The sequence below is a fragment of the Equus przewalskii genome, chromosome 13 (assembly GCF_037783145.1).
Source record: "Equus przewalskii isolate Varuska chromosome 13, EquPr2, whole genome shotgun sequence".
In the NCBI taxonomy this organism is placed as follows: Eukaryota; Metazoa; Chordata; class Mammalia; order Perissodactyla; family Equidae; genus Equus; species Equus przewalskii.
Window position 1 is genome coordinate 42,403,357 of NC_091843.1, and position 144,179 is coordinate 42,547,535.

At 42.0% G+C, this 144,179-nt stretch overlaps 1 protein-coding gene and 2 pseudogenes across 50 annotated transcripts; 1 reads left to right on the forward strand and 2 right to left on the reverse strand.

Annotated features, from left to right (window-relative positions):
- Window positions 1–759: 759 nt before the first annotated feature.
- P4HA2 (prolyl 4-hydroxylase subunit alpha 2) lies at window positions 760–62,981 on the forward strand. 50 transcript variants are annotated; one of them, XR_011525617.1, is made up of 18 exons: window positions 760–891; window positions 1,394–1,532; window positions 7,151–7,297; window positions 10,099–10,222; window positions 10,899–10,995; window positions 11,666–11,817; window positions 14,433–14,570; window positions 18,093–18,332; window positions 19,584–19,777; window positions 20,537–20,713; window positions 24,218–24,288; window positions 24,528–24,627; window positions 28,631–28,684; window positions 29,254–29,319; window positions 31,296–31,364; window positions 31,764–31,860; window positions 62,085–62,233; window positions 62,930–62,981. XR_011525617.1 is itself a non-coding variant. In XM_070571172.1 (18 exons), exons 3-18 carry the CDS (start codon window positions 7,175–7,177, stop codon window positions 33,714–33,716), a joined length of 1,809 nt encoding a protein of 602 aa, XP_070427273.1. In that variant the 5' UTR covers window positions 760–891; window positions 1,394–1,532; window positions 7,151–7,174; the 3' UTR covers window positions 33,717–34,117. The 50 variants fall into 50 exon arrangements, 47 of the variants coding, with proteins under 47 accessions (XP_070427273.1, XP_070427227.1, XP_070427228.1 ...); XM_070571172.1 differs by lacking the exons at window positions 62,085–62,233; window positions 62,930–62,981 and adding exons at window positions 29,145–29,204; window positions 33,646–34,117 and having other exon boundaries at window positions 10,123–10,222; XR_011525618.1 differs by lacking the exons at window positions 7,151–7,297; window positions 29,254–29,319 and adding an exon at window positions 29,145–29,204.
- On the reverse strand, window positions 24,984–25,670 carry LOC139075416 (CLIP-associating protein 2-like; annotated as a pseudogene).
- Window positions 26,250–28,062, reverse strand: LOC139075417 (CLIP-associating protein 2-like; annotated as a pseudogene).
- Window positions 62,982–144,179: the final 81,198 nt, after the last annotated feature.

The window sequence follows — 144,179 nt, forward strand, 5'->3', positions numbered from 1 at the left end:
ACATCCTCCCAGAATGGACTGGCTGAATGAGTTCTCTACTGTCTTCGGCCAGTGTTGTATGGAAGAGTTTGGGCAAACCAGGGCTTGGCCCCCATGTGCACTCCTCCACCCCCCAACTCTTTGATGGGCTCCCTTCTCATCAACCCATCACCCACACATACATCACCAGAATGAGCTCCTGACTGAGGAGCTGGGGGCAGTCTGAATCCCTTTGGGAGCTTGGCCCTGGGGGGCGGGGGACCCCAGGTCCCTAGTCTTCTTCAGGGCCTTCTCCAAGGTCTGTCCCCTCCCGTGACACCTCGGCTCCTGGCCAGGGTAATCGCACCCCTCTGTAACCTGAGGGTAGTGAGGGTGGGGAGGGGGCAGTAGGAGCCCGTATACACGGCAGAACCACCGAGGAAATGGGCATGAAGGGAGGCCGGAGGAGTCCGTCAGCATTTGGGGACTCTCCCTCCCACAGCACTGGCGCCAGGAGCGCGTCGTGGGCCCTTCTCCCGCCGCCCAGGGACTGGGAGCAGGGCGGGGCGAGTCCCCCAGGTGGGAGCCGGGCGAGGGGAGGCGCGCGGCGTACGTGCGGGGAGCGGCGGGCGGCATGAAGGGCGCGGGCAGCCGGCTTCCCCCCGGCCTGAGGCGGCCTCCCGGCTCCCCCGCGGTCGGGCGGCCTGAACCTTCCCAGGGTCGCTGGCGGTGGCGACCCCGGGCGGAGACTCTCCGGGCGCTGAGCCAGGGCCGGGCCGAGGCGGCCGGGGCGCGGGAGGTGGGGACGTGGCGGCGGCTCAAGCAGGCGGAGCCGGGCGGCGGAGGGAGGCGGAGCCGCCGAAGGAGGAGGCGCCAGCGGGCCGGGCACCGCCGCGGGAGGTTCTGGAAACGCCGGGAGCGGCGCGTGTCCAGGTGAGCGCCCCGCCTGCTCCGCCGCCGCTCCGCCGCGGGGCTCGGGTGCGGGCTGGGGTCGCGGGGTCGGGGGTCGCGCCGCCCGCAGCCCCGCGCTCTCCGCCCCGTGTCTACACCCATCTGGGTTCCTGTCCTGTCGCCTGCGTCCCCTCCCCGAGCTCAGGGTGGTGAGGTCAGCGGCGCCCTTCCTGCCGGTCCCCTCGGCGGCCGCGCCGGCCCGGGAACTTGGCCGCCCTGCCATGTCAGGCTCCCGGGAAGGACGGCCTGGCCTCGGGGGCTGCCGGAGCGTGGCGGCCGGGTCGGGGGTTGGGGGGGGCGGGTGGGGCAGGCCCTGAGGGGCCGCTTAATGTTAGTGAGGTCCACTTTCCTCTCTCCAAAGGACTGCGAGTCTGTGGCCTTGTCCGGGCAGGGTCCAGCTTGGTGCCCATAAAGACGGGCTGTTGGGTGAGAAAGTTTTTTTCCCTCCAGACATCCCTTTCGAACCAGGGTGGTTTTTCCTCAGCAGCTGCAGAGACCTGTGGTAACTAGTTAACTAATCCAACAAACGGACCCTTCTGTGTGTCAGAAACTGCAAAGAATTGCTAGCCCAAGTGGGGCAGACGGACTGGAAGACCGGGAAAGTCCAGGCCCCAGGCAGTGTGGTGAGTGATGTGTTGGGAGGGAGCCCCGGGCTGTGGATACTTAGTAGAGGACAGGATGCTTCAGGCCAGAGGGTTTCCGGGAGGAGGTAACCCATGAGCTGGAGTGGTCAGATGAAGGCTGAATAAAGGATAACCTAGAGAGAGGCACAGCCTGTGTGAATGGCAGCAGACCTGGGCACTCTAGTGGAAGCAAGGTAGTGGGAGAAGGGACACCTCAGAGGATAGCTGCCCATGGACCTGTGCACAGGAGCTTCAAGTGAGAGGACAGTACCTGGTACTGTGCCCTGCGTGTGGAGGGTGCTCAGTGAACCCTTGCAGCATGAGTGTGGATCAGGGCACTTCCTACTTCGGCACAGCATAGGTGGGCCCCTGGCCTCCGTATTCTAATCTGATACCTTTAAGATGGTGTAGAAGAACATTAGAGTCCGTCCCAAGACTGAGACTAGTCTTAAGTGTCTTCCACTGTAGAGTGACACCTAAGGCTTGTGCTTCTTGATGTAAACCATCTGAGGCCTGACAGCCTCAGCTCTCTTGCAGGAGATCCTGGCCCTGAGAGCAAGGGTTGGGGGACATCACTTTGTAGTGAGGGCATTGTCAAATGTCCCAGATTTTGCAGAGATCCACTCTCCACCTGATAATTTATAGAATGTTCTCGCAGGCTGCTGCCTTTTAGCCTGTATCACATCTGGGGCAACAGGTTCCGTGATTTAGTTCTCTGTTAAACGTCCTTTGTCTTGTGCTTAAACTGCTCCTGAAGTGTCCAGGGTGCAGTCTTTCACTGTAGTTCTGGGCTTCAGGGCCCAGCCTCTCTGTTTACTTCTCCTCATGTGTTTGGGCTTTGAATCCTTTTCTTCTGGGGCCTTCTTTTTCTCTGACAGCCAAGGAAGCCACGTAGCAAGGATGGAGTGAGTTGGCTGGGGGCCTTATCCCAGAGATGCTGTCATACTGGGCCACTCTAGTTCTCTTGAGAGCTCAGCAGGCAGACATGCTTGATGACTAGGCATTGTCTGTGGCCTGTGATAGGCCCTTTTACCCTGTCACAGGCTCTGAAATGGGGTGCCTGGGAGAGTGCTTACTTTGCCACTGGTTTAGCTTGGCCAGAGCTGATCTCTGTTCATTCCTTGAGTACCTCCTGTGTGCCTGGCTTCTGCTTAGAGTGTGCCTGGGGCTGGAATGAGGAAGGAGGGAGAGGAGGAGGTGCTGTCCTTGCCCTTGGCTAGCTCATAATCTCTCTGAGATTGCTGCTTCACATTGGCAGCTTGCCATGAGCTAGGGGAGGAGCTCAGAGTGTGAGTGCTTATCAGAAGGAGAGACTGCGTGGGTGCAGCCCTGAGGGATGATTTGGGTGAAGGAATCTGGGATCTATTCATTTCCTGATAGAACCTCCCTTTTTGACTCTGCCCTCCCACATCCTTGGGAGGGTCTGAGGCTGGCTGCGAGACTTTGGCCGATTTATGGCCCTGCTGGCTGATAGTGTGCATTGGGCTGGTGGGTGTGTCCTTGGCTCCTGGGATCTGTCAAGAGTTTAATTTTATGCAGATGGAGTTTGGCAGGAAATGCAGTGATGCAGACACGTGCAAGCCCAGACGGAATGCTGGAGCAAGAGTTAAATTTTGAAAAAGTTGCTCGAATCTAGCAATTTGGGCTTTTGAAGTGCCCCAGGGTGGAACATCAGCCTGTCCTAGAGCAGAGAGGGCCGGTGGCTCCTGTGGTCTCGGGTTTGTGCTGGGGATATGGAATGAGGGATATAGTTTTTATTCTCACGAGGAACAGAGGGGAATGAAAAGTCGGCTAGACTTCTTGGAGTCCTAGGAGACAGTTTTTATTCAAATGGTATCATTGTATGGCAGAGAATTAAATGTTTGGGTAGTGCGTTCTCCAGCTCAGAAAGGATCTGTCTGAGCCTTGGTCACAGACCAGCATCTGCTCTATACCTTTCAGGAAGTGCTTGCTAGAATGTAGCCTGCTCTGTACCTGGCACTCCTGAGCGCCAGGGTGCGGCCAAGATCCTGAGGGTGGTACTTGTAGGAACTTAGAGAGAGCAGATTACAGGCATAGAAATCCTACAGTATTGGTCCAGTGCCCAGCCTTTTGCAAGAGAACTTTTCTTCATTGGTGAACTTCAGAGCCAGTGATGCCCAGTTCCAGGGTTATTTCCCGATGGTCAGTGTGCTGCATTATGCCTGACCGTACTGTCTTCTAAGTTTATGTTTCATCTTTTTGGGCACTCCTGGAATGTGGAGCTTGCCCAATTTATGCCTTGCTTTCCTTTTCACTGTCCCCTAGACTGGACCTTCTTCCTCTCCAGGGATTAGCTGGGCAGCTGGCCGCTTTAGATCTACTGATGTTCCTCCAGTACTCTTGGTGCTAGTGACTGGTATAAGTTGTGCCTGGCACTGGGCTGCCCACTGACATCTGTCATCTCATTCAATCCTTACAAGAGCCCTATAAGATGTAGGTCCTAATATTATCACCATTATATAGATGGGAAAACTGAGGCTCAGAGAGACTTGTAATTTGTGTAAGGTCACAAAAGCCAGGAAGTGATGGTGGAGCTGAGATTTAACTCTGGGACTGTCTGACCCCAGGGTGGATGTGCTTGCCTACTGGACTGTGTTGCCTTGCCCTGAGCTAGTCTGGTTGGTCATTGGTGAGTACTGTGATGTCTGGTGCAGGAGTGACTGCTCACCTGAACTCGAGGCACCATCTTTCCTGTCTTCTGGGTCCATGTTGCTGTCTGCCTTCTGGTGCCCTCTAGCCATGGATGTCGTGAAGCGGCTTTGTGAACCACCATAAAGTCTTTGACCTAGACAGGCAAAATGAGACTCCTCCTTTTGGGAGGCCCTTGTGCTGTAAGACAGCAGATGTGACTGAGTAGGACTGAATGGCAGCAATTCTAGTGGCAAGTATGTTTTGGATTTGAGTCTTGGTTCTGCCATTGATTTGTTGTAGCATGTCAAGTGTGCAGGAAACCCTCTCTCAGCCTCAGTTACCTATCTTATATATTTATATCTGAAATGGAGATAATTATCTAGTTTACAAGGTTTTGATGAGGATTAGATGGTAGAAATGAAAGATTTTTGGAAACATAAATAGTGGTTATCTTAGCCTAGTTCCCAGAAAACAGAGCCCAAGGCAGAGCTTAAGTGCTTAATGCTTTATTGAAGGTGCAATTGCAGGGCAGCAAGGGAAAGGCAAACGAAAAATGAGGTAGAGAAGGATAGGAAGCAAATAAAAGGTGGTGCTTTAGCAAGCTGGCCAGTCTGCATAGTGATACACTGGTTGTTCAGCTGTACAGGACATCTCTGGGCAAGCTCTACAGAAACTCCATGCCACAGAGCAGTTTCTTAGTGGAGGCCTGAGGAGGGAATTTATCTGCTGACGTCCTCTTGTCTTCTGTTCTTCATTGGTCAGAGTTGCCTCGTGAGACGTTAACTCCCCCTTACTCCTCTGTTGTACTACCAGGGCCCTCCAGAAGTCACTGGGGAGGCCTGTGTGGCACCTCGCTGGAGTATGGAAGTAGTGGGAGGAGCCACAGATTTGGGGTCTGCACAGCCTCCTCTCCTGGGTCTGAGCCAGAGGAAGTGGCCCAGGGCCCAGGAGACAGGTGAGGCCAAGAGAGTATGAGGTGGTGTACATCAGATGCATCTAATATGGTGGTGTGTGGATTTCGTCCTCGTGTGTACTTCCTTCTTGTGAATTAGTCTCACCTAGACTGCCAAGTCTCTGCCAAGACTGTGACTGAAAACCCAATGTGGCTTTTGCATGTCATTGTTTACAGCCTTCTCTGCTACTTCATTGCCTAGTTACTGAAGCAGGAGACTTTGTGGTTTTGATGGTACCCATGTGGGAAGTACAAATCAACATTTTCATGTACCAGCTAGGGAAAGTATAAGGATAGATACAGATGAACATCTAGGCTTCATTAGGTTCTCAGTGAAGGAGAATATTTTTCATGTGAGGTAGTCGTTGAAGATATGAAACCTGGAGTCATGAGAGAGTGCTGGAGAGGGTGGTAGGGCCAGGTCATGCAGAGTCAAAAAGGCCCTTAGGACTAAGGAGTTTGGACTTTATCCTGAGGGCAGTGGAGAGCCTTTCGAGGGTTCTTAGGGAGAAAGAGACCAAACGAGGGTCTGTAGTGAGCCATGCTGGCCACTTTGTAGAGCAGAGCTGGGAGGGAGGTGAGATGAGAGACCAGTGCACACAGGAGCCAGGATGGCTGCAGGAGGGAATTAGGTGTGATGACTCCGACCAGGATGATGACTGAGGCATGATATCAGGTAAGGAGAGTTGGGTGCCTCCCATCTTTTCCTGGGGTGCCAGTGACAGCTGCTTGTGGACCTGAATGAACATCCATGTGCTTAGGTGGCAAGGTCTCCTGGATCCTCTGCACAATTCCTCCTGGGTTGAGCACACAGATCCTCTTGGCTCTGCCATACCAGATTTGGCCACACCACTGAGAAGCAGGGCCGCTGGGGGGAGCCCTGTGCAGGCAGGTTTTGCCCCTTCACAGAAGGCAGGCCACCTCTTGTAACTGCCAAGCAAGACTTGTTTGTTCTCAGCAAACCCATGTTCTGTCTCTAGGCTGTTAAATGCATTGTTAAAACTCAAGCTGTTGCATTTGGGTTGCAGCTGGGAGCTTGGCAGAAGTTCCTGCCTGATGAGGTAGGGGAGAAGCTAAGGACACTGCTGGTTTGCAGCTGGAAACATCTTTTCATGGCCATTTGGCCAGGTTGTAAATGTCCTTTCCAAAGAGCAGGCTTGTTGGGGCCTCTGATTGTGTGTCTTGGAATTGCCCTATGCTTAGAAACAGTGCCGGTCACCTGGTGGGTGAATCACTGTTGCTGGCTTGTTGGCAGGCTTCGGAGGACCTCCCTGTGGTGATCCAAACTCTGGCTGCTGGGGCTGCTTTGGAGTCCATTTGAGAGGGCCTTCTTTGTTTTCTTTTCATTTTAAGCATATTATAAAATATATTTTATTTAATTAATTTATTTTTTGAGGAAGATTAGCCCTGAGCTAACTGCTGCCAATCCTCCTCTTTTTGCTGAGGAAGGCTGGCCTTGAGCTAACATCTGTGCCCATCTTCCTCTATTTTATATGTGGGATGCCTACCACAGCATGGTAAGTGCCAAGTGGTGCCATGTCCGCACCTGGGATCCGAACCGGGGAACCCTGGGCTGCTGAAGTTGATCGTGCGAACTTAACCGCTGCGTCACCGGGCTAGCCCCAATATAAAATATATTTTAAATTTCACATAGAACTCTTTGTAGAAATGTCAGGAAATACAAATAAGTATAAAGAGAAAAAATTATTCTGCCAAGATATAACCAGATGCATGACTCTCTTCTTGTGTATATACATGTGTATATATATGCATATACATATAAGTTTTTCCTTGTAAAAATGAAATCATGGAGTACATTTGGGAGCCTGCTCTTCTCATTTAACAGTATGCTTTCATCTTTTCTCCATGTTCGTATGCATACAGTATCCATTCTTTTTCTTTTCAAAAGATTGGCACTTGAGTTAAAATCTGTTGCCAATCTTCTCTCTCTCTCTTGTTTTTTCCTCCTTCTCCCCAAAGCCTCCCTTTACATAGTTGTATATTCTAATTGTAGGTCCTTCTGGCTCTGCTATGTGCGATGCCGGCTCCGCACGGCTTGGTGAGAGGTGCTAGGTCCTTGCCCAGGATCTGGACCCGTGAAACCCTGGGCTGCCGAAGCAGAGCGTGTGAACTTAACCACTTAGCCATGGAGCTGGCCCCGGTATCCATTCTTGCATGATCCATAACAATCCGTTGTATGGAAGAAATGTAAAATTTTCAGTTGTTGTAGTTTCCTAACTTGAATAAGTCTGTGTTGAAGTATTATTTGTTGGGTGCCTGATATGGGCCAGACATTGTTCTAAACTCAGGATGTTGCTCAGATAAAACTTAATATTGGTTTTCTGCTCAGGCTTGGTGTCACTTTGTTTTTCATAAAAGGAGGTTCAACATTGCCCGTTTCCAGGCCTATTCAGCGTGGATTTCTGAGGTTTCCTGGCAGGACTTTCAGCAGCAATGAATACTTTGTGAGGGCAGGCTCACATACTCCCACCTACTCTGTCCTAAGCAAGCTCTGGGTATAGGTATGAGATGGGATGGGGGGGCATGTAGGTGGTTGGCCTTTCCTGCACTGTATGACACAGTCACCTCTTGAACACTGCGTTCTTGCAGTCTGGCCCTGATTAGGTGATCTTTTGTATAAGTGTTCAGGGGCCCAGAATCAGGAGAAATAGGGTGAGGCTCTAAGGCACCCCTGCCTGGGGTGGCAGTGTTGAATGTGGCAGTCTGGGGCTGCTCAGGGTACCTACCTCTCTGGGCCAGCAGAGTCATCCTCCCCTTCCTCCATCAGAGCAGGATTTTGCAGGCTCTTGGTAAGCCATTTCCCAGAACCTCTTCTGTGATTCTTTGGGGCTCTGCCTCCAGGCTGGGATTCGTGGATGGGCTCTGTCTAAGCCAGATAGCACATTCCAGAGAAATGACAGCTGGTGTTCATGTAATGAAGGAACCTGGCAGCTTTTTTCTGAGTGCTGTAAGGCATGAACTGTGGACAGTATCACCAGGGTGACTTAAAAGGAACAGAGAGGCTTCTCCCTCGCTTGAATTTGTTACCTGATCTGTGAAGAGATATGCCATTTCAATTGATGACACAACAGGGGAAAAGTGCTAGGGCCACTACTTCCATCCATGTCTGGTCTGGTCTCCTGCCTGGGCCCTGCTCTCCCACTACCCCAGTCTGACAGGCAGTTGGCTGGTGCTTCACTGTCCACAGATATCGCTTCCTAGCCCTGGGTTTTTACTGCCCCTCCCTACACACGTACAGAAGGTGCTCTCTCAGCTAGTCAAGCCTCTTGAGATAGAAGGAACAGACACCATCCCCTGTGAAAGAGGCTGTGTAAGCAAGCAGAGAGGCCTTCTGGAATCTTGGGGTGGAGATGCAGTAGGGTGAGGCCTTGGAATGACGTGGGGCTGGAACAAGGAGGACTAGGGCTCCACCTCAGGGCTAGCCTGGGCCTGCTCACCTTCTTTGAGACTTGCTTTCCTTTGCTTCCCTAACTCCATAATGGATCCCTTAACCCAGTGCTCCTGACCCTGCAGCAGGTTCTGGGCTGAAAGATCTTGTCTTCTGTATCTCTGGGCCCCTAACCCCTAGGGCACTGAGGGGCATGCTGCTGGCTCTGTCCACGCTTGTCAGGGACTTGAACAAATGGGGTCATTCACTTATTCTCTCCTCTTCCTGATATGAAACTGGTTTGGGGGTGGGAGTTGTGGTTGGACTTCTCTGAGCCTCTCCTGCGACTACAGTAGATTGGAATTTCTCCTGAAAGGACGAGGTGAGGAATGGGGGCTGTGACTGTGTCTAATCGACCTTAATAGGCAAAAAAATGGATGAATTGGCATTAGTCAGCTCAGACTTAGAATTGTCAGATGAGACATACATTTTGGGGGGGAAACGTTTGTATTTCCTTTATTTTCCTTGTTTTCTCCTAGTAAATTTCCACTGGGCCTGTCTGACCTAGAGCAGGAGGAGGAAGGACTGGCAGAGCTTGGGCTTAGGTAGCTGCTGGTCCTCCAGCATGCTCTGGGCTGCGTGGCTGTGCTGGGAGACGATGTCTCAAGCTTCTGTTGTATGCTTAGGTCCACTGCCAGCAGGGCTTGCCCCAGGTTGTGCCTGCTGCCTTCAGAGCTGGGTCTGACTATTTCTAGGCTGATGAGAAGACAGCCACTGGCCTCTTACCCATGTCAGCAACCCAGCTCAGCCCGAGGTTTTGGCCCTGAGAAGCTGATTCATTTTTGTATCCTGAGTGCCTAGCTCAGTGCATGGTGTATGTAGGTCTTTGGTAAATATTTGTGAATGGTGACTCGCCAGTGAGGAGAGTGTCTGCCAAGGAGCCTCACAACAGGAAGAGCAGTGTCTGCTCAGAGTGTCCACTCCTCAGACTGCTCTCGCTGTGGCTAGGTACAGACTGGCAGGGGGCAGTTTTATTCCTCTTCTGGCTGACCATTTGCTGCCCACCTCTTTTTGGGTGTGGGTCCTCTGGAGCATATTATCCCAACTTTTTCTGTCATTGTTTCTCCTGTACTGTCAACCTTCTTGTGGGCAGGGGATCCGTGTTACATCTGGGTCCCCAGTGGCTGGCACTGTCCTGGCACATGTGTTGGAAGGAAAGATAGGAACAGACAAGCAGTCTGTGAAATGAGGAGTGGGCTAGAATCTTGGACTGACAGACTATTAGAACCAGGGGTGATTGTCCCCCACGCAATTCAGCCTTCCCATGTTTGCCAGTGGTTACCAGGAGTTGAGAGGGCAGACTCTTTCCCAAAGGCATGTGGCCCCCTAGAGCAGGGGCCAGAATTGAGCACAGATCACTGGTTCCACTCCCTGTGCTTGCCACTGTTGATCCTGAATGTCTTTCTTAGCTTCTGTGTGCTAGGTCAGGATTTTGGCATGTTTGAATCTGTGTTTGCGTGTGCACATGTTACGTTTTTCCTCACCTAAGTTGCATTTTTTCACTGTTGATCCAGTGACAGTCACTGAATACCTTGCAGACACTGCCCTCTGTGACCATGAAATTCCGGGTGTCCGTGTTGCTGGTGGCCTGGTTTGGTGTCCTGGGCTGCGTGCAGGCCGAATTCTTCACTTCTATTGGTATGTGGTGACAGGATTGTTATCTACCTGAGCAATCTTGGGCTTAAGTGCCAGGGGATGTCACTGCCCAAGGCCTGTTCTCATTTAGGATGGACTGACCTCACCCACGACTTTTGACCAGTTCTGGGGAGAGTGGGAGTTGCAGAGTTGCTTTCTCCCCTTCTGAGGCCCTGATGACCTGGATCTCCTAGGAGCCAGTTGTCTCAATTGGGACCACCCCCTGGGGAGTTCAGGTTGTTCTTTTCTGACTATCTTTCTCCTGGATCAGAGTGGTTCTGAGCAGAGAACACTCTGTGGCCAGTGGATCCAACTGCTCTTCTTCTGACAAAGTCTCAGAGCTTGTTTCCATGTCATGATGCCTCCAGGATGTCCATGCCCCAGTGGCATGACCCAGCTGGGTGACAGTGGGAGAATGAGATTTGGGGCTTCCTCCTTAAGGTGTCTCCAGTGCACTTATCTCCACCTCCCCTTGGAGCCTCTACCTCTCTCTTCCTGAAGCTGGAGGCCAGAACCATGTGAGTGTCTAGGCTCTCTTTAACTCCAAGTCCCCACCATCCCAAGAGAACTGGTATGCCCTTGGCCCAGGGGACTTGCCTCTATCCTGGTGTTCTGTGCCCCGAGGAAGGGGACTGGACATCCCTCACTCATTTCTCTCTGGCCCTTCTCTCCCTTGCAGGGCACATGACAGACCTGATTTATGCAGAGAAGGACCTGGTGCAGTCTCTGAAGGAGTACATCCTTGTGGAGGAAGCCAAGCTCTCCAAGATTAAGAGGTGTCTGTCATCCTATGTCCCCACACCCACCCTGAGTCAGTCCTCCTGCCTGCACTGGAACCCATCCAGGGTACCTATAAAAGGAAGCCTTTAAAAAGGCATTATGGGGCTGGCCTCCAGGTTACTTGATGCCAGTCCTCCAGAGTGACTAAATACATGGGCTAAGCACTCACTGCTTTTTCCTTTCTATTTAAGAGACTTTTTGCATACATTAGGGTTCCTAGCTCTTATCTAAATCAAGGGTCTGGAAGTAACTGTGGGGAATTACTGTATTCTTTTTTTTGCTGTGGGGGGAGTGGAGATTAGCCCTAAGCTAACATCTGCTGCCAGTCCTCTTCTTTTTGCTGGGGAAGGCTGGCCCTGAGCTAACATCTGTGTCCATCTTCCTCTAATTTATATGTGGGACACATATAAATTACCACATGCTACCACAGCATGGCTTGCCAGGCGGTGCCATGTCCGCACCCGGGATCTGAACCCGTGAGCCCCGGGCCGCCGAAGCAGAACGTCTGCAGTTAACTGCTGCACCACTGGGCCGGCCCCTGTATTCATTTTTTGTTTCTTTATTGCCTCTTGTTGAAAAGAGTCCTGAATCTTAACAGGGAAATTAACACAAGTCAAGACTCTTGTGGGTGAGTGTATTAGTCTTCCTTTTCCTCTGGTTCCACAGCTGGGCTGACAAAATGGAAGCCCTGACCAGCAAGTCAGCTGCTGACCCAGAGGGCTACCTGGCCCACCCTGTGAATGCCTACAAACTGGTGAAGCGCCTGAATACAGACTGGCCTGCACTGGAGGACCTTGTCCTGCAGGACTCAGCTGCAGGTGAGGGCTGGTGAATAGGTGCTTGGATAAGCCTGTATGTTTGTGTGCTCACACCTGGGAAGTGTGTGTCTGAGCCTGTCCTGGGTCTGGGTGTTGGTGGGCATGTGCAGTATGTGAACATGGACCCTGCTGTCTCATGGCTCTTTCCTTTCTCTGGGGACCTGGCAATTGGCTGTCCTTGTTTTTTAATATGTAATAATAGTCAGTTCTTAGCTTTTCTAGTGTGTTTCCCTTTCTTTGGCAGTGATTTTTTTCTAATTACACTTTTGTAATATGTTTTATAGAAAAATAGGAAAACAAAAATAATGATGTAAGAAAATTGCAATTCTTAATCCAGGTTGTGATAAGCACTATTAAGATTCAGTCTTTCTACACATGCATATACATTAAAAAAAAAGAAAAAAGGAACCATACAAATATACCAGGGCATGCAAACCCACTTGCTTTGAGCGACCAAATGAATTAACAAAAATGAGTTAAGTGGGCTGGGTAATGGGGTCAGTACAAGCTGGGGAGCATCGACTTTATCTAAATTCATTCCCATTTGTATATTTTAGAAAAAAAAAATCTGTCAGCAGATTTGTGACATAGCATGTACTCTTTTCCTGAATTTTCCAGCTTCTCCATATGTCCATTAAATGTTCTTCTGCAACATGATTTTAATGGCTGGACAGTAATATGTTATACTGATATAGCATAAAAGTGGTCAAGTCAGTAGACATGAATTTCCAAATTTTCAGCAGTTTTGCACATACATCTTGGTGCCCACCTCTGATTACCACTTCTAGGAATTTTTCCTAAGAAAATGTTGGCAGGTCAGCGTATGAACTTTTTTAAAGCTTTAACTGTGCTTGGTGCTTTTACTGTGGTAGTACTTTCTATGCTCTAACATTTTCCTCTCAACAGGAGATGGTGGAACAGGCATGGAGGTGGGTCCTCCTGACTTCCAGCCCTGGGCTCAGCCCCCTGGACTCACTGCCTCTTCTTCCTAGGTTGAGAGTGCTGATTAACTTCAGACTAGTTGTCTCTCTGGCTGAGGCATTTCAGCTCATGTGGCCAGACTGGGCTGGGCTTGGCTGGGGGCAGGGTGGCCTCTGGGGAGGGATTGGTGAGCTCAGCTGAGCTGGACATATGCCTGGTGAGCTCACTGCCTCCAGAAGCTATGGCCTGCCTTTCCCAGACCACTGTCTCCCAGCCTGGGCCTGGAGTTCAGAACTGGCTATTTTGCCTGCCCTATTGGAGAATAAGCCTGCCCAGATGACTTCCCACTCTCCAGTCTTGTTCTCCACACCCCACCCCCCTGTCAACATCTGGTTCCTTTGGAAAACCTTATAATTATCTGGAGGGAGACAGGATGGGTCCAGAGAGCAATAGGTTGTTTTTGCCTCTGACTTTGAGAGTTCTTGCCCCTGAAATGAGAGGGACACGCTGACAGTGTGGCTTTTTCTAAGGGCATGTTTTCTTTTTCCTAGATTCTAAATTGGTAGAGTCCCTGACCATGCAGCCATAAAGAAGACAGGGTTGCAGCTTCTTGGTCCCTGGGTCCCCAGGCATAGTTAGAAGTGGGTGTTTGAGCCTGAGGTCATGAGAGTAGGTGGCCATGCGTACTGTTCCTCTGGGGAAGAGACAAGAGAAGAAATAGCCTTGGGATTCCCCTCCCATTTCTCAGCTCACAGGCAGAATTGAAGCCTGTGAATCAGCATGGGAGGGCCTGGTCCCCACTTGGAGTCCTGAGATTGTGGGAGGTGCTTATCTTGCTTCACAGCTAGGGCTTGGAGTCCCAGAACAGCCTCCTTGGGTGCTTCTGTGATGAGGGACTCTCTAGGCTCCAGGCTGTGGTCTTGAGCACCACAATCGGGGAGCTCATGCCCAGAACTTGTAGCAGGTCTAAAGGGTGGGAGTACCTTAGAAAGCAGAGCAAGGCCCAGTGTGATCTCTCAGGGAGCCATGCTGGGCTTGTGCAGTCCCACCTCAATGCTTGGCCTGGCTACGTGGTCCCCCAGTCCCTAATCCGGAGGTGGGGACAGCACCAAATGCTTCCAGTACTGTTGTCATCACCTTTCTTTATAATAATGGCCAGTGATCAGTAATGAGTGGCCAGCTGGGCTCCCTGAGTTGACCACCTCTGTCCCTTGGGCTCCTTAACCTGAGATGTGGGCTGGAAGTCAGTGTTTACCTGGCCAGCCCAATAATCCTGGATCAAGGTTTTCTAGATGATTAATTTTCCACTGAGTGATCAGTACATCCTTCTTCAGTCCTCTCCTGTCTCCTTCCCAATAACCCTCTTTGTCCCTTCTGTCTCTACGAGGTCTGACAGAGTGCTTTGGAGCCAAAACTCCCAGACTCCCACATGTTAACCAGTGTGTAGAGCTCTTTCTGTTCAGTTCTAAATGAGCAACACAGGCAGTCAATACAGTGAGGTGTAAGAAAGGAGAGGTCTCCATGGACTGGAGCCATCAGGGAGGTTTCCTGGAGGAAGGGGAAACAGCCTTTGAGGGAAGGGGCAGGGAGGTTTCACTAGCCAGAGACCCTCCAGCTGGTGCCTCTCTCTGGTCTCAGGTGGAATTCTGCCCTTGGATCAAGGGTAACCTCTTGTTCTCACTCTCATTTGGAAGGTTTTATTGCCAACTTCTCAGTGCAGCGCCAGTTCTTTCCCACTGATGAGGATGAAATGGGAGCTGCTAAGGCCCTGATGAGGCTTCAGGACACATACAAGCTGGACCCAGATACAATTTCCAAAGGGGAACTTCCAGGTAACTCCCCACCCCAGGTTTTGCCTGTCCAGTGTGTGTGTCTGGTACAGTGTCTGGATAGGGTTGGAGCCCCAGCCGACTTGTGGTCTGCACCCTCGGGTGCACCATTACCTCTGGTGGTGATCTCTCGGTTTTCCAGTTGGTGTCAGTCCCCCATTCCCATGACACCTGCCTTCCCTCAGCCTCTGCCCCTCAGCCTTCCTCCATGCCATCTCCTCTCACATCTCAGTGAAAGCCAAGGCTGCTGTTCAGCACCCCTCAGCCTCTGCCCCCAGAAGCACCACTCAGATCTGTGTCCAGACCCACTTCCATCCCCCACCCTCTGATTTCTTCTTGCCCAAGGCTGATCTCTGGACTCAATGCCCCATGTCCTGTGTGCCCTCAGTTACAGGCTCTGCCCCTGTCCATTCTGTGTCCACCTCTCTGGGCTATTCCTCCTGAGCTCACACATATGCTCTGTTCTCACTCATCTTGCAAACCCCTCCCTCAGGATCCGAGGCCCTTTTGATCTCTTCTCCCTCCTCATTTGGCTGCTGGATAGAGTCATCTACACTGTTTCTCCACTTTCTTGGTTCCCATGTCCTCCTAAACACACAAAGACTGCTTCTTTCCCTATCATCCACCAGTCCTGCCCCTGCAAGGTCACCAGTGGCCACTTGGCTGGTAAAGCTAGTGGACAGGTTTCAGGCATAATGTTCTTTAACTTTTTAACAGCATTTGGCACATTGGTTGCCTCATTCTTCCTGATATTCTCCCCACCTTTTAATTCTAGGACACTGATCTCAGCTGATTCTCTTCAATACCCCTCTCTCTCATTGTTTTACACACGCCTTTCTAGTGACTACCACAGTATGTTTATAAGAAGATACCTTAGGTTTGGGGGCTATTAGAAGCCAAGAAACCCAGGGATTCAGTTAGACTCCATTAGACCTTGAATACCACCTCACCCATGGGGACCCTGGAGGAGGCACAAGCAGAGGGAATCATGGTATGTAGGAGAAAGAGACACTCTGTTGTTGGCTGGTCAGGGCCTGGAGCTCTGGTACTGAGGAGTCTGGTGAGTCAGAAGGAAGACTTCTCCTTATTCTGCCTCAGTCAGGTCTTGGACCAAGCCAGACCATGAGTCCAGAGAGAGAAGGTACCTGCCAGATCTGTTCACCCTGTAGCTGTGAGAATGGTTAGTGGGAAGAGGGGGCCACACCCAGGCATTGACCTCTTACCTTCAGTTAACAGACTCATGCATGTTCTGGAGGGGCCATGAAGGGTGGAAGGGAGTTATTCCCCAGGATTCCAACCCCACCTCATGTTCTCTCTTAGCGCTTTCTCCAGGTGAGCTCAGCGATTTCCAGTACTTGAAGTATAGCCTGTACGTGGATGACATCCAGATTTGTGTTTCCTGTCAAGGCTTGTCTCCTAAGCTTCCAAATAGTGTAGGTAAATGCCTGTGGGACATCTCTACTTGGATGTTCCATGGGCTCCTCAAAATTCACGTGTCCCAAACTGAAATCCTCATCCCCTTTTGAACTGTCTACCTTCCTCTCTCACCTCTTGTCTCAGCAAAAAGCACCTCCATCTACTGGCTCCCCAAGCCAGAGTCCTAAGGCTGTGGATTCTACCTCCCTAATGTCTTCCATACTTGGAGGCCCTGATGCTAGCCTCATGGTCACTTCTTTCTCAACTGGATTATTGAAATATCATTCTGACTTATAGTCTACCTTCAGTTCACTTCTTAAAATCTTCCTCCATCTGGTCTTAAGCACATATCTGTTTACATGAGTTCCTGATCATAACGCTTAACTTTTAGGGCTAAACCCAAATTCCTCCTGGATGTGATCTTTGAGGTCCTGTGTGGCTCCATCTCCCTGGCCTCCTCGCCTATTGTACTAAGCTTCCCCACCGCTTAGCTATTTTGTTCAACTGACGCCCTCTACAAGAACACCTTTACCCACATCAGTTGGGTTTCCTGTGTGATTGCCCTTCATCATTCAGCTCAGCTGGTGCTCTCCAGGGGGTAAACTTTTGAGTTGGCTTCTGGGGAGGATACTGGGTGTCTGGGAGCCATTCTTGACATCATTGGCATCTTTGAGACGTATTGATAATAGCTACTGATTATTAGCATCCTGAGGATCATAGATAACATTTTCCTACCTCATCTCATTGAATTCTTGGCGCAATTGATGGTATTATCTCTATTTAGGGGTGAGGTGACTAAGGCTCAGCGAGGCTAAGTAATTTGTCCATAGTGAGGCCTGCACAGACCCAGCTTTATCCAGCTCACTCAGCTGTGTTATACTGCCTCCATTAGTGCAAGTTCCTGGGCCTAAGGAGCCAGCGGAGATCTGGGGACGCCTCTGGAGAGAGGACAGGGGCTCAGGGAACTCCCTAATCTCTGGCCTGCCTACTGACTCCATCTGGTGTTTACTCTCCCCAACTTCCTATCCCACATTGTCTGTTCCTGAGCTATCAGGGCACAGCAGACCCTGGTCTCTGAGGCAGCCAACCCATTACAGCAGGGGTTTTGTTCTGGACAGAGCCCCATCCTGGACATCAGGCAGACCACTCTGAGGCAGCTCTTCTATGTCAGCAATGCCTAGGTTGCTATTATTGGGGTTGTAGGGAGACTCCCTTGCTTTCTAGGGAGGGTCACAGCCTTTCCTGGCTCTCCGTGGGACCTGCTTTCTCATTGTTCTCTGAGAAACATACTTATGGTGACTCCTACCTTGCCACCACCCTAAGTCCTGCATCTCCCCATCATCTTACACCACATCTCCTTCTTCTTTTTGACCTGAAACTATCTTCATGGTTACTTTGCAGCACTGAGCCCACTGCTGATGACTTATGGTCACAGGACCTGCTGAACTGATGCTCACCAAGGTCCCCGCCACCTAACGGCCAAAGTTGGCACTGCTCTCTTGGCTCTTGGTCTCCCTTGGCATCTGTCACACCAGTTCTGCTCCCTCTGTTTCTTCTACCTGTTAGGTCCTTCTCACTGTTATTCACTCACTGTCTTTTCTCTGTAGGTGGTCTCTGGGGCTCTGGCCTCAGCCACCTTCTTTAGTCTTTCCTTGTAGTCTTCCTGCAAGAGATTATCCTCATCCATGCCTTTAGCTGCCACCTAAGTTCTGATTTTTTATATTTAGCTAATTTTTCTACCCTCCAGACTCTCATGGCCCCCTGCCCAGCAGACATCTCCTGTGTGGCTCACAGAACCTTCATACTCTCCTGAGTACTACTTCTTGGTGGGCTTCCTGGGCTCCTCTGTAAAAAATGCCCCTTCCCACTTGGGAAAAGGGAAGTCTGAGGCTAGGAGATTGGCTGTGAACCCCAGCCCAAGGCAGGGCCAGCCTGGCTGTGCTCACTCTACCAATGGCCCTTTGAGGTGTGTGGTCTGAAGTGCTGGTGGAGCTTTTCTGGAATGATGACCTCCTTCTAGTGGCCTAGGCTTCCTTGATGTGGGCATCTCTCTCCCTAACTCTCCCTAGAGGCTCTTTGGAGCCTGACTGTTTGCCTCTTCTGCTGCAGGAACCAAGTACCAGGCAGTGCTGAGTGTGGATGACTGCTTTGGGATGGGCCGCTCGGCCTACAATGATGGGGACTATTACCACACAGTGCTATGGATGGAGCAGGTGCTAAAGCAGCTTGATGCTGGGGAGGAGGCCACCACAGCCAAGACCCAGGTGCTGGACTACCTGAGCTACGCCGTCTTCCAGTTGGGCGACCTGCACCGCGCCCTGGAGCTTACCCGCCGCCTACTCTCCCTTGGTGAGGAGGTTCTCGGGGAAGGTCAGATGTGGATGGCGAACTAGCAGGAGAACTGGTCGCTCTGATGGCCACTCTCTTGGGACTGAGCCAGTCTTATCTGTCACCTGGCCTTACTGCTTTCAGGCCCAATCCAGCTGCCAACTAGCTCCTTACCGACCTCATTTCTGGCCTTCGCCCTTGCCCAGTCACTGGTAGATACACTCAGGCCTGTGGCAGCTGTGGCCCTACACACTTCCTTTTTTAATAGGAATCCAGTGCTGCAGTGTATCTGCTACTGTGCACAGTGAGCTTTCACTGTGTCAGGAGCAGCTTGAGAGGCAAGCTGTACTTCGAGTTTGCTGCAGTGACAGTGACCTGACCCATTAGTTAGAGGCCCGAGGTCTAACTGGTAGGACTTACCATGGCATTGGTGTTTTAAGTGTCTTGTGTTGGACTGAAGGAGATCAAAAGCACTGTGTCTTTAAAACCCATCTGTTCCACCTCTTACTGATATATGGGAATATCATGGTCTGTAATTTCACAGACCAGCAAAGACTGTCTTATGCTGCTGCTTTTTATGGGGCTTGAGTCTGATGCCAGCTGATCTATGAGTGTCCTGCAAGACTGACGTGGCAAGAGAGCTTTGTAGATTCTGTCGTGTTAGTAAGAGCCTTGGACAGGGAGTCGGGACACCTGGATTCCTATTCTGTATAACCTTAACCTAAATCTCTTAACATCCTTGGGCCTTGGTTTCCTTATCTGAGGAGTGGCACAGTAATCCTGCCAAACTTGTTCCTGCATGTTGTGAGGCCGACAAGATGAGGCTGTGGCAGTGTCACATGGCTGCTCTTTTTGCCAGTTTTTAGCCTGCCTTCTAGCTGTGGCTGGCATGTAATCTGGTCACCAATAGTGGATGTAGTCTGGAGGATAGATGTAACTGGCACACAGCCAAGTTGGGAGGAGAAGGCAGGGCTCTCGGCTGCTTCTCTGGACCTGCGTCCTTGAGACCTCCAGGGAGGACTGAAAGGAGAGCCACCTCAGTGGCTGGCTAAGCATCCCCTTCTTGCTCCTCTCTCATCTCTGACCAGAGTAGGGAGAACCTCTGTTGACTTTTCTCCTTTGACCAGCGAACCCTGGTTAGGTGCTGTGAAAGGCAGAATGATGCGTGCAAGTGAACTGCTACAAGAGAAAACCACTTACAGAATAATTTCTCTAAATGATCTAACAGATGTTTGTGGTTTCCTTTTCCTTCTTGTTCTTTGCTTTTTCTAGACCCGAGCCATGAACGAGCTGGAGGGAATCTGCGGTACTTTGAACGATTGTTGGAGGAAGAAAGAGAAAAACCATCATCAAATCAGACAGAAGCTGAGCTAGCAACCCAGGAAGGCATCTATGAGAGGCCTGTGGACTACCTGCCCGAAAGGGATGTCTACGAGAGCCTCTGTCGTGGGGAGGGTGTCAAACTGGTGAGCCATGTGGGTGGGTCAGGGGCCCAGGCTGTGGACCTAGACTTTGGCTCTGGACAACAGATTTGGGTAGGATGTTCCTCTGTCTGCAGGTCATTTTTTCAGCATCTTCCCCAGTTCTTTGTAGCATCTGCTGAGGCTGACATGTGGGTGTTTTCTGAGGTGAAGCAGGAGATTGTCTCTCCTGATGCCCCGGATAGAGTTTCGTCCTCTAAGTTATTACTGAGCTCCCCACCTGACCCCAATGTGCCCAGCCTCTGCTTGACTCACTGTTGTGAAGAAAACCTGGGTTGGATGTGCCTCAGGCCCCAAGGGAAGTCTCGTCTCTGTAGCAAAGACATGGTAGTTGCTAGAGCCTGGGATCCCAGTGCTTCCTCAAGGAGGCTGAGGTGTGGGGCAGTCTCTCGGCCTTTTCCATGCCTATGTCTGCTTGGCTCCCATTGGCTCCTCCACCTGGAAAGGCTTTTCCCTTGCCCTAGTGCTTCTGACCTTTTCACATTTCTGTGGAAGGGGTCAGGGATTACTCTCTGCCACAGGACTTGTGGACATGAGGTATTCTTGGGAGAGAAGAAATATTTTGTGATTTGTGGGGTATCATTTCATGCCAGTCAAGCTGAGGGGCTTTTATTTTCTTCTGTGGTGGGGCAGGAGGGAGCAGCTGCTGGACATAGGGTGTGAGACCAGTGTCTGCTGCCAGCCAGCCTAGAACTGAGAGTTAGGACTCTCTCAGCTCAGGGCCTGTTCTTCTGTGCTTCTCAGACACCCCGGAGGCAGAAGAGGCTTTTCTGTAGGTATCATCATGGCAACAGAACACCACAGCTGCTCATTGCCCCCTTCAAAGAGGAGGACGAGTGGGACAGCCCGCACATCGTCAGGTACTACGATGTCATGTCTGATGAGGAAATTGAAAGGATCAAGGAGATCGCGAAACCCAAAGTAGGTGTTTGCAGTTTCTTCTCGGGTCACTCATCCCTGGTACCATGGGGCAGTTTTTGCTTATCCAGCTGACCTTTGCTGATGTCTAGCATGTGTCTACCTTCAGGGTACGGAGGTACTACAGACTCAGTTTGATCTTGGGGGTTGTGGTCCGGTGGGGAAGAAAATTGAGGGAACTAATGTGGACTGCCAAGTTCTGTTATAAGGGCATGCCAGGAGCAGGACAGGTCCACAGTGAGAAGTGTCAGCTCACCTGGTTGGCAAGCTGGTATGTGGATGATTTTTTAGGAAGTATGCCACAGAGTGCTGACAAGCTGGATCCTGTGGAACTCCTGATTAGGATTGCAAAGAAAGTGACTTGGGGGAGAACAAACATCCTTACAACATTGAGTCTTCTCGTTCACGAGCACTCCAGATCTCTCCATTTATTCATACCTTTTAAAATTTTCTTCATATAAGCCCTGCGCATTTCTTGTTTATTCCTAGGTGGTTTTTTTGTTATTGTAACTTCACTTTGTTTTTCATTATATTTTTGCTGGTTACATTATATTAGTTTACTATTACATACTAAACTGTTGATTGTGAAAATATATTTCACAGTAATAGCTAATGTTTACTGAGTTCTTAAGTGTGACAGGCCCTCTTCTAAGTGACTGACATATATTAACTATTATGTCTATTAAGCAGGCTCTGTCATTACCTTCATTTTAGCCATGAGGAAACTGAAACTTGTGCAGATCACAGCTAGTTGTTGAACGCACTTATTCCTCTTTTGGTTTTTAGCTGATTCTCTTGGGTTGTCCAGATAGTATCATCACCTGCAGATAAGGAAAATTTTGTTTTCTCCTTCCTAATAGTTATAGTTCATTTGTTTTTACTGCCTTGTTGAACTGCCCAGAACTTCTAGAACATTGTTACAGTAGGCATCTTTGTCTTGTTCCTGCATTTCCTAGAAATTCCTCTGGTATTTCACTGCTAAGTATGCAGTTGGTTGCTGGTTTTGTATATATAGCATCATGTTATAAAATTATTCTTCTATTTCTAGTTCATAAAAGAGTTGCTCCCATTTGACATCTTTCAAAGAGAACTACTTGCTGTCATGTCCCCATCCTCCTCCTATCACTGGTGATTAGGAGGGAGGATTTAGCTGGATCCTCTATTGCTAGGCTTCTAATAGCTTTGTAGTGACCAGGAGGCCCAGTGCTTGTGGAGAGACCTGAAATAGTTTTCTATCCTAGCCCCTGGGCCTCATCTTGGAACGACCTTGGCTTGAGGTACTAGAACATCTAGGGCTCACAGTCAGTTGATATCATTGATGTGGCTAAGGGAGGGTCTGGCTAGTGTGTGTGGAGAATGGGGTCCAGGAGCTCCCCTTTCAACTCCCTGGATCATCTCCAAAGTCCTCCAGGGAAGAAAACTGCTTTCCTGATGGCCACGCGAGAGAGGCACTGTTGTGCCAGAACCTCCTGAGAGATTACTCACTTGTCCCTCAGACCAAGGCACTGAAACATTTCTCTGCATGTATGTGTGTTCGTGTTGTGTGTGTGTGGATGCACATGTGCATGGCAGGGGCAGTGGGTGAGGGGAGTGTTGGGAAAACTTGTCTTTGAACAGAAGCCATGTGAAGAGCCAAACATATTGGCTATTAGAAGCTGACCTCTCCTTTCCAGAGCTTGTGAGGGACAGATGCTATTCTGTCTTTGAAGTGGGGCCCATGAGCTTAACTTGGCCTGTGGGGAATGCCTGGCATCTGCCTCTGGGTTCTTGGCCTGCTTTCAAAATAGCCCTGTCTGTCCCCTGGAGCAGAGCACAGCTGCCCAGAACCTCCTTGGCGTCAGGCCATCACTGAGGCTCAGATGTTCGGATGGGGTCTAGCTGTGGCTGAAAGTGTCATCAGGGAGGAACTGTAGGTAGAGCTCAGGGAAGCCCTCTGTCCTGGGTGCACTGCCATCTTACCAGAACATGCTGCAGCAGCACAGTGTCCAGGTTGGTCAGTCTCCCCTTCTGACCAGCCTTCTAGTCCATCCCCTCCTCTCCATCCCTTCTGCTACCCCCTGCCCAGGCCACCATCACCTCTTGCCCTAACCTCTGCCTTGACCTCCCCACTGGCCGCCTTGTTTTCACTCTTGCCCCTCCTTAGTTAACTTTTCATGAAGTGTCCACAGCAATCCTTCTTACATTCAGATTGTGAATGTCCCTTCCCTGCGTAGAGTCTTCCCTGTTTCTCGTTGGCCACAAGGTTGCATCCAGGCCCAGCCCCCACTTGCCTTGTCAGCCTATTCTCATCTCTTATCTCTAAATTCTAATCCACAGTCATAGTGCCATACCCATTTTCATCCCTGGGCCTCTTATATTGCCATCTCTTCCCTGTTCCTGTAATATACCCCCACTTGGCTAACGCCTACTTACCCTTCAAGTCTCAGTTGGTGGTTCCCTCCTGAGGAAACCATTCTTGACCCTATAGACAGAGCTCCCACAGACATTAAGCTTACCCAACTCCCAGCTTGTACTGTGCTGTGCTGCAATTACCCAGCTAATTTTCTGTGTTCCCCACTTGACTAAGTTGTGTGAAGGCAGGGGCCATATCTCAGTCACCTAGCATAGTGCCAGGCACTTAGTAGGCACTCATTAGGTATTTATTGAAATTACGGGCAGGTACTTAACTGGAGTGGGGGTATCTGGGTCTATGATCCCACCAATGTGAGGTCATTAGGGCAGTCCACAGCTGAAGTATTGGGGGCTGGCTATGGGCAGCAGGTCCTGCCTGGAAGTATCACTACACCTTTCTGTGGAGACTGTGGGGAGATGAGGTAGGTGAGGAGTATGTGTGTATGTATGAATGTGTATGTGGAGGTGGGTCACTTCCAGGTGACAGTTCACTTATTTCAACTTGTCAAGTCCTTTCCTCATTCTATTATCTGCTCTTGCGAGGCACCTAAGGGAATTAAAACTCTGCCTCCTGTGTTTGCTCCTTGCAGCAGTGGGAGCCCCGTGTGAGCTGGTGCAGCAGGAGAGTGTTTGGCTAGGTTTCTTGGCAGAGGAGGATGCTGAGGTTCAGAAGGATGGTGAACTTGACCAAGTTGAGAGGAGTATGCGAGGCTGAGGCTCAGAGATGGTGGCACAGTCTGAATGTTTTGGGAGCAGCCAAGCACAGATTCTGCTCAGGCAGGGGTGGTACATAGGCCTGGTGAGAAAGGGGGCTATTCAGGCAGATGGCTGGATGGACAAAGCAGACTTCATAGGTATTCTGTAGACAGCACAGATCTGGGTGGGAGCAGGGATGGGCAGTGACCGAACAGGGCAGTGGCCATAATCTGACAGTGAGCAGGAATGTGGAGGCCTCAGACTATTGCCCTTGCTTGCAGGATCATGGGGCCTTGGCTAGGGCTACTTTCTGCAAAGCTTCTTTCCCCACTGGCCTGGCTTGCAGATCTGGTCCCAGTCTCTCCAGGAAAACACTCAAGGCAAAGAAGGATAAGTTTTCCCTCTCTTATTGCATTCCAGCTTGCACGAGCCACTGTTCGTGATCCCAAGACAGGTGTCCTCACTGTTGCCAGCTACAGGGTTTCCAAAAGGTTAGCAAAAATGGTGGTGGTAGTGGTGGGATGGCTGCTCAAGCCCCAACTCTAGGGCCTCCCAGTCCCTACCCAAGGGAGGATGGCTTGGTTAATCCTGCCTGCTGGCACCTCACCCACCTGGAGAACTCTCCCTGTGCTGCCTATTAGTGCTGGCCCTGACTCTGGGGAGAGAGTGCAGGACCTCATCTAAGCCTGCTGTCCCCACCTTCCTTTCTTTCCCTCTTCTTTTGGCCCAGCTCCTGGCTGGAGGAGGATGATGACCCTGTTGTGGCTCGAGTTAATCTTCGGATGCAGCACATCACAGGTCTAACAGTAAAGACTGCAGAATTGTTGCAGGTATGGCTGGTCAGCCCTGGGAGCCTGGGGTTGGGAGTGAGTGTTTCTGGCTAGATGGTTTCCCAAGCTGTCCAGGGCCAGGCCTCGGGAGGCTTGCCCAATAAACTGTATGACTGCACAATACTATGAATATGGAGTGACCTCACATTGGGAAACCAGAATTAAGCATGCCTGCCGGCATTTAACAGTTAGCATTCAACAAATATCGATTGAATATCTTCTCTGTGCCCAAGTATTATGCTAGCAGCGCTAGGGATCAGTGGTGGCATGGCAGGCCCATTCATGTCTTCTTGATTTTACAGAACCTGAAATCCTGAGTTGTTCTAGGGATACCTCCAAGAGACCTGTAAATATCTTCAGTGGTCATGGGTCTGAGACGTAGTCAAATGCACTTGGAGATAAAGTGTTCTGTGATACATTGGTAGAAGTGAGAGGCTGCGACCTCTGGTCTGGGAGACAGAAGCCTGGGTTTCAGCTGGTGAAGGTGGAGTGTTCTTTTTGAATTACTTCCTGTGGAACCCTGGCTTCCTGGTTTTCTTTGAAAGGTGATTGTGAAGACACATGGCGGCACCATGCTGGAAAGTTTTGGGTAAAGCTCCTAATAATGTGTCATCTGGTTTTTTGAGTTCAAATCAACACTGGCTGTGCTCTTTTCTGAACATTAGAACTTCTGGATTCTCTTGTAAAGTGAAGACCTGAGACACTGCCAAAGAAGTTTCACTGGCATTTTTCTAGAGTCCCTTGGATCTGTCTGGCCGTAGTTTCTATGTATTTAAGGATTGCACCCTTCACCATTAAGCTTGGCATTTGCGTCTGATCAACCATAGATCTCATGAGAACAGTGAACTGAAGATCATTTGGAAAAGAGTCTCTGAACTTTTGCCTGGACATACCCAAGCAAATCACTATTTTTTGTTTTCCCCATAACTGTGTCAGTAATCAGAAAATCAATTTTGAAGGTCATCTTTATGGATTTGTGTGAAATCTCCCAGAGTTTTTAAAAATATGCTGATTACCTTACAAATAGTCTTACGAAATTTCATATAATCTTTTCAGTTCAGCTCAACTTAGTGTTGTCTAATTTTTAAGCAAGTTCTGCAAACAAGCACATTGAGAGAAGACTTCTGCCATATTTCTCACTTCCTTCTTATTGTGAGAACACCACCATTTCAAGAGCAGTAGAGGCTCTCCATGCACTAGGTGCATCCCTGTTGGCATTGTTGTGATTCATATCTTCCTGGAGCAGGTTTTTTGTTGTTATTAAGATATCTGCCACAGCTTCCTGTGCATCAGAACCAGTGTTAGGACTCTCATGGCCCTGATTAAGGATGACAATCTGCTTGATTGGCTCATACAGTCTGTTTGATTGGCTGATTCCATACCCTGGACCAAGGGGCTGAGAAGAGTGGACAGGACCTATGCCCCTGTTGCTCTCCCAGCTGGCTTCCTGGCTTCACCCTCTGTACCCTATCTCACATGCAACCCCAGGAGACAGCAGCTTCCTGTTTAGACTGGCTTCTCTGCCACAACCCTTGTCTGGCTTCATCTTGTCTGGCCTCTCATCATATTGTTGCTCATTGATGGCAGGGATCTGAATGCCAGAACTCTCAGTGGAGGGGCTCTTATAGTAAGGGCTCTTCTGGAACACCCAGACCACAGCTGCCAGGGGGCTGAGACACCATTTTTGTTCGCTTTCTTCCTCTAGGAACTGTCTTGGCATTTCCTTTGCCAACCAGCAGTGTTGAAAGCTTTGATCCTACATGGTCTGGGAGACAGAAGCCTGGGTTTCGGCACCTGTCTCTAAGTGTTCATTCCACATGGACTGCTTACAGTCTGATAAATGCCCAGGCACCAGCAATAGCCTTCACCCCAGGGTCCTTATGGGAATGTTACAGGCTTCTGGAAAAGAACTGCTTTTTCGCTACCTGTTGACACTCTTTTGGCTGTAGTTTATATGTTTGCTATAGATCATTTGGAAGAAAAAGGGCAGTTGAGTCTTTCTTGTGAATTGGATGAGGGCTTGTCTTTTAGAGGAAGAGATGCTACACTGCCAGAATTTTCTAAGATTGAAGACACTGCTGACTTGATGTCTCAGCCTCACCAGAAAAGTAATTTTAACGGGTTTTTTTTTTGCCTTCACTATGACCTCAAGCATCATAAATACCCATGTCTTTCAAATGACTGACCCTTCTACTTTTGTAACAACAAATCTGACGATTCAAATGAATACCTCCTCACAGGAATCAGTTTTGATGTACAGTTGCTTGTTATTAAAGGTACAAATCTGGGGCCTGGAGTTTGTCCAGATGGTGAATCTGATTGCTGCACATCCAGAAGTTCCCATGACACTTGCACTATTTTGGGACAGTATTAAATAGTGTAGGTACAGTAGGATCAGTACCATGATCAAATGTGATTCCCAAAACTGTTGAAAGATGAGCCAGCTATAGCAATGCGGCATCTTTCACTACCTGAGATCTGAAAGTTTAAGCACTCCATCTAGCAATGGGAGTGTTGGAAAATGCAGTCATACTGTGCAGCTCCAGCAACAAGCAGTGATTGAATTTTCCTGAGTGCATTGGCTCTAATCACAGTCACGTTTAAAATTTTCTTCAAGTTCTTGACTAGAGTGGATCCAAAGAAAAAGTATTTTGTAATATCACTTCTTCAAGTGCTCTAGCACTTCCTTCCTTAGATGGACCTCCAGCCTTAGGGCCACCTGCTAGACCAGGCCTCCTTGCACTGTTGACAGGATTTCCAGGTGTTTTTGATGTGGGAATCTTGAAGGCTGAAGCAGTGAATTACAGCATATTTTCATCCACTGATTCTTCATATCAAAATTTTTATTTTTGTGGACACTGAAAATCATGCTGCCCAAATTCTGCACTTCATCACATTTGATAAATATTGTGTTTTTCTTCAACAGAAGGATCTCCTCTCTTGGCAAGTGGAGAAAATCCACTTTCTCTCCCTCATGTCTATAGGTCTTCATTACTACCAATTTTGCAGCCCCTTTCAGCTGACTGTTGGAATCACCAAAAACGATGTACAAAAAACACCAACTTTCTGAGCACCAATAGCTGAACCTCAAAGGTTTTTAGGTTTTCAGTAAGACACAGTAGCCAAGTGTTTCCAGATGGACATTGGTGGTACCACTTGATCCATCAGCTTCCATATCAGATTTTGCACTTCATCTTGAACCTTGTCTCTCATTCTATCTACTGAAGCTAAAATAGTCATTGTGTTTTAGGACTTACATTGTGCTGATAAACTGTTCACAAAGGCATTTACAGTTTCTAGTCCAATTAATGATGCCTGGTAGTTGCTGAAGCTGAGGCTCCTGCTGGGGGTGCTGAGGGAGAACAGCGGTTCTTGGCTTCCCTGCAGCCAGCCACTTGTGTCCTTCTGCTTCCCTTGGATGCAGAAGTACTCCATTCAGCTGACCACTGAGAGATGGGGTGGGATATGTTTGCCCCACTCAGCCTGACCAGGGACAGCTCCTGGGGCAGGGTGGCGAAGGTGACAGGAGCTGTGCCAGGCACTGAGTAACTCCCAGACTAGCATTAAAAAACAAAACAAAACAAAAAAACCCCAATCTTGAGTTTGTTGTTGGCTTTCCTCTGGACTGCCATTTCATTATCTCCCAAACAAACAGGGCCCAGGCCAGGGCCTGCCTCAAGAAGGGCTCCCTCTGCTGCCTTCTGTGTGTCTCTGAAGGACTCGAGCTTCTTCACAGTGGCGATCATCTGCACGTTGCCCATCTTGTTCTGTTTGGGAAACCATGTTTGTGCTACAACCTTACCCTTGGACACAGCTGTCGACATGCTTGCAGCATGTGCTCTGCCTGTGGTGGCAGGGCATTGTTACCCTCCACCTTGGAGAAGCTGTTCTTGGGTGTTCAGGTTGTTCTGGTTGTCCTGGGGAGATGGTATCTCTGAGAAGATGGGCTGCTTCAAGACTGTTCATGCTGCTGACAAGGTCCAACATTGTTATTTCCCACCAGGTTGCTAATTATGGAATGGGAGGACAATATGAGCCACACTTTGACTTCTCTAGGGTAAGGCCTGAATCATGGATGTTTTCAAAGGGCCCTCCTCCAGGTGGTTTGAGAAGGCTAGAGCTTGTAGAAGCACTTCAGCCTGCACATCAGGCCCCCTGCCTCATCAGGGCCAACTCTTTGTTACTGGAGAAGCCCAAATTTGGAACCATGGGGCCTGTGGAGCCCAGTGCAACCTGGCTGTTTCCCCTTTGATGTGGGGAGTGTTCCTCCTGCCCCAACCCTGTTATTCTTTGCCCCAACTCTAAAGCAAAGGACCTCACTAGGTCTTTGTGAAAGCTGTTCCTGCCTTCCTTCCCTTGTGCCCCAGCCAGGGTTTCCTTTGCAGTCTTTGCCCCATGGTCCAGGCTGACGTGTGGAACATGCACTTATTACCTTCTTCTAAACCTTTTGGTCCCAGTCCTGTGGGTGGTGGGTAAAGGCAGTTGCAAACTTGGGTGAAAGTTGTTGTTTGTTGCAGCGACCTTTTGACAGCGGCCTCAAAACGGAGGGGAATAGGGTAGCAACGTTTCTTAACTATGTAAGTATCGGGTCCAGGCCCACCTGTTCACTCTCACTTAATTTTATAGAAACATGAGCAAGATGCTTTCAAGCGTTTAGGGACGGGGAATCGTGTGGCCACATTCTTAAACTACGTGAGTATGATTTGTGCATCATATGGGCCTTAAGGGGAGCCTGGGTCCAGAGTGCTGTTTTATATGCACTCCTGTCAGGGTGATAGTACCACCTGTTTCTCAGTGGCTGGGCCCTTCTGGCCCTCTGCACCCTTCTTGGCTGAAGTAGAGAGTTGGCTTTTGCTTACGTTTGTGTGCTCCTTACCACTCCCATGACTTTCACATCCCTGGCTCCTTTTTGATGGGCCCACTGTTACTGTGGACTTTTGGGATGATTCCCTGGAGGGTTCCCTCCTTGGCAGCAGAGTGAGGAGGTAGCCTTGAGGTGCTCTTAGATGAAAGCTGCCTTTGTTTCCCCAGAGCTCGGTGGCCTGCCCCTCACTTGCTGCCTGTGTTCCAGCCACAGGCTGTTGAGTTTACCGCTCACACAAGGAATAGTTTCCTGTCCCCTCTGCTGAGAGAGCCAGCTCTAAAGAGGCATAGAAGCTGTCAAATAACAGAGATAGAAGCCGTTGTTTGTTTTTCCCTTTGGTGTCTCATTTACTTATTTTTTGGTGAGGAACATTAGCCCTGAGCTAACATCTGTGCCAGTCTTCCTCTATTTTATATGTGGGTCACCACCACAGCATGGCTGATGAGTGGTGTAGGTCTGCACCTGGGATCTGAACCCACGAACCCAGGCCACCAGAGTGGAGCATGCCAAACTTAACCACTTGGCCGCGGGGCCGGCCCCTCATTTAAGTTTTTATTGTGTGGTCATTATGTGTTAGGGACTGCCATGAACATGCTGGTGAGCAGGACATGTGTGATCTCTCTTGTGGGGCTTATGATCTAATATGAGAGACTTTAAACACAGGAGAAGTAATTATTTAGTTACCATGGTGGCAAGTGCTTTGAAGCTCAGGGTTGGGGTTCAGAAAAGGCCTCCCTTGGGAAGTAGCTTGTTAGTTGAGACTTGAAGGTTGAGTGGAAATTATTGGTGGAACATGGTTTCTGGCAAAGGAGAGAATGTGCAGAGACCTGGAACAGGGAAGGAGTTTGGGATATTGGAAAAATAGAAAAAGGCTAGTGTGGCTCAGAGTCAGTGCATGAGTCGAGAGTGGCTAGAGGTGAGACTGACAGGGCCATTGGGTTCTAGAAAAGAGCCTGAATTTGATCCCCAGGGCTGTGGGAAGCCATTAGGGCTTTTTATCTTATTCATTTATCCTATGTCTGTTGAGTGCCTTCAGTCTGTCTGGTATGTGTCCTGTGGAAATATTTTTTAGCTCCAATTTTATTACATTATAGGCAAAAAACTTGAAGTAAAAGAGCCAGATGAGAGGGGAAGTGGTGCTTTGGGCATGGATTGAGGCATGCCCACTCTGTGGGCATGAGTGCAGCCTCACTACCATGGAACTTATGTTCCATTTAGTTTGAGGTCTCACTGTGGGAGAAAGCAGGGTTTCTGGAGAGACACTACCCTACCTGCCCACCCAACTAGCCCTAGGGAAGGTGGCTGTTCTGGAAAAGTGAGCGTCTGACTAGAACAAAAAGTGACTAGAATCAGAGAAACAGAGCCCACAGTGGGGGCCACAGATGCTATTGGAAGCAGCAGGGAGCTCCCAGTCAGGGCAGCTCACGGTGCACAGTGGCTTAGGCAGGGCCCAGGCTGAATGGGAATACACGGGTAGGGGTTGATCAGGCATTTACTGACTACAGACTCAAGATTGTTCCTATGTGAGGGCAGCCAGGATGTGGGTCTTCTGCAGGCCTACAGCTCTTGAGCACCCGTTATGGAGACTGTCCTGATGAGCCACACAAATTAAGCAGAGTTTAGGGAGGGGCAGGGCCTGAGAAGAGCCTTTCTTAGCTCAAGGGCTGGCCGTACAGCAGAGCCTCCAAGCAGTGCTGTTCATGCTCAGAGGAGAGTGGTCTGCATATCTTGTCATGTCCTTTTTGGCTCAGTTGCTCTGAGGGCCTTGAGTAAAAGGGCCAAACTCTATGCCTTGTATTCCCAGATGAGTGATGTAGAAGCTGGTGGTGCCACTGTCTTTCCTGATCTGGGGGCTGCAATTTGGCCAAAGAAGGTAAGTTCTCGTTCTTGTGGGTCAGAGGTTGAAGCAAGGCTCAGACCTTGTCCATGTTCCCCAGTCCCATTCCCTGACCTGCTTGACTGTCACTGTGAGGGGCCTTAGTCCCTTCCTACCTGAACTGACTTTGTGGCCTCAGCTTCCATATGGGGAGATGGGATGGGGAGGGAAGTCCCTTCAGAGGCAGGTGAGTTTCCAAATATCTGCCCCACCATGAAGGGTAGGTGCTTTCTGGGGAACTTCTCTATCACTAGAGTCCCAGAGCCCTGTCCATAGAAAAGTCCTGTACATGGAAAGTGAGGGTATCTCTGCTCAGGGAGGGCTCTGTGGTGCTTAGGGTCAGATTCTCAAGCCCAGTCTAAGGATGTCGTCTTATAGGTCATCTCTTTTTCCCAGGGCACAGCTGTATTCTGGTACAATCTACTGCGGAGTGGGGAAGGTGACTACCGAACGAGACATGCTGCCTGCCCCGTGCTTGTGGGCTGCAAGTGGGGTGAGTGGCTTAAGGTGTGGCTTAATGTGTTGGCTTTCGTGGCCAGCCTTAGACGCTGAGCTGGGAGACAACTGCTGCCAAATTTTCACAAAGCTAAGGCTGTCTTCTTTTTTGAGGTATTTTTGTTTTTTCTTTTTTTCCTTTTAACTAGTAGTCCCATCCAGCCATGTAGCTGTCCACTCAGCTGGTATGTGCCAAGACAGCTGGTTGGCAACACTCTCAGAGATGCCCAGAGAGAGACAGCCCCAAGGAAGAATAGCTGCACAAGCATTGTAGGTCCAGGATGGCTCCCCAGAGGACGGGACTCTGGCAAGGGTTCTGAGGGAGCAGTGGGGGAACTGGAATCAGAGAGGGGAAAGAGTGTCCCAGGCAAGCAAGGCCCATATGAAACAAGGCACAGGCTAAAACCAGCATCACAGTGTGAGGACTGGCTGCCTTTGTCACTTGGATGAGGGAAGGCCTGTGGCACAGGGGCCAAGAGATGAGGCTTGAGGTTAGGACCAAACCACGGAGGCTGAAGCTTGAGCTTTGTTCTGGAAGCAGCTGTGGCAAGCCACGGAGAGGCTTGAATCAGAATGTGACTGGAAGTGATTGCAAAAAGATGAGTTTATAGCCTCCCTGGAGAGTTTTGGGGATAGGTTTCTGATAGGTTCACAGAATGTTAAGCAAATGAAAAAGAAAGTGAGACAATTGCTGACCTAGGGGAAAAGAAAAAGTTGTACAAGAAATGTCAGTATACTCTACTAGGTGGCTTAGGTGTGAGCAACATGTATGTGACATAATACTGTAAGCACTGAATATTAATTTAACTAAAACTTGTGATTTAACTCTATTGGAAAGATAGGGAAAAATATGTTTTAGAAGTAGTATAAAAGAATTCCAAAATCAAAAGTCAAGAAATAGCACTATAAGCATGTTATTTAGAAATAGGTCGTTGAATATCAGAAGAAAAACTAAAGGAGTTGAAGGTCCTCTGGAAGTGGGGATTTGCAGTGGGAAGGGGTAGGTAGGAGATTGCTGTTTATCGTTATAAGCTTTGTAGACAATTTGACTTTTTCAATTAAGTACATGTATTACTTTAAGTTAGATTATATTTTAAAAGCTCTACTACAGTAGTTCATTAGAATAAATTTGTTTTATCATTATGAGTCTATTTTTAAGCAAGAAAATCATGGTTCATGTGCATTTGAGACACAGCTTTAGGTGAGAGACAGTGCTAGCATCAGCTCTGCCACTCTGCTACCCACAGCACACAAATTGGATCTGCAGGCCATAGCTCCTGAGGTTAACGTCCAGGCTCTCCGCAGTTTGACAGGCTTCCTCATCCCCTCCCTCTCAGTTCCTACCCATCACATCAAGCTGCTTGGTGTACTTGACACACTCCAGGGTGGTTCATGCCTTGATGTCTTTTTCAACCTGTTCCTACTTCCTGGACTCCCTCGGTATAAGAACCATCATGGTCTGTCCATCTTCCTCTCTGGATAACTGCTATTCAGCTTCATGTCCCAGCCCTAGGGTCTCCTATTCCCCCATGTGGTTAGATGCCCTTTAGCTCTGTTTCCATGGCACCCTATACACATGTATCTTGTGTCACTGGCATATTTTTGTACAATTATCTGTTTATATGTATGTCTTCCGCACCAGCTCATGAGCAACTTGAGGCCTGCAACTGTCTTATCTGTGTCTGATTCCCAGGGCCCAGTGCAACTTCATCATAAAGAAGTCATTAATTTTGGCTGCTGAATTAACGAACAGGATTGTAACATACTTTCTGTCTGTTTGCAGTCTCCAATAAGTGGTTCCATGAACGAGGACAGGAGTTCTTGAGGCCATGTGGATCAACAGAAGTTGACTGACATCCTTTTCTGCCCTTCCTCTTCCTGGCCCCACATCCCTTGTTGTCTTCAAGTTCAACGTGACAGACACCTTTGTATCTTCCAGCCCCTCAGGCGGGTCTTTGGAAGAGTGAATGTTTGTCAGGCAGAGAGAGCAGACTTGGGAGGGTCCTGGGTGACCTGGGTCCCAGCCTCTCTGGTCAGCCTGAGCCATCTCTGGCCGCAAGGGTAGGGTCCGAGCGGCTGCAGCAGTGTCAGGCTGTCTAGCACCTAGCCAGGTGCCTTTGTACCTCAGATGCTTTAGATGTGAGATATTTCAATGAACCAAAGTTCTGATACCTTGTTTACATGTTTGTTTTTATGGCATTTTTATTAATGTGGCTTTAACCAAAAAATAAAATGTCCCTGCCAGAAGCCTTAAAGAGCCTTATTTGGAGTATTTTTTAAGATGGGGGAGCTTTTTACCAAGTTCACCGTTTCCTCTGCATCTCCTCTGTGCAGGCAAAATATGGGTAATGAATATCTTAGTGGCAAAACCCTGACCTTGGGTTCTAGATCTGGTTTCAACACTTAATGTCTCTCCAAGCTTCAGTGTCCTTTTTGGCAAGTGAGGGAAATAGTCTTTCCTTGCCTCCCAGAGAGCATAGAAATCATCTATTTTCATGATTGTAATGCTGTTATAATTTGAAATTTCTTATTTTGGAATTTGAGATATATACAGAGAATTGTTCGTGATACATAGATGTATAATTTAAAGAATATGAAGGTGAGCATGAGCACCCATGTCACCACTGTCCAGGTTAGAGAAGAGGTCATTTTCAAATCCACAGCTCAGGAGTCCCTTGTGAGCCCCTCCTGGGTCATATCTCCTGCCCTGCCCCCAGGACCTTGGTGGTAACCGTTGTCTAGTGATTTGAAGTAGTCATTCCTTTGCTTTTCTTTATAGTTTTACTGTCTGTGTCAACATCCCTAAGTAAGTAGTTACTTTGTTTTCCCTGATTTTGAACTTTTGTAAATGGAATCAAAGTATATTCTTGGGCGTGTTTAGCTTCTTTCATTCAACAGTTGTTTTTAAGATTCATCCATCTTGTTGTGTAGCTGTAATTTGTTTTAATTTGTATAGTTCATTCAGTTTTGTTACTGTATATTGTAGGACAATACCATAATATAGCCAATATTACTGTTGATAGACATTTGAGTTGGTTTCAGTCTTTGTGTATTATGAATAATGCTGCCATTTTCATTTTTATATATGATTTGTGGTACACATAAACACACATTTCTGTAGAATATATATCTAGAAGTGAAAATGCTGAGTCTTAGAAGGTGAGTCTTCAACATTACCATGTACATAATTTACTCCAGAGTGCTTATGCACCCTCCCACCAGGATTAAATGAGAGTTCTTGTCATCCCAACCTTCTCCAGTATCTGGTACTGTCATACTTTCGCATTTTAGCTAGCTCGTTACATGTACAGTATTATCTATTTTAACATGATTATTAATGATATTGAACACCTTTTTGTATGGTTATTAGTCTTTAGGTTTCTTCTTTAAGTGTCTATTCAAGTCTTTTTCTTACTGATTCATATGAATTTTTAATATGTTATGGACACAAGGTTTTTGTTGGTTATGTTTTACCATATCTTTTTTCTAGTTTTTCACTTAGTTCTGTCTTTTGATGAACAGTTCTTAATTTTTATCTCAAATTTATCAAGCTTTTTCCTTTTTGATCTATGCTTTTTATGTCTTAAGAAATTCTTCTATACTCCAAGATCATGAAAGTGTTTCCTATATTCTTCTCTAAAAGCATCCTAGTCTTGTCTTTTACATTTATGTCTTTAATACACTCGGGTTTTATTTTTGTATATGGTATGAGGTGCAAAGGTCTACTTAAAAAAATAGTTTCTGCATATTTTATTAGGATAGGATAGGCTTATGCTAACGTAATAAAATAATCCCTAAATCTCCGTGGCTTACTATATAAAACTGTCTCTTATGAAAAAAGTCACCAGGTCTAGGGCAACTGCTGCCTATCTCCTGCCATCTATCGCCCTCTAGTGCCTTCCATTGGCAGAACCTAACAGGAAACCAGCTGGTAAGGGAATCTCGAAAATATAGCAGTTTACAGAGTTACAACTCCAGTATAATAGCAGAGTATAGAAGGATGAGCTTAGAGCTGAGAAATAACAGAAAAATTACTGGCATGCTAAATGTTTTTTCCCTTCCTATTCGACATTCTTTTGGGCTTCTTGAATCTGTACAGTATCTTTAATCAGTTTTGGAAAGTTATTAAATCACTTTCAGTATTTTCTATGTACCTTCTGGAACTCTGATTAAATGTAAGTGAAAAGATATCATACTATTCTCATCTCTAAACCTGTTTTTCATATTTTTTATATACTATATTTTTGGGTAATTTTTCCATCCGTCTTCTAGTTTACTAATTCTCTTTTCTATTAAATGCATCTAGGAGTTTTTAAACATTTTAAGATGTAATTCCATTATTTTCTGGCTTATACCATTTCTGTTGAAAATTCAGCTATCTTGTCTTTTTGTTGCTCCTTTAAAAGTATTCCCCCCCACCCCCTCCCTGCTGTCTGCTTTTTAGGATTTTTCTTTGTTTTGGTTTTCTCTAGTTTCACTATGATGTACCTAGTATGGGTTTATTTTCCAGCTTGGAGTTTACAGAGCTTCTTGAATTTATGGGTTGATGTCTCTGATCAGTTTTGGAAATTTCTCAGATGAATTATTCAAGTATTGTTTCTGTCCTATTTTCTGTCTCTCCTCTCTTTCTGGGACTCCAATAATCTGGATGTTAGAACTTTTCACTGTGTTTCATGTCTCCTACTCTCTTTTCTGTGTCTCTCATCCTTTTTTCCCCCTTGTGCTTCAGACTAGGTATTTCCTATTGATCTGTCTTCCAATTCACTTATCTCTACTGCTGCTAAACCCATCTATTGAGTTCTTAATTTCACTTCTTGTATTTTTCAGTCCTAGAATATCCATTCAGTTATTTTTAATAGATTCTAATTCCATGGAGAACTTCTTTTGTTTTCTCCATGTTTTTCTTGAACTAATCAATCAGTTATTTATTTATTTTGGAGGAAGATTAGCCCTGAGCTAACATCTGCCTCCAATCCCCCTCTTTTTGCTGTGGAAGACTGGCCCTGAGCTAACATCCATGCCCATCTTCCTCTACTTTATATGTGGGACGCCTACCACAGCATGGCTTGCCAAGTGGTGCCATGTCCGCACCTGGGATCCAAACCAGCAAACCCCAGGCCACCAAAGTGAAACGTGCGAACTTAACCACTGCGCCGGCCCCTCAATCAGTTATTTAAAAGTTCTTGTCTGATTAACTCCATGATTTAGATTTTTTGTGGATCTCTTTGGTTTCTGATCATTTGGTCCACTCTGTTGGTATGCCTGATAGGTTTTGATTGAATACTGGACATTTGTAGTAGAGGCTCTGGATAGTGAGAACCTCTTACACAAAGAGTCCATCCTTTCCTCTACTAGGCAGAATGGGGATTGATCACCATAATCCACTCAGGGCCTGAGCTGACTTAATTAAGGCTAGATTACAGTTTTCTTAAGATCTTACCTCTTACCCTCACTTTCTCCCCTACATAGTCATCCAGGGGTTTTCCAGTTGACAGCTTAGAGTGTTCACTGGATCTGTGCCTGCTGCAGTTCCACAGCTCTAATCCTTGTATCCTCAGTATCTAGACAGGGCCCCCAAAATTCATTTTTCTCTCCAGAGGTTTTCTGCTTAGCTTCTTAACTTTCCCTTCTATACAGCTTCAGAATTCAGAAAGTGTCTTAATGGGTAAATGGGCTGAGTGGTTGACTAAGCTCTCCACCTCTCCCTCCTATTCAATATTCTAACAAACTACAGTCTAATTTTTGTCTTTCATTGCCCCTTGAGACTGCCAAGAGCTCTGCTGGTTTCTCTGCCTCTTAGTAGTTGTCCATTGCTTGAGTCCTTTATCTGGGTCCTGTCTCTTACCCCATGCCTAGAATCAATAAATGATCTAAGGATAAAAGAGGCTATACAGTTTGGCTCGTCAAACTGGGATTCATCTTTCCCCAGGATCTTGATGGCCCAAGCTCTTTCTGCTTCAGCAGTCCTTTGATGCCTTCAAACAGATTTTTGAGAGATTTTATCCAGCTTTAATGGTTATTTTTGACATGAAAGTTGTTCTACCATAAGCAACCCCATCTTAGCTGGGACTGGAAGTCTCTTGCTCATTTGAGTTTTTAAAATTCATTTTCATGTGAAATAAAATACAGATAAGAAAACCTTGTCTTTGCTATCCTCCTTTGTTATCTAGCATAACAAGATGTTCCACAGTCATCTTGAACATTTCCTGCGTGAAGCATGGTATTAACATTAAGGAATCTGTTAGGTGCCAGTGGCTGCCTGTCAATCCCAGTGTGGTCCTGGAAACAAACAGGATAACCTCAGAGAGAGGACACTGCTTTCAGTAATCTTTATTAACCTACTTAGCCCAGCACTAACATGTTCACTATGTCATTGAAGAGTTGAGCATTTCAGTATGCCTTTGGTAGAGTGCTAGGGATGTTATAGACTGTACAACAACTCTTTAAGTAATAAAGAAGCTGAAAGTCAAAAAGGTTAGGCAATGTACCTGAGGTCACATGAGGTCTTATTACTGGTTAGTGAAAGGCCTAGGAATCAAACCCTGATTTGGCAGCTTCCCAAAGCCTTTACTCTACAAAATTTACCTTTTCATCCATTTAACAGTTATTAAAGATCTGATGCGGAAGCAAAGATAAAAATACTGCCTTTACCTTTAAATAATTCAGAGTAATAGAAGAGACTCATAAGTAGATGTATGAAATATGAGAGGTCTCAGAACCTAGTGCTCAAAAAGCACAAGAGAGTGAGAGTCTAATTTAACCAGGGAAGTTGGTATTATAGTAGGCAACATTAGATCTGTGTCTTGAAAGACAAGTAGAAACTTGCTTTCTCCGCTATCCCAGTGTAAAATACATGCACATGGCTTAAAAAAATAAGAAACAGAATTGCTTACCATGAGTAATTCTTCCCCACCCTACTGTTCTCCCCTAGCCCACCTTCCTAGAGGAACCTTTCAATTATCTGTTTTTTAATTTTTCTGATATAAATCATATACTTAGCAATTGCGATTTCTTGATTTTTCCACTTTAGAAATGTGAGAGTTGATCATCTACCTATAGTCACTATCCTCCACTACACTGCCCCCTCCCTTTGACATTTTTAAAAAATTTTAATGATTGGCACCTGAGCTAACATCTGTTACCAATCTTTTTTTTTCCTCCTTCTTCCCCCCAAAGCCCCCCAGTACATAGTTGTATATTCTAGTTGTAGGTCCTTCTAGTTGTGGCATGTGGGACGCTGCCTCAGCATGGCCTGATGTGCCATGTCCATGCCCAGGATCCGAACCGGCAAAACCACGGGCCGCTGAAGTGGAGCATGCAAACTTAAGCACTTGGCCACGGGGCTGGCCCCTGCATTTGCCATTTTTTGATAGTTATTTTAGAGTCCTATCTTGGTCACCTGGTAACATAAATCTTTTTGTTCTGTAAGCCAAGGCAGCATCTCTGACATTCTAGTATGTGAGATGAAGATCTAGTGTTTGACCAAACAGCTGGTCACCATAGTCTGACCAAGTTAACATATAAAATTATCATGTGCCCTTTTACCTTCTAACTTCTGTCAGTTATACTGTGGACACTGTTTTAGTATCCAGGATAAGTTGATTCTAAAAGTTGAAAAACCAAATACTATCATAAAAAGGAATCGGTGCCTTATTTGACTAATAAAATTCAGAACAAATTTACAATGTGTGTTAGTTTGCTAAGGCTGTCATAACAAAATATTGAGAGACTTGGTGGCTTAAACAACAAGTTTATTTTCTCTCAGTTCTGAAGGCTAAAAGTCCAAGATCAAGGTGTTGAGAAGACTGGTTTCTTCTGCCTTTCTCCTTGGCTTGCAGATGGCAGCTTTCTTGCTATGTCCTCACACGGTCACCCCATGGTCTCTGTGTTGTATGTGTCTTAATCTCCTTTTATAAGGAGACCAGTCATATTGAGTCAGGGCCCACCCATATGACCTCACTTTACCTTAATTACCTCTTTAACGCCCTATCTCCAAATACAGTCGAATTCCAAGATACTGAGGGGGCTAGGACTTCAACAAAGGAATTTTGGGGGAACATGTAATGCTACTAGGAAATTGTGTTAGGTCTGAAACACTGCTGGGAATAAAAGAAGCAAAATATTTTTCCTTACTCTTTGTACACCAGATATAGACCATCATCGTAAACAAGTGTGTCAGATTATTAAGTATATTTACATTAAGAATATGGTAACAATAAAAGAAAGTTTCATTGATTTTATTCAAGAGATAAAGGGATATGGGCTATCTTATGAAATTCTTTATAAACTGGAAAAAGATGATATTGATGTAAAAAAAATCTTTGAGGCCAGGGTTATGAGAATGGAACAAACTGTATACAAGGGTGTACAAGCCATTATTTCCCCCCAAAATGATTATGCCAAGTTTGTACCTTGCTCAGCTCATAATCTTAATGAGCAAAAATGCTGCTTTCAATGAACTGAAATATAACCTTCTTAGTATTGTACAAAGGATATATACATATTTTTTTAATTCAATGAACAGATAGAATATTATGCCTGTCCTAAAAACTACATTAAAACACACATACGAATCTTGAGAGGCATCAAGAGCAAATGCAATCAAGGCACTCCACACCTATTAAAGATTTGTCAAATATTAAAAGATATAACATCAAATGACAAAGTACAGTTTGCTGAAATATAAAGCATGTTAGTGCAAACAGATTACAAATTTTTATGCAATGTAACCATATGGGACGATATTTTGAACTAAGTAGAAAAAGTTAAAGGTTTACAATAAAAAAAAAAGGGACTATATACAAAGCTGCATGCTTAAAAGAAGACCTCTCCCTTTGCTTATAACACACGAGAGCCAGTAACTCTGGAAGTATGTTTGATTAATGTAAAACTTTAGCAAGAGATATGAATATAATTCCTGAGTTTGAAAATGAAAAGAAATTGGAAATGTACAAATCATTGGATGAGTGTATAAATTATTACAGGAAAAATGTTTATCAAATAGAAATGAAGGAGACTATAGATATCCTAGAAATGGAGACAGGAAAAATTAAATGAAGTGTCTTCAGATATTTAGAATTTTTACATGGAGAAAAGTTAATTTTCTATGAACACATCTGATTTACAAAAAGCAGCTTCTTAAATAGTCTGATGATTTAAATCCTGTAGAAATTCCATCTGAAGTAGTTTTAAGCAGCATACAATACCAATAGTTTATAATATAAAAGCATTGTATTTGGATCCTTTAAAGCTGACTCACAAATTCTTTTTACTGCAATCTTACCCAAATTTGAAAGTGGTCTAGGGAATTTTTTTTAAACAATATCAGTTACAGTGGCACCATACAAAAGAAATTTCAGTAAACTGAAGTTAATTAAAACTTATTTAAGATTGCACTTGGTCAAGAGAAATAGATTTTGAAAATTTTATTGATGAGTTTTCTTCCATTAAAGTCAGGAAAATAAAATTTATAGTAATTTTTACTTTTGGTATAAATAAAATAAACTTAGAAATAAAGTGAATTCTAGTATTCCACCTTTTAAATTTTTCAATATTTTCACCTAATTTACTTTTTGGGGAACATTAACCATTAAAAAATACACAAAAACATGTGTACGAGGGGCACACGTTTCCTTTTGCCTCAGGCTCTGACATGGCTCAGCACAGCACTGTTGTCAAGTTTCCAAATTTGGTATCTGAACTCTAACATTAGGGTTGCCAGATTTAACAAATAAAAATACAAGACACCCAGTTAAACTTTAATTTCAGGTAAACAACGAATAATTTTGCATAAGATATACTAACAAATTATTCGTTGCTTATCGGAACTTCAAATTTAACTGGGCATCCTGCATATCAACCCTAAACATAATTATCTCACATGGTTGAGAAAGCTGCCCGCTTCCTGGTCCAATTTTACTGGTCCACCCAACACCGTGATCACTCCTGCCGCCGGCACATAGCAGCGACTGGGCTCACAGGCGGGCAGTCACGTGGCTTCCGCCTCCCGCGGAGCGGGCTGTGGACACGCCCACTCCCTACCAGTCTGGGAGACCCCACTGGGGGCGGCTGGCTGGGGAAGGCGGAGGGGAGGGCCTTCCCGCTCCCACCACCCTCCTGGCTGCCTCCGCTCCAGCCACACTTGTCCTCTCTGGACCTCTGTGCTTGTCCCTCGGCCTGGACGGTTCTTCCCCCAGGTAGTCACATTTTCTGCCCTCATTCCCCTCAGACTGATCAAATACCACCTTCTCAGACCCCTCACGACTACCATCAACGACCTGCGTCCTCATTCCCCTCCGCCGGTCCTGCTCTGTTTTTCTTTACAGCACTTACCCGTTCAGTGATATACTTGTGTCTTAGCTTACGGTCTGTGGCCCCCAACTGGAATAGCAGCTCCTTGAGGGAAGGAGTTTTGTTCTTCCCCTTCTCCATCCCCGGCGCCCGAAATAGCACTGGCCTCGCTACGCCCAACTTCTCGTTCTAGAGTCACTGAAGCATGCCATGCCGAAGGAAGCTCAGTACCCAGAAGGGGGACGGGCGGGCGGCCATAGGAAGGGGCGGGGCCTGCGGGCGGCCTTCCGGAGGGGCGGGGCGTGTTGTGGGCGCTTCCGTGAGGGGCGGGGCCAGAGGTTTCTGGAAAGGCTATGGGCATGTGGCACGTGTTACTAGAGGTGACGCTGTGAGAGTGGCCATGGCTGCGGGCCCCCGGGGTGTAGGTGTCTGAGGCTGTCGCTGTAGCCGTGCTGGGTTAGGGCGTCTGGCCGCCGGAGCAGCCCTCAGGACCGGCTTGGCAAGGCGATGTGAGGCGTGGGAGGGGGAGCTCACAGGCCGTGGGAGGAGAGGATCTGTTCTGAGGGACGGGCGCGGGAGCGCCCGTGATGTCCTGGACATCATTTCCAAGGCCGAGGCTACTAGGAAGAGGTTTATTTAACTTTTGTGAAGATCCTTTATTTTTCTAAACTTGGAGAAAATTTTTTTGTAAAGCTTTTGCGGCGGGGGGGGGGGGGGGCGGGGGCGGGGGAAGGGGCGTTAAGAGAAGTAAGTGGTAGAAAAAGGCCACGGGTATTTGGCAAGCCTGAAGTTTTGTATTTTAAAGAAACTTTTCAGTGTCTTTCTGAAAGTGCTTTTATAATGTGGAGGATCAGCAAGCCCCCAAGAGGTCTTCCCCCACCCCCCCACCCCCCTTCTTACTCTGCTCTGAAAAGTCAGTCTCCTTCTCTTACTTCACGAGTTTGCAGCCAACAAAACCTCACTAAAGTTATAACTAAAACCCCTCTTGGTCATGATGGGCTCACAGCTGTCATCTTGTCCTCTTGATCTCATCCGCAAGCTGCTTAAAACTAGATGCTATATCTACTGTTCTCTCGGCTCCCAGCCTTCATTTTTTGACACAGTAAGTCTACCCCAACTAAGTCCCTGAAGTTGTCTGGTAAAGTGTTCAGGGTCCTCCTAGTGGCCAAAGTCAGTAGACACTTCTGGCTTTTTTTTCCTCTTTGGTGAAGCACTTCCTGATTCTTGGTTTTCCTTTCTCTCCCAGCCTGTCTGTATGGCTCCTCTTCATGGGCTCATCTTTCTCATGTGTATGTTCCCTAGTCTAGTTCCTGTTTCCTTATCACAATACTATACTGTAGGAGGAAGGATCTCATCCACTCCCACTGCTTTAACAACCATTTATATGCTTGTGATTTATTAGACTGTCTTTTTGCACTCAAGTCTTTCTCTTTAGTTCTATTCTAGACTCTTGTATACAACTTCGTAGTGGACATACTTACCTGGACTTCGCACATAATCTGTAAATCAGAATCTGTAAATCAGTTTGGGGAGCATTGCCAATTAATATTAAGTCTTCCAGTCCACAAACATGGAATGTTTTTCCATTTATTTAGAGCTTTTAAAATTTCCCTCAGCAGTGTTTAATAGTTTTCAAGGTACAAGTCTTATACTTTTGTTAAATTTGTTTCTTTGTATTCTTTATGATGCTATTGTTAATGGAATTGTTTTCTTGGTTTCGTTTTGTAATGTTCATTGTTAGTATATATAAATACAGTTAATTTTTGTGTATTGATCACATTTCCTGTGACCTGGCTAAACTCTTTGATTAGTTCTAGTGGTTTTCTTTTGAATTCCTTGGATTTTCTACCTGTAGTCTGCATATAAGTTTTGTGACTTCCTTTCTAATTTTTAAAAAATATCTTAATGCTCTGGCTAGAACTTCCAGTACAGTGTTGAACAGAAGTGGCAGGAGTAGGCATCCTTACCTTGTTCTTGATCTTAGCAGGAAAGCATTCTGTCTTTCACCATTAAATATGATGTTAGCTGTGAGATTGTCATACATGTTCTTTATCAGGTTGAAGAAATTCTCTTCTATTTCTCGTTTGTTGAGTTGCTTTTTTTTGTTTGGTTATGCATGAGTATTGAATTTTGTCAGATGCTTTTTCTTCATCTATTGAGGTCATGTTTTTTGTCCTTTATTCTAGATAGTGACTTACATTAATTGAATATTAAACCAACCTTATATTCTGAGGATAAATCTTACTTAGTCTTGGTGTATAAATACTTTTTACATATTGCTGGATTTGGTTTGCTAATAGTTAAGGAATTTCATGAGGCTTCTGTAGTTTTCTTTTCATATGCTGTCTGTCTGGCTTTGATATCAGGGTAGCACTCGCCTTACAGATTTAGCTGGGACGTGTTCTCACCTCTGTTTTCTGAAAGGGTTTGTGAAAGATTCATACTGTTTGTTTGTTTCTTAAAGATTGGCACCTGAACTAACACCTGTTGCCAATATTCTTTTTTTTCTTCTTCTTCTTCTCCCCAAAACCTCCCAGTATATAGTCATATATTCTATTTGTAGGTCCTTATGCTTGTGCTATGTGGGATGCCACCTCAGCATGGCTTGATGAGCGGTGCCATGTCTGCGCCCAGGTTCCAAATCCTGGAAAACCTGGGCTGCCGAATGGGGAAACCCTGGGCTGCCGAAGTGGAGTGCACGAACTTAACCACTTGGCCATGGGCCTGGCCCCTGTACTGTTTTTTAGTTATATATTTGATAGAATTCACCATCTGGGCCTGAAATTTTCTTTGTGGGAATATTTTAAATTGCTAATTCAATTTCTTTAATTGTTATAGATCTGTTTAGGTTTTCTATACCTTCTTGAGTTCGTTTTGGTAATTGCACCTTTTTAGGAATTTTTCCATTTCATCTAAGTTGTCTGCGTTGTTGGCATAAAGATGTTTATGATATTCCCTTATAATGCCCTAAGTTTCTGTAGTGTTAATAATGCTGTTCTCTCTTTCATTCCTTTATTTGTTTTGGGAGTTTTTTAATCTTCTCTCTTTTTTTTCTTGGTCAGTCTGACTAAATGTTTGCCTTTGGCTTCCTTTATTTTCTCTCTTGTTTTTCTGTTTTCTGTTTTATTTCTGCTCTTATCCTTATTATTTCATTCCTTCTGCTTACTTTGATTAGTTTAGTTTGCCCTTTTTTTTTTTATTTTCTTAAGGTGGAAGCCTAGATTATTGATTTGAGACCTTTCTTTTCTGATATAGGCATTTAAAGCTTGACATTTCCTTCGAAGTATTGCATTAAGCTACATCTCATAAATTTTGATATATAGTAGTTTTGTTTTTATTAAATTTAAAATATTTTCTAATTTCCCTTCAAATTTTTATTTGACCTGTGGGTTATTTAGAAGTCTGTTGTTCAATTTCCAAATATTTGAAGATGTTCAGGATTTCTTGCTATAGTAGTCCTCCTTATCCTCAGGAGATACATTCTAAGCCCTCCAGTGGGTGCCTGAAACTGGATAGTACCAAACCCTATATATACAATGTTTTTTTTCTGTACATGTATACCTAGATAAAGTTTAATTTATAAACTAGGCAGAGGAAGAGATTAACAACTAGTAATAAAATAGAACAATTGTAACAATGTACTGTAACAAGAGTTACCATAGGCTTAGCAACATCAGCATATAATTTTTTTTCTTTCCTTATTGTGAGAACTTTCACCTTTTCACTTAAAGGAAGCACTTCTCTTTGGCATATCCGAATTGCCAGCCTCACTACTCTTGTGCTTTGGGGCCATTATTAAGTAAAATAAGGGTTACTTGAATATAATCACTGCAATACCCTAACAGTTGATCTGATAACTGAGGCGCTACTAAGTGACTAACGGGTAGGCAGTGTATACAGCATGGATATGCTGGACAAAGGGATGATTCATGTCCAGGTTGGGATGGTGGCAAGATTTCATCATGCTACTCAGAACGGTGTGCAATTTAAAACTTACAAATTATTTATTTCTGGAATCTTTCGTTTACTATTTTCAGACCACTATTGACCAAAGGAAACTAAAACTGCAGAAAACAAAACTGAGAATGAGATGGGACTACCGTATTTTTTAATTTATTTCCCCCTCCTTTTCTTTTTATTTTTCTTTTTGAGGAAGATCAGCCCTGGGCTAACATCTGCCGCCAATCCTCCTCTTTTTCCTGAGGAAGACTGGCCCTGAGCTAACATCCATGCCCATCTTCCTCTACTTTATATGTGGGACGCCTGCCACAACATGGCTTGACAAGCGGTGCATAGGTCTGCACCTGGAATCAGAACCAGTGAACCCTGGCCACTGAAGTGGAACGTGTGAACTTAACCTCTGTGCTACTAGGCCAGCCCTATATATTTTTTTATTTTTAATTTAATACCATGTGATTGGAGAGCATACTTTGTATGATTTAAATCTTTTTAAGTTTATTGAGACTTATTTTATGACCTAGCATATGGTCTGTGCCAGAGAATGCCTTGTATGAACTTGGAAGGAATATGTATTTTGCTGTTGTTTGGTGGATTATTCTATAGATGACAGGTCAATCTGGTTGATAGTGTAGAGAAGCAAAACTTTACCTCTCCCCTTTTAGGGTCTCTGGTTGGGCCTGAGAATTAAATTAATACAAAACAGATTAACAAGAGAAAAGCATACAGAGTGTAACATGTACATGGGAGTCCCCATAAGGAAATGAAGACCCAAAGAGTAGATAGGCCCAAGTGCTTGTATGCTAGGTTGAACAGAGCAGCAATTATGGAAAAGTAACTAAAACATGTGGGGAGACTAAAGGAAGATAAGAGTTACTTTAACAAGGTCTGTTTGTACATATTTCTCTCCTCTACTCCCAATCTCTGGTGATGAGAATGTTTCTTTCCTCCTGGTACAGGGAGGGCATCTTTCACATAGGAGTTTTATATCCTGCTTTCAGGAAGAGAAGAGGAGGTAACAGTGCTCTTTGTGCACCTGCTGTTTTTCAAGTGTCTTTAGCTTAAAATAATCCTTAGGCCAAAGTGGCATATTTTGGAGAGCTATATTCTGCCACTCTTCAGTAATATTGTTCAGATCTCTATTCTTACTGATTTTCTGTATAGTTTTTCTATGAATTATTAAGAATGGTTATTCAGATATCCAGCTATTATTGTTGAATTAGTGATTTCTTCTTTCACTTCTGTCAGTTGTTGCTTCATGTATTTTGAGGCTGTCATTAAGTGTGTATACATTTATAACTTACATCTTGCTGATATATTGATCCTTTTTACATTATAAAATGTTCCTTTTGTCTCTAGTACTGTTTATTGTTTTAAAAGCTATTTTGTCAGTTATTAATATAGCTACTCCAGCTCTCTTATGGTTTGCTGTTTGTATGATATATATATTTTACCTTCAAAATTTTCTTAGATTATTTGAATCTAAAGTGTGTTTTTGTATGTAGTATGTATTTGGATCTTGTTTTGTTTATTCAAACTGGAAAACTCTGCCTTTTGCTGAGAGAAATCAAGGAGGTACAGTGATAGAGAATCTTGGGGCAGGGGGGTTTCAGATAGGATGTCCAGGGAAGGCCTTTTTGTGAAGGTGACATATAGACTGAGACCTGAAAATGAGACAGAATCAGAGTGTAGAGAGGAGGGGAAATAGAATTAATTGTAGGCAAGGGGAACAGACTCTGAGTTCTAAGAAAGCTTGATATTTTTGAAGAACTGAATAATAAGGCTGGTTCTTAGAGAGCAAGGGGAATGTCGGGGCAGACGAGATAGAGTGCTAAAAAAGGGCAAGATCATGCAGTCCTGAAGACTATGGTCATGAGTTTGTATTTTATTCAAAATATGGTGTGAAATCATTGAAATATTTGAAAAAGAGAAGAAACTTGGTTCAATTTATGTGTATTAAGTCTGAATCTAAAGCCTAGTAGGCAAGAACTAGCATATTTTTAAATTTTATTAATTCAAGTTAAATGTGACTTAGAGCCCATTTCCTGCTGGGTGCAAAATTTACTGTCGGTCATTATGGGAGCTCTGTCCTCTGCAGAGTCCCCACCAAAGTATGGGAGGTTAACAAGGTCCACAGAAAATAGAAGGAAGGTTTCTAACTTTGACTTTGTCATGGTTATTTCTGATAGTGTGTGGATGTTTGTCCATATCCACAGTGTTTCCTTAAAAGATGACAGTTTTCTGCTTCTGTGCCACATTGGGGTTCAGAAATCTGTGGAGGCTGGAATCCTGGTGCTCTTTTTGGTGTACCATAGAACCAGCAATTCTGAGATCTAATTCTTTCTTAAGGATGCTGCCTGTGAATGTAGCACTCAGTTCTCTTAACTAGACTTTTGTCTTTTTCCTTCCTCTACTGACCTTTTTGTCTGTTTTCAGAAGTTATTCTTCTCTTGTTCTTGTTAAAAGCTCTAAGCTTAGTCTCACCTAGATTTTTAAAAAATACAGGAAGAGCAGTTATTTCTGATTAGCTTTTTCTGAAGAAAAATAAAGTAGCCTAAGGAGATAGAGAGTGATGGAGTCTGCTATTTTATAGAAAGAGATCAGGGAAGTCTCCTCTTAGTAGGTAACTTTTGAGTAGAGTCCTGAACGCAATAAAGAAGAGCATTTCAAGCAGAGGGAATAATAAATATAAATTACCTGGGGATGAAGAATAGTTGGTGTTTTTGAGGAATGGTATATGTCAGGTGTAGGGGAGGAGGACATTTCCTCTCCCCAAATGTGGGTTTGTCTGGCCGGAGAACGAATTAAATTCACATGAGACAGAATAGCAAGAGAAAATTAAACAAAGCTTATGAGGAACCATGGCCTGGGGCCTTTCTTCCCGAAGGAAGAAGGGGCACCGAAGAAATGGGGTACACATAGTGGTTATATACCCCCAAACAGGGTGTTTCACATGTGATTGAAATGTCCCTTTTACAATAGTCACGAGGTTGCTCTGTCAGCACAGCTCTTGATGGAAATGGCAGATAGGTCTGCTGTCTCAGTGAGCGCCTCAGGGTGGCAGGTGTGTTACCTCGGGCTGGGGGGGGGGTGGGGGCGGGCATCACAGATGAGCGCTGCAGTCGGTTCCCAGCCTAAAGAAAGATGCTTAATCTTTCAGGAGATGCCAATGTTGGGAGGGGGAGGGAAGTCAGTTACAGGAGGTTACCAGAGAAGCACAATAAAATGCTGATTTTAAGTCCTTGCCTTTGGTATTGATTAAGAGTTTTTAGAGAGAAGGTCATCTCCTTCTTCCTGGTACAGAGAGGGAGGCACCTTTTACAGATAGAGATTTACCTTACAAATGTAAATGTGTCCTAACAAAGGGCAAGTTCCATTCCTCAGAGCCTCCTTGCCTGTCCTAGTTTATCAAAAGCAATCAGCCTCAAATAATCGTGATACCAAAGAGACATATCTTGGGGTGGCCAATTCCAGGTCCCCACACAGGCAAGTGTGGCTGGAGTGGACCAGCAAGGCTGGGGAGGTTTAGTAGATGACGTAGCCAGATACCAGAGCATGGAGGACCTTGCAGGCTGGGGCAGGGACTTCAGGATGAAAACGGTTGTGGTGAAAGTAATGACAAATGATTGCATTTGGTACAGATTTTGAAGGTAGAGATGTCAGGATATGGTAATAGATTCCATGTGTGTTATGAAAGGGAAAGAGAAGTCAAAGATGACTTCATAGCTTTTTGGTTGAACAGGTTGAATGGTGTGTTGATTACTGAGATGGGAATTAAATAAAATAATATTTATAAAGCATGTATTCTGATACCAGGTACAAAGTGCTCAGTAAATAGTAGACTTTAAAAACACTTGACCTTTTCCCTATATTCTCAACTCTATGTTACCTTGGTGAGGTAATTATCTTTTCCTAGACTCAATTTCAAACATTAGTAATCACTCAATAATGTTAGCTACTCTCCAGAGGATGGGGACAAGACTAAGCAGATATAGGAAAATCTTCTACCAGGGGCCGGCCCAGTGGCGCAGTGGTTAAGTTTGCACATTCTGCTTCAGTGGCCCGGAGTTCACTGGTTCGGATCCCAGGTGTGGACCTACACACCACTTGTCAAGCCATGCTGTGGCAGGCATCCCACATATAAAGTAGAGGAAGATGGGCACAGATGTTAGCTCAGGGCTAATCTTCCTCACACACAAAAAATCTACCACAGGTAGGATGTGTATCGTTGATGTTTGAGCCTATGCCATGAATATGTTGTAGGATTCTCCTTCAAGTTCTCCTTAGCAGGAGCCTTGCTGTATCACTGTCAACTGGTTTTATACATATAGCACACTCTTTAAATTGTCATTGCAACTTTGACCATTGGGACCCAACCCATATGGACTGAAATTCCATTGACTGGTTCTAACACCCTCCTGGCTTCAGCCTTGTTTTAAAATGTTGATGCAGGGCTGGCCCTGTGGCTGAGAGGTTAAATTCGCGCGCTCTGCTGCAGGCGGCCCAGTGTTTCGTCGGTTCGAATCGTGGGCGTGGACATGGCACTGCTCATCAAACCACGCTGAGGCGGTGTCCCACATGCCACAACTAGAAGGCCCCACAACGAAGAATATACAACTATGTCTCGGGGGGCTTTGGGGAGAAAAAGGAAAAAAAGAAAATCTTTAAAATAAATAAATAAATAAATAAAAATAAAATGTTGATGCAAAGCACTAGAATATTAGATTTGGGAATTATCTGCTTTGTTACTTAGTGCTAGTAGCCACTCAATAAATGTTAGGTACTATTATTATTAAAGTATAGAGAGGGAGAAATAGACCAAGGACAGAATTTGGGCAAATATAACAGCATAAAAACAGTAGACACTTTTTATTTTTTACGTTTAAGAAACAATAGTGGCTGTAGTTATCTTTAATGGAATGATGGCTATGTGCCAGTCGAATTGTATCTATTATTATTCTATTCTGTTCTATTATTACCTATTGTAATTAGTCATTATTATCTATTACTTAATCATTATACTAACCACATTACAGAGTAACAAATAGAGCTTAGAAAGCTAAATTAATTTTCCCAAGGCATCACAGCTAGTAAACTCTTACTTCAGAGTTACCACAATATATACCTATATTATATTTCTTCTTTGAGGTGGGATTTGATAAATATCATAGACCCTGTTTGGAACTAAACATGGCCTCAAACATCATGATATCCAAATATATTATTTTACTGATGAAGAAATTTGTCCTTTGAAAAGTAAATGATTGTTCTGTGTTTCCTGAATCTAAATGTACAGCTTTTTTGTTATGTGCTGACTTATGTTCTTGCTTATTCTCCCACTGGGATCTGAAACATTGCAGGACATGCTCCTTGCCCTTTGACTGTGGGGACTAAATTTAATAGAGACAGCTGAGTAATCTGTGCAATCTAGAATTATGCCTTGTCGGTTCTAGCTTATTTTTCTGGTTGAGCTCTGCCATTTTTGATGCCCATAGACTTTTGACCAGTTAACTGTTTGGACTTGAGTTTGTATGAATTGTATGCTCAACTTTGAGCATATCATTTCTAGACTGAACTGTTTAGTTCTGAGATTCGTAGCATGCTTAACTTATGATTCTCAGCAGCCAGCTCGTGATAATCATTTGGCATTAAAATACTCCTTGAACTACATCTAGTTACTTCCCAAATGGTTGCTCCCCTCTACTACTTGGTTTCCTGAAGAGCATATAATCAAATAGGTTCCTTTAAGCTTTTACACTGTAAGTCAATTACTTTGGTTTGTGTTGTGTGTGTTTGCACATGTGCATGCATTTGTATTAGCCTCCTCATCGTAGTCATTCTTTTTTCTAACTAAATTGGTCCAATGAATGTTACTCAATGCCTTGTAGAGGCTGACATCTAGAATCATGAAACTCCAAATGTCCATACTGGCCTGGATCAGTTTCCTGGGCTGCACATGGGCTGAAATCTTCACATCTGCTGGTATGAGCCAGGGAAGCACAAATGATTCTTAGTTCCCAATGTCACATATATAGCCTACTTGTTCTCTATCAGGATGGAGAAGTCTCACCCACATGTTTTCACCTATAACTAGGGGACAGTGAGAAAGGAGTTTCCAGACATTAATATGTTTCCTTTTGGAGGCCCTTAAGGAACTGGACCTTGACAGCCCAAATGTTTTTTTCTGGGAAACGGGGGTTTGTGGTATGCATCCTTTTTGTGAGGTGTAGATATTCTCAGGGTCTTTAGGAATGTTCAAACACTTTTTCTGGAATGTCAGTGATTGTGGGTGGAGAACATTCTATGGCCTAAAAGTCTTATCTACTCTTTTCTTCCTAACCTGAAACTTCAGCATTCATTCTTGTGTTTTGAAGTGGTTTTATCCCCCATGGTTTTCATGTCGCACATGACAATATTACCCACGGGGTGAAAGGATGAGATAAAGGTCCCTCTCTAGTGACAGAGTTCACTGTATGGGTTAAAGTCTTGAACATCCCTGTGGGTGTTCCTGTCTTTTTTTTTCTTGAAGCCAAAGGCTAGAACAATGTGACCATCAGATCTCCTTAAGCTCCAAGACCCTGTGATCCAGAAAGAGCTGACTCTCTCTTGGCTCAGGGGACCTAACTTTCGTTGGAGCTTTTGTCACAGTGAAGCAAGCTAGGAAGTCATTTGTCCAGTTCTGACTGGCCCTTTCTTCTATCCTCTTGTAGGGCACATGGCTAACTTGATTTCTGAGGAAAAACAACTGGTCCAGGCTCTAAAAGAATATATCCTTTTGAATGAAGCCAAACTCTCTATGATAAAAAGGTAAAGATAATCCGTTACTCCCACAGTCTGCTTAGGACCTTGCCCTTCTCTCACTCTCCAAACATAGAAATTAACATGAATATGATCCTCTAGGGTACCTAGCAGAAGTAAATGCAGATCTTCTCTGAAAGGACACACTTTAAATCCAGGCCATACAGGCCCTGCTGAATATGAGTTCAAATTCTAAATTACAAAAACAATTCACTGTAACTGTCAACAGAAACAATAGAAAGCAGAATTTAAATTAGACCCTCAAGAACTTCAGATAATAGAATAGAGGCTTTTAAGACAAATATATTTAAAATAATTAAACAATAAAAGATGAAATAGAAAACAAAAGAAAGCAATGCAATTCTATCAAAAAGGCCAGGCAGAAGCAAATATATATTTTAAAAGTTTTAAAAAGTTCTTGAAACTGTAAACTCACTGGATAGGTTAAACAACATGTACTGGTTATTAAGCTATTCAAGAGACATCTTGGATCTAAACTTACCCTTCTATACTCTGCTTTGATACTGGAGCTAGGACTTGGCAAACTACACTTCTCCGTTATCCGTTTGCTTCCTGTCAGATTCTGCCAACTCGAGGCTACTAGAGGTAGACTAAAATGCAGCAGGAAGAAGAAATGGCCTGCACTCCTGTTTTGCTTTCTGTTCCTGTGAGTGTTAATCCATCAGTACTTCTAAATTTCAGCATTGGTAGTTGTTTCTGGTTTCCAGTTTTTCCCCCAATCTCCTAGAAGCAGCCTTACTGTGTCCCTTCATAGATAGCAGTAACATCATCAGTGCTCTTTCTTCAAAGGCTTGAGTCCTAAACCCTTGGTGCCCCCCTCTCCAGCTCCAGAAACGGTCAGACAACATCATCTCCTCTGAAGTCTCGGTTATTATAAGCTCTGCAGAGTCCCTAGATTTAAACGAGGATCCTACTCATACTTCTTCCCTTGTTCCCCTGGCTGTAGGGGTGGGAGCTGCTTTCTACAGTTGTTATCTCTGTGTTGTAACTCAGTGTTTGCCTTCTGTCTTTTCATTCCCTGTAGTGAATTCTCTTTGATTTAATGGTGTGGTTTCACAGCAGATTAGTAATAGCTAAAGAGAGAACAAGTGTCCTGAAAGAATGCCCGGAGAAATCAACCAGACATAAAAGACCATATATTATGTGATTCCATTTATATGAAATGTCCGGAGTAGACAAATACATAGAGACAGATATTATATTAGTGATTGTCTAGTGTTGGAGTTGGGGGGAGGAGATTGGGGTGTGAATGCTAATGAATATAGGGTTTCTTTTGGGGTGATGAAAATGCTCTGCAATTAGTGGTACTGTTTGTATGATTCTGTGAATACACTAAAAACTACTCAGTCGTGCACTCTAAATGGATGAACTTTATGGTATGTGAATTATATAAAATCATATGTCACTTGATGGGGATATGTTCTGAGAAATGCATCATTAGGTGATTTCGTTATTGTGCAAACATTATAGAGTGCACTTACACAGACCTAGATGGCATAGCCTACTCCACACCTAGGCTATATGGTTCTACTCTTATAGGACAACCATTGACTGAACCATTGTTATGCAGCTCATAACTATATCAATAAAGTTGTTACTTTAAAAAGTGAGTTCACTCAATTTTACATTTAAGACAAAAGATCCTCAATTATGATGAATGGGAGAATCCCTTTACTTCATCAAGAGAAAAATGTTGATCAAAGAACATTTCAGTGAAGGATTCCATCAATTTTTGATTTTCGTGATGAAGGTAGAATTGGTTGGCTAGCAGGGAAAAGCCATAATTTTTCAGAAATTTATCTTTTGTTCCTTAGGTGCTCTACTAAAATATGCATTAAAAATAAAATTGTAGAAATAGCTCTGAATATAATAGTAATCGCAAGAAATGTAAATGCATTAAACTTAGCAATTAAAAGAAATATTCGTTTAATATTCAACAAATACAGAGTGCATACTTTACGCTAGGCTCTGTTGTAAACACTTGGGACTTCAGTGAGCAAAATAGACAAGAAGTCTTGTCTTCATGGAACTAACATTCTAGCCAAGGGTAAAAGACAATACAGTATACCAGATAAGTATGTTGTATAGTATGCTAAAATATAACAAATGCTGTGAAAAAAGAAGAAAAATAGATTAGGGAAAGCAAGAGTGGAGGTGCTGGGAAGCTGCAATTTAACTGATATATTCTCAGATTCAATAAACAATTTTAGCTATATTATGTTTACAAAAGAGACATGAAATCTGAAAATACGGAAAGGCTAAAGTTAAATAATTGTAAAATATATACCAGGCAATTATTAAAGAAAGCTAATATGACAAATTGATATCAGACAAAATGATCTTTAAGGCAAATAATGATATTATGGATACTAAGCTTGTTTAGGCATTACAATGTAGCATACAAACATTAAAACAAATATTTATAAAATTACTGGGAAGAATTGATAAAGCCATAATCATTATAGGCTATTTTAATATACATACACAGTCCTTGATAGATCAAGCAAATCAAAACACACTTAAGTTGTAGATGATTTGAACAACAAGATTAATAAGCTTGGTATAATGAATACATATAGAACCCTGCATGCTCATTTCAAGTGCATATAGAACATTAAAAAAAAAAATTCCCGGGGGCCAGCCCCGTGGCCGAGTAGTTAAGTTCATGCACTCCGCTTTGGCAGCTGGGGGTTTCACCAGTACAGATCCTGGGCGCTGAGATGGCACTGCTCATCAGGCCGTGCTGAGGCGGTGTCCCACATGCCTCAACTAGAAGGACCCACAACTAAAATATACAACTATGTACCGGGGGGATTTGGGGAGAAAAAGCAGGAAAAAAAAAAGATTGGCAACAGTTGTTAGCTCAAGTGCCAATCTTTAAAAAAAAAAAGTTGACTCAAGAACAATTAAAGTTAAAAAAAAAAATCCCCACACACTAGGTCATAAGACAAACTTCAGTTTTATGAATAGATATTAAACAGAACATGTTCTCTGATCACCACTTCATGAAGTTAGAAAATAACAAAAGTAACTTTTAAAAGTTCATGTTTAAAATTTTTTTAATGTACATATAAACAGCTAATGAATCAGTAATGATAGCATTATAGAAATTAGAAAATGTTTTTTTTTTGAGGAAGATTAGCCCTGAGCTAACTACTGCCAGTCGTCCTCTTTTTGCTGAGGAAGGCTGGCCCTGAGCCATCTTCCTCTACTTTATACGTGGGACACCTACCACAGCATGGCGTGCCAAGCAGTTCCATGTCCGCACCCAGGATCTGAACCGGAGAACCCTGGGCTGGCGAGAAGCGGAATGTGCGAACTTAACCACTGTGCCACCGGGCCGGCCCCAGAAAATGTTTTGAATGGAATAAATATAATAAAAATATTATATATCAGATCCTGAGGGATACATCTAGATTGTCTTGGAGGGACATTTACAGCCTTAAATACCTAAATTACAAAGGAGGAAAGGCCGGAATTAATGAGCTAAGCTTTGTTAAGATAAATGAAAATTATTCATTTTATTTTAGGGCTCAAATGCTGCAATCACTTTATTTTTTAATTGTAAAATTGATTTTACAAGGATGAATCTTATCTATGTTCCAAATGTTAAGAGAATCTTTATAGTTCTTTCAAACAGTTTTGTTGATTAGCACATGAAGACATAATACCTTAATTATCAGGAAGATAACCAATCTCTTATGATACATATAGTTGACATCTTTAATGAGCATATATTCTTTCTACAACAATTATTTCTAAAATGTTCCTTTCCTATAGCAAGTACTTACAGTCTCAAAGTTATAAGTTAAACATTCTTTGGAGTTATTAAAACAAATCTTTCAACATTACTTAGAAACTTGATTGCATGTAATGACAAGATAAAAAATAAGTATAGATATAAATTAAACTTTGTACAAATAGATATTAAAGATTTGGCAATCTTTTCCTTATCTATCTAACTAGTTGTAATCATAATATGACTTGTCTTTTCAAAATACCTTTAAGAGTCTGCTGTGCTTTCATAGTTTGTTCAAGCTGTTAACTGAGGCTTGCCAACCCCTGACTTCATTTATACTTGTCTAGACAAATCAAATTAGCAACTGTGGGGCTTACAGTTTTCTATTTCCACAGTGTCCAAGACTAAGAGTTAGAAAAATAACAATAGAGGAAACCCCCGAGAAAGTAGAAGAAAGGAAATAATTAAGAAAAAGCAGAAATTACTGAAGTAGAAAAAAAGATGCAATTTAGAGAATTATCAAAACCAGAGTTGGTAATGTTTGTAAATATTAAGAAAACAATCAATCCTCTGGCCAGGTTGGTCAAGAATAAAAGAAAGAAAAAATACAAATAAACAATATTAGAAGTAAAAATTGGGACATAACTATATATACATTGACGTTGAAAATGAATAAACAAACTGATTCAAAATTGGGTAAAGGGTGTGAATAGATGTTTTTCCAAAGAAGATATGCAAATGGCCAACAAGCATATGAAAATATGTTCAATATCACTAATCATTAGTGAAATGCGAATCAAAACCACAATGAAATACTACCTCATATCCATTAGGATGATTGCTATCAAAAAAAAAACCCAAAAACAAAATAATTAGGATTGAAGAGGATCTGGAGAAATTGAAACTCTTGTGCAGTGTTGGAGAGAACGTAAAATGATACAGCTACTATGGAAAAAGAGTATGGTAGTTCTCAGAAATTAAAAATAGAATTACCATATGATCCAGCAATTCCATTTCTGGGTATATATACCCAAAAGAATTGGAGGCAGGGTCTCGAAGACTTACTTGTACTCTTATATTCATAGCAGCGTTATTCACAACAGTCAGAAGGTAGGAGTAATCTACGTGTCCATTGACAGATGAATGGATAAACACAATGTGGCATATATACATACAATGGAATATTATTCAGCCTTATAAAGGAATAAAATTCTGACATGCTACAATATGGGTGAACCTTGGCTAGGTGGATTAAGCCAGTCACAAAAAGACTAATACTGCATGATTCTATGTATATGAGGTATCTAGAGTAGTCAAATTCATAGAGACAGAAAGTAGAATGTGGTTTCCAGGGGCTGTGGGGAGAGGAGAAAATGGGAAGTTGTTTAATGAGTATAGACTTTCAGTTGCAAGATGTAAAAGTTCTGGAGATTGGTTGCACAACAGTGTGAGTATATGTAACACTGCTGTACTCTTAAAAGTGATTAAGATGGGGTCCAGCCCTGTGGCTGAGTGGTTAAATTTCCACCTACTCTACCTCAGTGACCCAGGTTCATGGGTTCAATTCTGGGTGCAGACCTGCTCCACTCACCAGCCATGCTGTGGAGGTTTCCCATGTACAAAAAAATGGAGGGGGATTAGCACAGATGTTAGCTCAGGATGAATCTTCCTCAGCAAAAAAAAAAAAAAAAAAAAAAGAGTTTAAGATGGGGTCCAGCCTACATAGTGGTTAAGTTTGTGTGCTTCACTTTGACAGCCTTGGGTTCATGGTTTAGATCCCTAGTGGGGACCTACACACCGCTCATCAAGCCATGCTGAGGTGGTGTCGCACATACAAAAAAAATAGAGGAAGATTGGCACAGATGTTAGCTCAGCAACAATCTTCCTCACACACACACACACACAAAATGATTAGATGGTAAAGTTTATACCCCAATTAAAAATATTTTAAATTAATAAAAGATTTTATGAACAACTGTATGCTAATAATTTTGAAAAGTTAAATGGTTAATATCTTAGAAAACTGAAAACATGAATAGACCTATGATTGCTAAAGATGTTAATTCAAACTTTAATTCTGCCAAAAAAAGATAGTAACCACTGTTAACTTTGGTTCCCACATTTTGCTGTGATTGACCTCAGCCCTTCTCATCTCAGCCAGTGAGAGCAGTGAGGGAAGAGTTGATGGGTAGGGCAGGTTGGAGGCTATGTCCCTTCTCTATGTGGTCCCTTCACACTTGGAGCATTAAATTCCATTGCTTCCCCCACCCCCGCTTTGCATTAGCCAATCTAATCTCTTCAGTCTTTCCCCAGTAGTCTCTGTTTTGAAATTGTCTTTGTACAACTTCTGCCTGGAAACCTTTGTTTTCATTAATTTTTCCAGTTGGGGTCCATTTAAAATAGCTGCTCAAGAGGCTTGATAAGATTCTGGGAAGCTCTCCCACTTGCCTACTCCCTGATGGTTCATGCTGGAAAAATGTGGATCTGACATTTCACGTGCTTACTTTGAAATTGCTCATTTTGCCCTGTTCTATTTTGGACTTTCCCCGTTGTCAACTGTTCCATGTATTCCCCCTGGTGTCATGGGTGGTAGCTTGATAGTTAGGTGTTGAATCCAGGATTCCTGAGGTTGGGGGAGAAGGGGACAGTTACTTTGCTAAGAATGCTCACCTTTTCAGCTAGCTGCAGAGAACCTGACTCCAGTGCAGGCTGTTTGTCTGCTCGTTGCGTCCCTAGGGTTCTGATCACATACTGGATGCCCGGTTCACAGCACTCTTCCTGCACTGTATACTCAGCTGTCTGACCTATTAAGACACGTGGATAGTTTCTTGGCTATCTTAAGTTTCTTATTTCTCAGATAAGGTTGATTGAGAGGTATTTTTGGAATAATGACAATGATTTTATCACTCGCCCTCCATTTACTTGTGCATTCAACATTCAACAAATATTTAGTGAGTACTTATCATGTGCCAGACACTGCTTTTCGGAGCTAGGCTACAGCAGTAAAAAACAAACAAAAAACATAATTCTAGCCCTAGGGTAGCAAGAAGAGACATAAAAACAACAAACATAATAAGTAAATTATTTAGTATTGTAGAAAGTGTTAAGAGCCATGGAAAAAAGAAAATGTAAAACAGGGTAAAGGGGATCTGGAGTGCTGGAAGTAGGGACTATTTGTACTACTAAATAGGATGGTCAATGTAGTCCCTTCAAAGAAGTGATATTTAAGCCAAACAGTGATGTGCGGAAGATAGCTACGTGCCTATACAAGGAAAGGATGTTCTAGGTATAAAGAACATCTATAGCAAAGATCCTAAAGGAGGACTGTGTCTGGTGGGTTTAAGGAATAATGGAAAGCCAGAATGAGGAAGGCACAGAGTGAGCAAGGGGGAGAGTAGAAGAAGAGGAGGTCAGAGAGGCAGTGAAGAGCCAGCTTAGGTAGGACCTTGTAAACCATGGTAGACTAATTTTTACTGAGTGAAATTGGGAGCTTTTGGAGGATTTTGGTCAGAAGAGTAACATGGTCTGTTTTTGTTTTCAAAGGATCCCTCTGGCTCCTATTCTGAGAATGGGCTTTTTGGGAGCAAGTGTAGAGGCAGGTTGGCCTGTTAGGAAAGCTATTGGAAAAACTTAAATAAGAGAAGATGGTGGCTTGGACCAGGGTGGTGGTGGCAGAGTTGGTGAGAAGTTGTCATATTCTAGTTTAATTGTGGAGGTAGAACCATTGTTATTTCATGATGAAGTAGAGAAGGAGAGAGACAGAGAGAAGGAGAAGGAGTCTAACGTTTTTAGCCTTAGATCGAGTTGGAAGAATAGAGTTGCTGTCAACTGAGATGGGGAAGGGAGTGAATGGGTGGAGCACGTTTGGGGGCAAAGTTTAGCAGTTAAATTTGAGTTATTTGTTATACTTCTAAGTATATTAAGTATTCTAAGTATTTGTTATACTTCTAAGCAGAGACATAGAAATTATACATTCATACTGTGAACAAAATGAAGACTATACAAAAATATTTTGATTTCAAGATGCTTTTGGCAGAAAGTAATAGTTTAAACAATGGGGAAAATGTAATACCACACATAAAAAGAAATCCTGAGATAAGGCACTTTTAGGGCTGGCTGATAGAGAGGCTCAGGTTCTTTTCATCTTTTCTTTCTGTTGCTGTTGACATAGCTGCTTCTCAGATTAACTCTCTTCAACCAGGGTGTCTTTAAGGTGTCATATTTAGACACAACACAATATTCAGCTAAAGAGCCATTTCTTACTTTTATTTATAACACTGAAGGAACCTTTTCCAATGTATCCCGGTAAACTTGTGTCTCATTGGCATAAATTGCATCACTTGCTCAAGCTAAAACAAATCACTGACAAGGGTCACAGTACCGCCATGATTAGCTTTGAGCCTTGGACTGCTCAGCACATGATCAGTGAATGGCCCTAGCTTTCCCTGAAGCAAATTGCTGTGTGGAAGGGGGTGGATACCTGAACAGAGTTATTTTCATAGGAAGCTGGAGGGGGGTTACCAACATGACAGGAAAGTTGGCAACCAACATGACAATTGTAGGAATAAAGAAGCAAGTAAAACCCATTCATAATTTCCCAGTGAGATAACCATGATGTCTATGTTTCCAGGCTTTTTTTTACATACACTGGCACAAAAATATTATTTATTTTAGCCAATTTTAGTTAAGTTTTAACCAAAATTGGATCATAACATTTACTATTTCATAGTAGGTTTCTAGCTAATGCCTTTTTGTTAGTAAATATGGATTTCATCATCATTTTAATGGTGCCATATTCTATTATGTAGCGATATCATAATTAATTTAATAAATTCCCTCTTGTTGAACATTTTAAGTATTTGGAAAAACGTTTCAGTGAACGATGTTTGTTATACTTCCATCTTTGCACACTTGCTGAAAGTATAGTCATAGAAATGAAATTGTTAGATTCCAGACTTGCAGAGTTGTCCTTCAGAAAGAGTATATCTCACTCTCTGTGTGTGGATGTACTTATCTTCTTTCCTAATCTATTCAACCAGATATTGGTGATATGTTTGCTGATCTGGAGGCAGTTATAACTTAGTGATTAAAAGCATTGGTTTTGGGGTTACACTTACCTGGGCTTATATCCTGACTCTATTATTTACCAGTTATAAGACCTGGGGAAGTCATGTGACTTAAACTCTCTGAGCTGATTTTATCTGTATAGTTGGAGTTGGCGGGGGAGGTGTTAATACTTGATTCATGGGATGATTGGGAAGATTATTGGAGATAATGTTTTTAATTCCTTATTCTAGGGCCTGATACATACTAAATTCACAATATTTGAGAGACGCTTTTAAAATTTGTTATAAAATATCTTAATTTGGATTTAATTATTTTTGTCTTTTTGTTTTTTCCCCCAACAAATCCCATAGCTGGACTGAGAAAAGAGATGCTCTGACCCTTATAATTCCTGAAGATAAGGAAGACTTAGGAAAATTAGTGGATGTATACAAGGTGCTGAAGCATCTAAATAAGGATTGGTTATTAGTGGAGAGCTTTATCCTCCAGGACCCATGCATTGGTGAGCTGAGCTGTATGTTTGTGTGTGTGTGTGTATGTGTGTACTGTGTGTACATGTGTGTACGTGACCTTTCCCTCATATTTCTGAATCTCTGAGATTGTGAGGGTATTTGAGAATGTGTTCCTTGAAACTTTATTAGATCTCACAAATAAAACTATCAAGACCTGGGGAATTTTTTAGAGAGAGGTATTTGATGTATTTTCATTTCCTTAATGTCTGTTGGTCTATTTAAGCTTTCTTTTTCTTCTTATGCCTACTTTTGTCATTTTGTTTTTTCTAGGTTTTAAAATGTATTGGCCTATACTTGTTCATAGTTATTAGTTTGTGATATTAAATGTCCTTTGTTTTATTGATTATTTTCATTCTTAACAGCATTTGCTGATTTATATCTTTTTTTCTTGACGATTTTGACTATTTAAAAAATATTTTTAAAGAATCAGCCTTTGGTTTTATTTTTTCTCTATTTTTTATTTTATTGTAAAATATGCATAATGTTTATTATTTTAACCATTTGTGAGCGTGCAATTCAGTGGCATTAAACACATTCACAAGACAGTGGTGTACCCATCACCACTATCTATCCCCAAACTTTTTTTAATCATCTCCCACGTAAACTTTGTAACCATTAAATAATAACTCTCCTTTCTCCCCGTCCACTAGCTCCTGGTGATGCCTCTGTGAATTTGCCTATTCTAGGTACCTTATATAAGTGGAATTTTGTCATATTTGACCTTCTGTGTCTGATGTATTTTGGTAAGTGTGTTTTCAAAGTCCATCCATGCTGTAGCGTATATCAAAATTTCATTATTTTTTATGCCTGAATAGTATTCTGTTGTGTGTGTATGCCACATTTTATTTATCCATTAATCTGTGGACACTTGAGCTCTTTCCCCCTTTTGGCTATTGTGAATAATGCTGCTATGAACATTGATCTATAGATATCTGTTTGAGTCCCTGCTTTCAATTCCTTTGGATATATACCTGGAAGTTGTATTGCTGGGTCATATGGTAGTTATGTGTTTAACTTTTTGAGAACTGACAAACAGTTTTCCTCAGTGGCTGCACCATTTTACTTTCCCACCAGTTATGCATGAGAGTTCCAGTTTCTCCACATCCTTGCCAACGTGTCCTTTTTTCCAGTTTTTTTATTATAGACATCCTAGTAGGTGTGAAGTGGTGTCTCATTGTGGTTTTGATTTGCATTTCCCTACTGGCTAATGATATTGAGCACCTTTTCATGTGCTTATTGGCCATTTATTTATCTGACCTTTGATCATACTCATGAAATTGTTGCCAAATCCAACATCATGAAGATTTTCCTCAATGTTTTCTTCTAAGAGTTATATAGTGTTAGCTCTTAAGTTTAGATCTTTGACTAAACTTAACGGATTTTGAGTTAATTTTTGTATATGATGTAAGGTAAGGGTCAAGTTTCATTCTTCTGAGTCTGGATATCCAGTTTTCCCAGGACCATTCATTCTTAAGACTGTCCTTTCCTCATTGAATGATCATAGCATCCTTATTGAAAATCAGTTGACCATATAGGTGAGGGTTTATTTCTGGGCTTTCTAAACTATTCCATCGGTTTGTATGTGTGTCCTTAGGCCAGTTACATACTGTTTTTTAAAAAAAATTTAATTGTGGTAAAATATGTATAACATAAAATTTACCATCTTAACCATTTTTCGCTTACACTTTTACAAGATAAAAAGATTTCTGGAGACTGGTTGCACATATGTGAATGTACGTAACACTCCTGATCTGTACACCTAAAAATTGGCATGCCTCTTTACATATATGTAAAAAACTTTATAACCCCATGCCTCCATTTTCTCCTCTTCTTCTTTTTTGCTATTATGGTAATACATTTTTCTTGGACATGTGTTATGAACCCCACAGTACCTTGCTATTATTTGTGCTTTAAACAGTCAGTTGTTTTTTAAAGAGATTAAATGATGAGGAAAAATCTTTATAAAAATTATAAAATTTATCCACATAATTACCATTTCCAGCACTCTTTATTCCTTTGTGTAGATACAAGTTTCTACCTGGTGTAATTTTCTTTCTGCCTATAGAACTTTAACTTTTCTTGTAGTGGAGGTCTGGTGATGAGTACTTTTAACTTTTGTTTGTCTTGAAAGTCTTCATTTCACCTTTATTTTTCAAAGATATTTTTATGAAGTGTAAAATTCCACATTGGCTTTTTTTCTTTCAACAATTTAAAGATATTTCATTTCCTTCTGGCTATGTACTTTCGTAGTTTCAGTGAGATATCTGATGTCATTTTGTCTTTGCTCCTCTGAACATAATGATTTCATTTTCTTCCCTGTTTTTGTAATAATTTGGCTGTGATGTGCCCTCATGTGGTTTTCTTTGTGTTTGTCATACTTGGGTTCCTTGATCCTCTTGAATCTGTACATTTATAGTTTTATCTTTTTGAAAAATTTTGGCTATCAGTTTTCAAACACATTTTTTTTTCTATTTTCCCACTACTTCTCTTCTCTTTCTCGGAATTTAACTGCACGTATATTAGACTGCTTTGTATTTTCCTACACTGAGGCTTTATTCCTGTATTTTCCATCTTTTTTTTAAATCTCCCTTTTTAAATTTGGATTATTTCTGTTGTTGTTTTCTCATATACTGATCTTTTCCTCTGCAGTGTCTAACATGTTGCAATCTCACCTCATGATAATTTTATTTCAGATTTTGTATTTTTCATTTCCACAAGTTCCACTCAGTTTTTTAAAAATAATCTCTATTTCTCTCCTCATTGTGTTCAAGTTTTTCTTTATAGCCTTGTGTTTATTCATAATATTTATAATAGCTGTCTTAACATCCTTATTTGGTAGTTCATAATTTGTCATTGTTGAGTCTGTTTCTATTGATTGATTTTTTTTCTCTGATTATGGTCTACATATTCCTGATTTCTTCACATGACTGGTAATTTTTTATTGGATGCCAGAATTGTGAATTTTGCATTGGATTTTGTGTGCTTTTAAAGAGTGTTTTATTTATTCTACCAAGTATTTAAATTACAGATCAGTTTTATCCCTTTGAAGCTTGTGTGGGAGAGGCAGAAATTTTCCTCTACTTTTCTAGGTTCTTCTGGCTGTTCTAAGAGATAAATTGACATGAGACAGATTAATAGAAGAAAATCCAATTTAATGGGAATGTATGTGGGCATACATGACAGAGTCAAAGTATTGAGTCAAAGTCTCAATACTTGACAGGTTCAGAGATAAAAGGTAAAATGAGGTATATATGCCATCTTGAGCTAAGGAATGGGATGGGGCCACTGGCTTCAGAGGGGAGGAGGTTAATTCATAGGATGATAAGAAGAGCAGATGTTCAGTAATTAGAGGTTTGCCTTGCCATACAGATAGGTCATGAAAATTTATTTCTGGTGATAATTTATTATGGGCAAGGCCCCCAATTTAAATTCTTTAAGGGAGAGATAAAAGTATCTCTTGAGCCCAAAGAGTCTTGATTGCCTTTAGCTGCAAATATTGCACATGTCAAAGTGGCACACCTTGGGGAGGCCTATTCTGAACCTCTTCACTTGCTTTTAATTTTGTTATAGTGGATCTAGTGTAGTCTGATTCTGTGGATTATTTAACCCTTCTTACAAGACCTCTTTTTGGTGGGATCTTTACTCAGTGCCCCATATATTCAGCACTGTTTCTCCACTTTGATGGTGGAAATCAAATGATTCCCTGCCTTGTGTAAATGCGGATAATTGTTTGGCTTAAAGTTGCTTGATAATTGTTCTTTCCCCGCATTATTTGTCTAGCTTTTGGATTTTCACTTTATGCATATGCAGAATGGTATTTAGCCAAAGACTAAAGGAGACTCGTTTGCAGATTTCAGGATCTTTTATGTGTGTAATTAGCTTCTTCCTCTTTGGTGGTGCTCTGTTCTGTAATTTCTTGTGGCCTTGGCATCCCAAAACCCTGATCTATGTCTCCTCAATTAAGAACATCACTGAGGTCTTTTTGGGTTACCTCTCCCTACAGTGATGTCCAGAATTTGTCTCCAGGCAGAAAGATGGGGCTGTTGTAGGGCTCACCTCGTTCGTTTCTCTTTTCTCAGGGATCAGTCCTGCTTTGCCTTTTCTTCGATTTCAGAAAACAGTTGTTTGATTTATTTTGTCCAATTTTCTAGTTGTTTATGGTGGGAGGGAAAATCTTGTAGCACTTAATATTTGTGGGCAGAAGCAGAAGTCAGAATATCTTTTATTTTTATTTTCTAAGTCTAATATAATGAGTTATTATGAGTTGCTTTAAAAAAAATATTTCTAGAGACTTTCATTTTCCTGTTCAAATAGATCTTATGCATTCTTTAGTCCTGCTTCAAGCATGCCAAAATTGAAAGTAGTTTTGCCTCAGAACTGTAGTTGTTCTGGTGTCCACTGTTGCTGATGGGAAGACTGATACCAGTGTGATTCTGGCTTCATGGCAAAATACCTATTTTTTCTTTCTTGAACCTTGCAAGATCTTATCTTTATCCTTGGGCTGGAGATTTCAAAATTATATTTTAAATATTGGGGAGTTTTTTGTTTGTTTGCTTCATTTTCTCAGGATGGCACTTTGTGAGCCCATTCAATATAGAGATTGTGTTTTTCTTTAGCTCTGGAAAATGGTATTTCTGATAATTCCTTTTCATCTATTTTCTCTTTCTCTCTTTCTAAAACTCACATTAGGTGGATGAGAGATCTGTTGCATTGATCCTAATGCTACTTTTTGTTTTTCTTGTATTTTTCATTTCTTTGCCTATTTTTTGTACTTCCTAGAACTGATTATTTTACTTTGCATTCTGTATTTTGGTAGTCATATTTTGAATTTCTAAGATCTTTTTAATTTTTCTGATCATTGTTCTTTTTTATGTAGCATTTTGCATTTGTGTTTTGGATGTACTATCATCATAGATATCTCTAAGTATTATATAATAATTTTAAGGAAATTTGTGTTTATTCCCATTATTGTATGTTTTTCATCCAGGATTCTTTTTTCTCCCTTTTAGTATTATCATGGATTCTAACGTTGGAGGCTTTCATTAAATGCCTGGTGAATTTTTGTTTATCTGTTCATATGAGAGAGGATAAGTTGAGAGAGGAAATTAGAAACCTGTTGGAAATACTGAAAATATGGGAAGAACTTTACACTGGCAGGATTTGGCTTAGTTATTGGGTAGAGTGCTGGTCATACTCTAGGAAGCATCAAAATGCCAGTATATCTGATCTTTTCCATGGGACCATTCAATTCCTTAGAGAAGAACACTGATTTTTTTTAAACAGCTTTATTTGCATACCATAAAATCCATTCATTTTTAAGTGTACAATTAAGTGGTTTTTAGAAAATTCAGGCTAAATATGGAGTTCACCTCTTGTACCTCCTTTTCTTAAGGAATATAGCCCCCAAGATAGTCTGCATTAATTGTTCTCCAATGCCTTCAAATAATTATTTTATTGATTCTGTTCATATTTTATAGTTCGTTTTGATGGGAAAGTTAGTTCAATGCAAGCTACATTATCATGGCCAAAACCAGAAGTCCCAATCTACTGAGTTTTTAATTCAGTTATTATATATTTCAAATTGAATAGTTTTTGTTTGTTTCACACCTTCTTGCAATTTTGTTGTATTTCAAGTCCCTGTTTCACTTCTTCAGACATAGTAAGTATACTTTTTCATATTCTGTGTCAGATAATTCTAACATCTGAATTTTTATGGCACTGATTCTGCTTGTTTTGTTGTTGTTCCTACTGAGAGCTACTTGCGTTCCTTGGAAGTTTGTGGAAATTCTTTGAGGTCTGCGCCAAAGTGAATTCCTCTAGAAATAATTTGCATTCACCTCAGTAAGCTACATTGCAGCACTACCAAGGATTCATTTTAAGGATATTCTAGTAAGTCTGCAACAGAATTTTCTCAAGTTTTTTTGGTTCTAGGAGCTCTTTTAGAACAGCACCGTACAATAAACCTTTCTGTGATGATGGAAATATTCTATATCTGTGCTATCCACCATTAGTAAGTAACCATATCTGGCTATTGAGTATTTGAAATGTAACTAGTGTGACTGAGGGACTGAATTTTAAATTTTATTTAATTTTAATACATTTACATTTTAATAGCCACATGTGGTCAGTAGTCACCGTACTGGACAACATAGTTTGAGAGAGTCATCATCCCAGCCCCCTCATTCCCACTATTTCCAGGTTATTTCAGGTTTGTGTAAAGTAGATTGCATTGAGGTCAGCTGGTATGCCCTAGTCTGTTCTTTACTTGCTTTATTTCCTTTTAATTTCATGTGATCTTTTTTTGGTCTCTCCTTTGCTTTCTGCCTCTCTGGTATGTGGAAGAGTTTATTGCCAGGTTCACATGATTGCACAAGTTTTTCCCTACAGAGGAGGATGACATTCGGGCTGCTAAGGCCCTGCTGCTTCTTCAGCACACGTACAAACTGGATCTGAAGGCTCTTTCCAAGGGGGTGCTGGCAGGTAAGCAATATCCATGGGTTCCCTTTGTGAACAGTTGCTTCAAAATTGCCCTTCTTTCCTTCAGAACTTGCTATTTTATCCTGTAGGACTTGAGAAATATAGAAAAAGAAGCTACTTATGCCCTAGTATCATCTTTTCTGGCTGTGAGGTGTTCTGGGAACTCTGAGCTGTAGCTGCCCCTGACGCAGGAAGGGTTAATAATCACTGGAAAAGGCTTGCCAACAAACTGTGACCCAGAGGTGAGAAGAGCAGTCAGCCAATGACGGGTAAGACCTCTGGGGGAGGCAACCTAAGACAGGCGCAGTCGCCTGGGGGCACAGATGGAGACACGATATCGATATCGGGAGCAGGAGGGGCTGTTGCCTAGGAGACCTTGCTTTCTCTGAGATAAAAATATACGAGCACAGCAATAACATGATAATATCAAAACAGAAACCGAGGAAGGGCTCCTTGAGAAATCACTAAGAGTTCTTGGCATTCACTAATTACTTCATCCAGAACACCTGTGTATGTTTAACAGCTGTAAGCTATGTATATATTGAAACGCTGGTTATAGTAAACTCAGAGTGGCCATCAGCCCTCTCCTCCTCTATCCTAATGTGTACATTGGACACTGACACTGAGCCTTCCATGGGGATCTAGGAGATGAAAACCAGGAAGGCTTCATGTTCTAGGAAGCTGAGATCTGATTTTAGGAAAAATAAGAGAAACTGAATGGTTGTGCCTTAGCAACTTTGGTATAATAGGCAGATGACTTTCAGTACCCTGCTTCATCAAACATAGACTTTATTAGTCTCTCATTTTTGTGTTATTTTAGATAAGAACCTGCCCAGATCTCCTGATTCATACTTATTCTCCCCACCCCATGCTACCTTTTTAAACAAATTATATCCCCACTAATAAGCTGGTCCACGGGAGCTCATGTCAGTGTCTTTTGTAGGATTAAACCCCTTACCTTAACCAAACATAGTTCTGAAGATCATTTGACGATTTTCTGAAGCATGTACTTAGAGATAAATGTAAAAAGGAAACAGCTGTATTTGGCTGTTTGGGGGGAGTGGTAATGGAGTGGGATGAATCTCTTTATTGACCCCGGAGATCACATTTTATGTCCTCTCTCAGGACTATCATTGTTCTTATTGCTTTTAGGGACCAAGTATTGTTCTACCCTGAGTGTTAGGGATTGCTTCAGACTGGGTCAGACAGCCTACAACATCAGCGACTTTCACCACTGAATTTTTTGGATGGAACAGGTGCTGAAGTAACTGAATGCAGGGGAGCACAGCACCATCTCTAAGGTCCAGGTCCTGGATTATCTAGGAATGTTAGCTTCCAGCTTGGGGACCTGTATAGGGCAGTGGACTTTGATGTGGGGTTGGTGAGCCGAGGAGTCGAAAGAAAGATTTCTTAGACTCTCAAGATCTGGCAGTAGTGCTCTTTTATTTAGAGAATAGTATAGAATAGCATGGGGACAGGACCCATGGGCAGTCAGAGCTTCTGCTGCCACCGCTTCTGCTGCCCCCGCTGGCATGGGGACAGGACCCATGGGCAGGCAGAGCTGGTGTGTGGGGACAGGACCCACGGGCAGTCAGAGCTCCTGCTGCTGCCCCGAGTTGAGGGTTAGGGCTAATTTTATAAGGCATGGGTACGTGACTTATTTTTACTGGAAAAAAGAAAAGATAATGTAAAAAGTCATTAAATGATTTCAGTGCAGATGGGGTCTGGTTATTGTGCGGTCATATAACTTTAGATACGAATCTGGCCACATAGATCGGCATGTAGGTGAGGATGCCCTGGGCTTCTCTCCCTGGGGCGGTCCTAATTCATACCATAAAAAAAGTCCACTGGGTCGTATAGTTTGGCATGTAGGCCAGGTCACCTTGGGCTTCTCTAGCTGGGGCAGCCTTAATCCACATCAGACTTCACCCATCAACTGCTTTCTCTTGGTAAGACCTCTTGGGAGCTAGACAGAGCAAGTGATTTGCTCTGTTGGCCTGCCTCTTCACCCCAGTTACCAGCTGACCCCTCCCCTGGCCTTGGGCAGAATATTTCACAGAGTTCTTGTGACTCAGTTGCATTAGTCGGAACAGGCTAGACTATGTATGGTAACAAATTTCCAAATCTTCAAGACATAAAGGGATAAAATTTTAGTTTTCATTCACACAAAGTCCTGTGCAGGTTGGGTGGCTCTCCTCTAAATGTTGATTCAAGGATTTAGATTTCCTTCACTCCAGAATGACTCTACTGTTTTGGAGTTTTTTCATCCTAGATTCATGTTAGAGACCAGGCCTATAAGTGGCATTCATCACTTCTAACCACATTCTCTTTGCCAGAACTATTATGGCCCCAATCTAATTTCAAGGAAGGTTAGGAAATGTAGAGTTTCTCTGTTTCTCAGAAGCTGAAACAGGATTGGTGAACAACTGGTTAGTCTTTGACATAGTAGTAGAAATTCGCTAAAGAGATACTGTAACCAAACCAAAGCGAGTTTACTTGCTGTTGAGTTAAAACTCACACTCTCCACCAGAAGTAGTTGACGCATAACATAAAGTATATTTGCAGCAAATGGGAGACCATGTGGAATCATTTCCAAAGTCATGGCTCTCCCCGAGCACAGGAAAGCAGGGGTTACCTTTGGGACATGGGAATGGAGAGGGAGGAGTGGGAACAGGTGATTCCTATTTTTCTTCATAAGCTTTCAAGAACTATTTGAATTTAAAATACAGGCATGTATAAATTTGATAGAGATAAATTATAGGAGGAAAAAGAAAAAACTCCATTGGGACGTCAAGCTGTCCTCAAGTAACAGGGATCACAACTGAGGTGTTCTCTCTTCTGATAAATCTACTCTGACCTCCTCCTCTTCCCCTCTGCAAGTGTATCTTCCATTTGTTCTATAGTAGCCTGTGATTCTTTCCCCCTTAGAAGTTTATTATGTTTTATTTTACTTGTTCATTTACATTGAAGGGGAGGAAGACAATTCCTTTACACTCTGGGTCCTTCTGGCTGGGCTATGAAGTAAATTGACATGAGACAGAATAACAGGAGAAAATCAAACAAAGCTTTATAACATGTATACATGGGAGAGACCCAGGAAAACTGAGTAACTTGCCAAAATGGTGGAGGATATTGGGGGTAGTGGTTTGGGGCTTCAAGGGGAAGGAAGGCAATTTACATGGAGGTGGAAATGCAAATAGGCCAACTGTAGACAGTGTGACCTGAGAGACGCATTTTACATTACATTACAGTTATCTTATAGTATTAGCTCTTTCCTGAAAGAGGCCCTTCTGTTTTAAATTCTTTTAGGCAATTAGGGGGAAGGTCAAAGTTTCTTTCAGAGTCTTTTGTTCTTAAAAATAATCAAGCCAAAGAGACACATTTTGGGGTGGCCAATTCTGATCCCCCACAACAACTATATTGCCTTTATTAAATTGTTTCCCCCAGTAAGCAAAAACTAATTTTTACCATTTTTGCATTTTTCACCTCAGTGTAATGCTAAATACTTAGTTTGCTCTGTATTGAATGAATTGTGATATTGTGATTTATAATAAGAAATATATATTTGGTTTTCATTCCACTTGCTGGCACAGAGCTCCTAAAACCCTTGGAATTTCTTAAGTGATGAGAGCCATGAAGGTGTCTTTGTTATGTTAATGAGGCGACTTTTGGAAAGCTAGGTAACCTGAGGATGAGAGCTGGTTGCCAGGGGAACCAACCATGTGATTAGAGAGCTGAAACTTTCAGTCACAGCCACCTGAACTCCAGGGAAGGGGAGAGAGACTGGAGGTTGAATCCATTGCTAATGGCCAATGATTTAATCATGTGTATGTAATGAAGCCTCCATAAAAACCCAAAAGGATGGGGTTCAGAGAGCTTCTGGATTACTGAACATGTGGAGGGGCTGGGAGAGTGGCAAGCCCAGAGAGCTTGGAATCTCCATACTCCTTCCCACATAGCTTTGCCCTATGCATCTTTTTCATCTGGCTGTTCCTAAATTATATTCTAATAATAAACTGGTATTCTAGTAAGTAAAATGTTTCACTGAGTTCTCTGAGCCACTCTAGCAAATTAATCACATCCAAATTGGGGGTTGTCAGAACCTCTCATCTATAGCCAGTAGGTCAGACACACCCATTGGTACCTCTGAAGTGGGGGTGGATAGGAGACAGTCTTGTAGGACTGAGCCCTTAACCTGTGGAATCTGATGCTGTCTTCAAGTGGATAATGTCAGAATTGAGTTAAATTATAGGACACCCAGCTGGTGTCAGAGAATTGCTTGCTGGTATTGTAAAACCTACAGATTGGTGGCAGAATCATAATGAATAATTGAAATTATTGGAAGAAGGAAGGATTCACTAAAGAATTAGAGCAATTAATTATGTTTGTTCTCTGTGGCCTAAGGTTAGCCCTAGAACATGAGGAGAATATGGAAACAGTATGTACTTGGGTTCTGTTTGAAGAGAAATTTAACGGATGCCAAAAAGTGGAAGGAGCTCCTTGACAGGTGGTGCATTCCCTTTCTTTCCAGGAAGATGTTCTGGCATAAAGGCAACCAACAAATGGGGGTATTACAGAGCCACCTCATTGTTATTAAAGTCAGCAAATGCTGTACTAGGCAACAAAGTAAAATATTTATGGCTTACTCTCTAAATATGTTATCATCTAATTGGGGGTGGTAGTCGTGGATTAGTCATGTAAACAGATAAGTTCAATGGATTGTAGAAAATGACATGATAGAGGTTCAGAGAACTGTGAGAGCTTAGAAGAAGATACTCCAGTGCTGGATGCAGAGTCACTCTGGATGACCAAAGGGCCACTTTTAATTTGACTGTAATGTGTTTTCTTTTGAAAAGGGCAATTACACCATCATGAACACCTATTTTCTATTCATAAGCTTGGGAAGATTTCACACTCTTAGTCTTTGCTGCCCTGACTCAGGGAAATCTTTCTCGTGTTTACATTATTATCAGAGCCTTTTCATTTGTGACTTTGGCTAGCCCGGGAGCATCCTATGTGTGAAATAAGCTTTGTAAGTTCCTTTGAGTGTTTCAGTAAGAGCTTTAGACCAGGAGTTAGACATCTGGGCTCTAGTTCTGGTTTGCCTTTTTCTTTCTATATCATCTTGACCTAAGTTCCTTGATTACTCTAGGTCTTGGTTTTCTTATCTGAGGAATGGAGAACCAAAATGCTGCCTATACTTCTCTCTTGGGTATTGTGGGGATAAAGCTGAGTTATGAATGTGAGGCAGGACCCCTGGCTGCCTGTCTGTGCTAGAGCTCTCTGGAGTGGTGAGTGAGGCAAAGTGGGGTGGGTTTTTTCCATTCTAGTTTTTGTTTCTCTCTCAATTCTAATTCTGGACAATGTTCGAATTCCATACAGTTTTGTCAGAGTAGTTTGAAGAAGGGGAATTGCAGAGCTTCCCTGAGTGACCTCTCTGATTGTTAGCTGTTTGCTTTTCTCTGTTCAGACTCCTCTCATGAACAAGCCTGGCTGAATCTGCCATACTTTGTGAAGTTGTTGGAGGAAGAAAGGACAGGAAAGCCTGGAAGTGGGGCATCAGAGACCAAGCATGAGATATCCAACAATGCCCTCAGGATTCCCTGGACCATCTGCAAAACCAAGAGGTTTTGTTTTATGAGAGCCTCTGCTGTGGAGAGGGTATTAAACTTGTAAGATGGGGAAGGGGGTTGATGGAGTTGAAAGGATTGCTTGGGATCTTTGGGAGACCTTCAGATCACCCGGCAATATGACTGTGTAGGGCTCTGGGCTTTGGAAGGCCAGGTTTGGTTGAGAAGGTATTCTAGTCCTCATACCTGTCCCTTGAATGCACCATTGGGTCTTTTTTTAGTGTTACAGTTATATTGAATGTTTATTTTAGATGTTAGGCATTAAGACCATTTATATATTATTTACTCAACAATTTTTTTGTTATATGCCTATGGAAAAAATTAAGCAATTTTTTTCAGTTCATCACCAAATCTTTATTGTGCTCTACTTTGATTAATTCACAAAGCTTTTTTTTTCTTTGATAGTTTGTTAGTTTACTGCCTTTGGAAAGTTCCTTTTTGCCTGTATTTTGGCATAACTAGCATTAATGTTTTGCAACCACTGTGTTTCTGGCTCAGTAATAGCGAAACGTGCAAAAATGAATAATGTATGACCCTGTCCTGGAAGAGGGTAGTCTATTAAAGGGAAATTAAAAACATAAATAAGTAATTTTACTACAGCAATGGTATATGCAGGATTTGGTGATGACACAGAAGAAGAGGTAAATTAACTTTAGGACAAAGAGGGATGAGCATTCATAAAGAAAGGACTCTTGAACTAGTGTGCCTTGTGGACAGTGTACTAAGAGAAGCTTTAGGCTGAGACCACACCATGTGCAAATGTACAGTGAGAAAAATTACGTTGTATTTTGAGAATAACAAGAATTTTTTGTATTAGTGGAGCATAAAATTTGAAAAAAGAAGCTGTGGTGTTCAGGATTTTAATATTATGGAAGGTCTGGTAGATCATAATATAGAACTTGGACTTGACTTTGTTAGGCACTGCTTCTCAAACTTTAACGTGCATGAGAATCACCCAGGGATGTTGCTAAAATGCAGATTCTGATTTGGCAATATTGGGGTAGAGCCTAAGATTCAGTATTTCCAACAGTTGCCCAGCTGATGCTCTCACTGCTGGTCCATGGGCCATCCTATGAGTTGCAAGGCTTTGGAGAACAGGAACCACTAAAGGGTTCAGTCTAGAGTGAGCTGGTCACCCCTGGATGTTATAGGAAGATGGATAGAAGAGAGGCTGTTTTTTCCAAAGCCCATGTCAGCTAAATTGTCATTGTTGTTCAAGTTCAGTCTAAGAGTGGCCTCCCTCATAGGGCTTGTGGATGTGAGATGGGATGTTCCTGGGAGAGAAGAAGGCATTGAATGGTTTGTGTTGTCATTTATGCCAACCAAGAAAAGGGCTTTTGCTTCCTTTCTGATGGGATAGGGATGTGGGTCTAAGGAGTGAGCCCAGTGCCTGCAGCCAGAGGGGCCTGGGACTTAGGTCAGGGCTTGTTGCTCTCTGCTCCCCAGACACCACAGAAGTGGAAGAGGCTTTTCTGTAGGTACCACCATGGCGACAGGACACCACAGCTGCTCATTGCCCCCTTCAAAGAGGAGGATGAGTGGGACAGCCCACGCATCATCAGGTACTACAATGTCATGTCTGACCAGGAAATCAGGAAGATCAAGGAGATTGCAAAACCCAAAATAAGTTTCTCCTGACCACATTTCCCTCTGCCACCTCCTGGGACTTACCTTACTGTCATTATTTAGGGGAAACTTAAGGGACAAGCTGGTAGCAAATTTCTTTTTTCTTTTATTTTTTTAGAACAGTTTTAGGTTTACAATAAAATTGAGAGGAAGGTGCAGTGATTTATGATATGGCCCCTGCCCCCACACATACATAGTTTCCTCCGTTATCAACATCACTCACCAGAATGGTACGTTTTCACCAAGGATGAACCTATACTGACACATCATAATCACTCAAAGTCCATAGTTTACATTAGGGTTCATTCTTGATGTTGTACATTCTATGGGTTTGGACAAATGTATAGTGACTTATATCCATCATTATAATTTCATACAGAGTATTTTTACTGTCCTAAATATCCTCTGTGCTCTGCCTTTTCATCTGCTCCCACCCTTGGCAAACACTGATCCTTTTATTGTTTTCATAGTTTTGCCTTTTCCAGAATGTCATATAGTTGGAATCATACAGTATGTAGCCTTCCCAGATTGGCTTCTTTCACTTAGTAATATGCATTTAAGATTCCTCCATGTCTTTTCATGGCTTCATAGCCCACTTCTTTTTAGTGCTAAGTTATATTTCATTGTCTGGATGTACCACAGTTTATCCATTCACCTACTGAAGGACATCTTGGTTGCTTCCAAGTTTTGGTAGTTATGAATAAAGCTGCTATAAACATCTGTGTAAAGGTTTTTGTGTGGATATGAGTTTTCAACTCCTTTAGGTAAATACCAAGAAGTACGATTGCTGGATTGTGTGGTAAGAGTAAGTTTAGTTTTATTAGAAACAGCCAAACTGTCTTCCAAAGTGGCTCTACCATTTTGCATTCCACCAGCAATGAATGAGAGTTCCTCTTGCTCCACATCCTTGTCAGCATTTGGTGTTGTCAGTCTTTTGGATTTTGGCCATTCTAATAGGTATGTAGTGGTATCTCATTGTTTTAATTTGTAATTCCCAGATAACATATGATGTGGAGCATCTTTTTATATGTGTATTTGCCATCTGTGTATCTCTTTGGTGAGGTATCTAAGATCTTTGGCCCATTTTTTAATCAGGTTGTTTGTTTTTTACTGTTGAGTTTTAAAAGTTATTTGTATGTTTTGGATAACAGTCCTTTATCAGATTTGAATTTTGTAAATATTTTCTCCCAGTCTGTGGCTTTTCTTCTCATTCTTGTGGTATTCTTTCTCAGAGCAGAGTTTTTAATGCAGCGTAGCTTATCAGTTATTTCTTTTATGGATATATCTTTGGTGTTCTATCTGAAAAGGCATCACTAGACTCAAAGTCACCAACATTTTCTCCCATTTTATCTTCTGGAAGTTTATAGTTTTGTGTTTTACATTTAGGTCTGTGATCCATTTCGAGTAACATTTGGTGAAGGGTGTAAGGTCTGTGTCTAGATTCCTTTTTTTGCATGTGAATGTGCTGTTGTTCCACACTACTTGTTGAAGAGACTCTTGTTGCTCCATTGTATTGCCTTTGCTCCTTTGTCACAGATCAGTTAACTGTATTTATCAGGGTCTATTTCTGGGCTCTATTCTGTTCCATTGATCTATTTGTCTGTTTTTTCACTAATAAACATTGTCTTGATTACTGTACCTTTATAGTAAGTCATGAAGTCAGTTAGTGTCAGTGCTCTAACTTTGTCCTTTTCCTTCAATATTGTCTTGGCTGTTATGGGTCTTTTGCCTCTCCATGTAAACTTTAGAATCAGTTTGTCAATATGCACAAAATAACTTGCTGGGATTTTTTATTTTAAAGATTTTATTTTTCCTTTTTCTCCCCAAAGCCCCCTGGTACATAGTTGTGTATTTTTAGTTGTGGGTACTTCTAGTTGTGGCATGCAGGACACTGCCTCAGCATGGCTTGATGAGCAGTGCCATGTCCATGCCCAGGATCTGAACCAGCGAAACCCTGGGCCAATGAAGCTGAGCGTGCGAACCCAACCACTCGGCCATGGGGCTGGCCCCCTTGCTGGGATTTGTAGTGGGATTGCATTGAATCTATAGCTCAAGTTGGGAAAAACTGACGGCTTGACAGAATTGAGTCTTCTTATCCATAAACATGGAATATGTCTCCATTTATTTAGTTCTACTTTGATATCTTTCATTAGAGTTTTGTTGTTTTCCTCATGTAGCTCCTATATATTTTGTTAGTTTTAGACCTAAGTATTTCAGAAGGTTTTTTTATGATCCAGTCCTCCAAGACCTCTCAGAAGGAATCTATATCATTATATATTATCTTTTAATTTAGTGTCTCAGAGGAGATTTTTAAAAACCTATTTAAGTTTTGTTTACTCATTGGTAAAGCTTTATTTTAGTTTTTAATTTTAAAGTTTTTATACGGCTTTTTTTTAGTTTATTACATGAATGAGTTATGCAGCAGATTCCAAATGTTTACCTCCTGTTAACTATACTAACTTGTGACCAAAGACAGAGGAAACTTTTTTTTGCTCTTTCCATGGAAATCCTGTGTCAGCTTCAGAGAGCCCCAAGGATTAAAACTCTTGTCTTCTATTCATCCTTCGCTGGTCTAATCTCTACGTTTTTTCTTCTTGCATCTGGAGAAGAATTGTTTCTTCGTGTTCTAGATGATTGATGACAGGCTCAATGGAGGCAATTTTTCTTTCTAAACCTGCTTTATTAGTTTCTTTTATCACAGTTACTGGTGATCCTTCAGTAATTAGAAAGGATCTTCTATATTTTTACTCTCTGCCCCATGTTTTTATGTTTTTGATGTCATAATTTACATCTTTTTATCTTGTGTATCCATTAACAAAGTTTTGTAGTTATACTAAATTTTACTACTTTTGCCTTTTAACCTTCATATTAGATTTATAAGTGATTAACCCACCACCATTACACCATTAGATTATTTGATTTTAACTATATATTTCCCTTTATCAGTGAGATTTATACTTTCATGTGTTTTCTTGTTACTAATTGGTGCCCTTTCATTTCAGCTTAAGAAATTCCTTATAAGGAATTCTTATAAGGCCACTCTAGTGGTGATGAGCTTCTTGGTTTTTGCTTGTGTGGATAACTCTTTATCTCTCCTTCACTTCTGAAGTGGAGTCTTGCCAGGTAGAATATTCTTAGTTGGTAGCATTTCCTTTAAGCACTTTGAATATATTGTGCCACTCCCTTCTGGCCTGCAAAGTTTCTGCTGAAAGATATGCTGATAGTCTTATGGGTATTCCCTTGTACATAACTAGTTGTTTTTCTTTTACTGCTTTTAAGATTCTTGTCTTTAACTTTTGACAATTTAATTACAATGTGTCTTTATAGGGTTCCTTTGGGTCGTCTTATTTATAACTCTCTGGGTTTCCTGGTTCTGGATACCTGTTTCCCGCCCCAGGCTAGGGAAGTTTTCAGCCATTATGTCTTCAAATAAGTTTTCTGTTCCTTTCTTTCTGTTTCTTCTTCTGGGACCCTTACAATGTGAACATTGGTCCACATGATGTTGTTCCATAGTCCCTTAAGCTACCTCACTCCGTTTCGTTCTGTTTCCTTTTTACTGCTCTCATTGAATGAATTGCACTCCTGTGTCTTTGACTTCACCAGTCCTTTCTTTTGCTTCATCTAGTCTGCTGTTGAAACCCTGCATTGAATTTTCCAGTTCAGTTCTATTCTTCAGCTCTGTGATTTCTGTTTGGTACTTTCTTATGTTTTCTGTCTCTTTGTTGAAATTCTCACTTCGTTCATACTGTGTTCTCCTCACCTCAGTGAGCATCTTTATGACTGTTATTTTAACTCTTTATTAGATAAACCACTTATCTCCACTTCCTTAATGTCTTTTTCTGAGGTTTTATCTTGTGTTTTCTTTTGAAACATATTCCTTTGTTTCTACATTTTCCTTGACTCTCTGTGTTGGTTTCTATACATTAGATAAATACACATATCTTCCATTCTTGAAGTAGTGGTCTTGGGTAGGAGATGTACCTTATCGTTAAACCCTTCCCTAGCTCTTGAGGTTGTCTCTCAAACCCATGTGATTGTCGAAGCAGCCTTATTTGTTCTTAATGGCTTCCATTAGTTGAGACCTGTTACTGTGTCAATGGAAAGAATCTCATCAGCACCTAGATGAGGCAGGCTGATTGTAAGCTGGACCCTTAGGCAGCAGCTTTTAAAGTATGCATATATACCTCTTTCAGGCAAGAACTGGGAGATGGATGTTTCTGTCTGCTCCATTTGCACTGAGCCCTGGAATGATAGCCAGTTAAGAACTGTTTCTTTGTTTGCTACCATCTGTTCAACTCATGTACACAAGCCCCACTGGCTACCGGAGCCAGGTGTTCAAGGGGCATCCCCTGGGCTGCAGCCACAAAATCTGGGGTACCAGCAGTGTGCACAGTCTCTTTCTGGGAGACACCGGCTGCCTGGAGCTAGGCAGAGGGAAGATACAAAGATAGCGCCCACCAACTTACCTGGTCTCTGAAGAGTATTACCATCAGCCCCCTGATATGTGTTAAGTTAGAAGCCTGCCCGTCAGGTTGCAGCTTCTTTCACTGTACAAGTGGTTTCAGTCTGCTACCTCTGCTGGATCCTGGGGGATTAGCCACAGTGAGTCTGTGCAAGCCATTTAACAACTGTCTCTTAATTCACTGTAGCCATGGATCTCGTGGATGCAAGCCTTGTTGGCTTTTAAAGCTAGATGTTTTTAAAGGGGACCATCTCTCAGGTGAATGTTTTTAAAGTTGGGATTGCTAGTTGCGGGGTCCAAGCCCATCACTCCTCAGGGAGAAGCTGGGAGTTGTGACTTGCCTCCCGGTTGTGTGCCACTGTGCCAGGGTCAGGGCATATGGCGAGATTGTGTCTCAGCCTCTTACTGTTTTTGATGTGGGTTTTTTCTCATTTGCCCAATGTGTTGGAATTGCTCACTTTCTGAATTTCTTTCAGAGGGAATTGTTTCATATGTAGCTGTAGATTCAGTGTGTCCTTGGGAGGAAGTGAGTTCAGGAGTCTCCTACAACACCATCTTGAAATGGACAGCCTGTTTTCGTTTTTAATAACAGGCAATTAACTTCGTTAGACACAAACTGCAAGCTCTGTTTTTTGTGCGCTTCAGTTCTTTTGTTCTTGGCTGGGCTGCCTGTAGTCAACCTACATATACATTGTTTAGAGGTCTGCAAGAGATTTGGGTAGAGCTTATGCATAGAATTTGGAGATACCTCTCTCTCTTTCATCTTATCGGGATTTACTCTTTAATTTTTAGCACCTGTGGTTGCTCCAAACCCTGTAATGTGATTCTCAGGTTAGAAAAACTTTGGATTTTCTGTCAGAATTTTAGCTGCCTTGTGCTGTGTCAGCTTTGGTCATCCTGAGGCTAACAGCCACTAAAAAAGTAGGAAACCACCCTGTATCATTCCCTTCTTTCAAGGATAGACTTCCATCCATAATCTGCATGCTTTTGTTTACTCCGTGGTGCCTTCTGGTAATTTTTTTGTGTGTTTTGCCCAGAGTTTATAGTTATTATTTGGGGGAGGGTCAGTCTGATGGGAGTATACTCAGCTATGTTTAAAAATCTTTTATTCTTAATAAAAATAATTTGTATTTATCCATGTAAATAAATACTTTATTCATATGATTGATATATTTGGTCTCAGTTTTGACATATTCATTTAGGTTAATTTACTATATTTATTATTTTATATTTCCTGTTTTACTACAATATATCTTGGAATTGACCATTTTAGGTAAATTCCATTCTTTTATTTATTTTTTAAGGACTCCAGTGATACCTATGTTGCTTGTCTTCGTCGGTCTTTTATATTTATCACTATCTCTGATCCTGTTTACCTTTATCTTCATTTTTGCTTCATTTTATTTATTTTTCTCATTCTGTCTTCTGTATCTCTTGGTATACTTTTGGTCATCTCTCTTTCTTGGGCACCTTCTGATTTAGTCTTTATTTCTGAGATAATTTTATTGTTTTTTCCAATAGCTTTCCTGAATATGATCAGTTTTTGTTTCACATCTTCTCTTACAGTATTTTGTTATAATTTTCCTCTGTTTCTTGGCTGGGGCTGGATTGTTTTGTTGTGTTTTCAACTCCGGAAAAGTTTTGATTTTCATTGTATACTTTTCTATTTATGGTAACTCGTATGGACACTGAGTTCTTTTTTATTTTTATTTCTCATATTTATTTTTGTTGGATTTTCCTGGACCAGTGATCTCATGTTAAATGTTTCCTCTGCTATTCCTACAGTGAAATGCAGTTTCTTTAATTAATGGTACTTTTTTTTTGGTCTGTCTTCTTTGAATTGTTTCTTACTATATAATATTTATATAAATATAATGATATTATATAAATATAGTAATATTTATATAATATCATAATACTTATAATGTTAATTATAAATATTTATAATGTTAATTATAATTATTAATTATAATAATACAATTTTAATAGAGCCCTTACTTTTAGCCAATTCCTTCTTTTCGTCACCACCAAACTTATAAGGGATGTCTCACTCTCCTTCCTTTACTCTGGGAATAGTGCTTTCCCCATATTGCCACCCATGATTCAGTATGCTTTTGAAGCTCCTGTGCTTAAAATGTCCAAAAGCCAGAACTCTGATCCACTAAGTCTCAGATGTTCTCTCAGAATTTCTGCACTCAGAGGAGGGCCTTTTCCCTCTGGAAGCAAGACCTTAGATGACGTTATATGGTGTTTTACCATTAACAGTGTTTCACTACCATTAAGACCACACTGCACTTTTCACCCTTTCTGTAGCCTCAGCCAGAGTCTTTGCTTAGAAATCTCTGAAACCCTCTGTTGACATCTGATGTTTATTTACCCACTTAAAATAAAATAAAAATTTGCAGTTACTCTGTTTCCTAGTTAATATTGTAGACGTGGGTAATGGGTGATTTTGTTTTCTTTCTTTTTTGGTGGTTTCCAGGAAGATATGTGGAGGAAATTGCATTTAGAAGTGTATTTTTATTCTGTGACACCTTGTTACATGTAAAAGAATCAACATTATCAACCTGAACTTTTTTAGCTGTTTGAATTTCCTTCTTTTTAGTGAATGACATTTATTAGGGATGAATGTTAAGAATAGTTAAAAAGAATTGCCTATATTTAAATACGTGAATCCACCGTTTCTCCTGTAAATATTCTCTATCAATACTCATTTTGCCCTCCCTGGATCATCCCTAGAGCAGTGACTTCTTCAAAAATAGTCAAGAGATAAAGGAGGCAAAGTCATGAGACAAAAGTATATATCAGTTAACACTGTCCTACTTTACAAATAGTTTTATTCAAAACATCTCAACAAGGACCAAAATGCCCCATTTCTAAGTTCTATACTTTACACTTATCAGAAATGTGTTAGATACAGGAAACCCTACTGTGAGTTAATGGCTGCTTTGGTTAACCTAGAGGAGGCTTCACCAAAACAGTATTTCATGTTGTCCTTTTTTTTGATGCCCTGGAAGTTTTTATACTTGAGGGGAATACACTACAGTAAAATTATAGGTGTATGAAGAGTAGACCTTTCTTTTGAATAGTAGGAGGAAGGACTGTTTGAAAAGAGAAATTGAACAAAGCTAATAAAAAGTATGCATAGAAGTTGAGGATCTGAAAGTTAATTCCTGTGTACTTATTGCTAAAATTGTGCACACCTTAGGGGTACACATACCCTAGTTTGAAGCCCCCTACCCTAGTGAAACACTTGAATATGTGGACAAGGAGATGTAATAGAAGGGTCATTGCAGCCTGTTCTAACAGTAAAAGGTTGCAGAAATCTGAATGTCCATCAAAGGAGAATGGATAAACAATTTGTGGAATTTGCATACAATTCGTTATTCAGCTTTAGTGGAAATGAGTGAACTACAACTACATATTTCTCGTGGATATCTCAAAAAACATAATACTAAATCAAAAAGCAAGTTATAGAACCCAATATTCAATGTGATGTAATTTATATAAGGTTTAAATATATGGAAGACAGTACTGTTCATATTGACTACTTTATACATAAATAGTAAATGTGTAAAAACATGCTCCAGAATAAAGCACTAATTTTAGAGTAGTGATTATTTTGGGGGAGCTGTGGAGGAGAATGGGATTAGGAAGGGCTATATAAAGAGTTTCAATTTTATCTGTATTGTTTTATTTAGTTTTGAAAAAGTTCCATAGTAAATAAATATATCAGTTGAGAATTATATTAGGCTACTTATAATAGAGACCCAGTTACAGTGACTTAAACACATAAAAATTTATTTATTTATTTTTAAAGATTTTATTTTTCCTTTTTCTCCCCAAAGCCCCCAGGAACATAGTTGTGTATTTTTAGTTGTGGGTCCATTCTAGTTGTGGCATGTGGGACACCGCCCCAGCATGGCCCGAAGAGCAGTGCCATGTCCGTGCCCAGGGCCCGAACCGGTGAAACCCTGGGCCGCTGAAGCAGAGCACACAAACTTAACCACTTGGCCATGGGACCGGCCCCCTAAAGTTTTTTTTATATAAACAGACTTAAAGAGAAATATGGTCCAGCACCATTTTAGTGGCTCCACAGTATCATCAGGGACCTGGATCCTTCTTTCTGTTTCAACTTTTATTGTGCATGGCTTTCTTCCTAATGTCACAAGATGGCTGATAGAGCCATACCTGGGTTTGAGACCAGAAGCAGGTGGAGGGAAGGAAGGGCCAAAAAAGAGTCTGCTCCAACTAGCTGTCCCCCTTTAATGAGCTTTCCTGGAAATCCCTTATCCCAACAAAAACTTTTGCTTACAAATAATTTTCCATAAGATAATCAGAGTCACATCAAGGTATAAGGGAGTTGAGAAGGTATAGTCTTTTCTGGGCACATTGGTACCTTTAATAAAATCAGAACTGTCTTATTAGTGCAAAAAGAGAGAAAGAATATCATATGGGTAGCTAGTCTCTGCCTCATCTGGGCAATGCTAAAAGTTCGCAGGCCTGAGTTAGGAGTACCTGTGAATTTGTTGTATTATTCTCCAAAGTTCTCTGTACACTTGAAATAGTTCAGATTAGGTTCTTAAAAGAATGAATGAATGAGTCAGTTAATGATAGTTCTGTGTTTGGGGTCTGCAGGTAGTTAGGGGTAAAGTGAGACTGTATTCATTCTCAGGTTCTATTTCCTAGATGAAGCGATCCAGAGTCTTTAATATCACCTCAGCTTCTGCCCACCCATCCAAAGTCAGGGTCAGCCAAAGGTAATCTGGGGTGGGGTGGTTTGGCATCTCTCCCTATGACCTTACTCATATATGTGAGATTTCTCTGCTCTGGACGTTCATTTGGTGTCTCTCCATTTGTTTACTGTTTGTCTCTCACACTGTCCCTAGGTGTAACTCTTTGTGCCTACCTACATGTGGGCCTATGTGTAATTGTGTGCAATTTGTATTTGTTTATGGGCCCCAGGAGTGATTTTGTCCTAGCTTGAAGACACTCCTTTTTATTATGGTTTAACTAGTTTTGAGTTTTACTTAAAAATTTGGGAGGGGCTTGTTATATCACAAAAAAAGACACAGGACTAAAATCTTGAAGACTTCAGTTATATTCTCAGCTCTGCCACTTACTGACTTTATAAACTTGGGCAATTTGCTTCCTCAGTATTGTCTCAGTATTGTCATTATCAGATGAGAAAATTAGAATGGAAGAGTTACAAGGACCCTGTGAATGCTGACATTGTGAGGATTCTGAATGTCCTCATATGGCATTGCTAAGCCAGAAATGACAGTTGCGGCACAGTGTCCAGAGGAGAGAGGAATGATCTCTGAACCACTTCAAATCCTCCTCTTATTTCTGCCCTATCTGTTTCTTCTGACTCACATTGGTCCCCTTTTCTCTACTCCCCATGCTTTCTTCTTGTACCTCGTTTTCTCCATCCAGTGTATTTCTGATGGAAGAGGTATGAGGTATCTGAGTCAACCTGAGTGGGGCATCTTTGTCTTTCCCCTTTTCTTGCCCTTTTCCATCTGGCAGTTGAGCCATTGTTACCTCCACCCTGAAGCTTTCCATTCTCTATCTTGGGGACACTGACCTTGAAATGTCAGGAGCTCCACTTCTATGCCCCTTCCCACAGAAACCTACCCAGTCTGTTGTTTGCCACTTCTTTCTGTGGGTCCACAAATGGCTGGTGGTTTAAGAGCATGAGCCCAGGAATGAGAAAGCCTGGTTGTAAATCCGACCTTTGCCACTTTCTAGCTGTGTGACCTTGGATAAGTTCTATGTACTGTCTTATCCTTAGTTTCCTCATCCAGATGCAGGTGCTAGATAAGCTGCTTATTTTGTCTTCATTTAGGAGCAGGCCTGTGAAGGAAGAGTTCCTGGGCTGGTTTGAAGGCTGCCCACCTAACTAACCATGTCTGTTTTTTCACTGCCAGGTTGCTGATTGTGGTATTGGAGAATTCTTTGAACCTCATTTGGATTATTTTTTGGTAAGGGCAAAATGTTCTTTCTTTGGACTGTGTTTCAAGTGGCAGGAGAAGGTCAGAGTTCATATGGGAGGTTTGGTTTCTAGCTCAGAGGCCTCTAAATTCTCAAGGATAAATCTCTGAGGACTGTTTTAAAATCAGACCCAGAAGAGAAAACAGTTTTTACCTCCATCTAATGTGATACTTTCTTCACTAGGCACCTGGAATTGAGATGAATTCTTGGGATGGAAAGTGATGGAGAGAGAACTACGCAGAATCCTTTGCTCCCACTTGTGGCCCTACTTGTGCTAGGTTCCCCTGCCTCTCTCTTCAGGCAGACCTCACTTTTCTGTGAACAGGAGGAGCACTTGAGTCTATTGCTCTGAGCTCCAGTACTTTAGCCCAGCACAAGCCCTAGTGTGGCTGAGCCAAACACAGGGAGAAGATAGATGTTTTGTGCTTTGGGAGAGACAAGCTGAATTAGCAAACTGAAAAATGTATGTTCCTTTAGCACCTTTGATGTGCTGGTTACTCTCCTGGGAACTAGGGATAGGAAGGCAAAGAAGACAGTGTCAGTTCCCATACAGAGACCACAGTTTTTTGGGAGACATACATATGAACAGCTACTTTCAAAATAATTGAGTAAGTGCTATAAAGGAGGTATGTACATCGTGGTCCTGGGACCCAGTGAACAGGCATGTGGCCTGAAATTCAGAGGCTCCCTGGAAGAGCTAGGTCTGAGCTAAGATTTTTCCTTTAAACCTATCCCCTCATAAGAAGATGCTCCAGGAATCAAAGCCCTCTCACTGCTGCCAGAATATAGGCTGAAAGCAGCCATCTCTACAGTCAAAATCTATCCACTGGTTATAGGATTCTGGGAAACCACATTCTTGGTGCTGCAGGAACACCCTTCACTGAGGAAACCACATAAACCTTGAAAGCAAAAGCCAGACTCTCCCTATGGATAAGCCCCCTTTGTGATTCCACTCTGAATTGTTCCTGACCTGGCCAGCCCTAAGATCAAACGTTTTGCAGGAGTGGCATGCATTCCTTTTTAGCCATGCTTTCTGACCCACTTCCTCTGTTGAGTTTTCTGTCTCCATCATGGACAAATAGATGGATTGGCATTTGTTCTGTGAATGCATCACTTAGTTCCTGTATCTTCTCTTCCTGCCTGGGTTCCAGTCTCACCTGCTTGTCTGCTCATGTCCATACTGAAGGGGTGGGGTGACCTCCATTTGGTTGTGATAGGTTTCTCATTCTCATATTACATCCTTAATTATAATGGATGGGAAAGCAGCTGTTTCTCATGCTTCTTAACTAGTTTAAGCCTAAAACCTGGATATTCACTCTTACTTAAATTTCACAGGGATTTGAGGACAAGCCTTTTGGAGCCTGATGAGACAGGGAATCGTGTGGCCACATTCATGAGCTATGTAAGTATGGGTGATACTGGATTGCTCCATAGGCACACCAAGCATGGGCTGGAAGGGCCCCCACTGAATCAAAATATTGAGGGTTGGGATCCAGGAATTTCTATATTTAAAAACACCCCAGGAGATTCTAATGATCAAACTCATATAAGAACTGCTATCACTTATTGATTAGAAGTAGAGGGAGGGGCCTGGCCTCGTGGCCAAGTGGTTAAGTTCGTGCACTCTGCCTCAGTGGCCCAGGGTCTCGCCAGTTCGGATCCTGGGCACGGACATGGCACCGCTCATCAGGCCATGTTGAGGCAGCACCCCACATGCCACAACCGGAAAGACCCACAACCAAAACAATACACAACTATGTACTGGAGAGATTCGCGGAGAAAAAGCAAAAAACAAAAAAAAAGAAGCAGAGGGAGAAAGAGGGGAAGGGAAGAGTCTCAGAATTACCTGAGGGACTTTTTCATATCACACAGCGCCTCTTCATTCTATTACTCCTTATGTTGCCAGTCTCTCCACTGAGGGGTAAAGATCTAGAACCATTGGTTTTGCCAACCAGGTATGATTTCTTCCTCTGGCCTAGGACTAATTTTTTAATTCTTAAAATAGTTATTGAATTTTTAAGCTAATTTTAAAAATAAACAATGAGGGGGAGGGGTCAGCCCCACAGCCGAGTGGTTGAGTTTGCCCACTCGGCTTAGGCAGCCCTGGGTTTCATTGGTGTGGATCCTTGGGGTGGACATGGCACCACTCATCAAACCATGCTGAGGCAGCGTCCCACATAGCACAACTAGAAGAACCCACAACTAGAATATACAACTATGTCTTGGGGCGCTTTGGGGAGAAGAAGAAGAAAAGAAAGTAGATTGGCAACAGATGTTAGCTCAGGTGCCAATCTTTAAAAAAACAAATAAAATCAATGAGGGGAAAAAACCTCAGGATTCCTAGATATATATACCAGGTATTTTTCTACTGTCTTTCTTTCTCCACCCCAAATTGTATTGTTACACTACTTTTAAGATTTCTTAATTCCAAAGTTATAGCAGATATAGACCTCCACTTTTATGGGAGACAGTCCCAGTGAATTTCACTCGTAAATAGTGACGGCTTTAAAGGGGGAAGATTTCTGACTCATTCTAATTCATTCTTTTTGAAAAGAAATAATTGGAAATATTGAAATTCTGTCATACTGCTTTACCCAAATTGAGGTTGGTACAAAATGAAGATCCTTCTATGTTCTCTTAATCATAGCATCATTGATGAGCAGAAAAAGAAACTTGATTTTGACAGAGGTTTTTTTCAGGATTTTTTTTTTTTTTTGGTGAGAAAGATTGTCCCTGAGCTAACGTCTGTTGCCAATCTTCCTCTTTTTGCTTGAGGAAGATTGTCCCTGAGCTAACATCTGTTCCAGTCTTCCTCCATTTTGTATGTGGGATGCTGCTACAGCGTGGCTTGATGAGCGGTGTGTAGGTCCATGCCCGAGATCCAAACCTGTGAACTCCAGGTCGCCAAAGCGGAGCACGGAAACTTAACCACTACGCCACTGAGCCAGCCCCTCAGGAATTTTCTGAGCATGACTTGTTCTGTTTGTTGCAATGCATGACTATAATTTGGAAAATGGACATGGGTGGTCTGCTTTAGTACAATGGACAATAGTCATAATGTGTAAATTTCCTGTTTTCTCCAAGATAAAGTAGGAAAAAAATCATTAATTACAAAATGAATGTAGGGCATTTTCGGCTATATTTCGGCTAGAACTATTGTTCTAGGTACATATTATCCACAGCAAAACCCCACATCTTTTCTCCAGCATGAACAGTGGAACAGTGTCTTTACGGTCCCTCAAGAAGCGTCAGTAAAGAATTTAGAAGAGAGGATGGTACGGAAATGTAATTTGGGTGCTGTTGTGAATTGAGTATGTTCCCGTCTCTCCCAGTCTTTGCTGCTGCCTTGAATATTTGAGAGTTGTTCTGTTTGCTTCTCTAAGAATTACACAGACAAGAGGTGGTAGATATAATAATTAAAGCTGATGCTAATTATAGTTCACTTTCTTTGCCGTCAGCTGTGGCTTCGGTGTTGCTTGCCACATTCTTAGAACAGTTGTGATATTTGTCATTTACTTTTGTGTCAGTGATACAATGGAAAGAGCAAGGCATTTAGTAGCCAGAAACCATGATTCTGATGCTGAATCTGCTGGAAATTTGCTGCGTTCGTTTGGCAAGTTATTTCCTTTAGGTTTTTTTTGTCCCCATTAGCTTATTGGTCAACTGAAGGTGTTGAAATAACCTGTTCTTAACTTCAGTCTAGTTTTGTTAGTCTCTGTAACACAGTCATTTAGCAAATATTTACTTGACACATACAATGTGCCAGACATTGTTTCATGTGCTGAAGATAGTACAACGAAAAGAACCACCAGTTTCCACCCTTGTGAAGATTTAAATTCCAGGGTGGAATTGAACAATAAATAAGAAAATTAAAAATCAATAAATAAATTGAATACATATTTTAGAGTCTTATTAAGTAATTAATTAGAGTGATGTAAGGCAAAATAACTGTTATGGAAGAGTTTGTTGATCAGGGAAGGCCTCTTTTAAGGAGGTGACATTGGAATGATAATGAGCCAGCTGTGTGAAAGATCTGGAAGATGCATATTCAGAGGCAAAAAGAATAGCAAGCGCAAAGTCAGGGGAAAACTTGGCGAAAAATATTTTGCAGGTAGCCCTTTCTGTTTTAGCCACCATTTTTCTAGAGTTGTAAGAATCCAATCTCAGACAATCCTGGTCTCCCAACCCTTAGTTATGGCAGTTGTTTCACTGTTTCAAAGAGACTTGCATGGTAACAAAGCATTGGAACATGCTCATTTGGACCTTGAGTCATTATCATGTCACTACACAGGAAATTGCTAAAATGTCCTTCATTCTTGTGTCAGGCTTGCCCCTCTGCTGGAGTGGGTAGCATACCTATTAGGCTGACCCAAACTCTCATCCTTGAGGAGTCTGAGCCCCTATTGACCATTAACTTTTGAGACCATTGATGACAAACTTGTCCATTTACCATTAAAATTTAATAGGAGGGTTCTAAGAAACCCTCCAATAAATCACCTGAGTGCCATATTCTTTCCTGTCTCCATTATGTAACATCAACACTCTCTCCTCTTGATGATCAGAATCAATGACCCCTGCCAGTAAATTGACTCCTTTCATTGCTTGCTGATCTCTTGGCATGAAGTGCTCAAAGTGACAGTGCATTAGCTATAGCTTAAATTTCAGTGGGACTCTCTGTATCCCATAGTAGAAGCATTCCTTTCTGGAAACCAGGTCCTGTAGAGCATTGCTGTCAAATAGAACATTCTGCAATAGTGGAAATGGTCCGTATTTGTCCTGTTTAATATGGCAACCACTTTCTTAGGTGGCTGTTGTTGAGCACTTGAAATATGACTAGTAGGACTGAGGAACTGAATTTTTTTTTTTAAGATTGACACCTGAGCTAACAACTGTTGCCAATCTTCCTCTTTTTTTCCTGCTTTTTCTCCCCAAATCCCCCCAGTAATAGTTGTATATTTTTTTTTAGTCATGGGTGCTTCTAGGTGTGGCATGTGACATGCTGCCTCAGCGTGGCCGGACGAGTGGTGCCATATCCACGCCCAGGATTCGAACTGGTGAAACCGTGGGCCGCCGAAGTGGAGTGCGCAAACTTAACCACTTGGCCATGGGGCCGGCCCCCTGAATTTTTAATTTAACTTAATTACATTTAAATTTAAACAGCTACACATGACTAGTGGCTACCTTATTGGACAGTGTATCTCTAGACCCACAGAGCCTAAAATGTAGAGATAGGAAACAGAGATTGTCCAAGTAGGCAACTCTGAATGGCAGTAAGTGTAGCCATTCCTATTTCCATCCCTAGGTTCCCAGATCCATGTGTTCTACATATTATGGTTTTCAATTTGGGGTGTATAATGCATCCTGGAAGATGGCCCTCTCTTTGCAGGGTATAATATTCAAGCTAACACCTTACCTGAATCTTCAAGAGACCGTTCCTCTACTAAATCAGGCTACCAGTTTCTGGGTGGTAGACTGTGTGATAGGACCAGTGGACCCTTTGAGCATAGCTAGATTCGTTTTGGTAAGTCATAAGATACAAAGGATGAGAACTAAACCCTGCAAAAATTCAGGGTTTTTCCATATTAGTGAAGTCTTTAGGAATCCAGTAGTTGGTCCAAAGCAGCGTATTCCATAATTCAGAAAACTGCTCCTACCCATTTACCAGCAAAAAGAGAAGTTGGCCAGCTTTAGATGTGTCCCATAGCAGGAAAGGGCCTCACAGTAGGTTGAGGCTGTGATACAAGTAGCTCTGCCATACAGCCAGGAATACCCGAAACCACTAGAGGTATGTGTGGTGGCAAATGAAGCCATGTGGGGTATCTGGCAAACCAAAATAGAAGGATCACCCTTTGGGCTCTGGACTGAGGCTGCGTCCTCAGCAGGAACCTCATTCAAAAACTATACACCATTCAGTGGGGTCGGCCCTGTGGCCGAGTGGTTAAGTTTGCACGCTCCGCTGCGGTGGCCCATGGTTTTGTTGGTTCGGATCCTGGGTGCAGACATGGCGCCTTTCATTGAGCCACCCTGGGGCGGCATCCCACATGCCACAACTAGAAGGACCCACAACTAAAAATATACCAGTATGTACCGGGGGGCTTTGGGGAGAAAAAGGAAAAATAAAATCTTTAAAAAGAAAACAGCCACAACTAGAAGGACCCACAACTAAAATATATACGACTATGTACTGGGGGGATTTGGGGAGAAAAAGCAGAAAGGAAAAAAAAAGAAAAAGAAAAAAACAAAACAAAACTATACACCATTCAAAATCAGCCCTTGCCATACTCCTGGCCCTGTTAGACATGAAGAATTTAACCGTGGAACATCGAATGATTGTGCAACAGAGCTGCCCATCATGAGTTCGAGTCTGTCAGATCTACCAAGTCGTAAGATAGGGCCGGACCAGCAGCAGTCCTCCTAAGATGGAAGTAGGAAATGGCTGAGATGGATTCATGGATGAGTTAGTTCCAATATGGGTGCAAGCTGAAAATGCACTCCTACTAGTAATGGTCGTGAAAAGCAGTGTTTTTGGAAATCTTTCTAGTGGTCAGAGCTCTGAGTTTTTCACATTGTGTAAAAAAGGTTTGGGCCAAGGTAAGAATAAACACAGACTCACTCCAGTTTTACATGTCACGAGGCAGGTCCCCCCCCACCCAACACACACACCCCTTGCCTTGAACCAGCACATCCTTAGGATCCAGACCCAATAATGAGATCCTGATGGAACATGTTAACTAGGTCCTATAGCTTCTTCAGTATATAGTCTCTGTTTTCCCTTCTCAGGCCTACCAGTTCTTCAGTCAGGTTATATTGTTACTTACCATAGTTATTGGTATAGTGACCAGAAGGGGAGATGGAAATAGAGTCTAACGGGTCTGCACGTGGTTTGGCAAGGCTGAGACCTCTCCATCATCTTCAAAGATGGAGTAGGTCTAACCTTTTAAAATTTTTATTTTTTTAAATTGAGATGTAATTCACATACCATAAAATTTACTCTTTAAAAGTGTACAATTCAGTGGTTTTTAGTATATTGCACAGCAAGGGTATGCAACCATCACTACTGTCTAATTCCAGAAACCAGAATTCCACTATCTAATTCTGGTTTCCATCATGCCAAAAATAAGCTCTGTGTCCATTAGCAGTCATTCCCCATTCTCCTCTCCCAGATCCTGTCTCAGTACCTAGCAAACACTAATCTGTTTTCTGCCTGTGTGGATTTGTTTATCATAGATGTTTTATACAAATAGAAACATAAAACGTGATCTTTTGTGTCTGGCTTCTTTCACCTAACATAGTGTTTTCAAGCTTCATCCATTTTGTAGCATGTATCAGTATTTCATTACTTTTTATAGCTGAATAATATGCCATTGTGTGGATATGCCACATTTTTTAAATCCATTCATCAGCTGATGGACATTTCGGTTGTTTCCACTTGTGTGTGTGTGTGTGTGTGAGGAAGATTGTCGCTGAGCTAACATCTGTGCCAGTCTTCTTCTATTTAATGTGAGATGCCCACACAGTGTGGCCCGACAAGCAGTGTTCTGTCTGTGCTCAGGATCTGAACCCGTGAACCCTGGGCCACCAAAGTAGAACACACAAGCCCAACCACTACACCACCAGGCCAGCCCCACCCACTTTTTGACTGTTGTGAATAATGCTGCTATGAACATTTGTGTACAGATTTTTGTGTGAACATATATTTTCAATTCTCTTGTGTATCCTACGAGTAGAATTACTGAGTCATATGGTAACTCTATGTTTAACTTTTTTAGAAACGGTTACACTGTTTTCTACAGCAATTGCACCATTTTACATTCCCACTATCAATCTGTGAGGGTTCTCATTTCTTCACACCTTGCCAAAACTTACTATTTTTTGCTTTTTATTATTATCGTCATCCTATGGTGTGTGATGTGTTACCTTATTGTGGTTTATATTTACATTTCCCTGATGACTAATGATGTTGAGCATCTTTTCATGTTTTTCTTGGCCATTTGTTTATCTTCTTTGGAGAAAGGTCTATTCAAATGTTTTGTCCACTTTTAAATTAGATTGTCTTTTTATTGAGTTATAAGATATATATATATTGAGTTATAAAATATGTTCTTTTTATACTCTGGATACTAGATCCTTATCAGATATATAATTTGAAAATATTTCTTCCATTCTGTGAAGTGTCATCTGCAAATATGGATAGTTTTACTTGTTCCTTCCCAGTGTGAATGCCTTTATTTCTTTTTCTTGCCTAATTGCCCTGGCTAGAACCTCCAGTCCAATGTTGTGTAGAATGGGTGTTGACAACAAACGTGTTGCCTAGCCTGGGTTGTCTTCACTTTTTTAGTGGTGTCCTTTGACACACAAATGTTTTTAATTTTGATGAAGTCCACTTTATCTATTTTTTTCTTTGATTGCTTGTACTTTATGTGTCACATCTAAGAAACCTAATCCAAGGTTACAAAAATTACACCTGTATTTTCTCCTAAGAGTGTTATAATTTTAGCTCTTACATTTAAGTCTATGATACATTTAGAGTCAATTTTTGTATATGGTGTGAGGTAGGGGTCCGACTTTATTCTTTTACACTTGGATATCCACTTGTCCCAGCACCATTTGTTGAAAAGACTATTCTTTTCCTATTGAATTGTCTTGGTATCTTTGTCAGAAATCAGTTGACCAGAGATATCTGGGTTTATTTCTGGACTCAAAATTATGTACCATTGACCTATATGTCTATCCTTATGCCAGTATCACGCTGTTTTGATTAGTGTAGCTTTATAGTAGGTTTTGAAATCAATAAGTGTGAGTCCTTCAACCTTATTCTTCTTTTCCAAGATTTTTGGCTATTCTGGGTCCCTTGCATTTCCATGGGAATTTTAGAATAGGCTTTTCCATTTCTAGAAACAAGGGAGTTATAATTTTGATAAGGATTACATTGAATCTGTAGATCACTTTGGAGAGTATTGCTGTACTCCAATCCATGAATATGGGATGTCTTTCCATTTACTGTAATAGGTCTTCTTTGCTTTCTTTCAGCAATGCTTTATAGATTTCAGTATACAAGTCTTGCACTTCTTTTGTTAACAGTATTTTATTCTTTTTGGTACTATTGTAAATCGAATGGTTTTCTTAATTTCCTTTTCATATTGTTCATTGCTAGTGTATAGGAATACAACTGATCTTTGTATACTGATCATATTTCATACAATCTTGCTAAACTTATTAGCTCTAATATGTTTTTTTTTTTCTGGATTCCTTAGGATATTCTATATACAAGATCATGTCATCTGCAAATATGGATAGTTTTACTTGTTCCTTCCCAGTGTGAATGCCTTTATTTCTTTTTCTTGCCTAATTGCCCTGGCTAGAACCTCCAGTCCAATGTTGTGTAGAATGGGTGTTGACAACAAATGTGTTGCCTAGCCTGGTGAATATTCCATGTACACTTGAGAAGAATGTATATTCTATTGTTGTTGGAGTATTAATCTGAACTTGATTGTTATAAGTTAAGATGGAGTAGAGTGCTCTATAGATGTCTGCCAGGTCTATTTGACTTATAGTGTTGTTCAAGGCTTCTATTTAATTGCTTATCTTTTATCCATTATTGAAGTCTCCAACTATTATTATTGAATTTTCTATATTCTCTCTTCAATTATGTCAGTTTTTGTGGCTCTATTTTTAGTTGCATATATGATTGTAATTGTTATGTCCTTCTTTTGGATGGTTGACTCTTTTGTCATTATAACATACCTTTCTTTGTCTCAGTAACAATTTTTCTCTTAAAGTCTGTTTTATCTGATTTCACTATAGCCATTCTAGCTCTCCTTTGGGTGCTATTTGCGTGGTATATCTTTTTTAACTTGTTTACTTTCAACCTGTTCATGTATTTGAATTTTGTGTATCTTTTGTAGATAACGTATAAATTGGATCATATTGTATTATCTGTCCTGCCAGTCTCTACCTTTTATTCAGAGAGTTTAATCTATTTACATTTAATGTAATTATTGATAAGATAGTATTTGCTATTTACTTTTCATACATCTCATGTCTTTTTTGTTCCTCTGTTCTTCCACTACTATCTTCTTTTGTGTTAATTAGATATCTTCTAGGGTAACATTTTTATTTTCTTAAAATGTTTTTTATTATATATTTTTGAGTTATTTTCTTAGTGGTTACCATGGGAATTACAATTAACATTTTAATTTACAGTAGTTTGAATTAATACCAACATGTTTTCAATAGTATACAAAAACTTTATTCCTTCATGGTTCTGTTCCCCTATTCCTTTATTGTTGTCATGTATTACATCTTTATATATTTTGTGCCCATCAACACAGATTTATAATTATTGCTTTATGCAGTTGTCTCTTAAATCAGATAGGAGAAAAAAGTATTAGAAATACATTTATGCTGTCTTTTATATTTACCTGTGTAGATACCTTTAGTGGTGCTCTTTATCTCTTTGTGTAGATTTGAGTTACTTTCTAGTGTCCTTTCATTTCAGCCTGGAGGATTTCTTTTAATATTTTTTTAGAACAAGTTTGCTAGTGACAAATTGTCTGTTTTTGTTTATCTGGGAATGTTTATAATTCTCCTTCATTTTTGAAGGATAGTTTTGCTAGATATAGAATTTTTGGTTGACAGATTTTTTTTCCCCTTTGGTTGACTATATCATTTCACTGCCTTCTGGTTTCCAAGGTTTCTGATAAGAAATTAGCTGTTAATCTTATTGAAGATCCCTTGTGCATGAATCGTTTCCCTGTGGTTGCTTTCAAGATACTCTCTTTGTCTTTGGACAGTTGATTATGATGTGTCTAGGTATGGAGGTCTTTGTGTTTATCCTATTTGGAGTTTGTTGAGTTTCTTGGAGGTGTAGATTTATGGTTTTTCATCAAACTTTAGAAGTTTTTCATCTTTCTTTTTTCAGATATTCTTTCTGTCCCTTTCTCTCTCTCTCTTTTCCTTCTAAGACTCCCATTATGTGTCTGTTGGTATCCTGAATGGTTTCCCACAGGTCTCTGAGGCTTTCTTAATTTTTCTTCATTCTTTTACTTTCTGTTCCCCAGACTGGATAATCTCAACTGATCTGTCTTCATGTTTGCTAATTCTTTTTTCTGCCAGTTCAAACCTGCTATTGAGATCCTCTAATTAACTTTTTCATTTCAGTCATTGAATTTAAGTGCAAGATTTCTATTGGGTCCTTTTTTATAATTTTTCTTTATTGATATTCTCTCTTTGGTGAGACATGATTATCATACTTCATATTTTCTTTTAGTTGTTTAGATATGGTTTCTTTTCATTCTTTGAGCATGTTTAAAGTAGCTGATTTAAAGTCTTTTCCTAGTCCTAAGAGACAGTTTCTCTTGATTGCTTTTATTCCTGTGTATGGGCCATCTTCATGTTTCTTTGCATGTCTAGTAATTTTTTTTGAAAACTAGACATTTTAAATAATAGAATGTGGCTGCTTTACAGATTAGACTCCCTCCATCCCACTGGGTTTGCCGCTATTGTTATTTATTCTAGGTATTGTTATTTTCTTGTTGAATGACTTCTCTGAATTAAATCTATAAAGTCTGTATTCTTTGTTCCCTCTGGAGGCTCATTTCTTTATCTTTTAAAAAAATTTTGGTAAAATACATGTAACATAAAATTCACCATCTTAACCATTTTTAAGTGTACAGTTCAGTAGTGTTAAGTATATTCACATTGTTGTGCTATTGTGTCCTTCCTTTTTCCAGCTTCTAGTGGCTGCTTGCATGCTTTAGCTCATGACCCCTTCTCCATCTTCAAAACTAGTAGTATAGTATCTTCAAATCTCTCTCTTCTGCCTCCTTCTCCTGCATTTAAAGAACCATTGTGATTATGTTGGGCCCACTTGTATAATCCAGGATAACCTCCGTTTCTTAAAGGCATCTTATTAGCAACATTAATTCCACCTGCAACTTTAACCTTTGTCGTGTAATGTGACATACTCATAGATGCCAGGGACTAGGACATGGACATCTCTGGGAAGACATTAACTTTCTTACCACACCCCTGTATCTCTCAATCACCTGAAGTGTTGCACCAGCCAGTGTGTTCCTTTCCACTGGTATCCCATCCCAATTCACCATTAGTGAAAGTTTGAGCAAATATATAGCTACACCATGCCAGGTACTATCAATATTCCACCTGCCACCAGTGATGGGGTCCTCATTGCCAACTACTAGGCAGATGATCCAGTGCCAAAATCCCATTTTACAATCTGTGTCTTAGGACCACTCAGGGTACCAATTGGTTTTAGGTCAGATGGCCTAGATACAAACTCTGAACTGGAGATTTGCATTCATGCATAACCCCTATAAGACATTGGGGGAAACAGGGTTGGGCAATGCAATAAGGTAAACTATGATGCAGTTTCAACATGGACCTCAGTTAATCCTATGGTGAGCTCTTGAAGTGGGAAAAGCCTTTACACTTGCCCTAAACTGAGGCAAGGTTCTAGGCCTTTGTACTCTGGCATCAGTCAAACATTGAATGCAGGCTGTCCCCAGGGAGGCTTCATAACTATAGGTGAGGCAGTTCTCTTCAGATGAGGGCAACATCTGGAGAGGGACATAGTTGTGAGCTGTCAGCAACTAACATTCCCAGGAGCTTCAGGAATGAGTACCTCAATGTAGAAAGGAGTATCTGGATGGCTCACCACACTGTCTGCCTCTTTACTTTGTGGGACCTGGGCTGATTGGCTGAAAGGAGGCAGAGAAAGGGATAAGTACTAGACTGGAAGGGGCAGAAGAACATGGGTTAATAAATATCAAAAATATTATTTCTTTTCAAGTGGCCCTGGCAAGGCAGGATTAGATCAGCTTCTCCTGGGGTGGTTACAGACAAAGCATGGCTTATTGAATTTCCTGGTGCTGTTTCTTGCTGCCAAGCCTCAGGGAAGGGTAAAGTGGGCCAAGTAGTGTCTATAGAACCTTTCTTATGGATTCCAAGGAAGAGGCAGTTGGAAGAAAGCTTGGGGCCTGCAGAGATGAGTTGTAGAGTAGAGATCTCAGCATAAGAAAGGGAAAGCAGCAGAGCTTTATCAGCTTGGGGCCAGATAATACTGCAGCCCATGGGTATTACTTGAATTCTGAAAATTGTAGGTTTATGGACTAAGTGGGTGTCAGTCCAGACAGATGTCCATTTAAAGGAATGGAAAAGCTGAGAAGTATTGAATGAGCTCGGCTTAAATATCCTCCACTTGGATTCAGCCACTGACTCCTTTAGAGATCAGACTCCAATAGAGATGTCTGGCATCATTGTCTTACTCTGGAGTTCTCATGACCCCTTCTAAGTGTATGGCTACTGTGGTTAGCCCTTCTGACAGATGGAGTGTGTCAAGGCAGAAGCAAATTTGAGAACCACAGTGCATACCTGAGAGCTCCAACTATGAGGCAGGGACGACATGTGCCTATTTTATTTGTTAATGTGTCCCACGGTTGGGAACTGTTTTACTGTGTAGCAGGTACTCCTCTGCCAGGTTGAGGAGTTCATGAGGTAGGGGAGTCAGGGCTTGAGGGAAGGACTCACAGGGAAAGTGTTAATAGAAACCAATGTATTATTCTAGGAAACAGTTCCTATTGGAAGAGAAAGGCCTCAATATCAGTGACCAGAAATCTCTTGCCCAACTTGATCTTCATTGAGGCCTGGCCATGTGCGGTAGGGGAAAAATAGCTTGGTACACGCCAGCTACTCCCTGGGTCAGGCAGGATGTAGAGTCTTAGATCCTCAGGTGAGAAGGGCCAACTACTGTGCTTTGTTTTCCCAGATGAGTGATGTAGAAGCTGGTGGTGCCACTGTCTTCCCAGACTCGGGGGCTATGATTTCGCCCAAGAAGGTAAGGTCTCTTCTTTGTAGGTCATTCATTGCTTCAGGCCTCAGGCCTTGTCCATTTTTCTGCCCTATTCTTTGGCTTGCTTGACTATGACTGTGATGATCTCAGGAACTTCCTGTCTAGGCTCCCATCTTGTGGCCCCTACTTTGGGAGAAGGTGCAGGAGCTCCTTCAAGGACAGGTAGGTTTCCACATGTTCACCATATAGAGTAGATGCTGCTTGGAGAATGTCCCTGGAGTCCCAGAGCTCTTTCCCCTTGTACACAAGGAAGTGAGAGTGTTTCCTTTCAGGCTGGAGTTTCAGGAGCAAGATATGGTCAGGTCCCAGGGACCATTGGGGCTGATATGGTGGGTATATATGTAACTGAGGACTTTTCCTGAACAAAAACAAAGCCCATGCTCTTCATATGTGGCATCTCTTTTGGAGTTCAGAATTGTGTTTTCCAGGGACTGTTCTGATTTGTTTCCTCAAAACCAACTCCAGGATGTGTTCTGATAGGCCTTCTCTTTCCATGGGACAATCTTGTTCTGGTATAACTTTCTGCGGAGTGGGAAAGGTGACCACCTAACAAGACATGCTGGCTGCCCCGTGCTTATGGGCTGCAAGTGGGGTGAGTGGTCTAAGATGTGGGGTTAGCCATGGTGGCCTCAGACTGGGCTTTGGTGGTTGGGCTCAGACTCTGAGCTGGAAGTGAACTGTTGCCAAATTCTTATAAAGCCAAGACAGTTTCCTTTCATTCATTTGCAGTACAATTAGTAAGCCGTCAATGTAAGTTTGACTAAGTTGGATTAATATGTCATAGTCTGGATTTTATCGTTTTCCCTTTATCCTGGTGGTGGTTTTTTTAATTTTCATACAGTAAAATTTACTCTTTGTAATGTTCAGTTCTCTGGTATTTGTTAATTACATAAAGTCATGTATCTACCACCATAGTTCCATAGAACAGTTCCATCACCCCAACAATTCCCTCATCATCCCCTTTAGAGTCAACCTTTCTTCCCAGCCTCAACCCTTGCTGGCAACCACTGATCTGTTTTCCATCCTTAGAACTTTGCCTTTTCCAGAGGTTCATATAAATGGAGTCATACAGAATGTACCCTTTTGAGTCTGGTTTCTTTTGCTTAGTGTAATGCATTTGATATTCATTCATGTTGTGTCAGTAGTTTGTTCCTTTTAGTTAATGAGTAGTATTCCATTGTATAGATGTACCACTATTTGTGTATTTATTCACTAGTTGAAGGGCTTATGGGTTTTTTCTAGTTTTTAGTGATTGTGAATAAAGCCACTACAAATATTTGATGCAAGTTTTTGTGTGAGCGTAAGTTTTCATCTCTTAGGTAAATATCAATAAGCAGGATTACTGAGTTGTATTATAAGTGTTGTGTGTGTATATATATATATATATATATATATATTTTAAGAACTGCCCAAACTGTTTTCCAAAATACTTTTGCTTTCCCGCAAGCAATATATGAGAATTCTAGTTGTTCCACATCCTTGCTAGAACTTGGTATTGTCATTTTATTTTTTATCTAAGCCGTTATAGGTGTGTAGTGGTATCTCATTATGGTTTTAATTTTTATTTCCTTAGTGATTAGTAATATTGAATATTTTTTCATGTGCTTGTACGCCTTCTGTTTTCTTTGGTGAAATGTCTCTTCAACTCTTCTGCCCCTTTAAAAAATTAGGTTGTTTATTTTCTTATTATTGAGTTTATAGAATTCTTTGTATATTCTGAATACAAGTTTTTACGTTTGTTTTACAAGTATCTTCTCCCAGTGTATCCCTTGTTCAATTTATCTGTTTATTATGGATCGTGATTTTTGTGATATATCTAAGAAATCTTTGCCTAATGAAAGATCACAAAGATTTTTCTCTTATGTTTCCCTCTAGAAATTTCATAATTTTTGATATTACATTTATGTCTATGATCCATTTTGAGCCAGTTTTGTATATAGCGTGAGGTAAGGATTGAGGGTCATTTTTTTCTTTTGGATGACTAGTTTTCCCAGCACCATTTGTTGAAAACACTTTTCTTTCTCTATTGAATTGCCTTTGAAATGTTGTTGAAATAAAGTGACGATAGATACGTAGGTCTATTTCTAGCCTATTACTTTCTGTTAATCTATGTGTTTAGACTTCCTTTATATATTTCACACTCATGATTACTGTAGCTTTATAGTAAGTCTTTAGAATCAGGTAACGTGAGGACTCCCAATTTTGTTCATTTTGTCAGTTGTTTCAGCTAGCTTAGTTCTTTTAGTTTTCCATATAAAGTTTAGAACCAGCTTGTTGATTTCTACAAAGTAAATTGTGATGAGATTTTTTTCTTTACTGTGGTAAAATATACATAACAACATTTAACATTTTAACCATTTTAAGAATGAACAATTCAGTAACATTCAGTACATTCATAATGTTGTGCAACCACCACCATTATCGAGTTCCAAAACACTTTCATCAACCCAAAAGGAAAGCCTGTACTCATTAAGAAGTCGCTCCTTATTTCCCCTTCCTCCCAGCCCCTGGAAACCACTAATCTGCTTTCTGTTACTATGTATTTGGCTATTCTGGAAAGTTCATATAAATGGAATCATACAATGGATAGCCCTTTGTTTGGCTTCTTTCGCTTAGCATAATGTTTTCAAAATTCATTTGTGTTGCAGAATGTATCAGTGCTTCATTCCTTCTTATGGCTGAGTAATATTTCATTGTATGATTAGTTGGTTGGATAGTGGTCCCCCAAAAGATTATGTCACATCCTAACCCCCAGAAACAGTATGTGTGGCTTATTTGGAAAAATAATCTTCAGTGATATAATTAAGGGTCTCAACATGAGAATGTTCTGGATTATCCAGTTGGTCTTAAATTCAATGACAAGTCTCCTTAGACAGAAGAGGATAAGGCACAGAAAAGGAGAAGGCCATGTAAAGATGGGAGCAGAGATTGGAGTGATGCAGCCGAGGAAACCAAGGAATGCCTGGAGCCACCAGAAGCTGGAAAAGGCAAGGAAAGATTCTCCCCTGGAGCCTTTCAAGGGAGTGCAGTCCGCTGACACCATAGTTTTAGACTTTTGGCTTCCAGGATTGTGACAGATTAAATTTCTTTCCTTTTAAACTACCTAGTTTGTGGTAATTTTTCATGGCAGCCCTAGGAAACTAATACATATGGATATGTCACATTTTATTTATCCATTCGTGAGTTGATGGACATTTGGGTTATTCCTACTTTTTGACTATTGTAAATAGTGCTGTTATAAACATTTGTGTACAAGTTTTTGTTTAAACACTTGTTTTCAATTATATACCCAGAAGTAGAGTTGCCAAGTCATATGGTAATCCTATATTTAAGTTATTGAGGAACACCAAGCTATTTTTCACAGCAGCTTCCCTATTGTACATTCCAGTTTCTCCACACTGATGCCAACATTTGTTATTTTCCTTTAAAAAAAATAGCCCTCCTAGTGATTGTGAAGTGATATCTCATTGTGGCTTTGATTTGTATTTCAGTAAGGAATAATGATGTTGAGCATCTTCTCATGTGTTTATCGGCCATTTGCATATCTTCTTTAATGAAATGTCTTTTCAAGTCCTTTACCCGTTTTTGAATTGGGCGGTTTGTCTTTTAATTGTTGAGTTGTAAATGTTCTTTGTATACGCTGGATACTAAACCTATATCAGATAATATGATTTGCTTTCTGCCATTGTGTATGTTGTCTTTTCTCTTCCTTGGTGGTGTCCATTGAAGCACAAAAGCTTTTTTAAATTTTAGTAAAGTCCAATTTATCTGCTTTTTTCTTTGGTTGCTGGTGCTTTAGGTGTCATATCTAAGACACCATTGCCAATTCCAAAGTCATGAAGATTTACCCTAATCTTTTCTTCTGAGAGTTTTATGTTTTAGCTCTTATTTTTAGGTCTTTGATCCATCTTGAGTTAATTTTGTATGTAAGGTAAGGATTCAACTTCGTTATTTTGCATTTGGATATCTAGTCTTCCCAGCACCGTTTGTTGAGAGACTGTTCTTTCTGCATTAATTGGTCTTGGCACTCTTGTCAAAAAATTCATTTATGGACTCCCAGTTCTATTCCATTTATGTATGCCTATTGTTATGCCAGTACCCTACTTCTTTAATTACTGGAACTTGGTAGTAAGTTTTGAAATTGATAAATATGAGTCCTCCAACTCTTTTTGAATATTGTTTTGGCTATTTGTGTTTCCTTGCAATTTCATGTGAATATTAAGATCAGCTGTTACATTTATGCAAAAAAGGCCGTTGGGATTTTGATTGGGATCACACTGAATCTGTAGATCTCTTTGGGGAGTATTGCTGTCTTATATTGTCTGCCAGTTCACGAACATGGGATCTTTTTCAACTTAAGTTGTCTTTAATTTCTTTTAGCAATGTTTTGCAGTTTTCAGTGTACAAGTCTTGCACCTCCTTGATTAAATTTATTCTTTTGTATTTTATATTTTTGATGCTATTTTAAATGAAATTTTTTTCTTTATTTCCTTTTCAGATGTTCATTGCTAATGTATAGAAATATAACTAATTTTTGTGTGTGCTTGGATTTTGATTGGGTTTGTATTGAATTTATGGATCAATTGAGGGAGAATTAACATCTTAACAATATTGAACCTTACAGTCCATTACAAGCCTTAAAATAATAGTCTCCATTATTTAGGTCTTTGATTTTTTGTTATTGTGGTTTTCAGCATACAGAACCTTCACATCTTCTGTTACATTTATGCCTAAATGCTTTGGTTTTTTGTGCTATTATAAATGGTACTCTTTTGAATTTCAACTTCCAGTTCGTTGATAATATATAGAAATAGGATTGAGTTTTTATTTTGACTTTTTGTCCTGTGACCTTGCTTAACTATTAGTTCATTCTATTAACTTTGTTATAAATTCTTCATAATTTTATGTAGACAAACATGTCTGCAAATAGAGAAAATTTTATTTCTTCTTTTCCAATCCATAGGCCTTTTCTTTCATTTTCTTACCTTATTGCACTGGCTAGGACCTATAGCATGATGGTGAATAGGAGTGGTGGGGGCAGATCTCTTTGTCTCATTTTTAGTCTTAGGGAGAAGCATTTGGATTTTTACCATTAAGTATGATAGTGGCTAAAGGTTTTATGCAGATGACTTTTGTCAGGTTATGAGTATTCCTTTCTCTTCCTAGTTTGCTAAGAGTATTTATCATGAGTGGAAGTTAAATTCTGTCAAATGCTCTTTCTTTAACTGCTGGCATAATCAATCATATGGGATTTTTCTTCTTTAGTCTGTTGATGTCGTGAATTACATTAGTCAAGTTTTAAATGTTGAACTCACCATTCCTGGGATAAATCCCACTTAGTTGTGATGTTATCCATTGGATATATTGATGAATTTGATTTGCTAATATTTTGTTGTAGATTTTCATGTCTACATTTATGGGGAATGTTGGTCTATAGTTTTCTTTTCCTATGTTTTTTTCTGGTTTTGTTGTCATCCTTATGCTGACCTCATAAAATGAGTTGGAAAGTATTCCCTTCTCTTCTATTTTCCAGAAGAGTTTGTGTAGAATTGCTGGTTTTTCTTCTTTAAATGTTTGGTAGAATCCACCAGTGAACCCTTTGTGCCCACAGATTTCTTTGTTGGAATGTACTTTAATAAGTTTGGGATTATTCAGGTTATCTGATTCCTATTGAATGAGCTTTTGGTAGTTTGTATCTTTTAAGGAATTTTTCCATTTCTTCTAAGTTGAATTTATTGATGTCAGAGTGGTTTGTAGTGATAGCCTTCTTTCATCCTTGATACAGGTGATTTGTGTCTTCTTTTTTTCAATACCAATCTGACTAGAAGTTTGTGGGTTTTTTATCTTTTTCAAGAAGTAACTTTTGGTTTCATGGATTTTCTCTTATTGTTTTTCTGTTTCCAGTTTCATTGATTCTGCCCTTACCAAATAATTTCCTTCTTTCTGCTTGCTTTGCATTTAATTTGCTCTTCTTTTTCTATATTCTTAGGATAGTTGATTAGGTTATTGACTGGAAACTTTTCTTCTATTCTAATATAAGCATTTAATGATGCATATCCTTGTAAGCACTGCTTTTGCTGTATCATGCAAAAATTTAAATAAAGCTTTTTATTTGGGGATAATTTTAGATTTATAGAACAGTTGCAAAGATAGTGAAAACAGAGTTTCCATATATATGTTTCACCCAGTTTCCCCTAATGTTAACAATTTAACACAACCATGGTATATTTTTCAAAACTAAGAAATTAATACTTACATATTACTATTACCTTAACATCCAGACTTTATTCAGATTTTACAGACTTTTCTGCTAATGTCCTTTTTCTGTTGCAGGATCCAATCCAGGATACCACAGTGCATTTAGTTGTTGTATCTCCTTCATTTATTTTTTGTTTTCAGTGGCATTAACAATTTTAAAGAGTGTTTGTCAGCAGCTTGGGTTTGTCTAATGTTTTCTTATGATTAGACTAAAGTTATGGGTTTTGAAGAAGAATGTGCCCTTCTCGTTGCCTCTCATTTTAGAGGCACATGACATCAACATGACTTATTACCGGTGATGTAAACGTTGATCACTTGGTCAAGGTCATCGCATAAATTTTGATATGTTGTGTTTTCATTTGAATTCAATTCAGAATATTTTCTTGTTTCCTTTATGACTTCCACTTTGACTCATGAGTTGTTTAGAATAGAAGCTTGTTGCTTAATTACCAAATGTTTGGGGATTTTCCAGATATCTTTCTGTTTTTTACTTCTAATTTTTTTCCACTGTGGTCAGAGAACATGCTTTGTGTGATTTTGGTTTTAAAGTTTTTAAAGATTGTTTCATGGAAAAGAATTGTTTCTTGGTATATCTGGTGTATGTTTCACGTGCACTTGAAAAGAATGTGTATTTTACTGTTGCTAGGTTGAGTGTACTATAAATGTCAACTAGGTCAAGTTGGTTGATAGTGTTGTTTAGGTTTTCTATATCCTTGCTTATTTTCCATTTGTTCTGTCAATTACTGAGGAGTATTGAAGTCTAACTATAATTGTAGATCTGTCTATTTCTACTCACTTCTGTCAGTTTTTGCTTGTGTTTTGAAACTCTGTTAGGCTCATTCACATTTAGGATTGTTATGTCTTTTTGGTTAATTTACCCCCTTATTATCATGTAATGTCCCTCTTCTACCTGTTAATATTTCTTATTCTGAATTCTATTTTGTCTGATATTAATATAGCCACTCCAGATTTTTTTTTGTTTGTGTTTTAATCTTATGTCATTTTTCATCATTTTACTATTTTTTTAAATTTAATAGACTTTGTTTTTTAGAGAAGTTTTAGGTTTACAGAAAAACTGGGCAGAAAATACAGCTTTCCTGTTTACTTCCTTTCCCCTCAAACACAGTTTCCGCTACTATTAACATCTTGCATTAGTGTGATACATTTGTTACAGTTCGTGAGCAAAATATTGATACATTATTATTAACTAATATCTATAGTTTACAATAGGGTTGACTTTTTGTCTTAGACAGTTCTGGGGGTTTTGACAAATACATAGTGGCATGTATCCACCATTACTGTATCATACTGAATAGTTAGCCCTAAAAATGCCCTGTGTACCACCTATTCATTCCTCCTTTCTCCTTGAACACCTGGCCACCGTTGGTCTTTTTACTGTCTCCATAGTTTTGCCTTTTCCAGAATGTCATGTAATGGGAGTCATACATTATGTAGCCTTTTCAAATTAGCTTCTTTCATTAGCAATGTGCATTTAAGATTTCTCTATGTCTTTTCATGGCTTGATAGTTCATTTCTTTATACTGATGAATAGTATTTTATTATATGGGTGTACCAGTTAGTTTATCCATTCACCTATTGAAGAACATCTTGGTTGCTTTCAAGTTTTGGCAATTATGAATGAAACTGCTATAAACATCTATTTGCAGGGTTTTGTGTGGACATAAATTTTCAGCTTATTTGGGTAAATACCAAGGAACACAATTTCGGGATCCCTATGGTAAGACTATGTTTAGCTTTGTAAGAAACTGCCAAACTGTCTTCCAAAGTGACTGTTCCATTTTTTATTCTGACTAGCAATGAATAAGAGTTTCTTTTGCTCTCTGTTCTCACTAGCATTTGGTGTTGTTGGTGTTTTGTTTTTTCAGCATTCTAATAGGTATGTAGTAGTATCTCATTGTTTTAACTTGCAGTTCCTTAATGATATATGATGTTGAGCATCTTTTCATACGCTTACTTGCTTTCTGTGTATCTTCTTTGATAACGTGTCTGTTCGGATACTTTGACCATTTTCTAACTGGGTTGTTTGTCTTCCTATTGTTTAGTTTAAGATTTCTTTGTATGTTTTGAATAACAGTCCTATACCAGATATGTGTTTTACAAATACCTTTTTTCAGTCTGTGACTTGTATTTCATTCTCTTGACATCATTTTACTTTTAACCTATCTTTACATTTAAAGTGGGTTTCTTGTAGACAGCATATGCTTGTCTTGCTTTTTCATCCAATTTGATAATCTCTATCATTTAATTTGTGTATTTAGATCATTTATGTTTAATATAATTACAATATAGTTGGATTAAAATCTACCATTTTTCTAGTTGATTCTTATTTGTTTCATCTGTTCTTTCTTTGTTTTTCCCTCTTTTTCTGCCTGCTTTTATATTGACTCTTTTTTCTGATTCCATTTTATCTCCATTGGGTTATTATTTGTACCTCTTTTAAACAAGTTTTAGTAATTGTTCTAGAATTTAAAATATACTCCTTTAATTAATCACAATCATCCTTAAAATAATATTATACTACTTCATGTATAGTTTAAGAACCTTATAATAACACTCTCAACTTCTCTCTTCCAATTTTCTGCTATAGTTGTCATAAATTTTACTTGATCATATGCTATAATTCCATAATACTTTGCTACTATTTTTGCTTTAGACAGTCAATTATCTTTTAGGCTATTAAGAATATGAAAACATATCTTTTCCAGTTATTTATCCTTTCCCAAACATCTTTATTTCTTTGTGTAGATATACATTTTTGGAGGGCAGGTCTGTGGTAGTGAATGATCAGCTTTTATTTATCTGAAAAAATATTTTGGACTTCTGGTTTCCAGCCGAGCATGTAAGGACCTTAGAAGTTGTCATTCCATCTTAAGAAGTAAAAAAGCTGAACAAACTGAAAAATCACTAAGTGTTTTTAGATCCATCAGAGAAATGAGGTCAAAGGCTGAACCTCTCCCACATAAATTGGAGAGTCAAAAAGGTAGAGAGAATCGCAACTTAACTGGAGCAAAAACTCACCACCATAGGAATGAGTCCTGGAAAAGAAAAACCTGAACTATGATTAACAAATTACTGAAGGCTCATTGTGGACAAGCTTGAGAGATTAAAAACTCCAGGGAGATCCTGGGCATCAGAAGGCTTTCATGCGTTTATGAGTTTTACCTCCAGGAGCTCGACTAAGTTCTCACAGTGAAGATCATCGGAAAATCTTCTCTGGCTTCCAGCAGGGATAGAGAAAAAGGAACCAATTTTAATTATTCCAGAGCATTCTGTTCTTCTTAACAAGGCCTGCCCTTGGGAGAAACTGTTTTACCACAGCATAACCTGCTGGAGTTTTATTCTAGCCTAACCAACCTGGGGAAAGGGAGATACCCAACTCAAGCTCACCCTAGTCTTCTATGTCGGGAAAGGAAAATACCAACTCCAGCCCCCTCTGGCATCTTCTCCTACCTAAGGGGGCCAAACTGAGAAGCATAGGTGAAGTTGACAGTCCAGGGACACAGGCTTACCAAGAGACTGAGACCTAATCATGTGACTATAAAATGCTTTCACTCTTTCCATACCTTACCAGTATATTACTAAATGCCTACTCATCACCATTCCTTTTTCCAGATACGTCATGTCCTCCTTTCAACAAAAGACTACAAGGCATACTAAAAGGCAAAAACACAGTTCGAACAGAAAGAGCAAGCCCTAGAGCCAGTCCTAGATATGGCAGGGATGTTGGAATTATCAGACCATAGATTTAGAAGAACTATGATTAATATGCTAAGGGCTCTAAAGGAAAAAGTGAACAACATATAAGAACAGAGGGGTAATGTAATCAGAGAGATGGAAACTCAAAGTATCAAAAGAAAATGCCAGAGATAAAAAATACTGTAACGGAAATGAAGAATGCCTTTGATGGGCTCATCAGGATACTAGACACAGGCAAGGAAAGAAGTAGTGAGCTTGGAGGTATGTCAATAGAAATTTCCCAAAATGAAAAGCAAAGAGAAAAACATCTTAAAAAAATAACAGAGTATCCAAGAACTGTGGGGCCAACTACAAAAGGTGTAAAATATGCATAATCAGAATTCCAGAAGAAGAGAGAAAGGAGCAGATGAAATATATGAAACATTAATGACTGAGAATTTCCTCAAATTAATGTCAGACACAAAACCACAAGTGTGGGAAGCTCAGAGAATGACAAGCAGGATAAATACCAAAAAACTACACCTAGACGTACCATGTTCAAATTGTAGAAAATGAAAAATAAGGAAAAAAAATCTTGAAAGAAGCCAAGAGTAAAAAATAACTCTCTGTGAAGTGGTATAGTGTTATTTGAAAGTGGACTTGGTTAGTTGTAAAGGTATACTGCAGACTCTAGGGCAACCATTGAAAAAAAGTAAAAAACAAAAATAATCAATTATACTTCAATAAGACTGTAAAAAAAGTATAATTGTTATGCTAAGAAAGGAGTGAAAATGGAATTATATAAAATGCTCAATTAAAACCACAAAAGGCATAAAAAGAGTGATTGACAAAAATAGGAACAAAGAACAAGGGCAACAAATGGAAAATAGTAATATATATAGTAGATATTAATCAAACTATATCAATATTGACTTTACAGCCACCAGGTAAGACAGTTTGGCAGTTTCTTACAAAACTAAACGTAGTCTTACCATGTCATCCAGCAATCACACTCCTTGGTATTTACCTAAATGAGTTAAAACTTGGATCCACACAGAAACCTGTACACAAATGTTTATAACAATTTTATTCATATTTGCCCAAACTTGAAAGCAACCAAGATTGGTGAATTGATAAACTGTGGTACATCCAGACAATGGGCTCTTATCCAGCACAAGAAAGAAATGAGTTATCAAGCCATGAAAAGACGTGGAGGAACCTTAAATGCATATTGCTAAGTGAAAGAAGTCAATCTGAAAAGGCTACATAATGTATGATTCCAACTACATGAAATTCTGGGAAAGTCAAAACTATGGAGATAGTAAAAAGATCAGTGGCTGCCAGAGGTCGCGGGGAAGAAGGGATGAATTGACAGAGCACAGAGGACTTTTAGGGCAGTGAAACTATTCAGTGTGATACTATAATGGTGGAAACGTGTCATTATACATTCGTCCAAACCCATAAAATGTACAACACCAAGAGTGAACCTAATGTCAACTATGGACTTTGGATGATGATGATGCGTCAATTTAGGGTCATCAGTTGTAGCACATGTGCCACTGTGGTGCAAGATGTCCATAGTGGGAGAGATTGTACATGTGTGGGACAGGGAATATATGGGAACTCTATACTTTCTGCTCAGTTTTGCTGTGAACCTAAAACCGCTCTAAAAATTAAAGTCTATTTTTTGAAAACTATTTATTTTTCCTTCAGTTTTAAAAGTTTGTTTCACTAAGTATTGAATTCTGGTTGACAGATTTTTTCTTTCAACCCTTTGAAGATCTCACTCCATTGTTTTCTGGGTTACGTAGTTTCTAAATATGTCTGCTATAATTCTTATCTTTGTTTCTCTGTGTGAATTGTTTCTTTTTTCTCTTGCTGCCTTCAGGATTTTGTCTTTGGATTTCAGCAATTTGAATATGATGTGTCTAAGTGTGATTTTGGAGTGGTGGTATTTATCCTGTTTGTGATTTCTGAGCCTCTTGTATCTCTAGTTTATATTTTTCATTGTTTTCTGAACATTCTTGGCTAACCTATCTTTAAATGTTTTTTCTTTGTCTTTATATTTCCTCCTTCTGGGATTCTAATTACACATAGTTAGACCATTTGATTTTGTCTCACAGCTCCTGGATACTCTATTCTGTTTTTTTAAATGTATAGATACACACTTGTTCTCTTTGTATTTCAGTTTGAGTAATTTCTATTGCCCTATCTTCAAGTCTCCTGATTCTTTCCTTGGCTGTGTTGAGTCCACAATGAACCTGTCAAAGACATTCTTCAGCTCCCTTACTGTATTTTTTATTTCTAGAATTTCCATTTGATTCTTTCATATGATTTCCATATTTCTGCTGAAATTCGCCATCTGTTCATATGTCATCCACTTTTTTTCACCAATACATTAACTTATTTGTCATAGATATATTAAATTCCCTATCAAATCATTCCAATATCTGGGTTTTCCCTGATTCTGTTTCAGATAACGGGCATACCTTGTTTCATTGTGCTTCACTTTTTTGCACTTTGCAGATAGTGTGTTTTTTGCAAGACCCTCCACCAACAAAAAGATTACGACTCCCTGAAGGCTCAAATGATGGTTAGCATATTTTAGCAATAAAGTATTTTTTAATTATGGTCTGTACATTGTTTTCGTAGACATACGCTATTGCACACTTAATAGACTACAGTATAGTGTAAACATAACTTTTATATACACTGGGAAACCAGTAATTTGTGTGAATCGCTTTATTCTGATATTTGCTTTATTGAGGTGTTCTGGAATCAAACCCACAGTATCTCTGAGGTATGTCTATATTGCTTTGTATCTTAATAGTGCTTTATTTTCTTGCTTTTCTGTGTGTCTTATAATTTTTATTGCATACTTATGTGTAAATAATATGTAAGATCATGATATAAACATGATCTTCTTTGGAAATGTACACAATTCTTCTCCTAAACCATTAATGTGGGCAGTTGAGTCAATTTAGTTAGTATGTGACCTGGTTTTGAGATGTTTTGTTGTTATGTTTGCCTTCAGTGTACCTCCAACTTTATAACGTTTTGCTTAGGGTAGGGGCTGAGTTTCCAGAGAGTTTTGTTATTTTAATATTCCTACCTCACCTGCAGCTTTGAGATTTCTCAGTGCACTTATATCTCAGAGAGATTTCCTGATGCACTCTTGCCCCTCCCCAGCAGTAATCTGTTGCTTGGTACTCATACTTGCTAGCCTGGTGGTGGGGACCAGTGAGGATTCTATGTTGTCCTGGTCCAGTCTCAGTCTTAGACAGGCTGCAAACTCTGTTACCCTGTGGGAGGGTCAGGAAGTAATCTGGCCCCACATCTTTAGAGCTGTTCTGACACTGTGAGAGAGGCATGGTGCTCTCTCCTGCCCAAGACCAACAAAAAATACAAGGAAGAGTTTGACTGTCATGGAGAGGAGGGTCGGGATCACTGAGAAAGCCCCAGGGACAGAGGGCCAGACTTTGTTGTGAGCACCCAGTGAAGGTCTGTGGAGTAGAGCATGTGAGAGCTGTGAATTTCCCTCATGTCTGTGACTCCCAGAGGTCCCATTCTCTCATATAGCCCATACTTTGCCTTTAGCAATTTGTTTAAAAATTTTAGGTAAATTCTTCTTACCTGCTTCTGTGGTGCCCAGTGTTTCTTCCTTTTGTGCTTTGCCACCCCTGTGCTCATGTTCCATCTCTCAGTGGTGGTACCTGTCTTTCCTTGGATTTTAGGCTTTTGAGTTGCCCTGTGACCTCAGATCTCAGATGGGGTGAGGAAAAGTTACAGTTTTGTAGTTTATCTGGCTATTTTTGTTTTTGTTGTTAGGGTATGAGTAATACTCTTCCCAGCTTTCTACATCCTGGAATTCTTTGTGCTTTTAGGAATTTTTTCCATAATCTATCCCATAAGTACTTAATATGTAGCATGATGATTGATGTTTCCTTTTGTTTATTTGCAGTTTTGATTTCCTGTTTGACTTACAGTTAAATAGTGAATTTTTTAAAAACAAGGTAGTTGAGATTTTTATTTAATCTTTTGATCTTTATTTCTACTTTTACAATATTATCATCAAAGAATATGGGCAATTAAATTTTCACCTTGGGAGGTATGTTAAAGTTGTTTTTATGACATTTGACCAGAATGTATATTCAATATTTATGAGATATAGTATTTAATATCTCTACTAAGCCAAGTTTATTAATTATTAATAATAATAAAGTTCTCTGTATCCTTATTTGTTTGATCTATTAAAGAGTGAAAGAAGGGGGCTGGCCCCGTGGCCGAGTGGTTAAGTTCAGGCACTCTGCTTTGGTGGCCCAGGATTTCGCTGGTTCACATCCTGGGCACAGTCATGGCACTGCTCATCAGGCCATGCTGAGGCGGCATCCCATATAGCACAACCAGAGGCACTCACAACTAGAATATAACAGCTATGTACTTAGGGGGCTTTGGGGAGAAGAAGAAGAAAAGAAGGAAAAAAGAAGACTGGCAACAGTTGTTAGCTCAGGTGCCAATCTTAAAAAACAAAAAAAAAGTTCTCATCACAAGGAAAAAAAAAGACTCAAGTATGTTAAAGGTATCCATTATGATAATAGTTTTATCAATTTTCTCTTGAATTACCTTTCTTCCTGGTTGTTTTAGCTACTTTGTAAGCTGTTATTCAGCCCCAAAATATTTATAAATGTCTTAATTTTGGAATATTATAACAAAATAACCCTCTGATTTCATTTAGTCATTTTTTTCTTTTTTAAAAAAGTGTTTTATTGAGGTCACATTGATTTATAACATTTTGTAAATTTCAGGTATGCATCATTGTATTTCAGCTTCTGTATAGACTGCGTGTTCACCACCAAAAATCTAGTTTCCATTTGTCACCATACACATGTGCCCCTTTACTCCTTTTGCTCTACCCCCACCCCCTTCCCGTCTGGTAACCACTAATCTATTCTCCTTATCTGTGTGTGTGTTTATCTTCCACATATGAGTGAAATCATACAGTATTTGTCTTTCTCTGTCTGACTTATTTTGCTTAGCATAATACCCTCAAGGTCCATACATGTTGTTGCAAATGGCGTGATTTTATCTTTTGTATAGCTCAGTAGTATTCCATTATATATATATACCACATCTTCCTTATCCATTCATCCGTTGATGGACACTTGGGTTGCTTCCACATCTTGGCTATTGTGAATAATGCTGCAATGAACATAGGGTTGCATAGATCTTTTTGAATTACTGTTTTCATGTTCTTTGGATAAATGCCAAGAAGTGGAATAGCTGTATCATATGCTCTTTCTATTTTTAATTTTTTGAGAAATCTCCGTGCTGTTTTCCGTAGTATTTGCACCAGTTGGCATTCCCACCAGCAGTGTATGAGGGTTCCTTTTTCTCCACATCTTCTCCAACACTTGTTATTTCTTGTCTTTTTAATAATAGTCATTCTGATGGGTGTGAGGTGATATCTCATTGTAGTTTTGATTTGCATTTCCCTAATAATTAGTGATGTTGAACATTTTTTCCTGTGCCTGTTGGCCATATGTGTATCTTCTTTGGAAAAATGTCTGTTCATATCCTCTGCCAGTTTTTTGATCAGGTTCTTTATTTTTTTGTTGTTGAGTTGTATATATTTGTTGTTGAGTTCTTTATATATTTTGGAAATTAACCCCTTGCTGGATGTATGATCTGAAAATATTTTCTACCAATTGATGGGTTTTTTCCTTTTGTTGATGGTTTATTTTGCTGTGCAGAAGTTTTTAGTTGATGTAGTCCCATTTGTTTCTTTTTTCTTTTGTTTCCCTTGCCTGAGGAGACATGATATTCACAAATATGTGGCTAAGACTGATGTCAGAGAGTGTACTGTCTATGTTTTCTCCTAGGGATTTTATGGTTTCAGGTCTTATGTTCAAGTCTTTAATCCATTTTGTTAACTTTTGTTTATGGTGTAGGATAATGGTCTACTTACATTCTTTTGCACATGGCTGTCCAGTTTTCCCAGCACCATTTATTGAAGAGACTTTCCTTTCTCCATTGCATTTTCTTGGCTCCTTTGTCAAAGATCAGCTGTCCATAGATGTGTGGGTTTATTTCTGGGCTTTCAATTCTGTTCCATTGATTTGCACATCTGTTTTTGTGCCAGTACCAAGCAGTTTCAATTACTATAGCTTTACAGTATATTTTGAATTGAGGGAATATGATACTTCCAGCTTTGTTCTTTTTTCTCAGGATTGCTCTGGCTATTTGGAGTTAGTAATTTTTTTTCTATTGCTACTTCTGATTTCTTCTTGCTTCATGTATCTTTGCCCATCTCTTTACTTTTAATCCTTCTGCTTGTGTCCATATCCACTGCAAAAACTCAAATCCAAGTGTATTGTCATGCCTTCTCTAGTCTACTGAAATACATTCTTAGTTGGTCTCCTTGTTTCCTCTTTTACTTTATTAAAATCCATTCTCCACTCAACAGCCAAAGTGATCATTTTCCAGCTAAAAGCTCTCACACGGCTTCTCTCACATATGCTTCTTACTATGGCTTATATTATATAGTCTATCCCCAGCCTATTTCTCCAACCTCATCTCATACCACTCTCCCCTTTGTTCACTGTCCTCTAGACGTACTGGCATTATTTCTTTTCCTTAACCATTTCATGCTTTTACCTCAGGGCTTTTGCACTAGATAGTCCTTCTACCTAGAAGGCTTCTTCTCATGACTAATGCCTTCTTTTCATTCAGGACTAAGGGCATTCGTCACCTCAGAGAATTCTTCCCTGGCTACCCAATGTAGAGTAGCCGTTCTATCATCAAGTCACTCTATTATGTTGTTTTATTTTTTCTTTAAAGCTTTTGCTAATATCTGAAATATTCTTGATTATTTACTTATGCACTCAGTGAGAGTGGGTACCTTGTATGAGTTGTTTACTGCTCTTTCTCTGGTTTCTCTAACCCTGCACATCTCAGGGAAGTTTTCTTCAGCTGTTTCTTTGATTATTGGATCGTCATCTACTCAGTTCTCTCCTTCTAAAATTTATTTTATACTGACTTTATCTTGTTTGGAGTTTTCTACAAGATCTCATAATTTTCTTCTTTTTATGTTTTTCCTTCAGTTTCTCAGAATTTCTTTCAAGTTTGCTAATTCAGTGATTCTTTTTTTCTATAGTACAGTCGTGCATTTAACAAAGGGGATAAGTTCTGAGAAATGCATCGTTAGGCAATTTTGTTGCTGTGCGAACATCATAGAGTATACTTACGCAAACTTAGATGGAATAGCCTACTACACACCTGGGCTATATGGTACTAATCATGTGGGACCACCATCATATATGTGGGTCCGTTGTTGACTGAAACATGATTATGCAGCACATGACTGTAAATAGTTTTCTGTTCAGTGCTTCCATTGAGATTTTACATCTACACTTCTACAATCATGTTTTTTTCTCTGTATTCTTTTTTTTCCTGATGATATCGTTCCTCTTGACATAATGTCCTTTGGAATTATGTTGGAAAAATCGTTCTTCAGGTTGAGTCACTCTTTTGAACTGCTAATTTTTTTTGTTTGTCTCACATTTTGATGTATTTGTTTGCTTATAATCACAGAGGGAGGCCTGAGTTTCCCAGTACTAGTGATGCGGGGTTGGTGAGCTGAGGAGTCGAAAGAAAGATTTCTTAGACTCTTAAGATCTGGCAGTAGTGCTCTTTTATTTAGAGAATAGAATAGCATGGGGACAAGACCCACGGGCAGTCAGGCTGCTGCGTGGGGACAGGGCCCACGGGCAGTCAGAGATGCTGCTGGCATGGGGAGCTGCTGCTGCCGCCGCTGGCATGGGGATAGGACCCACGGGCAGGCAGAGCTGCTGCCGGCATGTTGCTGCTGCCACTTCTGCTGCCGCTTCTGCTGCAAAGTTGGGTGGAGAGTAAGGCTAAATTTAAGGCAGAGGTATGTGAGTTATCTCTTTACAAGACAAAGGAATATGTAAAAAAGTTAAAATGGTATCAGTGCCCGTAGGGTCTGGCCATTTGGTGGTCCCACAACTTTTAGATAAGAATCAAACCAGATTGAGTAAATGGCAGAAGTCACCGCTTGAATATTATCCTCAGCTAAAGACAAAGGAGGATTTGGCAGGGGTGGGGGAGGGGGGTCAGTTACATGAGGTTGCCAGACAGTAAACAACTTAAGTTCTTGCCTCTGGCATTGATTAAGAGTTTCTAGAGATAAGACCATCCCCCTTCTTCCTGGCAAAGAGAGGGAGGCATTTTCACAGATAGAGGGTTTCCTTAGAAATGCAAATCTTTCCCAACAAAGGGACAAGCAAATTCCACTCCTTGGAGCCTGCTTCTTGTCTGTAGTTTTAAAAGTAACCAGCCTAAAAATCCTCATCATAACCCCCCCGCCCCCCCCCCCACCCATTTGGCCCTGAAATCTTTTGGGGATATGGACAATGGTCAGTCTTCTGTAACTACTTCTGGCTGTACAAGGTCATAGAGCTGTCCCTAAATGGGGCCATGGGTACAGGTAGGAGGCTCAGCAGACCGGAAGGCTGCGCCCGTGGAGTCCAAGGCTGACAAAGTGTACAGATCCTCTGGCGACGAGAGAATCATTTGATGAGAGATGGTCCAGGAGGTGAAACTTTGTTGACGTGCGGAAGACAAACAACGAAATAGACAACAAATTATAATAAGAAATAGAAGTAAGATGATTAACCCAATGAATAAGGTTTTGATAGTAGTCCAGAAACATGGACCTGACCAAGAATTCAACCAATCATTTAGAGATAGGGCAGGGTCAGACATGGACTTAATTTGGTGGCTCATATCAGATAGGAAGCCAGAGATATTTTGATGGTAGTCAGGAATATAGACACAACATTCAGTTTTTATAATGGCACAAGTGCCCCCCTGTGCTGCTGTCAAGACATCCAGTGCCATTCGGTTTTGGAGGACTGCCTTACGTATTTGGGATACTTCTAAATCCAGCAGTGAAAGGCTATGTTGTGTATCATTTAATGCTTTCATAGTAAATTTGTTTAGAGCTTCCATGTGCCAGATGACACTTTCGATTCCTAATTGGGGAAGGAAAATTGAGGCAACGTGGTCATACCAGTGGTAGACAGAGCGGGTCTAGCGCTGTTGCAGGTTGGGTAGGTTAGCAGGAGGAGCTATAGTAAATGTAGTTCTACCCTGCATCCAGACGAAGCCTAGGGTGCATCGTCCAATCCATCCAGGTGGCAGCCAAGGCCATAAGTTGGAGCCACATAACCACTGAGTGCCATTAGGGGCTAACCAACGTATGCTGGGCCATCTATCCCAGTCAGTCCCAAACCAATCAGTATTTCTTAAGGCTATGATATGAGAACACATATAATGGGGAATTTTTCCCATAGGTCGGGTGCTATTAGGCCATGTGTCACAGGTGTGATTAGTTTGTTCCCAACATAGAGTGGCCTTTTGACTGTGTTGACCACTAGTAGGAGTGAGCCAAATATATTCATCCCAAATTTGATATAGTCCATCCTGTGTGTATCGATAAGTTGGGGACTTTACCTTTGGAACTTGTTGTTTATGATCCACCTGTGATAAGGCAAATCTAGTTAGTATTTGGACAGTAGTATTGAAGGAAAAGGTTTGATTGTGGACAGGGAACTCCCAGGTGCCAGAGACGGATGGCCACAAGGAGACATTACGATTAGTAATAGATGAATCTTGTAAAAGAGGAGAGCTAGAATCTAATATCCATGAATGCGTACTATAGCTTCTACTGAAACATAATTCTTCTCTCTAAAATCACCCTCATTTTTACAAAAGCTAGCCAAATTAAGATTAACTGGTTTGCAAATAAAGTATAGTTTCAATAAAACTTGGTCCAATTATTTACATAAGTGCAGCAAGAATGGCAATTGATTATACAGGCTTTTTAAATCTGCTTTGCTGGAATTTTTTGTGAGGAATCTCAGATTGAACTCTGAAGGCCTCTCGAGGTCAGAAAAGCCAAGCCAAGGACATGCTGTCAGATTTTGCCTGCAGTACCTACAAATTTGGGTGGATTTCTCTCTTCTCGAGGTCCCCCAAAATATTCTGAGGTTCCTTGCACCTGCCAGATAAGCAAGCTTCCTTACTTACCAGGTAAGATTGTCAGAATCTCTGTAAACAAGATACCAGGCCCATATTTCCAAGTGGATTTATTTCCAGAAAGTCAACCTTATTCCTCAAAGGCAGTATTGTCATATCCAAACCTGTATGTTTCTCAAATATGACATTCCAGTCAAAGCTTTGGTAATATAATCAACGTGTCCTGTTATAAGGAGAACAGATTCTTAATTGAACTTATGCAAATATTGCCATGAAATAACCATACTCACTCACAAAGGGTTTCCAAATTCCGGAGGGATCAGGTAGGGAGAAAAAGATAAATGTTTCAGTTTTGCTCATAAAGGTATAATTTCACCAAATTGCTGTAAGTCATAGTTAGCATAAGAGAAAAGAGAAAAAGATTTCCTTAAATATGAGAAAACAAAACAACATTTCAAAAACAATATTTCAAAGTCATAAAACATTATAATCATCCTCAACAGTTCACACAGTTCTGTATAATTGATTATTGTTTAACCTTCTGTTAGCAGATCTATGAGCTTAGTTTCTGTTAGAATTCTGTAACTTCACCAGCTTATTTTTAACATTAAAACTCATTCACTTAATTGGATTTACTTTAATCTTAGCCAACTTGACCAGGCATAAAACTCCTTTCAGAATTTCTCCTTCACAAACCTTCTACAACTTTCTTTTTGCCTTCAGAATTTGTCCTAAAGTCTTTCTTTTTTTTCTTTCTAGTACTTTAGGACAAATTTATCTTTCTTAACCCATCAAACAAAATACTTCCATTCTTTATACCCTCTTTACTAAAAACATACGTTTTAACTTTCCTTGAATACAGAGCTGTTTTCCTTATTAATTTCCAGTAGCTTTAATTATATAGGTTAATAAGAACTTTTAACCCTTAACAGACCTAGTAAACACTAAAAAGGTAAGCAATTACAAATTGTCTTTTATACCAGCATTCTAAACACTTCATAATTTCTAGAAACATGCCACTTCACAATACAACAATAGGCATGCTTTTTAATAGACCCAAACGCTTTTAACCTCTTTACAATAAGAAGCCAAAAGTAAATAACTTAGGTACATTTAGCAATAATGTTTCAATGTTCTATTCAATCCAAAAAATGACCCAGATACTCAGATTTTTATCATTTAACTTAACTTGGCAAAACTCAAGATTGTTACCAAAAAGAATTTCGAAGCTGTTTTTTTTTTTAAGTATACAGACCATAAAACAGTTATTGTACCCACTTTTATCTATTTAAACCGTTTGTTTCCAACACTTATGTTCAGATTACCTACGAAAACGTCACGAGACATTAGACAAAACTGGTCATCGTTTAAAGCTATTATTTTGCTGATGAATTTAACAGACAACGTGAACTTATTTGACTAGTAAACCCAGGCTGCATGCCTGCATCATATGCAAATACCGACAACTCTGACAAGAAGACTATTTTCAATCAAGCCAACAAACTTAAACAAGCTTTCATTTACCAAAGGTTAATTCACATCAAGTTAACTTGAAAGACATTGGATTAATTTCTACTACATTTAAAATTTATGTAAGCACTTACTTTAAGCCAATTAAACGGAGCTCTTGATTTCTCAGAAACTGGGTTGTAACTCAAATCACGTTCTAGGTTGATCTACCTGTCCAACTGCATCACAAAGGCACAGAGAAACCCCTCAAATTTTCTCCCAGATGGAGTTAGAATGCATCCAAAAGGTGGGTCTCTGGGGATGCTTGGGGGCCTTCCCCGTGGCGGTAAAGTCAGTGTCTGACTGACAGCAGCTGGAGAAAGGGTGCAGAGTCCAATTGTGGGTGTTGACATAGTTATAAGATTTAGTCAAGTCTCGCTCAGCCTGGGCACTTTCTCTCTGAGCCAGCACAGTTGAGGCAGGGAAGAAGGAGGCAAAGACCTGGAACTGGCTGGAGGCTGGGGCTCCCAGCGCCAGAGTTGAGAGTTAAGTTCCTGGCAAAAGGCTTATTTTTCCAATTTTACGGAAGGTCAAGGTTCTGCTCAGGTCCAGCTTGAACTTAACCTCGACTTGGTGACAACAAAGGAGGTGATGAACAAGACAGACAAAGAAAGGAAAAGAAGAGATCAGACCTCGCCCTCATGGCCTCTTCCAGAGGGTTATCAGGATAAGAGTCACACAACAGTTCCCCTGCCAGGGCACACTACCCCAGCAGGATAGCTCGCAGAATAAATCACAGGTCTCCTACCCTCATAACCGACTCAGTAGGTGACTAAAATACTCAGTGAGTCAACCGTCAAGAGAGGGCACCCCGACTTAGGGTTGCTGGGTGATCAGGCCCGGAAACCCAAAGTTGGGGCTCCCAGGGGTGGAGCCTTTTACTCTTTAAAGATTTCTTTGTTTCCCGGTTGCAAAGCTCAAAAGGAGGTGAAAATGGCCATTGTAACTCTAAGAGAGGTGAAAGAAACGGGTCCATTACCTTGAAAAATCCCCCCTGAACCTAGGGCAGCATCCTACCTGTCGTTCCTACTGTGGGGTTCCTATAGCAAGGGGTGATGGGGGTGTCCCCCGGCATTGCAGCCCTTGTATACCTTCCCTGCTATGCCTGGCAGTAACAGGTGCCTGGTGAATGGTCCCCGAGAAGAAAGGAGAACTTTAAGAGAGATGAAAGAAAAGGAGCCATTACCTCGAAAATGCCCCCGTTGGGGTTCCTGTAGCAAGGGATGATGGGGGCATCCCTTGAACATCTTCCCTATTCCGCCTGGCAGGAATAGGTACCTGGTGAATGGTCCCAGAGAGAAAAGGAGCCATTACCTTGAAAATCCCCCCATTGGGGTTCCTGTAGCAAGGGATGATGGGGGCATCCCTTGAATATCTTCCCTATTATGCCTGGCAGTAATAGGTGCCTGGTGAATGGTCCCCAGGATAAAGGATAGAGAAAAACAGTGAGGAACTTTCCGCCAGACTGGGGGACATTCTACCCAATTGCATCCTGGAGCCATTCTCCCAAGAAGGGGTTCCCATACTCCACCAAAGGTTCGAGTTTGGTACTTTCCTTGAACTGGAGTCCCGATTGGGACCTTCCCGCAGTTCAAAGAGTGGTCAAGTGCCATGGGAGGGATCCCAGTCCAGCCTTAGGAAAAGAAACCTTCCACAGGAGTCTTGGAGATTGGTGACCGTCCTAATGACTTAAGTGGCCGACCCATGCCCACGTAAAATTTGTCTATTAGAGATAGAGTCAGGAAGGAGTGGATTAATTCATTCTCATCACCCTGAGGCTTAAGGTACTGAGTCTCATCAAGCTGAATGCCACGATTTGCCCCATAGAGTAGCCATGGGCAGCAAACGTGGATTCATACAGCTATCCAAGAAAGTTCCCAATGGAGAAGTGAATTTAGATCCATCCTCGAAAAAGAGAAAGGCACAAGGCAAAAGGGCACTTACCAGAACTCGAGCTCACAAGCCGATGAAGCAAATCCCTGTACGGGCCACCAGAAATGATGCGGGGTCGGTGAGCCGAGGAGTCAAAAGAAAGATTTCTTAGACTCTTAAGATCTGGCAGTAGTGCTCTTTTATTTAGAGAATAGAATAGCATGGGGGCAGGACCCATGGGCAGTCAGGCTGCTGCTTGGGGACAGGGCCCACGGGCAGTCAGAGATGCTGCTGGCATGGGGAGCTGCTGCTGCCGCCGCTGGCATGGGGATAGGACCCACAGGCAGGCAGAGCTGCTGCCGGCATGTTGCTGCTGCCACTTCTGCTGCCGCTTCTGCTGCAAAGTTGGGTGGAGAGTAAGGCTAAATTTAAGGCAGAGGTATGTGAGTTATCTCTTTACAAGACAAAGGAATATGTAAAAAAGTTAAAATGGTATCAGTGCCCGTAGGGTCTGGCCATTTGGTGGTCCCACAACTTTTAGATAAGAATCAAACCAGATTGAGTAAATGGCAGAAGTCACCGCTTGAATATTATCCTCAGCTAAAGACAAAGGAGGATTTGGGGGGGGGGGGTCAGTTACATGAGGTTGCCAGACAGTAAACAACTTAAGTTCTTGCCTCTGGCATTGATTAAGAGTTTCTAGAGATAAGGCCATCCGCCTTCTTCCTGGCACAGAGAGGGAGGCATCTTCACAGATAGAGGTTTTCCTTAGAAATGTAAATCTTTCCCAACAAAGGGACAAGCAAATTCCACTCCTTGGAGCCTGCTTCTTGTCTGTAGTTTTAAAAGTAACCAGCCTAAAAATCCTCATCATAAACCGTTTTAAAATTAAGCAACCTAAAAATCCTCATCACTAGGAGTTGAGGTCGATTTTGCTGTGAAAAATCTTGAATGCTTTCAGCCTCCTGAGATGTGCAACACCATTATGGAGAGTGAGGTTGTGGTTAAGGGAAGAGTCAGATCTGATATAGGGAATAGTCTCTTTCATCAAAGGGAGACTGTCCAGCCTTGGAGAATCAGAGGAATTGGGGACTAGTCCAGCTGTGTCTGAAGATGGGATAATTGTACTAACAAACTAGAGCCTCTTCTCAGTTATCTGTGTCAACTCTGGCAGGAACATCTAGCATGGGTCCTGGCACAGAGTTAGTACACAGATATATTTGTTGAAATGAACCAAAACGTACTGAGTGACTGCTGTATGCCTGCCTCTGTGCTGGGTGCTATGGGAAATTCAGAGATGATAAAGGCACATCTCATTTCTGCAATGGACTCCATATAGTGGGGGATATTAGCCATTTGAAGAGTTAAATAACATAGGAAGAAATTTCTCAAGAAATCTAGGTGTGCTAAAAGAAGGGAGAGCTCCCTCTGAACTGGTTAGTTGGGGAAGTCTTCCAGAAGGGGACAATATTAGCTGGGTCTTAAAGAAGTGGTTGGAAAAAGGAAGGATGTGGTTTGGGTGGACTAGGTGGTGGGAGTAGCTGATATAAAGATGAGGTAGAGGCCCTAATCAGCATGATGTGTGTGGGAGAAGTAAAAGGATCAGTTTGTCCGGGACAGACAAGGCATGTAGGATGTAGAGTAAGAAGGCCCTTACCCAGTGAACCTTGGCCTTAATTGCTAAGCATAGGATTTTAACTTTTACCTTTTGGCTGTAGGAAGGTGTTGGAGGCCTTTGAGCCCAGAAAAAAGAACTATGGTTAGAACTGCTTCAGAAGCTCCATCGGTAAATTTCCATTGGTATGAGATGAACAGGATGTAAGATGTCTCTTCTAGTATCTTTTTCCCTTTACCTCATCTGTCTCTTCTCTATGTCTTCCCTTCCCTCAACCTGAGTCAGTCTCCTGAGATATTCCCTGGAGTGCCTTCTGAATTCTGCCATCCCCAAAGCAGTAACAAGCTCAACACCATACCCCTGACTTGCTAGTAGCTACTGCAGTCTGGGCCCTGGCTAATATGCGAGATGTAGCAGAGGTATTAGGGTTTTCCGAAGGGAAGTTCTGCATCCTGAACTCTGACCTGGGAGCATACAAGGTATATGTCATATTCTTGTCATATGGCTTATGAAAATTGGCCTGAAGAAAAGAAATAATGAGTGGAAGGAAGATTATATGGTCACTCCATGCCTTGGGGATGGATGGGGAAGAGGGACTATTAGGTTCACTGATTGTCTAAGCTTCTAAGGTTTTTTGCACCATCTGAAGAACCACCTTGCCTAAAGGCCCCAAGAGACCTTCATACAGTCTAATAGTTAGAAAGTTGAAGTCTCCCTCAACCCATCATTCTGCCTCCTGAGTAACTGCATACAGAGACAGAAAAGTCCAATCCCAACACTGTGTCCAATCTGGTGGTTCCTTTGGCCACTTGCCAAAGTGGAGCTTCCCATTAGAGGGAATGGAGATGAAGGTTTCACCCAGATATTATCAGGGTCAAACTCTTCTACCATTCTGAGTTTGTTATACCTGTTCCACATCACTCAATTTCACTAATACACCCCCTTTCCTTGGACTTTTCTGAAAACATCACTTGTACAAGGTTTTATTGTGTGCAACAGGTGCTTGAGAAGATTTGAGATGCCAAAGGCATTTTATGCTGCCGTGATGCTTGCTCCCATCTTCATTGGTCATGAGGGCTTTGTTTCTCATGCGTTTGGTAGTGTTTTCTGTTGTCAACCTCCACTGTGCATCTTCTACCTGTTGACAAACTCTGCCCCAAACAAACAGGACAAATTCAACCTAAAACTGTGCTGTCAGTGCAATAGCCACTAGCCATATATGGCTATTTAATTAAATATGACTAATTAATTGAAATTAAATAAAATTTAAAATCCTCAATTGCCTTAACCATATTTCAAGTGCTCAATAGCCACATGTGGCTAGTGGCTCCTATATTGGACAGTGCAGGTATTTAACATTCTCATCATCACAGAAAGCTCTGTTAGACATGCCAATCTGAAATAGTACTGCCAAATTCCAGCAGGACTATCCAGGTGGATGTAGGTACTCCAAGGCAAGTTCAAGTTCTTCCTTGCCACTGTGTGAAGCAGATATACCTCTTCATTATTCCAGTTGGCCATCTGGTAACTATTATATTAGACAAACACACACACACGCACAGAGTCACCCATTAATTCTTATGCACTGGATATTTTAAACTCATAAGAAAGAAGAGAAGCATTTTCCAAAATGCTCCATAATTTTCCTTAACCACAATAAAGTTAATACCTCACATTAATAGGCAAATAAGTCCCCTCTTTCAAGTTGTGCCTCTTTGGGCCTGTCATAAATAAGAAAATAAACCCATTTTTGAACCTCTCTCATTTAATGGTGGGTCACTCAGCTCTAAAAGGATGCGGTAGAAGCTTTTCTTATCTATTCCTTTCAAGAGCCCAAGGAAGTACTCACCTTCTCCCCAGTCTCTGCTAAGGCCCTGGGGGTAGAGACAGGGAGTTTCAGCATTGGGAAGGCCCTCTTAGATGCTATAGTCTTAGTCATTTCACACCTTAACCTCAAAGGAAGTCCTTCTTTTTCCTGGGATGGAGCACTTTAGTTCCCACAACTCTTCTCTGAAGTCATTGTAGAGTGGGTGGAGGGAGGTGAGGGCAATGCTTTGGTCTGAACTTTTTGGGTAACCTTAGGAGTGGATCTATTAAAACCGAGGGTTTTTTCTTTACCACACCACCCCCAAGATTCCATTTCCTGCAGATGTGGCATTAGCACCTCTCGCCATCTTGGCCCAGGCCTTTGGACCATGCCTTGGGAGGGCTCTGTCCTTTGCCTTGAGCTCCATTTTTACTTCTCCAGTGGAAACAATGACTTTTTTTGCCTGGCTTGGTGAGCAGGCTCTTTCCTCTCTTACTTGGTTAACTAAAGTGGGAATTAGGGTTACCACCCCTGTGGGTAAAAGACATTTTGCTCCATGTTGGAGAAAGAGGTAGGTACTGGTTTCACCTGCCACAGTTACTACATATGGTTGTGAATAGAACCTCTGCTCCTGATGCAGACCCCTGCCTCTGCCCCTGGCCCTTTCCCAGCTCCTATTCTGTTTTGACTTCTACTCACCCCTTTTTCTGGCCCTGATGCTATCCCAGACAATTCTCTGTCCCTTACCCTGCCACTGTTCTAGCCACTGCCCCAGACTCAGGGTGAGCTAAAGGAGGCAGTCTCTCAAAGTCTGGACAAAAAAGCCTCAGGGGTGGGGTGCTGCTGAGAGGCAAGGTGAGGATGTGGAGAGAGGCACATAGACTCTCTGAATGCTGGTACCTGCCCGCCAGGGCTGGACCTTCCATGAGCTTCCCTCCTTTCTGTCTTTGAACTTCTTTCAACAGAGAAGCCCTTGTCAGTCAGCCCCTTGGCAGTCCAGCATCTTGTCCCTGCCCCCTATCCGCTATTTGTAGGCATTTAGCTGAGCTATGGGAGAGAACTGGCCCGTGCTCCCTCCTTCAGGGTCCAGGGAGGTCCATGAGCATGGCAGCAAGGCCTAAGCAGAGAGACATGGCAGGTGAGTAGAGACATCTGGTGTCAAGTCACCCGTGGTCTGCAGGATCTCCTGCAGAGGGAGCAGGCTGCAAACTTTAGCCCTTGCTTAGCCAACTCCTAATTTTATAAAAATTGGTTTTGTTTTTTAATTACCCAAATGATGCATGAATGCATTCTCATAACATGTTATGAGAAGAGAATGTTCTCTTCCTGTAAAAAAAAAAGAAAGTTATTTAGCCTTATGATTGTAAAATTGTAATGCTAAAGTGCCCTTTGACTGCCTCACCTAATCCCAATCTCCTCTCCCAGTTCCCACAAGTAGGCACAGTTCTCAGCTAGTTGTACAATCCTTTCAGATCTTTTTCTGTAGATTTACTTACTGACTATGTACATCTATAGAAAATAGGACTTTTTTATGGTTTTCAGGTTTTCTTTCTTTCTTTCATCTATTCTTTCTTTCTTTCTATTTCATAAATGATGTGCTATATCTATCACTCTGCAGTTATCAGTCAGTGACGTGTCTTACAGATCTCTCCATGTAGGTTCAAAGAGATCATGTGCATTTTGGAATTGCTGCACAATATTCTCTAGCATGAACACATCTCAGTTTATTTACTCATCTCTGGTTGATGGACATTTTGTGTGTCTCCCAAATTTAACCATTACAAATAGACTGCAACGAATACTCCTGTAAAGCTTCAATAAGCACATGAGCAAGCGTCTTTCAGATAGATACAACAAAAGAAATTATAAACCCATAAGTTGTATATATTGACATTTAGTAGAGTCTATCAGATTGATCTCTAGAGAAAAGTTGGACCCACTAACAGCCACTAACATTATACACCCATTAACAGTTTGTTGAAACCATTGTCTTGATATTATCAAATGTTGCATTCAGAATTTCTGACTGTTGTATTTCTCAAGTTCCTTAGTGATGCTAAACATCTTTTTATATATTTATTGGGCATTTTTGTTCCTTCTTATTTTAATTACCTGTTCCTATCCTTTTTCTTTTGAGTTGTTGAGATTTTACTTGTTAACTTTTTTATATTCCTTATATACTCTGGATATTAATTCTTTGTCTATTATAGGTGTTAAAAATATTTTCCCCAAGTGTCTCACTTGTCTTTTATTTCCTGATATCTTTTATTATACCAAAGTGTTTCATTTTGGTGGAGTAAAGTGATCAATTTTTTTAAATGGCTTGATTGTTTTGTGTCTTATTTAAAAAGGCTTCCTCTCCCCCAAGGTTGAAAACATATTATCCTATATTTTTGTACTATGTTTATTCTTTACTTTGGGGGCTTTAATATATCTGAACTTGTTTTTCTGAGTGGTGTGAGGAGGGATCTAGCTTTATTTTTCCTCTTAAGGGATAACTGTGTAGAAGCTTTGTTGAATGTCTCCCCAGTACTTATTCTTTCCTCCTCCCTTGCTAACATATTCTGAATTTCCAAGCTGTGTGGTTTATGTGGGATTGTTCTCACCCTCACCTCTTAAAGTAGATCCTACTCGGCTTAAGCCAATCAATGTATCCCATCCTCCTGGCTATAAGGCATAACTGATTTAGATGGGTAAGTGACCCTTTCGGGGCCAGTGATGCATGAAATAATGTTTGCTAGGAGCTTCTGTGCAAGAGGCTTTCTTTTTACTGTTGGCTCTGTTCCCACTGACAATCATCTTACTCCCACAAGGGAAGCTAGTCTTAGGATGAGCCAGTATAATGGAAGGCAAAGAAAAGAGAGCAAAAGAAATCAGATTCTTGCTGACATCATTGATCTGCTGGATCAATACTGTTCTGCAATCCCACCTACCTCTGGACGTTTTTTTACATGAATGAGTACATTTTCTTTATTGTTTAAGCCAGTTTGAGCTGAGTTTTCTTTTACTTAAAACTAAAAGTATTCCTAGCCAATTTAATAACAGTTGTCTCGATACTGCTTATTGAAAGATTCGTCTGTTTCACACTGATATGAAACATGATTTGGAGTAGACTCAGGCCCGCTCAGTCAGAGTAAACACGAACAGAAAACTCTAAGACTCTACAACTAGGTAAGGATAGATTGCCTGAAACACTGGCAGTGAGAATTTTCAAGGCCTAGGATATACATATTAGGCCTATGTGATGTGGCTTACTGAATAGCAGAGATATTGCTTTATTTGGTAGTTTAAGCTGTTTCTGGTGCTGATGTGAGTAGAATTGTAAAAGGCAATGAGTGCTTTTCTGGGCTCTTCTGACCTGGTAGTCAGTCATCTCATTCTATGCAGGCTGCCAAGACCATTGAACTAGGGAGATGCCTTTGTGAGAAAGCAAGAGAGGTAATGGGGAGCCACAACCCCCACATGCATTCTCATCTCACAAATATCCTTTGTACTCCTAGTTATTAACTGCCTTAAGAGTAAACTAAAATAAAAGCATCCTTGAAGAGAGTCCAAGTCAACATTATTTGGCTCCATAAATACATGAGTCTATTTCTGGATTCTTTATTCTACCTTAGTGATTTATTTGTTTATTTATGTACCAGTACCACACTGTTTTACTTCTTGTTGCTTTATAACATATTTTGATATCATATAGGGCAAATCTTTCACCATGGTTTGTCTTCAAAATGATCTGGAATGTTCTTCCATATGAATTTTAGGATCAATCTGTCAGGATCCATGAGAAATTCTGTAGGGATTTTGCTTTTGAGAGAAGTCAGATAGACTTTACAGACTAAAGGGAGGAGAATTGACCTTTATGGTATTTGGGAAAGCTGCTGATATTCTGTTTGTTGATCTTATATCTGGCCACATCATTCAGCTCCTGGGTTTTCTGTGTAGAGTCTCACATCACTAAGAGGTAATGTAGTATAGTGATTAAGAGCACAGACTCTGAAGTCAGACTGGCTGAGTTTAAATTCTGGCTCTGCCTTTTGCTAGCCAAGTACCTCAACATCTCTATTATTTAGTTTTCTCATCGGTAAAAATGGGTCTAATACTAATACCTGCCTCATAAGGAGGTTGTTAGGATTAAATGAGTTAAGATACGTAAAGCATTTAATATAAAGAAGGCAGTAATCATTATCATCATCAATATCATCATTTATTAAAAATAACAAGTTTGGGTTTTTTTTCAATCCTCATATCTATTTTTCTTAAGGCACTGGCTAGGACTTCAATACAGTATTGAATGGTAGCATAGATAACAGGTATTATTGTCTTGTTCCTGACTTTAATGAAATTTCTTCTAATATTTCTATTAAATATATTTTTATATATTTATAAAATATACTTATATTAAAATATATGTGCTATAGATTTCTGGTATAATCCTTGATCTTTTTAGGGACGCTTCCTGGTAGTCCTAATATACAAAGAGTTGGCTGAAACAGCGAGCAAAGGCCAAGCACCAAGCACTGAGCTAACCTTGCTCACAGCCCATTAGGCATAACGTAGCCAGGGCCACAAGAGAAGCAGACAGGGCTGCGGGTGCTCCAAGCAGGCTAGACACTCACCTTCCTCTCTTGGTGAGTCCATGCTCAGAACGGGCATGGCAGAAATGTGCTTGGGCTATGCATATGGTAGTCTCTCACTATGGCAATGGAGAAGGCTCTGACTTGTGTACAAGTGCATATGCAGCAGTGTGTACGTGTGTGCATGGTGCACTTGCATGCTCACACTGGTCCTGGTCCCTCTAGCAGCAGCCTTATGGGACCCTGCTTAGCTGTCCTTTCTGCAGCGGTGGGAGAGGGGCTCCTGACTGCTGTGTCTCTTTTGGATTGTCATAGTTTTCTGTGTGCAGCACCCCTATATCTCCTGCCCCACCCTCTAGAGGCAGGCAGGGTGATGACTGAAGCATCAGACCTGTGGTTTCCGTAACAGGAAGTGATTTAGATGCTGAAAGCTAATTTTAGATGAGTTGATATGGGGTTTTCAAAGAATGTTTCAGGGGTGGTTTCAGGCTCAAGGCTCAGCCCCTTGATCCTCTCATCTACAAGACACTGGCAGTTTCCCACTGTCACTGTCTAGCTGGGTGAGCTCATGCCCAGTTGGGTAGAGCTCTTCAGTGGAAAGCCAGGGCTGGTTTTCCATGGATTACAGGCTGCCTGAGTCATTGGTTTTGGCCTCCAGCTCCAGGCAGATTCTTGTGACTCAGCACAGGCTGGCTCCAGGCCAGGCTGACACAGGACATCTTATCCCTAGTGAGGACTGCGTGGAGGCTCTGAAGGTCCTGTCAGGACAGGGCCATCCATCCCCACCAGGCTGAGGCCTAGGCCAGAGATGAGATGAGGCTTATGGGCCAAGGGAAGTGTCATCTTGGATGGCAGGCAGTTAGGTGAGGCATCTTCTCCACGTCAGCCCCTTTCCGAGTTTCTTAGAAGGGAGAGCACTCAAACTCATGATGGCTACCCTAGAGATCCCATCACTGCTTCAGTCCTGGAGGTTGGGACTCCTACTGGTAGTAGCAGACACAAAAGCAGCAGAAGAATAGGCACAGAACTTTCAGAGAGTCCTGTCTCCTGGAGCTGAAACCCCACTGGCTGGCGCCCTCAGAACCGAATGGTTTCTGTCTCTTCTAAGTCCTGAGCAAAGGAAGTAGAAGACTGGAGCTCCCTGCTCACCTCCGCAAGAGTCTACAAAGCCCGTTTTCATCTCTATCCCATCCCTAGGGCTTCCACAGCAACTCTGCAAAAGAGAATGTCACCCCCATTCTCAAAGAAGAAGCTGGGCCTCACACTCCTAAGGGAGATGGCCCAGAATTACACAATTAGTGCAGGTGGCATCAGAGCCAGGCTAGGTGCTGGCTTCCGCACCATGCTGCCAGTGGGATGCCCAACATTCAGGGATGGTGCTCTGCATGTCTGATCCAGGCAACAGCCAGCCATGAGTCCCTGCCACACGCCTGGGGTCTCTGGAAAGCTAGGGAAAGCGTAACTGAAGCCTCTGCAGGTGCCTAATCTACCCCTTGCCCTTCTTTGGGGAGAGATATAACCTGGTAGATGAGGTCAGGCCTCTAGGTCTTGGTGCAAAAGGAGACGCTTCTGCCTTGGAGAGGCTGCAGACAGATGTTTGCAGGGGCAAATAGCAGGCAGCCTTCTCTTTGGCCTCTGTGGGCAATCAGTCCCCTGAAAAGGACCAAGCAGAGTAGGACTGATGACCAGTCCAGAGCCAAGGCTGGGCTCAGACCCAGAAAGGAGGAAAGCCTTCTCACAAAAGCTCCAGTGTTTTGTGGCCTGGTGACATAGAGTGAGATGGTGTGAGCTAAGCCCTGCTTTGAGCGTTCCATAGAAGATGTCTTTGACCTATTTTCACCGGCTGTGGTGGCAGGAGGAATTTTTGGCCACATCATAAAGAGTTTTGTGGCCACCCCTGATAGACCCAGCTCAGGAAGTTGTAATTTTCCACAATTAGGTTATTAGTCACTGAAGTGATCCCTGCCCCCTGCTCCTGGCTCCTGTGCTGCTGCAGGCTGACAGCAGTAGCACTCCGATGCGCAGCCTCAGCAGCAGGCTAGAAGCCCTGGAGGCTGTGAGCACTGAAGTTGGACCCTTTGTGTGCCTGCCTTTTTTGTGGAACCTCACAGCCCCATTCCAAGATTTCCCCGACTTCTTGAGCATTTTGTCCTCCCAAGGAGATTTAGTTTGGGGAAGAAATCCATTAAGATCCTAAGGAAGGGATGTGAGTAGAGAGAAGCTCCCAGAAAATCCACTCCAGGGAAGACCCATGTACTTTGTAGTACCAATAACAGTGAGGCCCAGTCTATGACCTTTCTGAGGCATTTTCATATGAAGAAAACAGAAAGTCTTAAACCAAAGGAATACATTAATGGGGGTATTTCATAAGGTACTTCCAGGAAACCATGCAGGCCTCGGAGCTCCTTGCCTATTAGAAAGATCGGGCTGTGTGATGGTCACACCTGAATCCCCAGGGTGGGCTTCACTCAGGGAGGCAGAATTAGGTGCAGCCATCCCCTCTGTGGGAATTTTGCCTAGTTAGCTCCTTCTTCCAAACTCCTGGGTAGTCTCATACCAGCTCCTGGGGTCATCTGGCTGCCTCTGAGGAGCAGTTCTGTTCCTGGAGTTGGTGGAGCACTGCCAGGCTGAGAGCTGAGAACTGGCCTCTGAGCCCTGCACTCAAAGCTGTGGGGACAGTCATGCATCTCAGTTGCCAGCTGGTGATATTCCTAAATGGAAAGGGCGAGAGTGGAAGTCTCCTCTGGCCTCTCCTCCTCCTCCTACAGCTGTCTTCAGCTTGGACTCTGCGATGCTTTCTTAGTCAGGGCATGTGTGCGGTAGACAAGAACATAGGGAAGCAGGAGTTGCTGCCTTTGAGGTAGGCAGGAAGGGATGAAGCTGGAGGAACTGGGCTTTTCCTGGTCTTATTTCTATCACAGTCTTTTTTTTTTTTTTTTTTTTGAGGAAGATTAGTCCTGAGCCAGCATCTGCCACCAGTCCTCATTTTTCTTTTTCATTTTTTTTTTGCTCACGAAGACTGGCCCTGAGCTAACATCCCTGCCCATCTTCCTCTACTTTATATGTGGGATCCCTGCGTAAGTGGTGCATAGGTCCGCATCCAGGATCCGAACTGGCGAACCCTGGATTGCCAAAGCGAAGCATGCGAACTTAACTTCTGCGGCACAGGGCCGGCCCCCTTCTATTGCAGTCTTAATGTGGCCACAGGGGTGGGTTTGTTTGTGTGTTTGTTTGTTTGTTTGGAAGTAGCCCCTTTTTTTTTGAAGTCCAGGATGCTGCCTTGATTCTGGAGGGGCCAAGGACTAGCCCAATGTCCCAGATGTTTGGGAACCTCCAAGGGCCCTTTTCATGCCTATGAAGTGACACAACCCACTACCCACCCTACTCACGCCCCTGGTGCTAATGTGGGTCCGAGGAGGAGGCTGAGAAATTTCTTAGCCTCCAAACTTTGGACTGTCTTCTCAGAGTAGAGGATTCAGGAAGAGGTTGGCTTTCCATGTGTAGGGAAAGGAGAGTAGCAAACGAGCAGGCACTGTATCCAGGGCAGGTTTACAGGGAGGCTTGTCAGGGGAATGGTGGTTCAAGTACAAAGTACAGACAAGAAATCAAGAGGATAACTGAGTAGGAGTGAGGTGGCCACTCTGCCCTCAGAAAAACAGGAGTCTGAGTTCACAGGGAAGTGACTCTTTTAAATAACACAGGTGGGCAAGCCCCAGACATTACCGTAACCTTCTTTCACAGACATCCTTTTCACAGTGTTTCTTACACTTCTCCACCTTAATCAACAGTGCTGACCACAATTGATGCCTTTCAGACTGACTCAGGGCCACTACTCAGGCTGGCCATTGTGCATTGAATCTAGGTGAGGATGCAGGTGCAGCTGGAGGTAGGACCAGCCCTCAAAGGGCACCAACCACTAAAGAGTCCTCAGACTGTCATTTAGGTAAAAGTTTCACAAGTCAATTTTCTGTTGGCTCTTTGCTTCATTATTTCTGAGAGTCATTTGGTAGAAATAACCTCATCTTTGGAGTCTAAGAGACCTGGTTCTGGTTCCTGACTCTGCCACCTACTAGTTGCCAGACCTTAGGCAGTTTCCTAACTTATTTTGTTCCTGTTCGTTTATTCGTTCATTCAACATCTATTTCTTGAGCATCTTCTATGTACCAGGTATTAGTTTAGGTACTGGGGAGTCATCAGTGGAGGAAACAGAAGTATTCCTATCTTCAGAAATGTGTATCATAGCATGGGAGGCACAAAATAAACAACAAGCCTGATAACAAGATGATAAGTGCTAAAGTAAGAAACAGAGCAAGATAAGGGGAATTTAGGGTGTTGGCAGTGGTGGCAGAAGGGGCTGCAGTCTTAAATAGGGTCGGCAGGACAGATATGTTTGAGAAAATAACATCTGAGCAAAGACTGGAAGGTGGCGAAGGTGTTGGGCTGTTCCAGACGGAGCAAAGAGCCAGTGCAAAGGCCCTGAGGCTGAGGTGTTGAAGGAACAGCAACAGGCCAGCATGGCTGGAGTGGAGTGTATGAGAGGGGAGGGGCACAAGGGAAGAAGTCAGAGAGGTGATGGAAAGATAAAGGGGCAGATGACGTTGGGCTTTGTAGGCCATTGTGGGAACTTTGGTTTTTGCTCTGGTAAAACAGAGCCACTGAAGAGTTTTGAACAGAGTCACCTAATCTGACCTAGATTGTGACAGGATCACTCTGGCTGCTAGATTGAGAATAGACTATAGAGCAGAGCACAGGTAGAAGCAAGGAAATTAGGTATTCACTGAGCTGTATTCTAGGCAGAAGATAATAGTGGCTTGAATCATCATGGGTGGAGTGGAAGCGGTGAGAAATATTGGATTCTAGATATGTTTTGAAAGGAGAGCCATCAGGATTTGCTGATGGATTAGATGTGGAATATGAGAGAGAGAGCAGAGTCAGTGATGACTCCAAGGGTTTTGCTCTGGGCAGCTAGGAAGAAGGACTTGATGTCATCTGTGATAAGAAAGGCTATGGATGGGGCAGGTTTGAAGGGGAAGATCAGGAGTTCACTTTGGAACATGTAAAATGGGATAACAATATCCACTTTGCAGGGCTGTAGTGAGGATTAAGTAAGATAATATGTGAAAGTACTCAGCGTAGCACATAGCTAGTTCTCAGTAAATGTCACTTTCACTTTTCCTCTCTCATTTAGGTGGGTGTAACATGAGCAACTGGGGTCCTCCAAACCAATTTGACTAATTGCCTTTTGGTAGAAATAATAAGCCACGGGCCAGCCCCATGGCCGAGTGGTTAAGTTCGCGCATTCAGCTTCGGTGGCCCAGGGTTTGCTGGTTCGGATCCCGGGTATGGACCTACACACCGCTCATCAAGCCATGCTGTTGCAGCATCCTACATGGAAGAACTAGAATGATTTACAACTAGGGTATTCAACTATGTACGGGGGCTTTGGGGAGAAAGACAAAAAGAGGAAGGTTGGTAATGGATGTTAGCTCAGAACCAATCTTCCCCACCAAAAAAAAAAGAAGAAGAAAAAAAAGAAAGAAAAAGAAAGAATAAGCCAATCAGATGCCAAAACAGTCTCCTCCCAGGTGGTTTTCTCACCCTTCAGAAAACTTTCACTGTTGCTAACAGGGTCTTTCGATTTGTCAAAAGTTTCTCAGCAATGTTGACAAATTGATGTGATGATGAGTTTCTGTGTCAGTGGCACCTCGGGGCCCAGGCATCCCCTCATCTCTGCGCTCACCTTTTCCATGTCAGTCACTCTGCTGGTGTCCAGTGAGCAGGAGGCAAGACTGTCTCATAACAGTGAACAGAGATTAAGAGAAGGAGTTTCTCCAGAAGGTACACTTTTTATGATCAAGAGGTAGTTAGCTGACATAGCATTAGGTCACAACTTTCTCTTAGATCTTTGAATCATTTGACTGAATAAAATTGCTGGCGTGTGGCACATTACAGTTGCTGAACGAACCAAACAAAAATGGTCATACATGTATAATAAAGTTCTTCACAAAGGGTATAAATGTATATACTTGACTCTATGGATGGGAAAGGGTTGCCTGAAGGATGCTAACTAATGTGCCATCTCTGGATACAGGATACTTTCTACTTTGTTTGGATTTTTAACAATAAACTTATATCATTCTTAAGACAATAGAGTAATTTTTAAGAAGCCTCTGAAATGTTCAAGTAAGATTTGTGTGGCACCAGTCTGAAGGATCAGCTTTCTCGTGAGGTAATTTCAGTGGTTACATTGCTTTGTCTGAGGGTCAGCTTGACACTGCTGTAACCACAATGGGATAGGCCAGGTAGGGACACCTGGGATGACGACAACTTAGGAAAATAGATACCCTTCCTCAGAAGTGCCCAAACTTCCCTCTTCCTCTGAGGTTGGTGACTGCCTCCTCTCACTCAGAGTGAGCCTTTGCTCCAGGCAGAAATGTATGAACAACTCTAGATTTTTATTATGCTTCTGTACACTGGTTGATGGTGTGAGGGCTCCAGGTAAACATGAGACATCTTTGACAGCTCCAGGATAACAAAATCTTTGTATCCAGAAGTTCTACTTGAGAGCCACCTGTAGGACCGGCATCCGTGAGAACAGTGATCTCATCCTTATTCTGTTTAAATTCTGGAGATCGGTTCATGGGCGCCTGCCAGTGTGGGCATTAGCAAATGAATCCTAAATGCACAGGCTTCATTGGCCTGTTAAATAGTTCAAAAGACAGGCTAAGTTCCCACATGGTCTCTCAAGAAAGCTATCAAATTGTGCAAAAGCAGAGCGTTTGAGCCTTTGAGCCTTGGGGTCCTCTAGATTGGAAGCCCTAGTATTGTCCTGGCCAACAATATTTCCCTGGGCTCGTTCTTAGAGTCCAGAGCAGTCCAATTCTTGAAAAATGACACAATTCTCATACTCTCTGACCCTTGGGGTTTCACTGCAGGGTGCCAAACTGGCTAGGGGGAATATCAGTGGATGTGTCACAGACACTCACCCTGCCCCCACAAGCCACTGAGGTCTACTGATAGGAGTGACATCAATGGACCACTTTTGCCCCAACACTGAATGCTCCCAGAGGGCCTCTGCCTTATCCCTGATATTTCCATTATGCTGCAACCGTCCTTGCCTCTGTTTCTGCCCCCTTCATCTTGATACCCCAGCCCTCCTGCTTTGGTATCTATGGGCTTGGATGCTGAGTAGAGAGGAGAGCTCTCCTTGGTGGTGGGCAATGGTGTGAGCAGGTGGTGAGCAGTGAGCCTCTGCTGACCATTGACTATTCCTCCTCTTAGCAGCTGTCTTCTCCTGGCCCTATGTTGCTTACCTCTTGTCTAACACTTCTCTCTGCTCTCCCATGACCAAGAGCCCCAAAACTGTTCCAGACAGGCAGGACACCAGCTTGGGCACCTGATGGCCAACATGCTACAGCTTCAGTGAGCATCACCCTCTGGGTGTCAGCCTGGATCATGGCCAGGTCAAGGTGCTGAGTGGCAGGCAGTTGATGGGCAGCAACTATGGCATTCATGCCTCAAAGTTCTGGCAGTGTGAAGTATAGGAGCATCAGGCAGAAAGATACTTGCTGCATCTGGAGTCTAATTCCTCATATGACCAGCATCAGGATGGCCTGAGTGTGAAGACCTAGCCTGGCTGGATCAGGCCCCAGGGCTCCCTCGCCATTTATCCCCACTTCCTTCTGGATACTTCTGGCTCTGTCCAAGGGCATTTGGCAGAGGCCTCCCAAAGCCCAGGCCAGCTGAGGAGCAGAGGATGGGAAGGTTGAGGCCGGGAGCCTGCACCCTGCCTCCCTCCTGAGCTCCATTATTTATCCTCTATGCCCTGTGACCCCTTTCCTGACCACTTCTGCCCTTCCTTACCCCAACTGTCCAGTTCAGGCCATCGTCTCTGGCAGGGCAGTTATAACAACCTCCTCATTGATCCCCCTACTGACGCTTTTGGCTGGCACAGTAGCCTGAGTGATCCTTTAAGAATGCAAATCTAGCTCCTTGTCAGTCAGGTCTCAGCCAAATGTCACCTCTTCAGAAGGGGTCCCATTGGTTACTCCAAAGTCTCCATGCCATCATCTGTTTTATTATCTTCATTGCTCTTGTCTCTGACATGATCTGGGGAATTCTTTTGTTTACTACTTTACTGTCTCTGTCCTAGAATGTAAGCACCAAGATGGCAGAGAATCTGTCTTGCTTCCCGCTTGACTCTAGTGCCCAGAGAGTGCCTGATATATGGTAAGTAGGTGCTCAATAAGTATTTATTTATTGAATGGATCATTCAATCCATCCATCTATCCATCCTTCAGAAGCGCTCACATTCCAGTCACTGGGCTGTTCGGTAGTCCTTCGAGTGACCTGGGTGCTGAGTGGAGAGGAGAGAGCCTCTCCTTGATGGTGACACAGTATGAGCCTGCTATGACCCTGGGAGATGGGACAAGGGCCTCTTGCCAGGGTGGCAGCCAGCCAGTAGGCCACGTGTCTCTTTAAAAGCAGCAGGAAGCCAGGCTCTGAGATTAGAAGTGTGACTGCCAGTGTGATAAATAGGGAGAGAGGGCCAGAGGGTGGAGAGCTGGGGATGCCCAGGCCTTTGTGGCTGGCCAGCCGGCACCACACGCTTCCTGTGTGGAACAAGGAGAGGAGATCCCCTCTGAAGGCCCTGGAGCTGGGGCTGCCCCCAGTGCCTCATTCTTGTCCTCACTGAAGTGGCCAAGACGCAGGGCTGCTGTCCTTCACATCTGCCACTCACTGACACTTGGGGGCCTGCCCTAGGGCAGGTGTTGGACCCATGTGCTCTTTGCCCTGGCTCCCTAGGCTCTTCTGTGTTTTAGTCTCTCTGTTAGTAAAATGGCTCCACCACACTGCTGGTTGTGAAGAGGCTGAGATGTCTGAGAGGAGGGTCTTGTTGGGAACTGGGGGCTGGAGGCTCAAGGAGGAGTGAGGCTCCAAAAGGCTGAGATATGAGGTGTGAGAGGCAGCCCTGGGGTCGTGGATGAGCCAGAATAAGGCTCACACTGAGGGTCCTGAGACAGGCACAGGGCAGACACTGAGAAGCCCCCAGCTCTACTAGTCTCCTGATGCTACATGACAAAGTCCTGGCAAACCTCAGTATCTTATCCTGGCTGGTTCATGGTGAGTGGTGGGGAGGGTAATGGAAGAACACTGGCAAGGGTTCAAGTGCCATCTCTGCCACTCTCTGTCTATGTGACTCTGGACAAGTTATCTCTCTGTTCGGAGCTTCAGTTACGCCATCTGTGAAAGAGGGGTTTATGGGCTCACTCTCTCACATGAGTATGGTGAGCATTAAAGAAATGATATAAGTCATTCCAGTGACTCTATGGGCTGCAGCTCTGCACTCCTACCAAGGTCATCTTCTGGGGTGGTGATGGTAGGGGATCTGTGGACATAAACTAAGGAAGCCAGAAAACCGCTGTCCTGACTCAGTGGCTTGCCCCACCCTGGCCTCTGGCCCAGATTCTGGAGGCCTTAGTCAAGGGGTGGGGGTCGGAGCTGGGGTTTCCCTGTAGGTCCCATGGGACAGAAGCATTGTAGCTTGCTGGAAAGCCCTCAAAAGAGCTGGATGTAGCCCTGCCTAAGAAGAGCTCAAAACTGCCAGAACGGACGGATGGACCAGTTGGACTTGCCCCTTGGGGAAACCCAGGCATGAGCTGGCACTTGGACCTGAGTACAGTTCCTGTCCATCCTGCTCCAATGAGGCTCTGGGGAAAGCTCAGAAAGGGAGGCTGGGGTGATCTTCAGGGCCAAGGGCTGCCCTCTCCTGAATCCTGCTTGACATCTAGCCTGTCCAAAGGTCCCAGCCCCCAGTGCCTGAACTATCCAGGCCTCCTCCACTCACATCATCCCCTCATTCCCCATCATTCCCTCACCTCCCCTTGCCCTAAGGCCCCTGCCACCAGTTGCCACCTCACCCCATGCAGACCTTCTCTCTCCAGGATCAGGGTGTTTTCTGACCTCTTGCTCTTCCCTGCCTCCATGGCCACCACTCCTGGCTTCCTCCCTCCTCTGTGATCGGTCTTCATGGGCCTCTTCTGCAGCTGCCTCCTCCTCTGCCCACCTTCTAGATTTCCAAGTTCCTTGACGCTTGGTCCTTTTTCTTCTTGGCTACACTAGATGTCTCAAACTTATGGTCTAAGGGCCAAATCAGGGCCTGCACCCTCCAATCAGAGTCCCTGCCTTTTTTTAATGTGTTACCCGACAAACAGCACCTCAGACTCATGGTATTCCCAAGACATGCTTCTGCATGCCTTTCTTTGGGGAGAAATTCCACCATTATGAAGCCACCTTAACTATGAGCTATGGGGCCCAGAATTCTCCCATCTGGCTTCAGCCCCCACCCCAGTGTCAGCTTATCCCTGCTGTGCCTCTCACCAGGCCTCGCTGTGAGTGAAGGGCTCTCTCTAAGGCATTCTACCACAGGCATCTTCTTCCCTACCCCTTTGCCACCTGACAAATGACTCCTCCTCCTTCCTTCAAAGACTGTCCTGGGACTACCTGCCCAAGGAACTATACCTAACTCCCCTAGACCCCGACCAGATGGGGCTGAATCTGCTTCTTGCCTGACAGGTGTCTCTGGTACCTGGTGGTGAGGTACAGTAAGTGCTCAATATTAGGGAGAGAGAAGGATCCTGAAGTCATTTCTCCTGAGGAGTTGGGTACCTGAGAACAGCAAAGTGAGGCTTTCCCTGGTCTTATATGTCCCAAGACGGGGAGAGGTTTATGCTAAAGCAATAGATTCTTCTTCTTTGGTTTTTTTTTTTTTTTTTTTGGAGGAAGATAAGCCCTGAGCTAACATCTCCTACCAATCCTCCTCTTTTTGCTGAGGAGACTGGCCCTGACCTAACATCCATGCCCATCTTCCTCTACTTTATATGTGGGACACCTACCACAGAATGGCTTGCCAAGCAGTGCCATGTCCGCACCTGGGATCCAAACCGGCGAACCCTGGGCTGCCGAAGCAGAACGCGTGCACTTAACTGCTGCACCACTGGGCCGGCCCCTAAAGCAATAGATTCCAAGGGGGGATTTCTAAGCATCAGGCTTCTGACCCATTTGCCCAGGGGCTGGTTTTGTACATGGCATTTTGAAGGTGGTGTGGTGGATGCTGTGATATGCAGCCCAAATCCTCATTTATGAATGAAAGATTTATTCTCTCAGCTGCTGGAAGGGCTACCAGAAGAAAGCCTCAGCTGTCAGCCCTCTTTGGGGCGCTTGCCTCTGCTAAAGAAAATTGCCTTGTGTAAGGTCACACCTGCTTCCAAGGGAAGCTCACGTCTGGTGACTAATAAATGTGAGGGTACAAAGGCACCGCTCCTTTCTCCGTCTTCGGAAAACTCTGAATGATCGTTCCAGGAGGGCTCTCTGGGCTCTGCTGGAACATTTGTTGGAAGTGCATGGCAGCTCAGCTTCCCTCTGCCTAATCCTGCTTCCAGCCTCTGTTTTCTGCAGGTATTGATTCTAAGAATTCTCCCTTATAAAGGTCCTGATGCTAATCTCTGACTTAGAGTCTGCTTCCCGTGGCACCTAATCTGTGGTGTTTGGTTCCAGGAGTGATAAAAAAAAAAAAACCTTAAGATGGGATTTTGGATCACCTACCATCTGGCTGCCAGTGAGGACCCATGCCTTCACAGTTGACAGGTGAAGCACAGCCTCTGGCACAAAGTAGTAGTGCAGTTGTTAAAACTTTCACTCCTGTTGGAAGAGAATGCATTAGCTGGTGCAATTTATCAAGTATTTGAGAAATGTGGAGGAATTAGTTACTCTAAGGACAATAGAATTGGGTAACTATGGCTAAACTTGATTGACTCTGAGAAAAAGATAATGAAAAGCTTAGAGTGATTAATTGGCAATTAAAAGCTAAGTGTGAGAGCCCTAGACCTCCTTGGTGTATATAAAGAGCTCTCATCTCTTGCATGGAAGAGAATGAAAAAGCCAAGAATCAAGCCCAGAATTTAGTTATCAAGATAGTTAAGCTCCAAAGAAAGTTAAACTCCCAACCAAGGCGGGTCTTCTATCCCAAGGTCAGAGCCCTTGTTGGGAAAGAATGAGACCCTCTGAGATGGGGACAACTGTAGCACCTAAATATCTTGCATCCTCAGATTTCCCTGTACCCTCTGAACCTGTGTAAGTGGTCCATTCTTCCCTACTAAGAGTTAGGGACTCTAACTCTTGCCTAACTGAAGATGACGCAGAGGCCTCTGTCCTGTAGGACATCTTCTCTCATCTTCCCAGGATCTGCTTCCACCCCCACTCTTGGCTATTAGGCCAATAACTAGAATTAAGTCACAACATAACCTGGACAGAGATGTGTGGGACCTGCTAAGGGAGAAAAGGATATACACCTCAAAGAAAATGCAGGAGCTAGCCAGCAAGTACTAGCAAGAGTTGGGAAAGTATATACAGGACTGGATTCTGGATCAAAGAGATGGAACAGAAATTTGGATAAGAGTTTCTGGACATGAGATCACTCTCTAAGGAT

Excerpts from the sequence above, each read along its gene's own strand:
- P4HA2 (XM_070571172.1), top strand. The coding sequence starts at position 7,175 with ATGCCGGCTCCGCACGGCTTGGTGAGAGGTGCTAGGTCCTTGCCCAGG. Across the intron at positions 20,714-24,217 it reads AGGAGATCGCGAAACCCAAA|CTTGCACGAGCCACTGTTCG; the intron begins GTAGGTGTTTGC and ends ATTGCATTCCAG. Across the intron at positions 24,289-24,527 it reads AGCTACAGGGTTTCCAAAAG|CTCCTGGCTGGAGGAGGATG; the intron begins GTTAGCAAAAAT and ends CTTTTGGCCCAG.